Raw genomic sequence first — 121,896 nt, forward strand, 5'->3', positions numbered from 1 at the left:
AGGCTAGTCAAAACTGTGGTTGATTGATCCCTACAGATTACCACAAATTTGCACTCAAGATAGTTCACGTCATATTTCTATTTGCATTTTAGTCAGTCAACAAACATCCTCCAACATTTTTAAGCTCAAGGGCCAACCTCAACCATCACGGACCGTGATGGTTGAGGGTGGCCCTTGAGCTTAAAGATGATTCACAGTACTCATACTGAGTCACATTAAGTAATAATGGAAAAATCTAACCAAAGGACAACTGTAATATGGTTTTACGGTGGTGCCAACTAGTGTACTATTTGTGGTGGTCCTCAAACTGTAGAACCCAACCCAAGTCTACAGGGATAAGAAGTAGCCCGCAGAACAAACACGATCTGATCGTTTTTGATAGATCTCTTGAGCTCTGTAATTTGTCAATAAGGGTTGCTGTAATTTAGACTGTAGGCTTCCATTAAAATAGTTGTCATCTTGCTTCTCCAGTATTAAGAAAAACATGGTAAACTTGTTTCTCTCAGCTGAGGCCTAGTTTTAGAAAGCTCTGCTAAGCCATACAGTCAACTATCACCCATGAGTATACATATGTGGGTTGTAAGGTGCCTTAGACCTTAGTATTTAGTAGACATGACCTCAGTTGTTTACCTGCCCTTTACTTGTTCTTGCTGTCACAGACAGACGATCAAGACCTGCACCCCTCTCTCCCAACTGAGCCAGTTACTGTAATGTTCCATTGGACGCCCCAAGGGACATTATCTCAGTCTTCCTGTAGGAGCTTTGTAACATACCTCTGTAATATATATCGTAAGGAGCTCCATGCTTTTGCACTGTGATTGTCTGCTAAGTATATTCACTGAATATGGCAATAATAATAATAAAGGTGTGATTTTTTTTTTTTGGGAAACAAAATGTATTTTGTGTCTCTTTTTATCGTCGTCCAAATTATTACCTTGGTTTTATAGGCATTTACCAGCAACAGCTCCACACCCGTCCATGAGTTGAATCTGGTATTGCAGCTAAGCTCTGCAGGAGGGAATGGGGCTGAGCTGCAATACCACGGATGGACAGGTGAGGCACTGTTTTTTAAAAGAAAGCAGTCATGTTTTTCTAATCCTGTACAACCTCTTTAAAGGGAATCTGTCACCGGTGACCACCCTATCCAACGGTTTGCATAGATATGTAGCTGTGGTTCAGCTGATTAAAATGCAGTTTTTCTTTTTGTTGATCTGAGGCTCTGGTCCTGAAGTATGATACTTCTTCTTAATATGGAAAATTAGGGCTTTGGGAAAATTAGGGCATCTTCACTGCTCTTGTTGCACCAACGCTCCACTCATTTCTGTGGCCAGCAACTCCCTGGTGGCTTTGATTGACAGGGGCAGTCAATGGCAAAGCAGGGAGTGAGTGGCTGGCCACAGTTGGGTGCAACATGAGAAATGGTGACGCCCTTGTTGCACAAAAGGCCTAATTTGCATATTAAGAAAAAGGATCACAACTTGGGAACAGAACCCCGGATCAACAAAAGAAAATCAGCGTTTTAATCAGCTTGACCACAGCTATGTGTCTTTGTAAACAGTTTGTTAGGGAGGTCGCTGGTGACAATGCAGGCACACTTTGATTCAAAATGATATTTTTGGACCTCATGTTAGGAAGATGAAGAAGGTCAGGAAAGGGACCCTAATCTCAATTAAACAAGAAAATTGTACAAAGTTTCGATACGATAAAGTGATAGCCCAATTTTTTACTCTAGCTCTAGTAGTAGTAGCTTCTCAGCTGGTGGAGAGCAACCAGTTCTCTTATATCGCACTTGCACTTTCAAAGAATTGGGACGTTATACAGAAATGCAAGGAGATGTCATCCAGGCATGATAACTAGATTAAAAAAGCTGACTGCCTTCTGATGAGTGTTGTAACTCCTTTCTTTTCTCTGAACCTATGCAATTTTTGGTGGGGATGACCCCACTACACCAACTAAGAAACATCCATTCATCTGGTCACAGGACTAGGACTTTTCAAAGAGCACAGGACATAAATAGTGCTATGAGTCAGATGTGAGCTCGCACCGTGCACGTGGTTGGACACTCTTGGTAAAAGACACCAAACAGTAACTGAAACCGAGAAGAGATCATAGGTGTTAAACTTGGTTTATCGTTTCCAAGAAAACTTTATTGCCGGGGAACTGTATATGTGTATCAAGTGTAGTCACCATATCTGGACAAGTCACCATATCAGCAGAGGACATGGCATCAGTTGACATTATTATAATCCAAAAACATCCCTTAAACTGCACCTCCAGTCTCAGAAAACTTTAGATGGGTCATAGTGACATGCCATAGTTTTGATTAGTGAGGGTCTGGGTTCAGATCCCCAGGGACCAATAAAAAGTAGGGGCAGAAGTGCTCTGTCCAGCGCTGTGGCCATTAGGCTCTGCTCTTGAGATTGGAGCAGGTGATGTATGGGTTGAAAGAAAGTATATGAGCCCGCACACCTTAATGCTTGTGTCTACGAAGCGAGCCCTCCAGCTCAGCTCAAAACTTCTCCCTCAGGACCTGGATCCCTAGCAATGACAACTTCTGACACGTCACTATGACATGTCTAAAGTTTTTCCATAACTAGTGGCACACTTTAACGTGAAAAAAAAAACAACTCACAGAGGATTGGCAGATACTGGCACCATGGAAGCACAATGTGCTACAGATGGTTCCGTGCAACGGCTCCCTGCTAAATAATAAGAACATCGAGTAACTTTTGCATCCACTGGCCATAAGAGCTGGTACATTAGTGCCATCTGTGGCTACATGTTAAGCTGTAGTAGCATATCTTAAAGAAAATTCAATGCTCAAGGTTATAGAGGTTATCTCGTCAGTGGATTTTGCCAGGGGACACTGGAGACAGAAAGACATCAAATGAACGGATGTCTACGTAATGCATAGACTGTACAGGTCTGTGAGTACGAGAGTCATGGGCAGCAGAGATGGCATTTACATTATAGAGGAGTCTCCTCAGCAGAGAACCCTTCTCTACAACATCCATAAGACCTAATAAGGTGTACTGAAAGGTCACTTCTTCACGAGACAACCACCTTAACCAAGTGTAGACAACCACCTTAACCAAGTACTGGAGGGGGTATATATCTCACCCAGAAAGCTCAGATGGGTGAGTTTAAAGGGGCCCAGGAAAGCTGGGTTGTTTCAGCAAGTGTAGTTTGCTGGGACATGTTTATTTAAAATGTTTTATGAACCTGGATTTTTATGAAATGGTGGGTAGGTTGGTAGAGGGACCTGCCATTCCCTCTGACTCCAGTACAACAATTTCCCCTAGCCTAAGATGAACCCAGGTGTAGCTGCTGGGTTCGTTACTGTGGGGAAAAATACAAGACTCAAAAGCACATTTAGGCCCCTTTCACACGAGCGAGTTTTCCGCGCGGATGCGTTGCGGGAGGTGAACGCATTGCATCCGCATGGAATCCTGACCCATTCATTTCTATGGGGCTGTTCACATGAGCGGTGATTTTCACGCATCACTTGTGCGTTGCGTGAAAATCGCAGCATGCTCCTCTTTGTGCGTTTTTCACGTAACGCAAGCCCCATAGAAATGAATGGGGTTGCGTGAAAATCGCAAGCATCCGCAAGCAAGTGCGGATGCGGTGCGATTTTCACGCATGGTTGCTAGGTAACAGTCTATTCACTGTATTATTTTCCCTTATAACATGGTTATAAGGGAAAATAATAGCATTCTGAATACAGAATGCAAAGCAAAACAGCGCTGGAGGGGTTAAAAAAAAATAAAAAATCATTTAACTCACCTTAATCCACTTGATCGCGATGTCGGCATCTCCTTCTGTCCCCTTTACTGAATAGGACCTGTGGTGAGCATTAATTATAGGATCAAGGACCTTTGATGATGTCACTCCGGTCATCACATGGTACGTCACATGATCTTTTACCATGGTGAATCACCATGGTAAAAGGTCATGTGACGTACCATGTGATGACCGGAATGACGTCACCACAGGTCCTGTTGCTGCACAGAGATCAGATGAAGCCAGAAGGAGATGCCGGGCTGCGCGAACAAGTGGACTAAGGTGAGTTAAATTTTTTTAAATATTTTTTTAACCCCTCCAGCGCTATTGTACTATGCATTCTGTATTCAGAATGCTATTATTTTCCCTTATAACCATGTTATAAGGGAAAATAATACTATTTACAGAACACTGATCCCAAGCCCGAACTTCTGTGAAGTTCTCACGCGAGTGCAAAACGCATTACAATGTTTTGCACTCGCGCGGAAAAATCGCGGGTGTTCCCGCAACGCACCCGCACATTTTCCCGCAACGCCCATGTGAAAGAGGCCTTAGGGTCAGAGCTAGGAGACTGCATGACTTGTGGTTGCTGTGCACAGCCTGATCCCCATGTTTTATCGGAAGTACCTAAGTGAGGTAACGATCTGTTTAGTTAGCACCCAGACGGGCAGGTATTTTGTTTATGTACTACTTTTTCCATGGGTTCTTCTCCTAAAGAAAAGACAAACAAATTGTATCAGCCCAACGCTCAAGTCTGCTGATATCTAGGGGAGGTGTGTATGACCAGGGGAGTAGCACGCGCCTATGGGACCCCATAGCAAAACTTATCAGTAGCATGAATATGAGAATCTTATCATTATGTTGGTTTTCCTAATGCACAGAGATAATGCACACAGTGATGTCACAAACGTGGGTTAACATATACAGTGAAGTTACAGCTAGAGATGAGCGAATTTCAGGTTATGAAATTCGTTCACGCTTCGTTTACTGGTAAAAGGTGAATTGTGTTATGGATTCCCTTACTACAGACCATAATGCAATTCTATGACAGAATGCATAACGGAATGCTTTTAGAGGCATTCCGTCATAATAGAAGTCTATGGGCTGCAAAATGGATCCGTCCCGTTTCCGTTATGCAGGAGAGGACTCAGGACGGATCCATGTTGCAGCCCTTAGACTTCTATTATGACGGAATGAATAATGGAATGTCTCTAAAGGCATTCTGTTATGCATTCCGTCATAGAATTGCATTACGGTCCGTGGCAACGGAATCCATAACGCAATTCACCTTTTACCAGTAAACGAAGCGTGAACGAATTTAAAAAAATGGAATTCGCTCATCTCTAGTTACAGCACAGGCATAACGCTCACAATGATGTCACAGTACAGCAATAAGGCTCACAGTGATATCCTAACAGCATGATAATACACTTGGTTATGTCAGTAATGAATCAGTGATGTCACATCACAGAAAAAAGGCAAAAAGTAATGCACTCTTCCATTGTCCATACACATAACAAACAGCACATACACTACTCACAAAAAGTTAGGGATATTTGGCTTGTGGGTGAAATTTCAGGATGAACCTAAGATGCACTCTAACCGTTACAGGTGAACTTAATGCGACCTTCCCTAAACGTTTGAATGCACATGTCCAACTGTTCAGTGTTTCAGTACTTTTTGCACAACTTGCTTTTCTGCAACAAGGAGCTTAACAGCAATAACAGGTATTTGATCCCTGAATCGCCCTATAAATTTCCTTGTTCAATTAGAATTGGTATTAAACAGTCCTCCTCATCATGCTGCTCACATTTTGACATCATGTGTCCAAGACGACACCTAACAATTGATCAACAGTACCTGGCCATCGTGAGGCTTCAAGCAGGATGTTCTCAGAAGGAAGTGGCCACTGAGGTAAGAGTGTCACAGAGTGTCATCAGCAGGTTGTAACAGACATACAGAGAGACTATAAGGCTGGGTTCACACGGGCATTGCGGGAAAAGGTGCGGGTGCGTTGCGGGAACATGCGCGATTTTTCCGCGAGAGTGCAAAACATTGTAATGCGTGAGAAAAATCGGCATGTTTGGTACCCAAACCCGAACTTCTTCACAGAAGTTCGGGTTTGGGATCGGGGTTGTGTAGATTGCTATTATTTTCATAATTTATTTTTATAATTTATATTATAAAATAATAGCATTCTTAATACAGAATGCATAGTACAATAGCGCTGGAGGGGTTAAAAAAATAATAATAATAATTTAACTCACCTTAATCCACTTGCTCGCGCAGCCGGCATCTGTTCTGTCTTCTTCTTTGCTGTGTACAGGAAAAGGACCTGTGGTGACGTCACTCCGGTCATCACATGATCCATCACCATGGTAAAAGATCATGTGATGGACCATGTGATGACCGGAGTGACGTCACCACAGGTCCTTTTCCTGTACACAGCAAAGAAGAAGACAGAAGAGATGCCGGCTGCGCGAGCAGGTGGATTAAGGTGAGTTAAATATATATTTTTTTAACCCCTCCAGCGCTATTGTACTATGCATTCTGTATTAAGAATGCTATTATTTTCCCTGATAACCATGTTATAAGGGAAAATAATAATGATCGGGTCCCCATCCCCGATCGTCTCCTAGCAACTTTGCGTGAAGATCGCACCGCATCCGCACTTGCTTGCGATTTTCACGCAGCCCCATTCACTTCTATGGGGCCTGCGTTGCGTGATAAACGCACAATATAGAGCATGCTGCGATTTTCACGCAACGCACAAGTGATGGGTGAAAATCACAGCTCATGTGCACAGCCCCATAGAAATGAATGGGTCCGGATTCAGTGCGGGTGCAATGCGTTCACCTCCCGCATTGCACCCGCGCGGAAATCTCGCCCGTGTGAACTCAGCCTAAGAGTCACAGAAAGGCAGAGAAGTGGACGTCCTTTGGCAACATCCCACACTGATGACCGCTTTATTGTGAACAATGCCCTGCGGAACCGCATGATGAATGCATCACAGCTGCGGGCATATTTAAGTGAGGTAAGTGGCACCCAAGTGTCATGTCAGACCATTTGAAACCTTTTACATCAGAGTGGTCTGCATACTAGACGACCTGCAAGGGCACCTGACCACACCACCAGACACAGGCGTCATCGTCTTGCATGGGCCAGGGAGCATCTACGCTGGACGAGGGACCAGTCGGCCTCCGTGCTGTTCACTGATGAAAGTCGATTCACGCTGAGCAGAAATGATGGCTGCCAACGATGTTGGAGATGTCAAGGAGAGCGCTATGCATCAGCCCGTTTTCACCAGACGAGCCTTTGGTGGTGGTGGTGTTACAGTGTGGGCAGGTGTGTCTAGTCAATACAGAACTGCCCTACACTGTGAATGGTCCAGTAACAAGCCCATACTACTTGAATAACATAATTAATCCAGTCATTGTGCCTCTGCATGATCAACACAGGCCTAATTTTATCTTCATGGACGACAATGTGCCAGCTCATCAAGGTCACATCATGAGGGGATAGCTGCTGGAGACTGGAGGACCTCAAATGGAGTGGCCTACACTTTCTCCAGACCTGAATCCCATTAAAAACCTGTAGGATCAGCTGAGTCGCTGTGTAGAGGCTCGTAACTCTGTACCCCAGAACCTCAATAATGTGAGGGCCACCTTTCAAGAAGAATAGGGTGCCATGCCTCAGCAGACAGTAAGTCGACTTGTGAACAGCAGGAGACATCGTTGTCAAGCTGTAATTGATGCTCAAGGCCACATGACTAGTTATTGAGACATTTTTAGTGGGGGTATACCCAGCATTGACTTTTGTTTCAATAAATTGTTTGCGATGAGGTAATCACCATTGCTGCTTCTACTGAAATGCCCTACTTTCATGATATGATATCACTGCGTGAACTTTTTACGTTTCCATAAATATCCCTAACTTTTTGGGAGTAGTGTATGTCTGAGTGGAAATCCTCCCTTCCTTAGTTATTGGAGCCCCATAGCGGCTGTAGTTATACCCATGTGTATGTGATAGTTTGAACCAGAGAACTTTAGATATAAAGGAAAATTCAAGGCAAATGCTCTGGGCTAAAGCATCACCCATGAGGAGCACACTGGCAAGAACTTGATGCACAAGTTGCCCGTTTGGATATATCAAGGACCAAACTTACCATCCACAGTTAGCGGTTACTCTGTCCTCATATATATATATATCAAGTCCCATGACTTATTATTAAGCAATTGTCTCATGACATGGCCCCTTCTGACAGTGCACTGTATTCCTGGAAATTGTAATTAGATCACAATGAATGTGATTCCTCCAAAACAACTATTACTCAGATGGAAAGTGGAAGAAGACACGCTAAACCCTGGATAAGAAAATTCTGCAGAATAGGCGAAACCTTACCATAAACTCCCTGTGGAACCTACATTATGGAGCTAAACCAGATAACCTGACGTTCAATTGACATAACACATGGCAAAAGCATTTGCCAGGGGTTTGGGTTTGGCGAGTTACTCAATGATTACTCACAAATATTTGCAACCATAAAAGATCTTGTCTGTAAAGATTAAAGATGGAGCTCAGACAGAGGATTCAGCTGTTAACGAGATATTTCGGATTACTACACAGGTAACAGATGTGGATGAAAACCACTAATGCGTGGCCCTGTATTGCATGGCGTCAGACGTCAGTATTGTACTATTACACTGATGATATTGTACATTTAAAGAGGTTTCTGACCTACCAAAACATTTGCAAGTGGTTGAAAAGGTAAAAAACAAAAAGATTCTGGGTTCAGTATTCACCAGAAATTACAACGTATGTAAGAGGTTCCCCCTCCCCCCTGCTCGGGGTTGCCTCGTGTTTGATCGTACAACCTCTGGGATCCCTGCTGACCATGAGAACACTGCCTTTCATTCCATCTCATGGGACTGCCAAAGAGATGCCGACTATAGCATTGGCCATCTCCCGTTAACTCTGAATGGACCAATGGCGCATGCACATGCTCTCCATTTTTACGTCGGAGGGGCAGAAGACCACCGTTCTTGTGGTCAGTGAAGTCCCTAAGGTCAGACATGCAGTGGTCAGACTCTTATCCCCTAACCCAAGTACAGCAGATATGTTTATATCTTGGGAAACCCCTTTAATGAAGTTGTTTCATCATGATCACCATAATGCCAGGCCAGCGATCAGTCGCTCACCACCGATCCAGCTTCAGAAACCCTGGTCATCAGTACTTATGTCTACAATTTCCACATTGAAATTAATGGTCAGCCATGTAATATGTTTGGATGAACTGGGTCTAATAAAACAAGAGCGACTCTTAATTAGCATTTCTACCCCCCCATGTTATCCATAGGCCCAAAGGACCTATTAAGAAGGGCTGCATTCACAGGTAACTGTGTCAAAGGCCTGGGTACATTACATTGTGGACGTGTGTAATCTCAGGACCCTGGATATGAAGCTTGGTCTATATTTGGCCTATGCAGTGTCTTCACAGGGATCAATAATAATAGATCTGCATTTTTAGCTCTGACCTGTGTCACATGTAGTCTTTCATGTAGAACCTCTGGCCTCATTAGTTACAGTGTGGAATTCCTAATACAGTAATAGACCCCATGCACATGACCATATTTTCAGTCCGCATCCGATCCACCTTTTTTTGTTGTTGCAGATCAGGTGCAAACCTATTTATTTCAATGGGGCCACAAAAGATGAGGTCAGCACGTCCGTTTCACAGCCTCGCAAGAAGAACAGGTCCTATTCTTGTCCTTATATTTTAATACATAGAGGACATTACTACCTGATCTAACATTGCAGCCTATGTGAGATTCATTGTGTTCCTATGGAGCCCTGTCACAGGCAGGGCTCTATAAGACCTATCGTGCAGGCCTCAGATCCTTCAGAGAGCCCAAGGCTGCCATAGCAACTGACCGACTCTCTCGATCCTGGTGTGAGGAAGCAGCGCTCCCCGGGTCGTACCACTCAGATGGAATTATCGCCAATGACTGGAATTATCGCCAATCACAGACATTGCCTCCGGGTGACTGCTGTGTAATACAGCAGACACCTGGCTGCCAGGTGCCTTCTCAGCGGGCTCCATGTTTTAACACCAGACTTCCGCCGTACACAGTGTTGGACTGGTCCACACCACAGTACCAGAGGATCCTCCGGTGGGCCCAGGCTCTGCTACCACAGTGGGCTTCAAAGGTCCAATAGCTAAAACCCATTTGGAGTTGCCTTTTGAGCCAATCACTTGCCACTTGGATCTGTTTCTTTGAATCAAAACCTATTAGACATTATCGATGATATAGGGGTTGGGCCCCAAGAATAATTTTCTGGTGGGCAAAAGAAACCCCAGTCTGACATTGGCCGTACATATATGGTGAAGGTTCGTAAGGGGTTAATTGCTGTAAATTTCAAAAAAATCGATGAATTTATTCCCTATTATTTGTGGCAGATTTATCAATTTTGTGCTTCACAGATGAATTTTACATATGGGATGTTCTATATATTATAATATTGTGACTACATACATCCACCAGGAACGCTGGGAATATGAGCAGGATGTGTACGTGATAGGGACCAGATATTTAGGTTTCACTCTCTCTGTGCGGGTAGCCTGCCCCCCCCGTCCCCCATTCTAAGTCACGAGTCACAGGAATGGATTACGCAAGGGGCAGGTCAGCTGTTGTGGTAATGTCATCCAGCTGGGGATCCCAGGATCCTGCAGCCCCCTGTATAATGTAAGCTGCAGAGCCTTAGGATTAGTATTACAGGCCAGGGGACTGCGGTAAATCTCCGCATGACGGGCTCTACCTCACTGCACGGGTCAATAAAAATACAAAGTGCATCAGACGCGATATAAATACAGAATAATATGTAATGGTATACCTCGAGTAAGTATGTAAAGAAGAAATACAATTGTAATATGTAACCACAGAGACCCATAGGCCTGCACAGGAGCTGTGTACACAAACAGGTAGCAGGTTTTGATGGAAGATTATTGCAGAGTTGCTTTCTTTGCAAGGCTCTGGTGCTGTATTGAAAGTTCTGCAAATGGCTAAGGATTCTGCTTGCTGCAGCTGAATAGAACCATAATTCAGAGGCAGAATATTAGTCCTTAGTCCTGGTTGTAATCCTCTGTGCCATAAGTATTTCTACCGATTGCTTGTACCTACCCTGACACACTGTAACACACTTCAGCTGCATGAAAGCAGCCCAAGGTGAACATGGAAGGTAAGCAGGAGGGTTTCTATTCACTGACAGCACAGATTTTGAAACAGTGAGAAGTAACGGTTCTTTTGAGGAGGCTATCAAGCACAGCGCCGTACCTTGTTAGTGGCTACGCTGGGTATGGCAGCTCATTTGAATGGGACTGAGCGGCACCGTGTGACTGATGGATGTGACAGCACCGGCCGAGGAAGAGACCACATCACTTGCAGAGAGCGGCGCAGTCCCTTCTAATAGGTGATCGGTGGGGGTGTCGGGAGTTGGACCCTCCCCGATCAGACATTAATAACCTATCTGGAAAATAGGTAATCAATATTTCACTCCAATCTAGACTTGAATGCCCTCAAATCATGCAGACCTGCCCACCTTGGCGCAATTCGCAAAAACACGACCCTAATACACATACCTGATGCCTTTTATGCCACATTTTTGCCCCCAGTGTGAGACAGGTGGCGTACGTTCAATGGAGGCACACCATGAAACTGCTACAGAGCCAGGGTAAGGGAGGCCCAGAGCTGAACTCCTTCATCTCCTGTCAGGAAAGTCACTGCAAAGACATTATTTCACCTTCCCTTAAATGGTAACTGTATAAATTCCTATGCACTGAGCTCCCCCTAGTGGTGGCTGCAGGCAGCCAGCTTTGTAATAAAAGGGAAGCTGGAGATTTATCAGTGTGCTCATTCTGAGCACCATATTTATTACAATTTTTTTGTATAATTTTTTTTCTGTTAATAAAAAAAAAAGTTACCTTGTCAGAAATCTGGGGGCGTTGCAAGGGACTAATTGTCGCACGTGTACTGGGGAATTGGTTTTGCCAGGGAGGTCCATACTAAGTTTTGCTCCGGGATCTTATGAGATCTGCATATGTCCCTGCAGATGGCCCTATGTATGGATCAATGCAGACATGAACACCCTCATTGTTATTTCCAGTGCATTTCCTAGAACAGGTTCTATTGATAGATGCTATTCGCTGTGGCCTGTAGTTACTAAGTGTCTGGAATTACCATCTACACTGGGCTGAGATATTCTGGCCCCTCTCCCAGATGTCTCCTATTATTGTAGATTGGTTACACTGAACACTTTTTGATCATTACATAAAACAGAATTTTACACAATGGTTATAACACCATCTACACCTGGATTGCTCAGGTAACCTGATGGGAACAGGTAGCATTGGGGGAAGGGGGTGCCTTGAATTACCAAGGATACTGTATTTTTTTTTACTGGAGAACCAAATCTGTATTAAATATGCACATGTGTGAGTTTAAATTCAACTCATCGACTCCCATGGCCTGTGGCATTGTCAACATTGAGGTGTTGTTTGCACCAGGAGTGTGTCACCAAGGGACCCGGCCTTGGTGGAGTAAAAGCCCTAGTCCAGGTGTCCACTAAAGTAGTTGGGGGACACCATATAGATAGTGTAGCTGGTTCAGCTATTTCAGGGCGGGCTTTTACTGGGAACAGGCAATGTGTTGGGTGGGTGCCTGTTCCCCATGCTCCAGTCCGGGATTTTGGAATATGCCCATGTCCAGGGATGGTATTTAATCCTGTTGCTGGACTTAGGTATGGCTCCCAGTCTCACTCTGGAGAGTGTGCAGACAGAGGCCTGGTGAGGCTCTGTCAGTGTGGTCTCAGCTAGGCAAGGCTGAGGGGCCACGAGGCTATGCAATAGCCTGGACTTTGGGGGACTCAGCGACGCCTGGGAACAAGCTTTGAAAGGTCAGAGTTGGGAGGACTGCGAGACCACAACCCCCTCCAAAGGTACTGCATTTGTTACAGCCTGAGGGCTGGTAAACTGTATGTCTGGGGTAAGCCGCAACTGGTTCCATGTGGGAACGCTATCGTATAGCCGAGTTAGGGATACGATGTTTATTATGTTTAGGTAGAGCCCAGATGGGCAGGCTTTTGTTTTATGCCATGTTGTGTATGAAGAGTGTAAAAATAAATCACACTGTTTGGACCTGAAACCCAGTGGTTATGAAGATAATTCTGTGAGAATGACCCCCGAATAAGAGACGATCCCTTACAGGCCTTAAAGGGTTTGTTCAGGATTTTGCATCCTCAGGGTAGGCCATCACTATCTGATCGGGCAGGGATCTGACACTCCCTATCGATCAGATGTTCCTCAGTAGCTCCTGTGCCATTACTACACAGCTCCATCCACTGTGTAGCCATAGACCTGGTTACAGCAGCACTGCCCCCATTTACTTTAGTGGGAGCGGTGCTGCAGTAATCAGCTCCGTCCGTCGACTTGACCCACAAAGATTGGATAGTGATGGCCCATCACCAGTAAACTCCTGGAACCCACTTTAAAGGGTACCCATATGGATCCGTGAACCACGATGCATATTGAAAAAAAAAAACACCAGGTGCATTAAAAATACAGAAATCTGAATAAAACCAGGTAAATATAATCGGCACAGTTTTTTCCCCCCAAAGTTAATACAGTCCCGAATCTGGCTACAAGAGGACCTCTGCCTCTGACAAATAGGTCTTAAAGCACAGTAGACATTGTCCATACGGATCTACGTGTGATGGAGATCAGTGCATGACTTTGTCTATATAAAGTATTTGTCTATAATATAAAACATAGCGCCACCATGTGTTCTAAATTGAAAACTCATGGCCTGACGGATGATAGGAGACAAATTGCTCCTTTTATTTATTTTTATTAACTTTTGCCTAGAACTATTGAGACCAGGACAGGCTGGTGAAGTGTTGGACTCCAGTGACCACCCCTTGACACCAGGCCTTCATGTCCACAACATTCTGCAAGTCTTTGTCACTCACTTTTACAGGAGGATCACATTCTCTACATACCATGGAATCAGAAGTGTCCATTTAACTGTTGTACCAAAAACTTAAAGAGATATCCCATTATTAATGTAAAAAATTAAAATCCAATATCACATAATACATGACAGTCTCTTTCTAACATACTTAGAACCAGCCCTGTACCTCCCATGGATCCAGAGATCTCCCCTTTCTTTGCTCCAATGGCTCTGCTAGGTTGATGGCAGCTTAGGGGGTGTGCACTTTTTCAGGAGGCATGTCCCTTCTACTGCAGCTAGTGGCAGTTGAAGGATGGAACTGAGCAAGTGCGTCCACCTCGGTGTGCAGGACAGAGATATTAGAAAAAGAGAAAACAGCAGGTGGCGCTATACACATAGATTTCAGTCAATAACTCCAGGTGCTGGTTCGAAAACTTTAATAGGGTTGTTCGAGATTCAAAAACATGATTAGGCTTTTTTTTTCCCAGGAACAGCACCCCTCTTGGCTAGTGTCTGGTATTACACCTCAGCCCCATCAAGTGCCGCGGCAGACCTATACATGAAAGCAATGGGCTCACCAGAACCTTTAGGGTCTGTTCACATGTGCTGAATTTGAAACAGATTTCAGCACCGATTCCGCTCCAAAAGCCATGTCAAATTTGACGACTACCCTCATTCCATAGATGCAAAAAGGGTTCCACAACCCTATTCACATGCAGCAGAAATAATATGGGTAGAGGACACAACAAAGTGCTTCCGTGGGGTTTCGTCCCGTACTTCCGTTACGCAAAAAGATAGAACATGTCCTAACTTTTTGCGGAATGGCCAGATCACGGACCCATTAAAGTGAATGGGTCCGCGATCCGCTGCGGCTGCCCCACGGTGGGTGTTTGTGCATTGCGCCACTGGGCGCACACGTTGGTGTGCAAGAGGCCTAATCCTCATGCAGATCTGCTGCACATCCAGCAGCACCTTCACAGCAGAAATCGGCCTCAGATTTCTGCCACGGAAATAAATGCTGGTTTTTATGCCGAGCAGTGACCTTACTCTTAGGCCTCTTTCACACGGGCGTCCCGGATTTGCTTCTATCTTCATTCAGCAGGACCTGCGCTGACGTCACCACGCGGTGAGCACAATTACGTCATCGAAGGTCCTTTTGCAGGTCCTGAAAGAAGAAGAAAGAAGACGATGCCGGCTGCGCAATCATTTCGATGAGGTGAGTTATTTTATTTTTTAACCCCTCAATCGACATTTTAGTATGCATTCTGTATTAAGAATGCTATCATTTTCCCTTATAACCATGTTACTGGTAATTTACTTTAATAGGGTCCGGGGTTGCTCATCCCTATCATCTCCTAGCAACCATGCTTGCGGATGCTTGAGATTTTCACGCAGCCCCATTAATTTCTATGGGGCCTGTGTTGCGTGAAAAACGCAGAATACAGAACATTTTGCGATTTTCACGCAACCGCTCATCTGCATAGCCCCATTGAAGTAAATGGGTCCGGATTCAGTGCGGGTGCAATGCGTTCACCTTGCGCATTGCACCCGTGCGGAATTCTCGCCCGTGTGAAAGGGGCCTTAGTGAATAATAATTGAATGACCGAATTAGGGAAAGTATTGTCCTATATGGTTTCAAAAACCTCTGGCGTATCACACATTGCCACCAACTCCAGAAGAGGTGAGGTTATGATAGTAGTGACAGGCCAGTCCAGTGGGGGATTTGAGGGTCAGATTCCTCGCCATTATATGCAGCATGAAAAAGAATATTCAAATTATTGAATTTAATATTTTGGGGTGGAAAAAAGTTTAAGGTTCTGGAGCCACCATTCTCAAGCTAGATCATTAAGTAGGACTAGATACTATATTTTCTGGTCCACTAACACCATGGGGGTGGAAACGGGCACAGTCGTAGAAGAACTGTTGGAAATGTCCTTCTTCTGTGCCTTTAATAAAAATGTTCTCTAGGTGCATGCATCCACAAACATTTCAAGCTTCTTGATGCGGGACTCCTATGAAGACACTTTGGTCTGTGGTGAACATCTCTACTACAGAGACAACCTACCCACCACTGTTTCATAAAGAATTTGCAAAATATCGTATTCTGTGAAGGGTTATTGCAAAACATGAAGACAGTCCTAGATTCACCATTCCCTTCTAAGTAATCCTATGTCTCTCAAAGAGGTTAGGTAGATGGATACATTTATCAATAGAGGCATTTATATGTCTCCACAACTTGATGGACCTTCTACTGCAGTGTTCCTCAACTCCAGTCCTCAGGGCCCACCTGCCAGACATGATTTAAGAATATCCCACAGAATGAACACCTGTGGTAAGTCCTGATGCATTGACACTATATGACCTGCTCAACAGTAAGGAAATCCTGAAAACATGACCAGCAGGTGGGTCCTGAGGACTAGAGATGAGGAACACTGCTATAGAATCCATTCAAACATCTCCACACCTTGAGAGATCTGCTAGAGAATCATGGAAACATCTCCAAACATTGATGACCCTTCTACAGAATCCATCAAAACTTCTCCACACCTTTATGGACCTTGTACATGGTAAGAGATGTGAGAAGTCAACCAATCAATAAATACATTTAAGACTCATAGCTATTTGCCAATTTTCCAACCTAGTTATCCAGGAGGTCATGTTGCAGTTGGTTTTCTGTTTAGCTGCTACAAGGTTATAACCCTAGATCTGGTCAGTTCTAGTTGTGTTCTGAATACTTAACTATCAGGCATGTTATTCTCAGTCATGTGGCAGCGATCCATAATGACTTTATCTGCTTCATTCCAGTGCTGTCAAATCTTTGTCTTGCCATATTTACACGTGAAAGTGGTGATTACCTGGCTCTGTCCATGTCACCAGCCAATGGTGCAATGATTCATTCACATCAGGATAAGAGGTACCCTTAATTAAAAAGAACGTGATCCGTAACATGAGAGCAAAATGGCCAAGTCTCTATATAGATGTAGAGAAAGCGACATAAGAAATCCCAACAATGTGGCTGAGAGAGTTGTGTGCAGATGCTCTCACTTAAAATCAAGAGCTTGTGTTCATGGTTGAGTGAAAGTCGGCTAGTCACTTGGGGCCAGCTCCAAAGTAAAAAAAAAAGGGGACTTAGGGCCCAATATTTTACAGAGACAGTCCATGATTTGGTGGCTTAGCCTCAGGAGAAGCCATCAATATCTGATGTCCCTTGCTGATCTGCTGTTTCAGACTAGCTCCGGCACTGGAAGTCGAGCTGGAACTACACAGCTCCATCCATCACGTAGTGTGTAGTTTTGTTATCAGAGCTACTGAAGAACAGCTGATCGGTAGAGGACCCTTGATGACCTACATGGAGGATGGGAAAATCCTAGAATACCTGTTCTATTAAACTCATCACATCAATTATCAAGGTCGGTCTAAGATCAATTACAACCTGCTGCTGGATCGGTCAATAATAATATACCCAGGGGCCTCTGATGGTCATCTTCCATTTTCTGCCATACCATCTAAAGCTATGTTGACATGTCAGGGTTGAAATCCGGTTATCTGTTCTGATCTAGGAAAACTGGAATTACCGGATTGGGATCCCAATGGCTATAATGGGGACCGTTGGGTTTCCATGATTTTGCCAGACAAAATATGGCTGCAGGCGGCTGTATTTTGTCCTTTTTTGCAAGATTCTGTGACTAAGGCTTCCGTCAGAAACCCTGTAGCAGATATGAACCTAGCTTTTCCATCAGGATGATGTCTATGACTTTCCATCAAGTATGGTGGCCAAACTACACTGCTCAAAAAAATAAAGGGAACACAAAAAAAAACACATCCTAGATCTGAGTTAAATAAATATTCTTCTGAAATACTTTGTTCTTTACATAGTTGAATGTGCTGACAACAAAATCACACAAAAATAAAAAAATGGAAATCAAATTTTTCAACCCATGGAGGTCTGGATTTGGAGTCACCCTTAAAATTAAAGTGGAAAAACACACTACAGGCTGATCCAACTTTGATGTAATGTCCTTAAAACAAGTCAAAATGAGGCTCAGTAGTGTGTGTGGCCTCCACGTGCCTGTATGACCTCCCTACAACGCCTGTGCATGCTCCTGATGAGGTGGCGGACGGTCTCCTGAGGGATCTCCTCCCAGACCTGGACTAAAGCATCTGCCAACTCCTGGACAGTCTGTGGTGCAACGTGACGTTGGTGGATAGAGCGAGACATGATGTCCCAGATGTGCTCAATTGGATTCAGGTCTGGGGAACGGGCGGGCCAGTCCATAGCATCAATGCCTTTGTCTTGCAGGAACTGCTGACACACTCCAGCCACATGAGGTCTAGCATTGTCTTGCATTAGGAGGAACCCAGGGCCAACCGCACCAGCATATGGTCTCACAAGGGGTCTGAGGATCTCATCTCTCTACCTAATGGCAGTCAGGCTACCTCTGGCGAGCACATGGAGGGCTGTGCGGCCCTCCAAAGAAATGCCACCCCACACCATTACTGACCCAATTCCAAACCGGTCATGCTGGAGGATGTTGCAGGCAGCAGAACGTTCTCCACGGCGTCTCCAGACTCTGTCACGTCTGTCACATGTGCTCAGTGTGAACCTGCTTTCATCTGTAAAGAGCACAAGGCGCCAGTGGCGAATTTGCCAATCTTGGTGTTCTCTGGCAAATGCCAAACGTCCTGCACGGTGTTGGGCTGTAAGCACAACCCCCACCTGTGGACGTCGGGCCCTCATATCACCCTCATGGAGTCTGTTTCTGACCGTTTGAGCAGACACATGCACATTTGTGGCCTGCTGGAGGTCATTTTGCAGGGCTCTGGCAGGGCTCCTCCTGTTCCTCCTTGCACAAAGGCGGAGGTAGCGGTCCTGCTGCTGGGTTGTTGCCCTCCTACGGCCTCCTCCACGTCTCCCGATGTACTGGCCTGTCTCCTGGTAGCGCCTCCATGCTCTGGACACTACGCTGACAGACACAGCAAACCTTCTAGCCACAGCTCGCATTGATGTGCCATCCTGGATAAGCTGCACTACCTGAGCCACTTGTGTGGGTTGTAGACTCCGTCTCATGCTACCACTAGAGTGAAAGCACCGCCAGCATTCAAAAGTGACCAAAACATCAGCCAGGAAGCATAGGAACTGAGAAGTGGTCTGTGATCACCACCTGCAGAACCACTCCTTTATTGGGGGTGTCTTGCTAATTGCCTATAATTTCCACCTGTTGTCTATCCCATTTGCACAACAGCATGTGAAATTGATTGTCACTCAGTGTTGCTTCCTAAGTGGACAGTTTGATTTCACAGAAGTGTGATTGACTTGGAGTTACATTGTGTTGTTTAAGTGTTCCCTTTATTTTTTTGAGCAGTGTAGATTCCCAGAACTCTCTCCCTTCACTTTGGGGGCCCTGTTCTGAAGAGAAGAGTGGGTCCTAGAGGTGGGACCTGCACCTCACATTGATGGCACATCCTATGGTGATATTCCATACATTTTGCAGATTGGAATACCCCATTACGGTCTCCACACAGCTTTCTAATAGACACATGGAGCTGATTTGGGTGACTTTTTTAAAATGGTCTCTGTTCCCCATATCAACCAATCACTACGAAGCTTTCATTTTGTATTCTGTGTTGTGATTGGTTGTCATGGGCAACAAAAACAGTTTCATAAATCTCCCCTATTGTGTGCTTTGGGAGTGGCTCTCCGATAACAGGTTAGACTATGAGCTACATTCAGTAGAACAGCCTGACCTTGATTCTTTGCATCCAGTGCCAAAGTATGACTGAACTGGTGATGTCCACCACAAGATATCAGTCATGAAGAAGTTCTAGCCACCTGCCATGAAATACTTCCCCCAGAGATAACCCTCTGATTCTAGGCAGACACTCCCGCAGCTTTCTGGTAATGTCCGCTATCTTGCACCTGCAGGTTTTGAAGGACACATAGGATACCTAAATAAACTTTACCTAAACTACTGTTTCATTCTGAACACAACACTTTATTGTAGGTTGTAAAGACATTACATTTATCCCTCCCATGTCCACCTCCGGTAAAATTGTCTCTTCTCTGAAAGGCTCCAGCTTACGGGAAAATAAAATAGTGTTGACGATGGAGATGAGTTGAGATGATTCAGGAGTGAAAACCAATGAAATCAAAAGGGGCCCAGCATGCATGTGGGACCTGCACTTCCTGGATTTCATGGTCACTGTTATGGCACCCAACAGGTGAGCTTTAGTGTTAGGACCCGTCTTATAGAGATCGCCTTGGCGTGCGGCAGACGGGCTCAAATGATTTTGTACAAAATGTATTTGCTAAGCACCTCTAAGTTATAAGCATAGCATAGCATTTGCAATGTAATATACTCTTGTACTCTACTTTTGGTTTGTAGAGTGCTGTTGCACATGACAATACTTGGGCCAGCTGATTACCAACTTCTAAAGGCTAACGAGCGGGACAATTATTAGGAAGAAGCATTCGAATGAAAGCTTGTTCACGATAATTGCCCTGTGCCACTGGTCACCTGATGAATGAGCTAATGATCATCAAGTGCGAGCATCGTTGATGTGACACCAAAATAGTTTCTGGGCAGCAGGTCATCCTGTATAAACATCGATCCCTTGTTCCCATACAGCGAAGATGACTGCTACATGTAAATGCAGGTCTCACCTCAGGTGATAAGGCAATTATCAGGAATGAACTACAGTCCTGATCGAAAGTTTAAGACCACTTAAATGGCAAAAAATCATATTTAGCATGGCTGGATCTTAACAAGGTCCCAAGTAGAGCTTCAACATGCAACAAGAAGAAATGGGAGTGAGACAAAACATTTTTTGAGCATTCAATTTAATGAAAACAACGAATAAACTGAAACAGGCAGTTTTTCAGCTGATCAAAATTTTAGGCCCACATGCCTTAAAAAGGCCAAATCTGTGCAAAGATGTGAATTCATTGTCATTTTCTGTCAGGTAGTCACACGTTGTGATGGCAAAGGCAAAAAAACTCTCCCTTTTTGAACTTGGTCGGGTTGTTGAACTCCATAAGCAGGGTCTCTCACAGCGCGCCATCGCTGCTGAGGTGGGACGCAGTAAGACAGTCATTTGGAATTTCTTAAATGATCCTGAGGGTTACGGAACAAAAAAGTCAAGTGGAAGACCCAAAAAAATTTCACCAGCACTGAGCTGGAGGATCCAATTGGCTGTCCGACAAGACACTGGACGATCCTCGACCCAAATTAAGGCCCTTACTGGTGCTGACTGCAGCCCCATAACCATCAGACGGCATCTGAGACTGAAGGGCTTCAAAAACAAAAAACGTCTTCAAAGACCTCGTCTCCTTGAACGCCACAGAACTGCTCGTTTGGACTTTGCAAGAGAGCACCAAACATGGGACATTCAAAAGGTGGAAGAAAGTTTTATTCTCTGATGAGAAAAAAAATTAACCTTGATGGTCCTGATGGTTTCCAACGTTACTGGCATGACAGGCAGATTCCACCTGAGATGTTTTCTAGGCGCCACAGTGGAGGGTCCACCATAATGGTCTGGGGGGCTTTTTCCTTCAGTGGAACAATGGAGCTTCAGGAAGTGCAGGGGCGTCAAACGGCCGCTGACTATGTCCAGATGTTGCAGAGAGCATTCCTCATGACTGAGGGCCCTCGTTTGTGTGGTAACGACTGGGTTTTTCAACAGGACAACGCTACAGTACACAATGCCCGCAGGACAAGGGACTTCTTCCAGGAAAATAACATCACTCTTTTGGCCCATCCTGCGTGTTCCCCTGATCTAAATCCAATTGAGAACCTTTGGGGATGAATGGCAAGGGAAGTTTACAAAAATGGACAACAGTTCCAGATAGTAGATGGCCTTCATGCGGCTGTCTTCACCACTTGGAGAAATGTTCCCACTCACCTCATGGAAACTCTTGCATCAAGCATGCCGAAACAATAACGGCGGAGCTACTCATTACTGAGTTCATGTTTGGAAGTTGGATTTCTGTTTTGGGGGGTTTAGTTTTTTTTTGGAGGTGTGGTCCTAAACTGAAAAACAGCCTGTTTCAGTTTATTCGTTGTTTTTATTAAATTGAATGCTCAGAAAATGTTTTGTCTCACTCCCATTTCTTCTTGTTGCATGTTGAAGCTCTACTTGGAACCTTGTTATGATCCAGCCATGCTAAATAGGATTTTTTGCCATTTTTCAAGTGGTCTTAAACTTTTGATCAGGACGGTATTTAGATTACCTGACTGAAACCCAACCTGATGTCACAGCAATTATCTGACTGAAATCCATTGTGGCGTCACAGTAGATATCCATTGTGGCGTCACAGTAGATTACCTGAAACTCAATGTGATGTCACAGATCATCTGACTGAAACCAAATGTGATGTCACAGCAGATTACCTGACTAAAACCCAATGTGAAGTCACAGCAGATTACCTGACTGAAACCCAATGTGATGTCACAGCAGTTAACAGACTGAAACCCACTATGACATCACAGTATTAACCTGAAACTCAATGTGATGTCACAGATTACCTGACTGAAACCTATTGTGATGTCACAGCAGATTACCACACCAAATGTGGTAACAACTTTCCTAACCAAAACCCACTTGTGATGTCACGTCTACCCATCAAGATGAAACCTGTGATGTCACAGTAGGCGATCTATGGCCAGACACCAAGAACAGAATGCCCCTCTCAATGAAAAGTATACGGGCTCCTTCATTTCCACCTAATTTGATGATTGGGCTTTAACCATTGACCACTTCATTCATGGCTCTCCAAAAACTAAACCTTTACATGTGATCTAGTAGAAAGAAAGAACAATTTTTTTTTTTGAGCCCTTGCCTGCAGGTTCCTCGGTGCAGCTGTATAGTTTGCACATACAGTATATTGTATATGTCTACTACATAGGTTAAAGTCCCCTAAAGTCAATACGTAAATCATATATAGGTTACTCAACCAATGAAATAGCAGCCAGACCAGTGTGGTGGCTAATTTTTTTTTTAAATTCTCCTGGCTTTTAAATTCCAGATCATGTAAAGAGGAATCTCCCAAGGAAGTGAACCATCTTGCTAGCGCCTTTTCTTAGAAGTGGCTCCCTATGAATATCACTTCAAAACCCACCTCTGCAACAAGCCTTGGGGTTTGACAAGCCAAATATCCATCTGTAGACAGCTATTTTGGGGTGCTTGCCCCTCGTCAGTACTGAGTACGTTCCTGGCTGGCTGGGTGCGATGCCTTGAATGCGGCTTAGGCAGGGTAAGCCAAATTCCAGATCATGAAGTGTTTTGGTGGCATGGGTAAGACAAATCCAGTCCAAGACTCCATACCCAATGCCCTGCAGTCCATGGGGAAAAAAAACAAAACAATCCCTCTGGGAACCATTATGGCTGGCTCTAAGCACGGTCTGCCATTTTTACACCTTGCCTCCGCCATTATTTGAGCTGGACTAATGAAATATAAGTTTTGGGTTTGTTTGAGGGACACTTTCTTGTAATGTGGAATATGGTCTTTGATCTGCTGGGTTCCTGGGAACTGTAACCAAACTGAAACATGGCCTTGGTTAAGCATCTTGCTTTGCTATGTATCAGACAGACCAAGATAAATGGTAACCCCACTGATTTCACGGACCTCTCCTTACATTTGAGATGTATGAAGTACCCACAGACCGAACGTCTGCCTTTATCGGTAGTTGATGTGGAGTTTGCCCTCCTTTCATCCTCTGTATGACATTCTTGTGGGATTTCATGAACTACCCATACAAAGTCATGGGAAATGCACACAACACGTGTACATGGCTTTTAAGAGCATCATACAACATAAATCTTGTAGAGATCCACTCACTTCCATCCGATTCCTTAAAGGGTTATAGTACCTATGTAACTGGCTGAACTGTTTCAGGAGGTTTTAAAATATGCAAATTAGCCTCTAGGAGCAACGGGGGCGTTGCCATTACACCTAGAGACTCTGCTCTCTCTGAAACTGCCTCTTCCTCTGCACTTTGATTGACAGGGCCAGGAAGGTGTGATGATGTTTATAGTGCCTGGTCCTGTCAAAGTGCAGAGGGAGCAGCAGTTGCAGAGAGAGCAGAGCCTCTAGGTGTAATGGTAACGCCCCCGTTGCTCCTGGAGCCTCATTTGCATATATTAACATTTTTCTCAGCAATGCGGGCACATATGAACATGGGACCAACACAGATGTCTTCAGCTGCCAAGCGCACATAGGTACAAAACTGCTGACAGATGCCCTAAGGTTTTCTAATACCTTTCCCCGCTCACTGTAACATCCTACTAGAAGGGCTGTGTGAAGAGCTACTAATTTGGGTGACTCAGGCCCGATAGAAGAAGGAGCAGGGCCCATAAATGCACAGATGTAAACCAGATGTAAGGCTGGGCAACGCTCCCACCCTGACCTGGACATTTACAATAGAAGAACATTTATCATTTAGCATATAATCCCTTCCAGGCAAATTAAACCGTCAACTGAGACAATCCAGAAAGTCACAAAAACTACAAGGAAATCACATCAAGCAATAAGACGCCTTTCCAAGGAGAAGAGAACGGAGTGGAAAATTCCAGGTGATACGAGCAGCCTTCTACTGGATGTGGTGCGGAGAAGTGATAAGCAGCGATCACGACCTTGTAACGTAGATACGGTATGGAGATCAAATTATATCACTTTATTACATATAATAACAATTGGACACAGGAATTCTGATAATGCAAATCATAAAAGAAAAGCGGGAGCCATAAGAAGAGAGCAAAAGGAGACAGACGTGTAATAAACCCATTGGTGTCAATGTAAACGTATGAAGCAGAGGACGTGGTGTTAAAGCTGTGCCGTGGTAATTATAAAAAAGAAAAAAAATGTCCGTCATTGGTTCACCCTTCCCACTCATAGGACAGGACAACGTGGCAGATACTGTCGAGTAACCGTTGCTTTGGGTTGCCAAGGACGTGACTGATACAGGACCATCACAAGGCCAGCTATAGCCTAGAGTCTACCAGTGATGGCTAACCTCCGGCAGTCCAGCTGTGGTGAAACTACGACTCCCAGCATGCTCCATTAATTTCTATGGAGTTCTAAGAACAGCCAAGCAAGTGTACATCTTGGGAGTCGTAGTTTTACCACAGCTGCAGTGCCAGAGGTTAGGCATCACAGGCCTAGACAGACTGGCTAACAGACGAACGACGGCAGAGTCCCCTGGAAGTAACCTAACCCTGAAGCTACAATAGATCAGAAAGTAGACAGACTAAGAATTATAAGCCTACTCCATGAAAACTGAGGGGTGTGAGGGGGCGGAGCATGACACAGTGATGCTTTCTTTGGTGTTCTTGAATCGTTGTGTCATGCTCCGCCTTCTCAGGCCCTGCACTAGGCTTAATACAGTGTTAGTTTTGCCTGGCGTCTTCTCTTATAGCGAACGTACCACTAGTTTTCACCCTTAGATAGATGACAAGAATACAGGATGCCTACGTTGTTGAACATACTTCTTGCATAACTGAAAAAATGACCTTGAGATGCCAAGCGTCCTGAAGGCAGGGGGACGGTCCAGAGGGCAGGGGGACGGTCCAGAGGGCAGGGGAGCATCCCAGCTAACCTTCCCAACCCCTCCCCTCTGCTATTGAGTGATAGCTCTAACAGAAATCAAGTTATGGCGCTGTTACTCAGGAACAGGGGGGGGAGTCAGGACACCTGGTATCTCGGTTGGTGATTAAAACTTTGTGTTTTCAGTTATGCAAGGGATCTGATATCCACTTGTATTCTTGTCACCAATCTAGGGGTGTTATCACTTTGGGGGGAGAGGGGGGGGGTGTCAAAACTGATGACAGATTCACTTTAAAGAGGTTCTCACGGATTGTGGCTTCTGCAGGAACTGAAACGGTCATTTACCTTCCACATGCATTCATATAGGACGTTTCTATGGCTGTCCATACAGCACTGCAGTGTATATATAGACGTGAATGTAAGCAGAGCCACCATAGCTAGTGCTCTAGCTGAACTAGAAGATAAATTACAGACATTTTGCACGATGGGTGGCAACATATACTTTAGGAATTTCAGAGAACCCTTTAAAGCTCAACACAGGCAAGATGTCAGCAAGTAGTGAGATGGGAGGTGGTTTCCACTCTGCCAGGACTGGTGGACATAGCAGGGCACCTGAATGGGGAGAGCTGCTGTCAACTGGCACAATCTTCAATCCTCCTTTTTATCTTTTGATCCGTCTTGCACTGCCTGTTGGGAAAATAGAGGCAAAAATGAGGGTGTCGGTTGACAATTGCTTGAGGCAGATAGAAGCACTGATATTTCGCCTTGCCACCGTAATGATTTCAAGTGTGGTCCAACTAACTACATTTTATATGGGGTGTTGGAAGGTCAGTGTCAGATAACTGCAACTTAAAGGGCACCTATCAGGAAAATCAATCCTATTTACAAGGCAGTATGCCTGGTTTGAGTTGATCCTTCTGATTAAAATGATACCTGTCTTGTTAAAATTGTTTGCGGCATTCCTGAAAAAAAAAAATACTTTTATTCCTTATGCAATAGCAGTTTTCAGTGCACCGAGGGGAGGGGCATAGTCCCTCAGCTTTCCAGTGCTGGCCACGCCCCTCAGTGTACTGAAGCCCTCACTTGCATAAAGATTAAAAGTCTTCTTTCTAGGGAATGCCACAACCGATTTTCACAAGACAGGTATCATTTGAATCTGTAGGATCAACTCTTTAATAAGGTTGATCCTGCTGAGAGGTGCTCTTTAATAAGGTTGTCCAACTCTGGAATATGGAATATGCTGGGAAGTCAGCTAAAATAAATAATAGCAGTACTATTCAGATAGTAGATACAACAACGTCACTCCAGTTTTCCCCACTGGGCTTTGGTCACCTGGCTGCAGTCGTCGCAAGTGACTGCTGCAGCCAAGCACCAGTATCATCGGATCACCGTAGCTCCTGAGTTGCCCATTTCCCAGCATTGTCCTGTTTCTTGCTGTATAAAGTTCATTTTTGCACAGGCAGGTAGTGCTTTATATTAGTAAAATAACCAGTACACATCCATCTAAGCCTCTACGCCACCCCAGGTCCAGCGTTGCACCACTCTGGGATTGGTTTTTTTCTGGCCCGTTATGATATGACCACTGCAGCCAATCACTGGTGTTAGCGGCAACGCTCCTTAAGAAGATGACTTGCCAAATTGTTGATGTGGCCACTTCTAAGGTTTTTGGTTTCTGACCAAGGTTTTATTTTTTTTGTCCGCCTTCACTTGCAGTGACATCCCTTTGGACCACCTTTACTCTATGGGTCGGTACCATTACGATACCAAATGAGTATCATTTTTCATGTTTTAATACTTTTTGAGCAATAAAAATACTTTGGCGTAAAAAAAAATCATCAGTTTTTTTGCGCCACCCTATTCTGAGAACCATAGGTCTTGAACTGGAGAAGCGCAGCAGTAACCAGCACTGTCCACTACACAATGGGAGGAGCTAGCCAAAAACAGCTGATCGGTGGGTGGTGCGTGGCCTATCAGATATTTACAGCTTAGCGAAAGGATAGGCCATCAGTAGTAAAATCCAGGTCAACTCCTCGTTTTGGATCCATTGATGGTGGTGTACAGAGGTGAAATGATGAAAACTGCGCCACCGTCCAAATACTTGTGTATCCCACAATGTACAGCACTTGGTACACATTCTGCCCTCCCTCATTACCCGATTATCAGTATATAGATGTAATTACTGTAATTTAATGTATCCCGAGTCCTACACAAATTAGGAGAACATCTGAGGAATTTTTGGTGATGGCTTCTCCTTAATGAGACCACACCATTGTGATCTGTAGAACATACTCATGCTTGGTTAACTCGGACACAACTGGGGGGGGGGGGGGGGGGGGGGGGGATGCAGACAATGCTGAGGAGTTCAGTATTAAATATTCCATAAAATTTTAATTAGGGAGATGTGAGGCGTACAAAAGGATTTGACTCACGGGTCTACGGCATTCTTTGTACGCTCTGCTTAAAAGCGGCAAAACTGCAATGCTGCAGTGATGTCCCCAAAACTCAACCATCCCTGCCAAGGAGTTTGCTTAGCTTGGGATTAATGCAAGAGAAGGTGGCCTTCTCCTTAGAGGGTATTACTGTGAGTGGATTACAACCATCAAGTCATGTGGACCAAATGGAGACCCCCTCCAAGGCTACTTTCACGCATGCGAGCTGCCTATTGGGGTTCTCTGGATTGAGCATAGCCGGAGAGTGGCGCATGCTCACCAGACCCCATTGACTATAATCGGATGCGGAGGGGATCTGGACGCTCCTCGGCATATATGCTGGGATTCAACTAGACAAAAACCATTGCGTGCTACAACTTTTGTCCACCCGAATCTCGGCTGATATGTCAAGAAGCATCTCGTTACAGACAAACGGGTTCAGCAGGCAGGCGGCACTATCCGGCTATGCTGGATGCGGAGAACTCCGGCAGGCTGTTCTCCGACGGGACAGACTGCTGGATTTCTTTGATGCATGTGTGAAAGTAGTCTAAGTGTTAATGAGAGCCTCACGCAGGGTGGACTCTGGAGGAAACCCAAAGACAACCACAGTTTGTAAGACTGACATGTAGGACTACATCACTGACTCCACCGCGTGCTTCGTTACCAGGAGCAGCATAAAGTAGTGACAGGTAATGTTGATTTCGGCGGTCTGCCTAACTTACTGTATAATTATTGCAACTCGTGATGGAGAAAAGTTGCGGTTATTTATGAGCCACTCGTTCCAACCACCAAGTAGAAATCCATCATGAGGTGCAATGACTATACAGTAAGTTCTCAGCAACCACCTAATATTAGCACGAGTGACAGACCACTGAAATGTGCATCATTTCTCAGTACTTGATGCTACCCATGGTGAGGGCAGTATAAAGTGAATGACAGGTTCCCACTCCTTCGTTCATTTCAGACCCCCTGATATTCAGTTTACAACATGCTCCTAGTTTCAGACTGCTTCTCATGTGGAAATGGTCTTTTCCCAGTAACACATGCTGGATCTGTGTGTCCAGGATGCTGCTGTCTTCCCCCTGCAAACTGCCTTGTGTTTACTTTCCTCCCTGTCTATAGCCTGCGAGGGGCTGCTCTCCATGGATGCTTTCCGACCTCTCCACGCTCTGATCTTGTGTGCACATCCTCCTCCCTCTCCAACACAAAGTAGAGAGAGCAGAGAGACAGAGCAGTAAGAAACAGGAGAGCACAGCTCTGATTTAGATCACATCCAGCAGCACCAGCAACTAGGTGAAAGGCTCAACGGGGTTGTCCCATCTCACACTTTGGTGGCATATCGCTAGGATATGCCACCAGTGTCGGATAGGTGCGGGTTCCACATCTTTTTACTAGAATGGGGCCCCCAAAGTAAATGAGGGCGCACCGCACAAGTGCAGCCACCTTCCACAGGAGTGCTGGAACTCCAACAGAAGTGAATAGAGAGCACGGTGCAGTGCGCTCTCCTCATTTTCGGTGGCCCGTTCTGGAGACAGCTGTGGGTCTCGGAGCAAGCAAACTCTCATTTATGTCCACAATGAAATGTGACCTCTTCAGCAGGTGCACAATCTACTTAGTCGGGCCTTTTCAAGGACTACACCCTGCAAACAGCTTGCTTTATATTATTATGCCAGGTCTGGGGCTAGCAGCAATATATTAGAAACCACCGCAGCACTTAACGGGTTAATGGCTCTACCCAGAGCCGGCGACCACATATGGGATTTAGGAGGTTAAATGGAACCACCATGGTCAGACTATTTATATCAGCCGGTAATGTAATACATGTCATCCAGGAGGAATTCTGTATGTGTGCTTGCACCAGTTTAGGAGAGGAGGTGGGGAAATATTGGGGGTTCTAACTCTACAAACCGCTAGGGGGTCATTCACACGACCGCGCTCGGTCCGGGAAGCACAGTGCAATAGAGCGGGGATCAGACAGGAATGGACTGTGTCATAAATCTCTATGATTAGGGGCGGACTGGGAACCTAAAGTGGCCCTGGAAAAAAAACCACAAGTGGCCCTATGTTGTAGGCAGGTCTAAATTGATAGAAGGTGGGACAACAGAAGTAGGTGGGGCCAGCAATACCATAGTGCAGCACAATATACCGCCCCAGCAGCTCCAAATACACACACAGTGCAGAACAAAATACTGCCACCCCTGCCGCAGTATTCAACTGTATCACAGTCCTGAGGATGGCGATACAGCTGAATGCAGGAAGGCACCTGCGGCCACCGGTCAAGTACCTGATACTCCTAGGATTTATTAATGCTGAGAGCATTAGACCATTATGTACCCAGCTGGTGGCAGTGAGGAGGGCTCAGTTGGCCCCTGGGATATTTCCCAGTAGGGTCTCTGGCCAGTCCGCCCCTTACTATGATGCAGTCAGTTCGGGTCAGTCCAGGAGATGTGTCGGACGCACCACGTGTATCAGACAATGTATTGATTTATTGTATTTTCTGCAGACCTTCGCTCAAGATGATGAGAGTGATATCACCAGAAGAATCCCTTCACTCGCAATCACCTAAATTGGCCATAGTCTACAAGTGCTGGGAGCCATTGATACCAGCAGCCCCAGCACAGCTGTAGGCCCCATTCTCACGACCGTATCCGCATTTTTTTGCGGATCGGATGCGGACCCATTCATTTCAATAAGGGCTCGAAAAATACAGAGACGGTGTGCTGTCTGCATCCGTATGTCCGTTCCGCAGCCCTACAAAAATATAGAGCATGTTCTATTCTTGTCCATTTTGCGGACAAGGATAGGCCTTGATACAACGGGTCCACCAAAAAAAATAATAAAAAAGATTAATCACGGACATCATCCGTATTTTATACGGATCCGCGTTTAGCGGAAAGCAAAATACATATGGTTGTGTCAGTACAGCTGTAGCCAATGTTTGGTTCTACTCATTGACAATCATTTTAATGATCCAAACAGTTCATTAAAGGGGTTATCCTCAGGATAGGTCATCAATATCAGATTGGCGGGGGTCCGATCAGCTGTATGGGGAGACGGCGCGCACAGTGCTGTCTCCCTTCTCTTTTCCTGTACACTGCAGCAGCAGACAGGAAGAAAGAGGGGAGACAGCACTGTGCGCGCCGTCTCCCCATACAGCTGATGGACAGGGGTGCCAGGTGTCGGACCCCCGCCAATCCGATATGGATGACCTATCCTGAGAAAGGGTTATCAATAGCAAAAGCCTGGACAACCCCTTTAATGGGAAAGGCCAACAAAAAAAATTAAGTCATCGATGTCAGATCGGCGGAGGTCCGACACCCGGCACCCCCGCTGATTAGCTGTATGAGGTCACATTCATGTTCAATACTAAATAACGTTCTGTCCAGGAGGATATCGATGACCCGCTGCTTAGCAATACCAGACACCTCCACATGTAGAAGAAAGACGGCTCTCCATACAAACCATTGCAATGGGCCAGGAGTAGGAATCAGCATCCAGGGTACCTCCATAATACTGCGGAGAGACGCTGCTAAATACCACAAGCCCCGAAGAGAAGACTAGCCAAACTGACCCCCAAATCCGGCACAGGCATCAGCCTCTGCAGAAAAGACTTTGGTCGCCAAGACAGAGATTTAGTGGAGGTCCACACATGCCACATGATTTTTGGCATGGGTTTAAATGCCGATTTGGTGCTGAAAACGGTGCCGAATCTGCGGTAAAACAACGGAAGGCGGCGATGCAGTTCATGCAGCCGAGGATTTTCAATGTGCGATTACACAGACTGATTATCTAGCGATTGACCAAGTTGAGGGTATGCTCACACGCGGTAACCGCGCCAAGAATGGATGTGTACCGCGTGGACACCCCAGAGAGCAGCGGCGGGAGCATACTCGCGGGTTAACTGGATCTAGACCAAGAGCAGGACAGCAGCATTGAAAATGAAAAGCCATGGCAGAAATCACAGCGGTTTCTGTGCGGGATAGGCAGCAGAGTTTGACGCGGTGGTGTGAACATACTTTCGACTAGCAAGTTAAAGGGTCACATACTATTTTCTGCCAAGCCTCTCACACCCCCACCTATCAATAGTTGCAGATAGTTAAAAAGTAACAAAACTCTTGGAAAACCCTTTCAAAGGGGTGACCCTGTTATTTATTTATTTTTAGCTCCGCTCACAGCGCCGAGTCTACCTAGCTGCGCAGGTGCAACCCCCATACATTGTGGGTTGAAACTGAGCTAGGATCCCGTGCCCCTTGTATGCCACATGATCCCGGAAGTGCCCACATAATTAGACCGGGGAGCGCAGTGCTCGTCCGTAAGGTATAAAAAATGTATCATTTTGAAGGTTTTTGTAAGACTGTGTGCAAGATAAGATTACAAAAAATAAAAATAACCGGATAACCCCTTTAAATCCGCAGAAATGTTAAAGGGCATCTGTCAGCAGTTTTGTACCTATGACACTGGCTGACCTGTTACATGTGCACTTGGCAGCTGAAGGCGTCTGTGTTGGTCCAATGTTCCTATGTGCCCGCATTGCTGAGAAAAATGAAGTTTTAATAAATGCAAATGAGCCTCTAGGAGCAACGGGGGCGTGGTCGTTACACCTAGAGGCTCTGCTCTCTCTGCAACTGCCATACCGCCTGCACTTTCATTGACAGGGCCAGGTGCGATGACATTTACACTGCCTGGCCTTGTCAAAGTACAGAGAGCACGGCAGTTGCAGAGAGAGCGGAGTCTCTAGGAGTAATGGTAACGCCCCTGTTGCTCCTAGAGGCTCATTTGCATATATTAAAACATCATATTTCTCAGCAATGCGGGCACATATGGACATGGGACCAGCACAGATAAGTTCAGCTGCCAAGTGCACATGTAACAGGTCAGCCAGTGTCAGAGGTACAAAACTGCTGACAGATGCCCTTTAAAGGCCTATTTGAAGGAGTTGTCAGAGATTACAAAAAAGGGGCTTGAGACTAAGCTGCAGTGCCATACACAGCCCATGAGTGAGAGCGGCGCTGTCTCTGCCCTCGCCGAGCTGTACGATAGAAGAGGACGACTTGAGGATCGAGTGGAAACACTGGGATCCCCTGGAAGTATTTGGGTGACGGATATATTCTCTCGGCTCCACTCCCTTAAGAGAAGTCACACATTCCGATCCCTTCAAGTTTACAGAGGCTGGCGAGTTGTAAATAGCTGCTCCCTAGCATGCCGTGTGTAACAGGAGTGTCCCCGGGGCCCCTCCTTCTGCCAGCCTGCGAGTTATCTTTATTACTAGCACCTAGCTCGACTTTAGAGGTGATTAAGTGACTCTTAACTCGTGACTTTGAAAAAGGCCAGCACGACGACAGGCCGGGCCGCACGTAGGCTGCAGGTGAATTCCTCTGTGTGGCTAAGATTCACGGCCTGGAAGAAACTCCAAATTTATTATATTTGCCATTTACATGTATTAAAAAAAATCATCTTGTGAAGAGTTATTACATTTACTGACATAGTATGGCGCCACCTGGTGTTTAAAGTGTATATCAATGTGATAATAAGCTGAGTATTGTGGATCCCCATTCCTGCCCTCGGAGAAGTGATCCTTACTTAATTCAACAGCACCCTACGCAAACTTCTTCTATGCCGCATATCAGGGAATGGACCAGAGCTTGTCCCAACATACGGTAAGGCGGAGAAGGCCACACTGACTATTTTATTTCACTACTCTAGACTCTAGGGTACAATTTTTATCTAGACTTTACTAGGGGTTATATTTACAGCTGCCAGAGAGGGAAAGAGACTGACTGGGGATTTACCGGTGGTATATTTACAGCTGCCAGAAGGGGAAGGAGACTGACTGTGAATTTACTAGTACTATATTTACAGCTGCCAGAGGCAGAATGCGACCAACTTGGAAATTACTGGGGACTATAGAAGAAATTTATCAAGGCTGGTTTTTCTAATGCCAGTCTTGACCTTTTTTGTGATGCTCCAAAATTTTTGAGGTGCACACCTTTTAATTTTGAGGCATCTCGGCAAGCAGCAGAAGCTGAAATCTCTGGCGCATCTCAGCAAGCAGCAGAAGCTGAAATCTCTGGCGCATCTCAGCAAGCAGCAGGAGCTGAAATCTCTGGCGCATCTCAGCAAGCAGCAGGAGCTGAAATCTCTGGCGCATCTCAGCAAGCAGTAGGAGCTGAAATCTCTGGCGCATCTCAGCAATCAGTAGGAGCTGAAATCTCTGGCGCATCTCAGCAATCAGTAGGAGCTGAAATCTCTGGCGCATCTCAGCAAGCAGCAGAAGCTGAAATCTATGCCAGTTAAGATTTCTGGAGTCGCTTTCCAGCAGAACACCAGCATATGTTATCTTGCATGATTCAGTCCTCGCCCCCTGGGGCCTTTTTTTTTGGCAATAGGTAGCAAATTTTGTGGAAAATGGAGCATGAGCAAATATCTGCCACTATTCTGCCGCAGGGGGCTTGATAAATCTCCCCCAATACTTACAGCTGCCAGAGGGGGAAGGAAGCAGGTTTGGAACTAACTGGGAACTGTTTTAACAGATGTCTTAGGAGAAAGGAGACTGAGTTGGACACTACTGGAGATTTTGCTGGATTAAAGAGGTTTTCCGGATGAATGATATTGATGACCTATCAGATTAGTGGGGGTCTGACACCTGACCCCCCCCCCCCCCCCCACACACAACCTATCAACTGTTCCCTGGATTCTTTGGAACTACACAGCAGCGAGTTACTGCAGCTCTGCTCTCCTACACTAGAATGACACTGAGCTGCAATACCAAGCGCCGCCCACAAACATAAGTGGCGCTGTATCATTAAAGACCCCTTTCTTCTTACATCATTCAACCTCTTTAACCCCTTGTGCACTGTTGCCGATCTTCAGATTTTCTGTCCCGCATTCATTCTAGATATTTCCTTATGACAAACAATCCTGCCGATGGCTGCCATCTATATAAAGGTGCACAGCGACCAGGACAGGAGAGGAAGGCAGAAACTTTACCCCAGAAAAGTCTGTCCTCCGGATGGATCATGTCTAGATTATAAATAGTGTTCTGCACCGGACGGCTGTTCCTCTGCACCCAGCCCTGTACAGACGGCAGGGCCAAGGAAATCCGCTTTCACTTATCTCCTGACATGGCGGGATTAACATTCTCCACATTAGTGACCTTTCGAGATTTGGTTTGGTTCACGTTTGCCAAATTTTTGAAAAACAGAGCGAGACAGAGACGGAGAGCGAGACAGAGACGGAGAGCGAGACAGAGACGGAGAGCGAGACAGAGACGGAGAGCGAGACAGAGACGGAGAGCGAGACAGAGACGGAGAGCGAGACAGAGACGGAGAGCGAGACAGAGACGGAGAGCGAGACAGAGACGGAGAGCGAGACAGAGACGGAGAGCGAGACAGAGACGGAGAGCGAGACAGAGACGGAGAGCGAGACAGAGACGGAGAGCGAGACAGAGAGCGAGACAGAGACGGAGAGCGAGACAGAGACGGAGAGCGAGACAGAGACGGGGAGACAGAGAGAGAGAGAGAGACACAGAGAGAGAGAGAGAGAGAGAGAGAGAGAGAGAGAGAGACACAGAGAGAGAGAGAGAGAGGAGACAGAGAGAGAGAGAGAGAGAGAGAGAGAGAGACACAGAGAGAGAGAGAGAGAGAGAGAGAGAGAGAGAGAGAGAGGAGACAGACAGAGAGAGGAGACAGACAGAGAGAGAGAGGGAGGAGAGAGAGAGAGAGAGAGAGAGGGAGGAGAGAGAGAGAGAGAGAGAGGGAGGAGACAGAGAGAGAGAGAGAGAGAGAGAGAGAGAGAGAGAGACAGAGAGAGACAGAGAGAGAGAGGAGACAGAGAGAGAGAGAGAGAGGAGACAGAGAGAGAGAGAGAGAGGAGACAGAGAGAGAGAGAGAGAGAGAGAGAGAGGAGACAGAGAGAGAGGAGACAGAGAGAGAGAGGAGACAGAGAGAGAGGAGACAGAGAGAGAGAGAGAGAGAGAGGGAGACAAAGAGAGAGGAGACAGAGAGAGAGAGAGGAGACAGAGAGAGAGAGAGAGAGGAGACAGAGAGAGAGAGAGAGAGGAGACAGAGAGAGAGAGAGAGAGAGAGAGAGAGAGACACAGAGAGAGAGAGAGAGAGAGAGAGAGAGAGAGAGAGAGAGGAGACAGACAGAGAGAGGAGACAGACAGAGAGAGAGAGGGAGGAGAGAGAGAGAGAGAGAGAGAGGGAGGAGAGAGAGAGAGAGAGAGAGGGAGGAGACAGAGAGAGAGAGAGAGAGAGAGAGAGAGAGAGAGAGAGAGAGAGAGAGACAGAGAGAGAGAGGAGACAGAGAGAGAGAGAGAGAGGAGACAGAGAGAGAGAGAGAGAGGAGACAGAGAGAGAGAGAGAGAGAGAGAGAGAGGAGACAGAGAGAGAGGAGACAGAGAGAGAGAGGAGACAGAGAGAGAGGAGACAGAGAGAGAGAGAGAGAGAGAGGGAGACAAAGAGAGAGGAGACAGAGAGAGAGAGAGGAGACAGAGAGAGGAGACAGAGAGAGAGAGAGGGGGGAGACAGAGAGAGAGAGAGAGGGGGGAGACAGAGAGAGAGAGAGAGGGGGGAGACGCAAGAGAGGGGGGGCAGAAGGAGAGAGAAAGAGGGACAAAGAGACAGAGAGGGAAAGAGAAAGGGGCAGCCCGGTGGCTCAGTGGGTAGCACCGGTGGCTCAGTGGGTAGCACTGGTGCCTGGCAGCTCTGGGGTCTTAGGTTTGAAAATCTACATGGAGTTTGTAGGCTTGTGATGCCGATGTCTGTACAGCACTGCGGTATATGGCAGCACTATATCAGTGCGTGAATTAATAAAGAGAGAGAGGGGGAGAGAGTTTTAGTAATCTCGTACAATCCCTTTAAATAAGATGAACTGATAACGACCATCTATTACTGTGGGAACCGATATTTTGTGTAAATAAGGCCTGCGGACGACACAATGGCCGTCACGGAGCTCTGCTACATGTGACAAGGCAGCGTATTCCAAGACGACTTGTGACAACATTTCACCATTGTGTTTTCGTGGAAGTAGAAGAAAGCAAACAGCACTACATCAAAAAAATAAGAGAGGGGGAGGGGGTAGTATTTGTTAGCGGCTCTGCCCTAGGTAACCTCCATTAACAGGGATTGTCTTGATGAGACCACCCCTTTAACCTCTTCATTGCCAAAGGGGGTGTCGCCCTCATTCAGCTTGCAGTCACCCAGATAAAATCTTTTGACGGTCACAATGGAAGTAAATGTCAAAGAATATTCACGTCAGTACCCGCTATGTCGAGACCTTCAGACCTGTCAGTAGATACTGGCTTCTTAGGGTTTGGATACCAAGAAAGAGAAGATGTCATCATGAAAGACCTTCACCAACCAGTGACTAGGGAGCACCATGTGCCAGGCTCCCAGGATATCTAACAGGCGTGGACCCCACCTCTGAGACCCTCTACTATCTCAAGAACGGGACCCCGTCTCGCGCTGCAGTGAATGGAGAGGTGGCCGCACACCGACAATTATAGAATTTCTGAAAATACGAGAAAGGCCTCATGCACACGGCCGTGTGCACCACGGACACGGACCCATTCACTTGAATGGGTCCGCAATTCCGGAGATGCGAAACGGAGTCACGGAACGGAACACCAGAAGCACTACGGAGTGCTTCCGTGGTGTTTCTTTCCGTTGTTCCACACCGCAAATAAATATGACATGTCATTTTTTTTGCGCTGCGGACAGACCACGGACCCATTCAAGTTGAATGGATCTGGCCCACTGCACGGATGTTGACCGTGCATTGGGGACCGCAATTGCGGCCGCACAACGGCCGTGTACATGAGGCCAAAAAGTGTGATTGGCAGTGGCATGTGCGGCCACCTCTCCATTTACTGCAGTGTGCAAATGGGTCCTGTTCTTGGGATAAAAGTGGGTCACTGAGGTGGGACTCGCGCCTGTCGGAGATTTATGGCATACCCTTTGGATATGCCATAAATGTCCAGATAGGAATACCCCTTTAAAGAGGTTGGATAACCAATAGCGGACAAGAATAGGCATATTCTATTAGTGCCGGCAAAATGCGGAACGCACATTGCCGCTGTCTCTGTATTTTTCGGATCCGCAAAACACACACGGATGTGTGAATGGACCCTAAAAGCGCGACCAGCACATAAACTGACTGGAGCTCTGCGTGCAATGGTAACATCCTTGTTGCACCAAGGGGCTTATTAGCATAATATAAAATCGTTCATATCTCTCGACTGGCACCACGTATCAATGGGGTTAGATTCAGCTGCTCAAGGCACATCTCCCATGTCGGATGGATTTTATTTTATTTTTTTAAAGGTATGTGCCGACAGATTCCTCTTAAATTAGGGCGAAACCATTGGCTATCTCAGCCTAGGTACCAATAGTGGAGATCCCCTTAAAGTGGCCCCAGGGTTGAGAACATCAGCTCTAAGATGTGAACTTTGTCCACAGTCAGCGAAACATGATTGATTCGGCTATTAGTCTTACAAGGAAGGCCATGGAGCGAGCATCTGACGCCTATAGTCAGAGTTATGAATAAGGGCTTTGTTATGCGCGGTATTTAAAAAGGCATAAATGCCGTTATCCGCCACAATGACGAGGTTGCAGGCAGTGTAAAGCCGCATTCACGCGTCTTTGTTTTGGCCGGCGATTTCCATCAGCCTCCACAGACATAAGGTACAAGGGAAAGATCTGCACCTGTTCTGTGTTTAGAGCTGGAAATCACTGACCAAACACTGACCGTGTGAACGAGGCATAACTCTAGGTGTACGCCGCATAATAATGTCCAAATCAATCACATACCTGCCGGCTTATTATAGCTACGGTTTTAAGGGGTTAATTAAGATTAGCAGAACTCCCCAAAAAAGAGTGGAGTAAGCGACTGAAACATTAGGTTTAGGGAGCCCAAAAAAATAAATAAATCAATGCCCGGCCGGCCATTACCGGACTGTGATGCGTGATGCCGCTCTAATGGTTGGGTCCTTACCTGCAGCTTGGCGTGTTCATTCAGCAGCCGGTCGTACTCCTTTGTCAAGCCCTCACTCTGCTTTTTGATGGCGATCACCTCGTTCTCGGATTTCTGCAGGGCTTTGGAATGAAAAACAAAATACGAGATCAGTCAAGATGATGCATTAGGCGCACAGTTACTGCTTAGTGAGATGAAGCCGGCCCAGCAATCGGCTGATTACTGCAGATCCGGCTTTAATACAACAGAATTTGTATTGCCGACACTGGAACAAGAAACGTGGACTAGATGGAAGCGACGTGGGGAAATCTGCTTGGAATTTGAATGATCTCCCCCGGGTATTCCAGTTTTCTGGCTTCTATAACGTATAGAAATGTATAGGACAAGGCGATAAGATGGCGAGTACAGTGAAGTACATGGATGCTACTGCATTAGCACATATCGGCCATAGGCTCCCATGCGTAAAAAACCCGGATGCCTCCGTATAGAATAGCCTAGTGGATCACAGTACCCTATAAAAAATATTGATGTTTACTGGCCCAGCGGAGGCCAAAAGGACACTATTTAACCTCTGCCGTGTGAATAGGGGGCCTATGGGTACAGTGACCGTATATGCCAGGAGCTTTCCCTGTACATACAGCAAACATACATATATAATTGGTCAGAGTGCCCATGGACTGTGTATTCGGAGGCATGTACCGCAGCATATATCACTTTAATGCGCTAGACGTGTAGGTAATAGACTTTCCAGGAAACCATAATTCAGCTCTCTCAGCGACATTACAGGCAGGCCATGCGGTAAATCAGTGCACAAAAACAGATCTGCTTTGCAAGCTGATGCAGGCAGAAATACAGCCGTGTGAAGCTGAAGGTGACAGGGGATGGCGGTTATGTTATAAAGCTTGGAAGGGCACATGGATCTGCTCCTCAAACACATTACAGGGCATATATGTGACCTCCTACCAAGACGTCCAGTCATCAGAAGTTTGAGAGAGAAAAAAAGTTTTCAGCAAAATCTCCACTTCCGCAGCAAAGGGTATAAGAAGCTGAGATCTGGGCTGCTGTTTGCATAGAAGAGGTTTTATTCGAAGCCATTCTCTTCTTCATCAACAGATGCAGGTCTATGTTTACTCCTAACAATATTCGTATTGTCCCCTGTGGGTCTATTCTGCAAGTGGCAGCGTCAATCTCACTTTGTGAGGCAGAGGGAGAACGCGCTCAAAAGGAGTTGTAGGAAATTAGAAAGACGCGGCTGCTTTCTTCCAGAAACGGCGCCACTCTCCTCCATGAGCTATCATTTACTGCAGATCAATGAACGGGGGTCAGCTGCAGAACCAGGCACAGCCTATGCACAAGAGTGGTGGGAGTCTGAGCGCTGAGACCCCACCCGATCCCTAGAATGAGGGGAGAGAAACACGTGTATAGTGCGCTCTCTCCCCTCGCTGCACAAGACGGCCACCATATGAGTCCGTCTCAATTCCAGAGAGGAGAGCTGAATATGTGTGTGTGCGCTTCTCTCCCCTTGTTCTAGGGATCGGTGGGGGTCTCAGTGCTCAGACCCCTACTAATCTAAACTTTTGATAGGTCACGCTCATTGGGCACATGGCCAAGGTGCAGATCAGTCCTATTCAAGTAAATGGGTCTGGGCTGCAATACCAAGCACAGCCACTATACAATGGACGGCGCTGTGCTTGGTGAGCTGAGAAGAGGCCGCAGTGCTCGATGCAGCTCCACGGCCTCTTCAAACAGCTGATTGGCAGGGATGCCGGATATCGGACCCCCACCAATCAGATACTGTAGACCTATCCTAAGAAAACGTAATTGGAGACATATTACTAGTACATGCCCCCAATGTCTGATAGGAGCCGGTCCCACACCTATACTTAGAACAGAGATCGGAAAGGGCCGGAGAGCTTGGCTATTTTCGGAAGTCCCTCCCATTGAAATGAAAAGGGAAGCGCATCGCACAAGCGCGGCCACCGCTCCATTCACTTCAATGGGGCTTACGGAAATAGCTGAGCCAGCGTTCGGCTATTTCCGGCACTCCCACAGAAATGAATAGAGAGTGGCCGCACACGCGCGGTGCGTCCTCCATCTCTTTGCAGTATATGAGTGGGATCCAGAGGTGGGACCCGCACCTATCAGACATTGGGGCATATCCTGGCGATGGATATGCCATCAGGATAGGGCTGTGATGGCTAACCTCCGGCACTCCAGCTGTGACAAAACTACAACTCCCAAGATGTGCACTTGCTTGGCTGTTCTCAGAACTCCGTAGAAATGGATAGAGCATGCTGGGAGTCGTAGTTTTAGCCTTCAATGGGATAGGTCATCGATATCTGATTAGCATCACTGCCAATCAACCGTCTGTTCCTGGAAAAGCCAAATAATAAAAGGGATGTCCGATTCTGAAAATACACTTTTTTTTCTGTGAGGTTTCCTGATAAGAGGATCACAGGGGTTCCCGCTGCTGTCACTGCCATTTCTCTGATAACTACAGGGGGATGTCAGAAGCAGAAAACCCCTTTGGTCAGTGGCGGTCAGATAGACCGTTTACAGCTGTTGTTCCCTATGGAGACTGAGTTTCCAAAACAGGATCTCGTCACTTCAGCATTCCCCGAGATAATAACCCATAAGGACGATGCAACCTTCCATGGCGGGTCAAGGAGTGAGGAGGACTACACGGCAGCAATTGTCCTCGTCTACCAGACAAATCATTGACGGAAGCAAATTGCAGGATGTGAGCAGGGAGTATAAAGGTTATATATACATTATAGGGAGTATAAAGGTTATATATACACATTATAGGGAGTATAAAGGTTATATATACATTATAGTCTACAGGTTATATATATTATAGGGAGTCCACAGGTTATATACATATATAAGGAGTATACAGGTTATATACAGTATTTTTCACGTTATAAGACGCACTTCTCCCCCAAAAAAGTGTGGGGGGGGGGGGGAAATGGCCATGCGTCTTATAAAGCAAATACTAGTGAGCGCTTCCATATGGAAGCGCTCACTAGTATGCATTAGGTGCCTGGAGCAGGGAGTGAAGCGCTGCAAGCGCTTGTAATAGCCACCCTCCCGGTCTTCACTCCTGGGGCCGGCGCTTCACTGCGTACAGTGTCAGGACGTAGTGTGCGCACTATGACCTGACGCTGCACGCAGTCAGGTGACAGAGCAGCGCAGGCCAGTAGGTAGGGAATGCAACCTCTGCCGGAGGTGGAGAGGAGCCACGGGACAGGATAGGTAAAATAAGTTTTTTATTTTAATCTGATTTGAAGTCTGAAGGGGGTCTGACAAGGTGGGCTGATGCGGGGTCTGACAAGGTGGGCTGATGCGGGGTCTGACAAGGTGGGCTGATGCGGGGTCTGACAAGGTGGGCTGATGCGGGGTCTGACAAGGTGGGCTGATGCGGGGTCTGACAAGGTGGGCTGATGCGGGGTCTGACAAGGTGGGCTGATGCGGGGTCTGACAAGGTGGGCTGATGCGGGGTCTGACAAGGTGGGCTGATGCGGGGTCTGACAAGGTGGGCTGATGCGGGGTCTGACAAGGTGGGCTGATGCGGGGTCTGACAAGGTGGGCTGATGCGGGGTCTGACAAGGTGGGCTGATGCGGGGTCTGACAAGGTGGGCTGATGCGGGGTCTGACAAGGTGGGCTGATGCGGGGTCTGACAAGGTGGGCTGATGCGGGGTCTGACAAGGTGGGCTGATCCGGGGTCTGACGAGGGTCTGATAAGGTCGGCTGATCTCAGGTCTGATGTAAAGGGCTCATGTGATGTCCTGATAAGGGTGTCAAATGTGATGTACTGATATGGGGGCCTGATCTGATGTCCTGATATTTATGGGGGACTGATCTCGCGCATCACGAGATTACGGCAATCTAACTGTGAAGAAAGGAGGAGATTCGGAGGACGCAGGCGGTGCTGGGCTCCTTCACACGGGGGCGTGGCTGGGCACCAAGAAGGTTAGTACAGCCCCTTGGGCTCCTTACCAGGGCCATTTACATATCTTTAAAATCATTTTTTTAACTAAATAAAAGAACACAGCCCTATAGGACCGGTATATTGCGGACATGCTAGCGGCGATCTAGCCGTGCATGTCCGCATCTCTATAACCTAAAACGAGGTGACAGAATCCCGTTAAACCTGGGGTGCGTCTTATCAGGTGCGTCTCATAAAGCGAAAAATACGGTATGTATATATATATTTTATAGGGAGTATACAGGTTATATACTGAGGAGGACGGTTAATGGAGGACATGTTAACTGGGGAACTACTTACATTTCTTGGTGGACTCTAGTTCTTCTTTGAGTTTCTTGACTTCTGTAAGGAGCTTCTTGTTCTCCTTCTCAGCATTTATTTCAGGTACATCTGCAACCTCAACCCCGGCGGCTTTCAGTTGCTGGAGGAAGCAGAAGCAGAGATTAAACCGGTTGTCCAGGAGTAGAAAAAGATGGTTGCTTTCTTCTAAGAAAAGCACCACTCCTGTCCATAGGTTGTTTACGGTATTGCAGCTCTGCCACATTTACTTCAATAAAGCTGAGCTGCAATACCACACACATCCCATGGACAGGGGTGGTGCTGTTTTCAGAAGAAAAGCAGTCGTGTTTTTCTAATCCTGGACAGCACCTTTAATATGTTTTTGGAAAAGGTGAAAAACTAATTTTTAGAGTCTTCTATGGGCACTAGTTACGGCAGCCTGTAGTCTTCTATGGGCACTAGTTACAGCAGCCTGTAGTCTTCTATGGGCACTACTTACAGCAGCCTGTAGTCTTCTATGGGCACTACTTACAGCAGCCTGTAGTCTTCTATGGGCACTACTTACAGCAGCCTGTAGTCTTCTATGGGCACTAGTTACAGCAGCCTGTAGTCTTCTATGGGCACTAGTTACAGCAGCCTGTAGTCTTCTATGGGCACTACTTACGGCAGCCTGTAGTCTTCTATGGGCACTACTTACGGCAGCCTGTAGTCTTCTATGGGCACTACTTACAGCAGCCTGTAGTCTTCTATGGGCACTACTTACGGCAGCCTGTAGTCTTCTATGGGCACTACTTACAGCAGCCTGTAGTCTTCTATGGGCACTAGTTACAGCAGCCTGTAGTCTTCTATGGGCACTACTTACGGCAACCTGTAGTCTTCTATGGGCACTACTTACGGCAGCCTGTAGTCTTCTATGGGCACTAGTTACAGCAGCCTGTAGTCTTCTATGGGCACTAGTTACAGCAGCCTGTAGTCTTCTATGGGCACTACTTACGGCAACCTGTAGTCTTCTATGGGCACTACTTACGGCAGCCTGTAGTCTTCTATGGGCACTACTTACGGCAGCCTGTAGTCTTCTATGGGCACTACTTACGGCAGCCTGTAGTCTTCTATGGGCACTAGTTACGGCAGCCTGTAGTCTTCTATGGGCACTAGTTACAGCAGCCTGTAGTCTTCTATGGGCACTAGTTACAGCAGCCTGTAGTCTTCTATGGGCACTACTTACGGCAGCCTGTAGTCTTCTATGGGCACTACTTACGGCAGCCTGTAGTCTTCTATGGGCACTACTTACGGCAGCCTGTAGTCTTCTATGGGCACTACTTACGGCAGCCTGTAGTCTTCTATGGGCACTACTTACGGCAGCCTGTAGTCTTCTATGGGCACTAGTTACGGCAGCCTGTAATCTTCCATGGGCACTACTTACAGCAGCCTGTAGTCTTCTATGGGCACTAGTTATGGCAGCCTGTAATCTTCCATGGGCACTACTTACGGCAGCCTGTAGTCTTCTATGGGCACTACTTACGGCAGCCTGTAGTCTTCTATGGGCACTAGTTACGGCAGCCTGTAGTCTTCTATGGGCACTAGTTACGGCAGCCTGTAGTCTTCTATGGGCACTACTTACAGCAGCCTGTAGTCTTCTATGGGCACTAGTTACGGCAGCCTGTAATCTTCTAATTTGCCGTCATAGGTACTGCGGTGAAGGGGCTGTGGCGCTCCAGGCCCTACGTTCGGGGTGAAACACTCACCTATCCTATGCCAGAAACCTCCTTGAAATTTGATCCCAATTTCTTATTAAAGTGTCACCCAACTAGCGTCAAAGTGTAGGCTAGCCTAAGAGCGTCGGACTGAATACAGAGAGACTAGATTTGGATCAGTACTGGATTTCGGATAAGCAGGATCTTGCACCGCTCTTCCATCATCTGTATACTGGCCCGTGTGTGATACCTTCTTAAACTTGTCATTCTCCTCCATGTACTTCTTGGCAGCATCACTTGCGCTCTCTGCTTGTTTCTTGAAAGCCTCGTTGGATGCGAGGAGCGTAGCTTGTTTGGATATCAGTGTAACCAGACGCCTCAGCAGACTGTGGGGAGGGAAATCACAGTATTAGATTTGGGGAATACATATTTTGCATAAATACCCGTGATATTTCCATTCATGAACAAGCTGAAAATTCTCATCAATATATCCGACATGATGTAGCTACAACAGCCTTAAAGGGCGTCTGTCAGCAGTTCTGTATCTATGACACTGGCTGACTTGTTACATGTGCACTTGGCAGCTGAAGACATCTGAGTTGGTCCCATGTTCATACAGTCCTGATCAAAAGTTTAAGACCACTTGAAAAATGGCAAAATATCCTATGTAGCATGGCTGGATCTTAACAAGGTTCCAAGTAGAGCTTCAACATGCAACAAGAAGAGATGGGAGTGAGACAAAACATTTTTGGAGCATTCAATTTAATGAAAACAACGATTAAACTGAAACAGGCTGTTTTTCAGCTGATCAAAAGTTTAGGACCACACCTCCCAAAAAAAAACTAAACCGTCCCCCAAAACAGAAATCCAACTTCCAGACATGAACTCAGTAATGAGAAGCTCCGCCGTTATTGTTTCGGCATGCTTGATGCAAGCGTTTCCATGAGGTGAGTGGGAACATTTCTCCAAGTGGTGAAGACGGCCGCACGAAGGCCATCTACTGTCTGGAACTGTTGTCCATTTCTGTAAACTTCCCTTGCCATCCATCCCCAAAGGTTCTCAATTGGATTTAGATCAGGGGAACACGCAGGATGGGCCAAAAGAGTGATGTTATTCTCCTGGAAGAAGTCCTTTGTCCTGCGGGCATTGTGTACTGTAGCGTTGTCCTGTTGGAAAACCCAGTCGTTACCACACAGACGAGGGCCCTCGGTCATGAGGAATGCTCTCTGCAACATCTGGACATAGTCAGCGGCCGTTTGACGCCCCTGCACTTCCTGAAGCTCCATTGTTCCACTGAAGGAAAAAGCCCCCCAGACCATTATGGCGCCCCCTCCACTGTGGCTCGTAGAAAACATCTCAGGTGGGATCTGCTTGTCATGGCAGTAACGTTGGAAACCATCAGGACCATCAAGGTTACATTTTTTCTCATCAGAGAATAAAACTTTCTTCCACCTTTGAATGTCCCATGTTTGGTGCTCTCTTGCAAAGTCCACACGAGCAGTTCTGTGGCGTTCAAGGAGACGAGGTCTTTGAAGACATTTTTTGTTTTTGAAGCCCTTCAGCCTCAGATGCCGTCTGATGGTTATGGGGCTGCAGTCAGCACCAGTAAGGGCCTTAATTTGGGTCGAGGATCGGCCAGTGTCTTGAGGAACAGCCAATTGGATCCTCCGGCTCAGTGCTGGTGAAATGTTTTTGGGTTTTCCACTTTACTTTTTTGTTCCATAACTCTCAGGATCATTTAAGAAATTCCAAATGACTGTCTTACTGCGTCCCACCTCAGCAGCGATGGCGCGCTGTGAGAGACCCTGCTTATGCAGTTTAACCAGGCTCGGACTGACCCACAGGGGTACAGGGGAATCCCCCGGTGGGCCCCTGAGCAAGGGGGGCCCCTAATCTCCCACCCCCTGCACAAGTGGAACATAACATAATAGACTTACTGCACTTCATACATATATATTAAATGTACAGCACCTCAACCAGCCTCTGTTCATATGAAAAAATTGTTACATTATTTATTATATTCGAATGTATCCGTACGGTGGCCCCCAAAATATATTTTACTGGTGGGCCCTAGGTACCCCAGTCAGACACCGAGTTCAACAACCCGACCACGTTCAAAAAGGGAGAGTTTTTTTGCCTTTGCCATCACAACGTGTGACTACCTGACAGAGAATGACAATGAATCCACATCTTTGCACAGATTTGGCCTTTTAAAAGGCATGTGGTCCTAAAATTTGGATCAGCTGAAAATCAGCCTGTTTCAGTTTATTTATTGTTTTCATTAAATTAAATGCTCAAAAAATGTTTTGTCTCACTCCCATTTCTTCGTGTGTCATGTTGAAGCTCTACTTGGGACCTTGTTAAGTTCCAACAATGTAAAATATGATTTTTTGCCATTTTTCAAGTGGTCTTAAACTTTTGATCAGGACTGTATGTGTTTGCATTGCTGAGAAAAATGAAGTTTTCATATAGGTGTAATGGTGACGCCCCCATTGCTCCTAGAGTCTCATTTGCATATATTAAAAGCTCATTTTTCTCAGTAATGTGGACACCTATGAACATGGGACCAACACAGATGTCTTCAGCTGCCAAGTGCACATGTAACAGGTCAGCCAGTGTCATAGGTACAAAACTGCTGACAGATGCCCTTTAAAGGGTTTCTGTCTTTAGAAATAACGTTCTGTAGCTGACTGACAGCGATGTGCTGATGTCAGCAGTACATAACATTATGCTTTATAACTCCCTGCCTCACGCTGCCGCCGTTCTCTTAAAATAAAGACTTTTAAAATATGCTAATGAGCCTCTAGGTGCTATGAGGGCGTTGCTTCAGCGGCTCAGTCTACTCACACTTTGGCACGCCCAGGTCCAGTTGATTGACTGGAGAGTTCTCCTCTTTGTCCAGTAAATCCCACGCCTGCGCCGTCCCGTTTAGTATTCGGCGCAGGGGCAGTGAGTGAAGGGCGCGCTCCAGGAGCGCGTCCTTCACTCACTGTGCCTGCGCCGAATACTAAACGGGACAGCGCCTCCACAGTGAGTGAAGCCGGTGCATGCGCAGTGAGTGAGGCCGGCAGCAGGATCGCGTCCTTCACTCACTGCGCCGAATACTAAACGGCATGGCGCCTGCACAGTGAGTGAAGCCGCTGCAGGTAAAGTGAGTGAGGCCGGGAGCAGGAGCGCGTCCTTCACTCACTGCGCCTGCGCCGAATACTAAACGGGATGGCGCCTGCACAGTGAGTGAAGCCGGTGCAGTGAGTGAGGCCGGCAGCAGGAGCGCATCCTTCACTCACTGCGCCTGCGCCGAATACTAATCGGGACGGGGATTTTCTGGACGAAGAGGAGAATTCGCCAGTCAATCAACTGGACCTGGGCGTGCCAAAGGGTGAGTAGACGGAGCCTCTAGGTGCTGAAGCAACGCCCCAGTAGCACCTAGAGGCTCATTAGCATATTGTAAAAGTCTTTATTGTAAGAGAACGGCGGCAGGTAGGGAGTTATAAAGCACACTGTTATGTACTGCTGACATCAGCACATCGCTAAAGTCAGCCAGATACATAACGTCTTTCTCATGACAGAAACCCTTTAAAGGGGTTGTCCGAGTTACTAAAAAAAATATATATAGCACTGTAAATCTGATCGTCAGCAATATATAACTAAGCTAAGCAAGTTTTCAGCAAAAAAATATCTATTTCCTCATTTCTCTGGCTCTCTTCTGGCCCTTTGTTACTGCAGTAACAACAATCTCTCCCCCTCCTCCTTCTCTGCAAAGGGAGTGAATACAAGAGCTGCCCTGAGTGACATGTCTGCCTGCTGGGAGACTCTGCAGCATGTTTTATGCGTAGAACTACAAGTCCCAGCTGTATAATGACACTGATACACACAGGATCTTCCCCTTAAACTGTTATTGTGCAATGCTCTGCAGAACTCCTCTGTCAGCTCCTGTGCCCAGCATTTGTCTCCTCCTGCCTGCAGCTACTCAGTAAAGCCTTCAGCCCCGAGTCTGTGCAGCTGATAGCCGAGTGCATGAGGCCTTATAATTGGACTGCCGGCTCATGTCCTATGAAGCGGTCATTCATTTCAATGGATACTGTGTAATAATTCATTTCACCTGTGGTGGCGCTGCAGGGAAACTGTGCATTTGCTGCCAAGTTGACAAATGAGAGTACGGCGGATCGCTGCATCGGCACAACCTGCGATCAGTGTACATCAGGGAGCCAAGTTGGATTTTTGTGCGACACCCCTGACTATCATTATAAAAAATGTTGCGGGACATCAGTGCAAGACAGGTCGCAGTGTAGTTGTTCCCTTTTTGTCGACCTAGCCTGGACATAGACTGCATTAAAATGAAGAAATAACCAAGCCACAGACTCGTGTTTGATTACAGTAGAGCGCAATGGTGCCCTCTGCTGGCCGCTTGATTGAATTTAAACACTTCAATGTGAGGCAAAGACATTGGTTCCACTCACTGAAGTGTCGCGTTTTACAAAGGAGGGGTTAATGCTTGACAGCATAAAACTGATTTTTTTTCTCTCCCTGCATAAAGGGAGGAGGTGCTGCCAACAATAATGGAAACTGACAGCGGCACTAAAGCTCCAAGCGCTCATGCAGCCGTTCATTCAGACCATTATCTGAATACGTGCAGGTCATTACACAAGCCATCATCGTCATAGAAGGACCCCAAAACATAACTGCACCTTATAATGCAGTCAATGGAATCTGTACCAAACCGCTCCTATGCAGGACTATGTCTCCATGGTAACAGACTACAAACTACAGTGTGTAGTCTGATCAAGCAGCTATACTGCCTTCTATCTTTCCCATCTATCTTTGATACCTTAGCATACAGGTGGAAAGGAGCAGCCCTGCAGGATCAGACTACACAGGGATGTTTGTAGTCTGTAACCATGGAGACACACAGATCTGCATAAACGTTGTATACCCAACATGGTGAGACTTTTTTTATTAAGATTATTTGCAAAGTTGATTCATTTTTTTTAGAAGCCTAGGAAAAAACGGCTGCAGAAGTGGACAAACGGCCCCCGAGCTACAAGCGCCCATTCACAAATGGTCCATTCATAGGTTAAAGGCTGCTGTGGATGGCATCTGTATAAGGGCTCATGCACATCACTGTATGTATTTTGTAGGTCCGCAAAAAACGGATCCGCAACAAAATACAGATGACGTCCGTGTGCAATCCGTATTTTGCGGAACGGAACAGCTGGCCCCTAATAGAACAGTACTGTCCTTGTAAGTAATGCAGACAATAATAGGACATGTTCTATTTTTTGGCGGAACTGACCTGCGGAAACGTAATGCACACGGAGTAACTTTTTTTTGTGGACCCATTGAAATGACTTAAGCTGCATTTAGATGCAAGGAGGAGAAGCCGATTGTCGGGAAGGAAGTGTTCATTCCTGACAGTCGGCTGCTTGTTACATGGAGGTGAAGCTCTGCATTTACATGCAGCGATCACCTCCACAGTATGAGGACAAGCGATCACTAATGCTATCGCTCATCCCCAAACATAATAATTGCTCCTGGGCCGAAAACTGTGATTAGACGGCACGATCTGCTGCCCGGGATCGATGATTGCGGTGTCCGCACCTCCGATCACTTCACCCGATGAACAAGCATTTTGCTCGTCTATCGAGTGAGCTGCAGAACCTATAGACGGCCCAGGATCGTTTGCATGATCCGATCCTGTTAACTGGCCCAATACTTGGGCCATGTAAGCCTACCTTTAAATGAGTGTTTATAAGGTCAGGAGATGAGGCTTCACATGAGTTGCCAGCTGAAGGGACTGAGAAGTGATACTCTTCTAAGGCTTCTTTCACATTAGCGTTAGGCATGTTCGGCAGGGGAACAGTCTGCCGTCCCCGTACTAACGCTTGCACACGTGCTGCTGGAAGACCGGCCAGGCCACATTCGCTATAATGGGGACGGGCTGGAGATGCGGCCGCAGCACGGCAAACGTGCCAAAAGGTGGGCTGATAAAAACCGCGGCCTGCCGGACAAGCCTAACACTAGTGTGAAAGAAACCTAACAGGCTGATTTTAACCCCTGTATCACAAAAATGGCTGAAATTTTTTTTTTTATAAACACCAGTTGAAAAAATTATTTTTAACCCAAAAGAAGTAAAATGCAAATCATTAAAAAATTGCCCTAAGGGGGGCGGGGGCCTGACAGCACATGGAGTGAGACGTGCGTCTCAGGAGCTCCGGCCAGGATCCTGAACTTCAGCCTGTCCCAGCTGCAAGCAACGCTGCCTTAACAACTATATCGATACCTCTAGCGGGGTAGAGGAGCGGAACACTTACTTCAACCACCCACATGACGAAGAAAGGTAAAACACTGCTGAAGTCAGAGCCGGAGGCGCGGGTCCAACATGGCGCCGGGGAGGAGGAGGACCGAAGTACGCCAGCAGCGCGCCAGAAGATAGCGGCGCGACTTGAGAGGTTCGCACATAAACATCAAAAGAATATGCAGGAGAGGTGGGGAGACTCAGAGGGGGCCCATTGTGCCTCAGATTATAATGAGAATGAAAATTCCTCAGATGAGGAACAACAAGAGCAGGGGTCACAGATGGCTCCAAGGAAGCATAATAGCAAAGATCGTAAGGAGCAGAGTCAGGAGGATGAAAATGCAGAGCCTACCTTGAAAGATGCAATGGCAGCAATAGCAAGCTGCAATACCACACTCAAAAGCCTGAATTTACTTGAAGTCTCTACCTACGGCGTGGATTAAATCTAAACCCGCTGTGGGAGGTTAAGGCCCCTTTCACACGGGCGAGTTTTCCGCGCGGGTGCAATGCGTGAGGTGAACGCATTGCCCCCGCACTGAATCCGGACCCATTCATTTCTATGGGGCTGTGCAAATGAGCGGTGATTTCCACGCATCACTTGTGCGTTGCGTGAAAATCGCAGCATGCTCCTCTTTGTGCGTTTTTCACCCAACGCATGCCCCATAGAAATGAATGGGGCTGCGTGAAAATCGGAAGCATCCGCAAGCAAGTGCGGATGCGGTGCAATTTTCACGCATGGTTGCTAGGTGACGATCGGGATGGGGACCCAATCTTTATTATTTTCCCCTATAACATGGTTATAAGGGAAAATAATAGCAATCGCAATACAGAATGCATAGTAAAATGTGGATGGAGGGATTAAAAAAATAAAAATAAAAAATATTAACTCACCTTCTCCTCTTGATCGCGTAGTTGCCGATCTCTTCTTACTTCTTTAATCATGAGCTGCCGGCTAAAGGACCTGCGGTGACATCACATCACATGGTCCAATCACACGGTCCATCACCGTGGTGATGGACCGTGTGATTGGACCATGTGATGAGCTCAGTGACGTCACCACAGGTCCTGAAGAAAGAGCAGAGAACGGCAGCTATGGAGGAGGAGAGTTCAATTTTTTATATTTTTTTTAACCCTCAATTGGCCTTCTACTAAACATTCTGTATTAAAGAATGCTATTATTTTCCCTTATAACCATGTTATAAGAAAAAATAATAAAATCTACACTACAACTAACCCAAACCTAAACTTCATTGAAGAAGTTCGGGTCTGGGTACCGCATTCAGTTTTTTCTCACGCGCGTGCAAAACGCATTGCACCGGCGCGGAAAAAACTGAACCACGCAACGCAATCAAAACGGACTGAAATTGTGTGCTCACTCACACGATTTCCCCGCCACGCACCCGCATCCTATCCGGCCCCAATCCGTAACGCCCGTGTGAAAGAGGCCTTAGTCTCCTGAAGTGGCGGTTGTGGACTAAGAATGGACTTCTCGGGCACGCTGCTGGGGACGTCTCACTAAAGGAGCGCGAGGAATGGAAGTGATCGTTTCCTCACAACTGAGCTGGACTGGAATATGTTACAGAAAATGTTGGGCTAGTTCTTTTTTGTTAGCCCGATGTTATGAGAGTATTACTGCTAAATCACATTGTATTTTAGTTTCTCTAAGGGGGAAGGGGGTGTCGGGGTTCGGGCACATTCCGGTATCAGCATACTAATATTGATGGTGGTACATTATAGAGTTAGGCCCATGGGGACACTTGTCCGACATCTATGTAAAGTAAAGAATTGGAATGGCGTCTCTGACTAAAGTGCAGAGTTGGAATGTGCGGGGGGGGGCGGCGGGGGAAAAATAGTAATTTTCAGTACTTACTGAGATATCCGCCGGCCATTCGTTGTCTACAGGAAACGCATTTGACAAGATCAAGAGTAAAGTTGCTTCAGAAATCTTGGGCTGGCTATTCTGTGCGCTCGGTCTTCTCTGCACATTCCAGGGGAGTTAGGCTCCATTCAGACGTCCCGTAGAATGGGTCCGCATCCGTTCCGCAATTATCCGGAACGGGTGTGCGGACCCATTCATTCTCTATGGGGCCGAAAGAGGTGCGGAGAGCACACTGTGTGCTCTCCGCATCCGCAGAGAGCGCCCCCCGATTTTCCGGTCCGCGGCTCCGCAAGAAAATAGAGCATTGTCCTACTCTTGTCCGAATAGGCATTTCGATGGGGGCGACGGCCGGATCCGCAACGCACTACGGACGTCTGAATGGAGCCGTAGTGTACTGGTTAATAAAAACATTCGAGAGAACTTCTGGACTCTGAGGGTAGGTTTGTATACATCTATTGTGTGATAAATGGAGTAAAGATGGTGTTGGTGGCGAAGTATATTCCTCCGCCGTACACTTCAGTACCTCTGCGGGTGGTGTTGGGAGTTCATGGCGGAATATCCAGATATCCCGGGGCTTGGTTGTGAATGAAGAAGTGGAGAGATGTAAGGTGACATCAGGAGCAGCGAGTGGCATGGAAACCCCTTTTGGTAGATTGATACGAGAAGTGGGACTGATGGATGTATGGAGGGAAGCCCATCCAGGGGAGAAACCATATTCTACATATCGGTCCCTCTCTAGAATAGATATGGGACTGGCAAACTCCCTTATGTGGACACTAATACGCCTGTCCGATTATTTACCTAGAACACCGTCTGATCACTCGCCACCAAGTGTTGAGATGGACGTGTCGGGGAACGCCCGAGTGCGGCGACTTATTGCCTTTTGGCGGACACTCATGGGAGAAATAGTGGATGGGAAAGCTGCGATACAGGAATACTTTGAGATTAATGCGGGTTCGGCCTCAGTCCATGCAGTGTGGGAGGCCATGAAAGCCAATCTGAGAGGGACATTAATTAAATCCATCAGTAGAATTAAATCTAGGTCTAGGGAGGTGGACGTCCGAATGCAGGCAGCGGAGGAAGCTTTTACTCAGGAGCCATCTACAGAAAATGGTGTGGGATTGCCGGTCGCGCAGGAAGCGCTGAGATGTCATCTCCCTTCAGGTAGCGGAGAGGGACGCATGCTCTCTATGATATCCAAGGCACAGCAGGGGACCATTTGTATTACAGGGTTAATGGATTTGAAAGGACAGCTTAGGCTACTTTCACACTCGCGTTTTGTGCGGATCCCATTGTATTATCTTTAACATAGCCAAAACGGATCCGTCTTGAACACCATAGAACGTCAATGGGGGACGGATCCGTTTACTATTGTGCCAGATTGCGGCAGTGAAAACGGATCCGTCCCCATTGACTTACATTGTGTGTCAGGACGGATCCGTTTGGCTCAGTTTCGTCAGGCGGACACCAAAACGCTGCAGGCAGCCTCCAGAGCGGAATGGAGACGGAACGGAGGCAAACTGAGGCATTGTGCGGATCCTTTTCCATTCAGAATGCAAACTGATCCATTTGGGACCGCTGTGTGAGAGCCCTGAACGGATCTCGCAAACGGAAACCAAACGCCAGTGTGAAAGTAGCCTTAGACAGGATACTAGTAGTATTTTGGAACTGCTTGGCGGTTTTTACTCGTCTTTGTATTCCTCCAAAACAATCAGATCTTAGAGAATTTTTGCAGGGGACAGATCTTCGGCGGCTGTCACCTGAGGACTGTATGTTTTTAGAGGAGGCAGTGAAATCCATGGCGCCGCGGTTGGATGGGAACAAGCCTTCCTGGACATCGAGGGGCGTCGTTTCCAAGAACGTTCTTAGTATTAGTCGAGCACATAACATAACTGCGACCCGCTGTTATGCATGCCAAGGGAAAAAATAGACTTCCCCGAGGGAGCGACTGGATGTACTCAGCTCAGGATGAGGCAAAAGCTGTGATCCCGAAAACAAAACCCGCTTTGTGAGAGGGGAAAAACATGACATTTAACTGCGTAGCTGTAGCCTTCAGGACCCCAAACATGGCCCCGACTCAAACACTAAACCTCTGTTAATGAGCAAAACTACTACTACTAATAATAATAATAAAAACACTAAAAGTACTACTAATAATATACTGATGTATAATAAAGATATAGGCTAAGAAATAATCGGACATCTGTCGAGCGGCACAAATCTTTAAAGGGGTCCTCTCTCTTCAGCCAATGGCATTTATCGTGTAGAGAAAGTGAATACAAGGCACTTGTTAATGTATTGCGATTGTCCATATTGCCTCCTTTGATGGCTGGATTCGTTTTTCCATCACATTATACACTGCTCGTTTCCATGGTTACGACCACCCTACAAGTCCAGCATCGGTTGTTTGCACACTATAGGAAAAGGTGTAAGGGCAAAGTGGAGGGCACTCCGTTTACCTGGGGTTTGGCATTTGTACAATATGGGTAAATACAGTATAGGTGTGAAAAAGTACCAATGTATGGCAGTATACTGAAGAAGAAACAGCTCGTTTTCGAAACGCGTATGGTTCCCCCTGCAGCAGCACACGGACTACTAGTCCTCCAATAAGGACCGGACACCCACCCCTGGAGGCAAGGATCCAACAGAGATAGAATGCCCCTACCATCTCCATACAGACTGGAACGGAATTCTCGCGCCTTTTTTTCAAACCACTCATCTCCCGCCCTAGTGGGACGCCACGAGCGGACTCCGCGAGTATAGAGAGGCTTTTTTCACCCACCTCCTGCGCAACAGAACCCCGCAACCGTGGCTAACGGGTTAGGCTACAATGTGCTTTTCTATGTAACTGATGCAATTACATTGTTGCAAACACTACACCAAATGTTACTGAATATCGTGACTGCACAAAGAAGGATCCGTAACATCAAACACACGATCCCTGAAATCACACTGCGGCCATACACTTACCCATAAACAGGAGGACTATTTGCCAAACATCAGACACTGCTTCCAAGCAGACAAACAGGAGGGGATGAAAGCATCGATGCAGGCAACACTATAGACTCCAACAACATCCTACTCCAAGATAGGACTTTTCAGAGACACTTGGATTACCCAATTCTGGATCCAACCTTGAACAACATACAGTCCTGATCAAAAGTTCAAGACCACTTGAAAAATGGCCAAAAATTCATATTTATCATGGCTGGATCTTAACAAGGTCCAAAGTAGAGCCTCAACATGCAACAAGAAGAAATGGGAGTGAAACAAAACATTTTTTGAGCATTCAATTTTGTTTTTCTGTTTTTCAGCTGATCAAAAGTTTCGCACCACACCTCCAAAAAAATCCTAAACCCTCCCAAAACAGAAATCCAACTTCCAAACATGAACTCAGTAATGAGTAGCTCCGCCGTTATTGTTGATCACTTCAAAAATTCGTTTCGGCATGCTTGATGCAAGCGTTTCCATGATGGGAACATTTCTCCAAGTGGTGAAGACGGCCGCACGAAGGCCATCTACTGTCTGGAACTGTTGTCCATTTTTGTAATCTTCCCTTGCCATCCATCCCCAAAGGTTCTCAATTGGATTTAGATCAGGGGAACACGCAGGATGGGCCAAAAGAGTGATGTTATTCTCCTGGAAGAAGTCCCTTGTCCTGCCGGCATTGTGTACTGTAGCGTTGTCCTGTTGAAGAACCCAGTCGTTACCACACAGACGAGGGCCCTCAGTCATGAGGAATGCTCTCTGCAACATCTGGACATAGCCAGCGGCCGTTTGACGCCCCTGCACTTCCTGAAGCTCCATTGTTCCACTGAAGGAAAAAGCCCCCCAGACCATTATGGCGCCCCCTCCACTGTGGCGCGTAGAAAACATCTCAGGTGGGATCTGCTTGTCATGCCAGTAACGTTGGAAACCATCAAGGTTACATTTTTTCTCATCAGAGAATAAAACTTTCTTCCACCTTTGAATGTCCCATGTTTGGTGCTCTCTTGCAAAGTCCAAACGAGCAGTTCTGTGGCGTTCAAGGAGACGAGGTCTTTGAAGACGTTTTTTGTTTTTGAAGCCCTTCAGTCTCAGATGCCGTCTGATGGTTATGGGGCCGCAGTCAGCACCAGTAAGGGCCTTAATTTGGGTCGAGGATCGTCCAGTGTCTTGACGGACAGCCAATTGGATCCTCCGGCTCAGTGGTGGTGAAATTTTTTGGGGTCTTCCACTTGACTTTTTTGTTCCATAACCCTCAGGATAATTTAAGAAATTCCAAATGACTGTCTTACTGCGTCCCACCTCAGCAGCGATGGCGCGCTGTGAGAGACCCCGCTTATGCAGGTCAACAACCCGACCACGTTCAAAAAGGGAGAGTTTTTGCCTTTGCCATCACAACGTGTGACTACCTGACAGAGAATGACAAGGAATCCACATCTTTGCACAGATTTGGCCTTTTAAAGGCATGTGGTCCTAAAATTTGGATCAGCTGAAAAACAGCCTGTTTCAGTTTATTCGTTGTTTTCAATTAATTGAATGCTCAAAAAATGTTTTGTCTCACTCCCATTTCTTCTTGTTGCATGTTGAAGCTCTACTTGGAACCTTGTTAAGATCCAGCCATGCTAAATAGGATTTTTTGCCATTTTTCAAGTGGTCTTAAACTTTTGATCAGGACTGTATCTACCACTCTTGAATATATTTTAGTTTTTTACTCATATTTTTATCCTTATTGCTCTACATCAGCGGTCCCCAACAGCCGGGCCGCGGCCCAGGACCGGGCCGTGGAGGATTGTTGGCCGGGCCGCGGCGATCAGGGCAGTCTTTAACTCTGTACTAATGAAGCGCTTCCATTATGGAAGCGCTTCATTAGTACAGAAGGACCAGGGAGCGGTGAAGGATCTGTACTCACCGCTTCCTGGTCCTCGGCTCGGCTATCGGCTATGCAGGGCTGCGCACAACGTGAGGTCTCTCTGTGACCTCACGCTGTGCGCCGCTATACACAGCCAGCCGACAGCAGAATGAAGAGGATCGCGATGGTGACCAGGAGCAGGAGAGGTAAGTGTTTTTTTTTATTTTATTTTCACTGATGGCTGACATGGGGGGGCTTATGGGCTGGCTGACATGGGGGGGGCTTATGGGCTGGCTGACATGGGGGGGCTTATGGGCTGGCTGACATGGGGGGGCTTATGGGCTGGCTGACATGGGGGGGCTTATGGGCTGGCTGACATGGGGGGGCTTATGGGCTGGCTGACATGGGGGGGCTTATGGGCTGGCTGACATGGGGGGGCTTATGGGCTGGCTGACATGGGGGGGCTTATGGGCTGGCTGACATGGGGGGGCTTATGGGCTGGCTGACATGGGGGGGGCTTATGGGCTGGCTGATGGGCTGGCTGACATGGGGGGGGCTTATGGGCTGGCTGACATGGGGGGGCTTATGGGCTGGCTGACATGGGGGGGCTTATGGGCTGGCTGACATGGGGGGGCTTATGGGCTGGCTGACATGGGGGGCTTATGGGCTGGCTGACATGGGGGCCTTATGGGCTGGCTGACATGGGGGCCTTATGGGCTGGCTGACATGGGGGCCTTATGGGCTGGCTGACATGGGGGCCTTATGGGCTGGCTGACATGGGGGCCTTATGGGCTGGCTGACATGGGGGCCTTATGGGCTGGCTGACATGGGGGCCTTATGGGCTGGCTGACATGGGGGCCTTATGGGCTGGCTGACATGGGGGCCTTATGGGCTGGCTGACATGGGGGCCTTATGGGCTGGCTGACATGGGGGCCTTATGGGCTGGCTGACATGGGGGCCTTATGGGCTGGCTGACATGGGGGCCTTATGGGCTGGCTGACATGGGGGCCTTATGGGCTGGCTGACATGGGGGCCTTATGGGCTGGCTGACATGGGGGCCTTATGGGCTGGCTGACATGGGGGCCTTATGGGCTGGCTGACATGGGGGCCTTATGGGCTGGCTGACATGGGGGCCTTATGGGCTGGCTGACATGGGGGCCTTATGGGCTGGCTGACATGGGGGCCTTATGGGCTGGCTGACATGGGGGCCTTATGGGCTGGCTGACATGGGGGCCTTATGGGCTGGCTGACATGGGGGCCTTATGGGCTGGCTGACATGGGGGCCTTATGGGCTGGCTGACATGGGGGCCTTATGGGCTGGCTGACATGGGGGCCTTATGGGCTGGCTGACATGGGGGCCTTATGGGCTGGCTGACATGGGGGCCTTATGGGCTGGCTGACATGGGGGCCTTATGGGCTGGCTGACATGGGGGCCTTATGGGCTGGCTGACATGGGGGCCTTATGGGCTGGCTGACATGGGGGCCTTATGGGCTGGCTGACATGGGGGCCTTATGGGCTGGCTGACATGGGGGCCTTATGGGCTGGCTGACATGGGGGCCTTATGGGCTGGCTGACATGGGGGCCTTATGGGCTGGCTGACATGGGGGCCTTATGGGCTGGCTGACATGGGGGCCTTATGGGCTGGCTGACATGGGGGCCTTATGGGCTGGCTGACATGGGGGCCTTATGGGCTGGCTGACATGGGGGCCTTATGGGCTGGCTGACATGGGGGCCTTATGGGCTGGCTGACATGGGGGCCTTATGGGCTGGCTGACATGGGGGCCTTATGGGCTGGCTGACATGGGGGCCTTATGGGCTGGCTGACATGGGGGCCTTATGGGCTGGCTGACATGGGGGCCTTATGGGCTGGCTGACATGGGGGCCTTATGGGCTGGCTGACATGGGGGCCTTATGGGCTGGCTGACATGGGGGCCTTATGGGCTGGCTGACATGGGGGCCTTATGGGCTGGCTGACATGGGGGCCTTATGGGCTGGCTGACATGGGGGCCTTATGGGCTGGCTGACATGGGGGCCTTATGGGCTGGCTGACATGGGGGCCTTATGGGCTGGCTGACATGGGGGCCTTATGGGCTGGCTGACATGGGGGCCTTATGGGCTGGCTGACATGGGGGCCTTATGGGCTGGCTGACATGGGGGCCTTATGGGCTGGCTGACATGGGGGCCTTATGGGCTGGCTGACATGGGGGCCTTATGGGCTGGCTGACATGGGGGCCTTATGGGCTGGCTGACATGGGGGCCTTATGGGCTGGCTGACATGGGGGCCTTATGGGCTGGCTGACATGGGGGCCTTATGGGCTGGCTGACATGGGGGCCTTATGGGCTGGCTGACATGGGGGCCTTATGGGCTGGCTGACATGGGGGCCTTATGGGCTGGCTGACATGGGGGCCTTATGGGCTGGCTGACATGGGGGCCTTATGGGCTGGCTGACATGGGGGCCTTATGGGCTGGCTGACATGGGGGCCTTATGGGCTGGCTGACATGGGGGCCTTATGGGCTGGCTGACATGGGGGCCTTATGGGCTGGCTGACATGGGGGCCTTATGGGCTGGCTGACATGGGGGCCTTATGGGCTGGCTGACATGGGGGCCTTATGGGCTGGCTGACATGGGGGCCTTATGGGCTGGCTGACATGGGGGCCTTATGGGCTGGCTGACATGAGGAGCTAATGGGGGGGGGGGCTTATGGCTGACATGAGGGGCTAATGGGGGGCTTATGGCTGACATGAGGGGCTAATGGCTGTCATGAAGGGCTAATGGGGGGCTTATGGCTGACATAAAGGGCTAATGGGGGGCTTATGGCTGACATGAAGGGCTAATGGGGGGGCTTATGGCTGACATGAGGGGCTAATGGGGGGCTTATGGCTGACATGAAGGGCTAATAGGGGGCTTATGGCTGACATGAAGGGCTAATGGGGGCTTATGGCTGACATGGGGGGCTTATGGCTGACATGAAGGGCTAATGGGGGGCTTATGGCTGACATGAAGGGCTAATGGGGGCTTATGGCTGACATGGGGGGCTAATGGGGGGCTTATGGCTGACATGAAGGGCTAATGGGGGGCTTATGGCTGACATGAAGGGCTAATGGGGGCTTATGGCTGACATGAAGGGCTAATGGGGGCTTATGGCTGACATGGGGGGCTTATGGATGACATGAAGGGCTAATGGGGGGCTTATGGCTGACATGAAGGGCTAATGGGGGCTTATGGCTGACATGGGGGGCTTATGGCTGACATGAAGGGCTAATGGGGGGCTTATGGCTGACATGAAGGGCTAAGGGGGGCTTATGGCTGACATGGGGGGCTTATGGCTGACATGAAGGGCTAATGGGGGGCTTATGGCTGACATGAAGGGCTAATGGGGGCTTATGGCTGACATGGGGGGCTTATGGCTGACATGAAGGGCTAATGGGGGGCTTATGGCTGACATGAAGGGCTAAGGGGGGCTTATGGCTGACATGAAGGGCTAAGGGGGGCTTATGGCTGACATGGGGGGCTTATGGCTGACATGAAGGGCTAATGGGGGGCTTATGGCTGACATGAGGGGCTAATGGGGGCTTATGGCTGACATGAGGGGCTAATGGGGGGCTTATGGATGACATGGGGGCTTATGGCTGACATGAGGGGCTAATGGGGGGCTTATGGCTGACATGAGGGGCTAATGGGGGGCTTATGGCTGACATGACGGGCTAATGGGGGGCTTATGGCTGACATGAGGGGCTAATGGGGGGCTTATGGCTGACATTGGGGGGGGGTTATGGCTGACATTGGGGGGGGGTGTATGGCTGACATTGGGGGCTGATAGATGGCTAAAGGTTTGGTGGTTGATCTGAGCCATTGGGGGTCTAATCTGAGGTCTGATTAACATTGGGGGTCTGATTGCTGGTCTGACCTGAGGTGTAATGGAAAATATTTTTTTCTTATTGTTCTCCTCTAAAACCTAGGTGCATCTTGAAGGGCGAAAAATACCGTCCAGTGCAGCAGAGACCAGTGCAGCAGAGACCATAGTCAGTTTATATAGTCATTATATAGTGTTATATATTTTAATATGCACCTTTGTGTTTTGTTATGCGCGTGAATCAGTCGGCCCCGCCCACCCCCTAAGCCCCGCCCCAGAACTCCGCCGCCCAACCCCCCCCCCCCCCCCCCCCCAACCGGTCCCTGGGAAAATTGTCTTGCATGAAACCGGTCCTTGGTGCAAAAAAGGTTGGGGACCACTGCTCTACATCCATTCCCTATACTTTTTATATATACACCCCTATTTTTATATTTCATCATAATAAATATCTATTTTTAAGTGTACTGCCATACATTGGTACTTTTTCACACCTATACTGTATTTACCCATATTGTACAAATGCCAAACCCCAGGTAAACTGAGTGCCCTCCACTTTGACCTTACTCCATAATACTATTTTGTTCTGGTGTCATTCCATCTATTCACCCCTAGGTGGTGCTGGCACCACTTCTATAGATCTGAGGGTTTGCTAAGGGTCCATTCACACATCCGTGTGTGTTTTGCGGATCCACGGATCTGCAAAACACGGACACCGGCAATGTGCGTTCCGCATTTTGCGGACCGCACATTGCCGGCACTAATAGAACGTGCCTATTCTTGTCCGCGATTGTGGACAAGAATAGGGCATGTTCTATTTTTTTTCAGGAATGGAAATGCGGACCCGGAAGTTCCGGGTCCGCATTTCCGGATCAGGGCCGCACCATAGAAACGAATGGGTCCGCAATTCCGTTCCGCAAAAGGCGGAGCGGAATTGCGGATGTGTGAATGGAGCCTAATACTAGGAAGAACGGAGAGGAAGTAGAACAGTAAAGGAGAAGGTAAAAAGTTAATGGAGGAGTAGAACAGCACTTTAGCCCCTTGGCTCTGATCAAGCTGAGGGAGTCTGGGCAGATCTCTTACAGCTCAATGGATGGATCTAGAGCGAGTCTAGTGGAGATAGAGGCAGCATTAGATTATGGGCTCCACAAGCACCAGTGACCGAGAGAAGCCTAAAAGCACCTGGACACAGCCGGACGACTAGGCGCAAAGTTGTCCATTACCACATGCCTCTATGGATATAGCGGATCAGAGTATATGAAAGCATCCTGTACAAAGAATGGAGCAGAGGAGTTTGCCTGCCGTCAGGGAGACCACCCTGTGGATTGCTGATTAATCCAGGATCTGAGTGCTAGAGTGTGGACCTAGTGTGGACAGATAGAAGAAAGAACCTTTCCTGCCTACTGAAGGACAATCTTAAGAAACCCATTGTCAAGCCTGTTACCAGGATTACAGGCGAGATAGCATTTGGATCATCATCGTTGCCATATAAATGAACTGTACTGATGACTCTGAGGCAAGTGATTAAGTAAACGTTCCATTGCTTTCAACCATTGACTCCTCATCCTTTCTATCACGAACACCAGGGACCCTGCCTCCAAGGCACCTAAAAACCCATTCCACCAAGGGCACCTCAACCACCATCTGGCGGGAGTCCCTGGACAACAGAGTGCGCCCCGAAGGAACTGGTGCTGTCCTTCCCTTTACTGCACGCCGGCCCAGGGAGCGCTGCTAATTGTGAGTAGAACAACTACAACCCCCATCAGCCCACCAACACTCACATATGGCTCCTGCGGCCCGGTCGCTGCAGTTCCACCAATATTCCACCTGGAAATGTAAGTACAAGGCCAGACACACACGAGCGAGTTCAATGCGAGAAACTCGCAGCGTTTGTCCTGTTCCCTAAATTCCAGTTAAAGAATGGAAAACGTCAAGACGCTGCTGTTGATGGATCCACTATTCTTACCATGTATTTCAGAATTCTAAGGGCTTAACGATGGGTCTTGTGGAGTGGTTTGAGATTCATTTATCAAGACTTAAAGGTTTACTCCAATGTCGGCCATTTTATTTTTGTCATACATTTATATTCCTTCCTACCCACAAATACACCATAATTGTTGGATTAGAGTCATGAGAAAGGGGTCCTCCGACCACAGTCTTGCGGCTAAGAGTGCGGCCATTCATAGTGGCCGCGAGATATGACCGTGTTCTCGAGACAGTCCTAAAGGTGGATATGTCATAAATTTATGAGGAGGGGATAACCCTTTAATAGTCCATATGTCTAGTCTCATTAAAGGGGTATTCTCATCTCAGACAATGGAGGCATATCATTGTCGGATGGGTGCGGGTCTCACCTCTGGGACCAGCACCTATCTCGTAAACTGAGCCAGCAAAGTGAAGGAGGGGGCACTGCGCATGCGCAGCCACCCTCCGTTCATTTCTATGGCACCGGCTGGTTCGGCTATTTCAATCGGCCCCGTTTAAGTGAATGAAAGCAGTGGGCGTGCAAGCGCGGAGCACTCCCATTCATTTCTATGCGGCCAACGGAAATAGCCTATCTAGCGCTTGGTTATTTTCAGCAGCCCCCATAGAAATGAATGGAGAATGGCCGCCCTCCTTCACTTTGCCGACTCAGTTTACGAGAGAGGTCGCGGGTCCCAATGGTGGGACCCGCTCCTATCAGACAATGGGGGCATATCCTAGCGATATACCACCATTGTTTAAGATGCGAATACCCCTTTAACATGTGCAGCTTTCATGTGTTAACCTATTAAAATGAGCCATGTAAAACTCATCCATGTCCCATCCGGGTGGGTGCTATACTTTATATTAGGGGCACATAACGGGCAATCTGGAAAGATGGCGACGCTGTCACCTGGTTGGGACCGTGCAAAAGGCCAAAGAGCCCTCAGCAAGCCCTACTTGTACATGATGTCGCATGGACAACCCACGTACATAATATATATTTAATAGTAGGGTGCAGAATGGTGTGGACATTGGGGGGGGAATTACCATTCCTATATGCTGGGTTTTTGGTGTTAAAATGTCGAAAAACCTGGTTTTGCAACTTTTTAAACATCACTGTGACTAAATCCAGTCACAACTGGTATTTTTTTTTTTACGTTGCCCTCCTGGAAAGGGCGGAGTGTGAATGGAGACATAGGCCCCGGGACATTTATCATCATTTACACCAGAAGCACAGGGCCCATGATGGGCAGCACAGGGCCCATCAAGACCAGTGTAGCACATGCCAATCTTGATAGATCAGGGCCTATATTTCTGAGCCGATTTTTTTTCTTCCGCATTCGCTGCTCCTTTCTAGAAAATGTCTGCCCTTAGGCAATCACTATCATTTAACATAGATACAGCAGAGATCGAAGGAGGAAGGCCATATAGTAAGTGGCCTATGAGATCTGCTGCACTCTGGTCCACCCCCTGTAAGCACATTAGGATATAAGGGCAGCATGTACCAGCATTTCTAAGAAAGTGTATGCTGCCACCCTGTGGCCAGATCATGTATAACCAGGATTTGGTGTGAAACAAAGCTCCTCTGCTGCATACCCCCTGACAGACAGACTAGAATTTTTCGGTGTCCCTTTAAGGGCTCATGCACACGACCGCATGCCCTCCGAGACATACGTTCCGTGAGCGGGCCATCGAGCGCACGGGAGCGCACAGAATCATAGGTTACTATAATATGAGTGCGGGACAATAGTCCCGCGGGCGGCCGGATGCGCACAGCATCATAGTAACCTATGATGCTGTGTACTCCCGTGCGCACGATGTATGCCGCGCTCACGGACCATATGTCTCAGAGGGCATACGGTCGTGTGCACTGGGAGTGAAGCTCTGCGCAGGGATGAAGCGCATACGCTGGAATGACAGTGCAGCATGGTTGGTGATCCCACATGTGAACCTCCAGAAGGTTCCGACACAGGGGCAGATGATCACTTCCAGTGTGGTGCACACAATGGAGACCTTCACTACTCACAAAGACAGAAGGAGAGAGAATCCGGCAATGTACAGGTTACGCTGGGCTCTGAACAGCTTCATGTGAATATGTTCCACAGCTATTGGGTTGTTCTTGAGGTCCACCTGCTCCCCGACTCCATACTTCTGGATCTCACGGAATGCATCTGGAAGGAGAAGGTGTTCCACAGTGAACATACGTAGTATTATGTGATCCAAGCTCCACTAATCCCGCTGCATCATCACCATGTCTATGGTGTACAGGGGGAACACCCCCCCGTGTCACCTAGAGCAGCGTCATCCACTGCCATAGAGCCCAGACCTCGAGAAGGGGAAGTAGTGGTGGCATGACGATACTTCTTACTGGACGCGTGAATATTAGTCAAGATGGAATCAAATAATGTACAAGTAGACCTGTATTTTCAGTCTGCGTCTAATCCATATCCACACACTCACTCATTTCTATGGGGCCGCAAAAAATGCGGACAGCGTCCACATCCGTGCAGCTGTTCCACAAATTACAGAGCATCTCCTATTCTTGTCTGTTTTGCAGCCAAGAATAGGCATTTAGTTTTTTGTCAATGGGGCAAGCGGAAAGTGCGGGATGCACACGGAGCGAATCCGTATTTTGCAGAGCTACAATCTGCAGACCACAAAACGGATACGGTCGTGTGAACGCCCCCTTATACACACACTAACGCAACCTGAACCAAGGGGCTGTACGAATCCCTGACAGGCTCCCTCATTACAGAGAGCTACGTGTTACTTGCAGACGTGGCAGTGTAAAAGCGAGCTGGGCACTTGGAGAAGAGTCACGAGGCGGCTCGCCTTAGGCTCGGCTTGGCTGACAGGCTGAGTATGGGGAGACGCCTGATAACCAAGCCAAGTCGGCAGGGAAAAGCCGCCGCATTGACTTTTCTCCTACTTATTTTTAAAGGAAACCTGTCACCATGAAAGTAGTATATATATATAGATTTATGGGAAAAGATTTAGTAAAACTATTTCATTCATTTAAATTCCTGCTCATTCTGGGCCTTGAAGTCAAGGAGGCGGTCCTATTAGTGATTGACAGCTATCTCTGTAGTCGCCGACAGGAGGAGCCCCCTCCTGGACCCCAGCCGCCGACAGGAGGAGCCCCCTCCTGGACCCCAGCCGCCGACAGGAGGAGCCCCCTCCTGGACCCCAGCCGCCGACAGGAGGAGCCCCCTCCTGGACTTCAGTCGCTGAAACCTGCTGCCTTCAGCTCAGACAACATGTTCACTGTGACAGGTTCCCTTTAAGCGCTAGGCATCTGTAATAAGGGAGCCTGTTGGGATTTCATGCTTCCTGAACCACATCTCCTGACTGGTTCCATTTAAAGGGGTTGTCTTACTTCAGCAAATGGCATTTATTATGTAGAAAAAAGTGAATACAAGCCACTTACTAATGTATTGTGATTGTCCATATTGCCTCCTTTGCTGGCTAGATTCATTTTTCCATCCCATTGTACACTGCTCGTTTCCATGGTTACATCCACCCTGCAATCCAGCAGCGGTGGTCATGCTTGCACACTATAGGAAAAGGCACCAACCTCTCTAGTGGCTGAGCCCATGGGAGTATGCATAGGTCGGCACTTCTTCCTATAGTGTGCAACCACGACCACCACTGTTGGATTGCAGGGTGGTCGTAACCCCTAGATACCAGCAGTGTATAATGTGATGGAAAAATGAATGCAGCCAGCAAATGAGGCAATATGGAGAATCACAATACATTAGTAAGTGCCTTGTGTTAACTTTGTCTACATGATAAATGCTATTTGCTGAAGTGAGAGGACCCCTTTAAGCATGATGGAGACGGGCCAAATGTACCCCTAAAACTGCAGACACAGGAAATGATCACTAACAATAGGCCGGTAGGTGTCAGGCAGTGACTTTTTTTGCTCTCCCTATGCAAAGGGGGAACCTGTTGTTTGTTCCCCTGTACAACATATGATCAGACGCACCTACTGATATCTAAGCATTTAATCTCATGTTTTTTAGGGTGCAATCACACCACTGTATGTATTTCACGGTCCGCAAAAAATACGGATGGCGTCAATGTTGCATCCGTTTGGATCCATTGTAAAAATGCCTATTCTGAAAAAACGGACAAGAACAGGACATGTTCTATCTTTCTTGTGGGGGCCGCGGAATGGACATACGGATGCGGACAGCACATTGAAACGAATGGGTCCACATCCAATCCGCAAAATAAATGCGGGTCTGATGCGGACCACAAATATGGTCGTGTGAATGGAGCCTTACACAGAGCTCATAGAGGGGGAGGCCCCCTGTATGAGGCCATACATGCAAAACTATTTAAAAGGGTATTTCCACTGTAGACAATTGAGACCACTCCTCGTAGACCGCTGCGGTGCCCACCTCTGGTTCCACCTGGTGAGGCAGCAGTTCAATCCAGGCAGAGAGTGAACGAAGAGGAGGAGGTGCACATGTGAGCGCTTTATGGTGAGTGTGTGACTTACCTAACAGCAGGAGCAATAGGATCACTATCAGGACCACAAAGAAAGTGTTCCCATAAGCCACTGCCAGCTGCACCAAGCGAGATTTGAAGATTTTCTGCCACCTACAAAAGATAAAGACGCCATGTTGAATATTCTTCTACCTTATCCGGCATGGAGACTTGTCGGAGAACATGGCATATGACAACAAAAGGAGGGCTATCTTCCAGCAGCACAGAGTACTTCAGGAGATGGCACGGTGACATTTATAGAAGGGGGAGGTGCAATGATTTGCGAGATACTGAGGACAAGGCTGCCTGTGAGAGTAGTATCATGAAGTGTAATAAGGAGAACCTCAGTTTCCAGCAGTGCAGAGTATTTCCGGATCTTGTGGGAGGCAATGAGCTGCCCATCCTTGTAATTATGAGCGTTAGGCCTCTTGCACACGTTTACGTTCGGTTTTTTGCCTTCCGTATACGGAACCATTCATTTCAATGGATCGGCAAAAAAAAATGGAAGGTACTATTCCGTATTTCTGTTCCAAGATAGAACATGTCCTATTAGGGTCCATTCACACGTCCGTAGTGCATTGCGGATCCGCAATACACCCGGCCGGACCCCCCATAGAACTGCCTATTCTTGTCCACAATTGCGGACAAGAATAGGACATGCTCGATTTTTTTGCGGAGCTGCGGACCGGAAGATCGGGGCCGCGCATGGTGTGCTCTCCGCATCCATTCAGTCCCCATAGAGAATGAACGGGTCCGCACCCGTTCCGCACAATTGCAGAACGGGTGCAGACAACACTTGGGGACTTGTGAATGGACAAGGATAGGACTGTTCTATCGGGGGCCAGCTGTTCCGTTCCGCAAAAAATGGAATGCACACGGACGTCATGCGTATTTTTTGAGGATCCGTTTTTTGTGGACCACAAAATGCTGAAAAAGCCATAGGGTCGTGTGCAAGAGGCCTCAGTACAGGGCTACATGTGAGTGGAGGACTGAGAGAAGCAGTGGGAGGACTAGGAGTCACTGGTACCAGTTATTAGGCCCATCTGCTGTAAGTAAGGATTATTTCACTTCTAATAGGACGAGGAGTCCCGCAGACAGAGATGTAGCAGAGCTGGGTGGGGCGGGTGATGTGTGTATAGAGTCAGACACCGGGTATTTTGTTCCTGAGTAAATATATGACAGTATTGTACTGACAGACATGGGAATGGGATCAGCGACCCACGAATAATAGGGGTAATAGTTCTGTATTATATGCCCAGCACACGACTGCCGAGCGCATCCTCATGTCTATAGGACAATACAGGGGAAAAGAGTGGGAAAGAGGGATGCAGAAGAAGGGAGGAAAAGAGAAAGAAAAAAAGGAAAGAGACAAAGGGCGGAAAAAAAAAAAAGACAGAAAATAGAAAGAAAAAGAAAGAAAAAAAAAAAGAAGAAATAGAGAGAAAAGGATGAGAGAGAATGAAAGAGGAAAGAGGGAAGATAGAGAGAGAGAGAGAAGAAAGATAGGGGAAGGAGAAGAAGAAAGGCACAGGAAGAAAGAGAAATAAAAGAGACAGAAAAGAAGAACGAGAAAGGAAAGAAAGAGTAAAAAAAGAAAGAAGAAAAATAGGGGAAAAAAAGAAGGAAAAGGGAAAAAGAAAGTAAAAGAGAGAGGGAAGAAGACAGAAAGAGAGAGGGAGGTAGAGGAAAGAAGGAGGAGATTAAGCAAGAGTGAGAAAGAGACAGAAGGAGACAGAGAAGAAAGGAAGGATACAGAAAGCCGTGATTATGCAGCTAGTAGATGACAGATCAGTGACATCACTCATTTCATACCTTGTGGGGGAAATAAAAGGAATACACAGCAGCAAGACGAGGAAGACCTCCGCATAGAGGAAGGCGGCCACCGCAGTCCACTGGAGGCTCATGGTTCACCAACCGCAAGGACCTACAGGGAAGACAAGAGAAAACCTCCAGTGCGTGTAGCAGACGATGTATGACCGCGGTCACGTACAGAGCAGGAAGGGACGGCGTGGACGATGAGGGTCATTTGTTTGTCAAATCAGATCCCCGCTCTACGTGGCTGCTGACGTACAGGGGAGCCGGCCATTCCCAGACGATCCGTCTTCCCTGTAGTAGAAGGAGCTCCTCCACTCTATGAGCTGTAGCAGAGGGGCTCTCACTCTGGGGGTCTCAGGGCCGTTCATCTGAATTACCGCCATGTAATGCCACACTGCACACTTCCAGAACAGCGCCCTCCTTAACCATGGGCTGAGTGTGGTACTACAGCTTACTTCCATTCAAACGGATGGGGCAGAGCTGCAATGCCAGTCGCATCCTGTAGGTAATGGTGGCGCTGTTTCTTAAAAAAAAAATTATAAATACATAAAAAACACCAATAATGGAGATTATTAGTGACAATGATGCCGCTAGGGAGGACATTGCTGTACGAGGTCATGGCTTCCTTGTCTGTGAAGTCATGTGGATGGTGACAACCTAGAAAAAGCTGAAACTGTAGAAATGTCTGAACTTTATACAGACTGTTGTGATGCAATGGACTGCAATGTGTCATGTAACAGAGGCCCATGTAGCAGCGGCTCCACATCCCACCCAGGGTGGCACAATGCCAACGCAGCAGCTGCCAGGCTTACAGTGAGGAGTAAAGTGACCCCCCAACCTGGCAGCTGCGTGTTCACACACATGGTCCCAGTCATGTGCACCATTCATGATAGGGAGAGCACAATTCTGGGGCATGCTCCTCTGTTATCCCTCCTGGAAAGGTCTCAATAGATTGGGTGCTACCATTCCCTTTGCCAACAGGGAGCGTCCTGGACGTGGTCAGCCCCGATTGGACAGTGTCAATAAAAACCCTATTGACCAAGGGAATGGTAAAGACCCAGTCTATTCATATATTTCCAGGGGGGATAGTAGAGGAACGTCACAATGCAGAATTCTAACTAAAGTAATTCCAGAATTGTCATTTCATGGGGCATACAAGGCAGTGGGACGGAGACTCTCCAGGACCGGCTGCCATTATTATAAGATTCTGAAACTTTACACTTTTTGCATTGTGTAATGTGTGCTGCCCCGCACCTTTGTGTCTAGAGGGGTCACACCCACGCCCCGGCGGCACAGCTCACGCTCTCGCACAGTCTGAAGTGCAGCTTGCAGAAGTCTCGCTGGTAAGACATCATTAATGGAAAGACCGCAAACACGTGGAGAGTAGTCGCAGAACTGGCCTGGGTTCACACGTAGCGGTAAAGTGTCATGCACTTTTTTTTAAAGGGCATCTGTCAGCAGTTTTGTGCCTATGACACTGGCTGACCTGTTACATGTGCACTTGGCAGCTGAAGGCATCCGTGTTGGTCCCATGTTCATATGTGCCCGCATTGCTGGGAAAAATGATGTTTTAATATATGCAAATGAGCCTCTAGGAGCAACGGGGGCGTTACCGTTACACCTAGAGCAGGGATCAGCAACCTCCAGCACTCCAGCTTTTCTGAAACTATGACTCCCAGCATGCTCCATGCACTTCTATGGGAGATACAAGAACAGCCAAGCAAGTGTGCATGCTGGGAGTTGTAGTTTCACCGCAGCTGGAGTGTCGGAGGTTGCCTACCCCTGACCTAGAGGTTCTGCTCTCTCTGCAACTGCCACGCCCCCTAAACTTTGATTGACAGGGCCAGGTGTGATGATGTTTTCACTGCCTGGCCTGCCAATAAAAGTGCAGAGGATGGGGCAGTTGCAGAGAGAGCTCAGCTCTTATGTGTAACGGCGACGCCCCCGTTGCTCCTAGAGGCTCATTTGCTTATATTAAAACATCATTTTTCTCAGTAATGAGGACACATATGGACATGGGACCAACACAGATGCCTTCAGCTGCCAAGCGCACATGTAACAGGTCAGCCGGTGTCATAGGGACAAAACTGCTGACAGATGCCCTTTAAAGTGTTTGTCTCATCACAGACAATGGGGGGATATTGCTAGGATATGCCCCCATTGTCTGATAGGTGCTGGTCCCATCGCTGGGACCCGCACCTATATCGAGAAAAGAGCCCTGAAAGTGGTGGCGGGCGCACTGCGCATGCGTAGCCGCCCTCCATTAATTTTCTATGAGGCCGCCGAAAATAGCCAAGCACTGGCTTGGCTATTTCTGTCGGGCCCATAGAAGTGAATAGGAGCGGTGGCCGGTCATACGCGGTGCGCTCCCATTCACTTCTATGGGGAGAGCGCTTTACTGGAGTCCTCCAGCCACCACCTTGCTGGGCTCCAATCCCGATATAGGTGTAGCTCCCAGCGATGGGACCAGCACCTATCAGACAACGGGGGCATATCGTAGCAATATGCCCCCATTGTCTGTGATGAGAGATAACACTTTAACATGTTTCACCTGTTAAAAAAAAAAAAAAAATACAAAAAAATGACCACTTTGTAACGTTGCAGCAATTTACAGTGAGGAACAGAAGTATTTGAACACCCTGCGATTTTGCAAGTTCTCCCACTTAGAGATCATGGAGGGGTCTGACATTCACATTGTAGGGACGTTCCCACTCTGAGAGACAGAATAAAAAATAAAAAAAAAATAAGGAAATCACATTGTATGATTTTTAAAGAATGTATTTGTCTTGCACGGCTGAACAGAAGTATTGGAACCTGAGAAAACCAGTGTTAGTATTTGGTCCAGAAGCCTTTGTTTGCAATTACAGAGGTCAGATGTTTCCTGTAGCTCTGGACCAGGTTTGCACACACTGCAGCAGGGGTTGTGTCCCACTCCTCCACACAGATCTCCTCTAGATCTTTGAGGTTTCGGAGCTGTCGCCGAGCAACACGGAGTTTTAGCTCTCTCCAAAGATGTTCTAGAAGTATTGGAACACCTGAGAAACAGCAAGAATTCTGGCTCTCAAGGACCTGTTACTGTACCTTTAAAAAGTCCACCTCTACTCCACTCATTAATCTAACTTAGGCCTCCTGCACACGATTGTATGGCTTTTTCAGTGTTTTGCGCTCCGTTTTTCACAGATCTGTTTTTCCGTATGGCATATACAGTATACAGTAATTACATAGATAAAATTGGGCTGGGCATAACATTTTCAATAGATGGTTCCGCAAAAAAACAGAACGGAAACCGAAGACATACGGATGCATTTCCGTACGTGTTCAGTTTTTTTGCGGACCCATTGACTTGAATGGAGCCACGGAACGTGATTTGCGGGCAATAATAGGACATGTTCTGTCTTTAAACGGAACGGAAAAACGGAAATACGGAAACGCAATGCATACGAAGTACATTGCGTTTTTTTTGTGGAACCATTGAAATAAATGGTTCCGTATACAGAACGCAAAAAACTGCCAGTAAACAGGGGGGGAAAACGGTTGTGTGCAGGAGGCCTTAGTAGCACCTGTCTGAGCCCTTTAAAGACCCCTGTCCACCCCACAGTCAGTCAGATGCCAACTACTACTATGGGCAAGACCAAAGAGCTGTCAAAAGACACCAGAGACAAAATTGTGGACCTCCACAAGGCTGGAAAGGACTACGGGGCAATGGCCAAGCAACTTGGTGAAAATAGATCAACTGTTGGAGCAATTGTTAGAAAATGGAAGAGGCTGAAGACGACTGTCAGTCCTCGGACTGGGGCTCCATGCAAGATCTCACCTCGTGGGGTATCACTGATGATAAGAAAGGTGAGGAATCAGCCCAGAACTACAAGGGAGGAGCTGGTCAATGACATGAAGAGAGCTGGGACCACAGTTTCAGAGGTCACGGTCTGTAGTACACTACACCGTCATGGTTTCAGATCATGCATTGCACGGAAGGTTCTCCTGCTCAAGTCATCACATGTCCAGGCCCCTCTGAAGTTTGCCAATGACCATCTGGATGATCCAGAGGAGGCCGGGGAGAAAGTCATGTGGTCAGATGAGACCAAAGTAGAACTTTTTGGTCTAAACTTCACTCGTTGTGTTTGGAGGAAAAAGAAGGATGAGTTGCATCCCAAGAACACCATCCCTACTGTGAAGCATGGGGGGGGGGGGGGGGGGGGGTTGTAACATCATGCTTTGGGGGTGCTTTTCTGCAAAGGGGACAGGACGACTGCACTGTATTAAGGAGAGGATGAATGGGGCCATTTATTGTGAGATTTTGAGCAACAACCTCCTTCCCTCAGTCAGAGCATTGAAGATGGGTCGTGGCTGGGTCTTCCAACATGACAACGACCCGAAGCATACAGCGAGGATAACCAAGGAGCGGCTCTGTAAGAAGCATATCAAGGTTCTGGAGTGGCCTAGCCAGTCTCCAGACCTAAATCCAATAGAACATCTTTGGAGGGAGCTGAAACTCTGTGTTGCTCAGCGACAGCCCCGAAACCTGACAGATCTAGAGGAGATCTGTGTGGAGGAGTGGGACAAAACCCCGGCTGCAGTGTGTGCAAACCTGGTCAAGAACTACAGGAAACGTCTGACCTCTGTAATTGCAAACAAAGGCTTCTGGACCAAATACTAACACGGATCTCCTCAGGTGTTCAGATACTTCTGTTCAGCCGTGCAAGACAAAGACATTCTTTATAAATCATACAATGTGATTTCCTGAATTAGTTTTTTTTTATTCTGTCTCTCAGTGGGAACGCCCCTACAATCTGAATGTCAGAGCCCGACATGATCTCTAAGTGGGAGAACTTGCAAAATCGCAGGGTGTTCAAATACTTCTGTTCCTCGCTGTGAATTAAAAACGTATAAGAGGAAGAGTACCAGGCGGCACATTACCGCGACGCGTGACCCCGGCCACACAGGAGCTCATCGGTCTACCTGCTCTCATTTCGGGAGGACTACTCACACCATTAGGGGAGATCTTAGTCGCACCCCAGGATTGCAGTGGGGCGATACTACAATAGAAATGAATGGGGTCACGGCACAACTCGCACGTGGAATCTCAAAATCCAAGACTGAAGGAATTTTTGGTGATTCTGGGGTCGCAGCGCAGTGCGAGTCGTGCTGCGACCTCATTAATTTCTATGCTAGTAACACTACACTGCAATCCTGGCGGGGGGGGGGGGGGGGTGTAACCAAGATCGCCCCGCAGCCGGACCCTTAGAGCTCATCTCCAAACTGCAACGATCCCGCTGTTGACAAAACTTCAACACCCAGCATACCCAGCTTTATTTCTATTCTTTCACCTCCACTTCAGGAGAAGACACGGACGCAGTAGTATCCCGGCCTGCTAGAAATGGGTGCAGCACCCGCGACTTGTAAAACAAGCCTGTACTTGATCACTGAACAGATAGGGCACTATAGAGGTGTGAGCTCCTATGACCACAGGGACGTTCTGCCCCTCCACCAGTATAGGAGTGCAGAGTCCAGACCCCGAAGGCTCCTACCACTCGGACTTTGCACACTATTATTTAACTATATCACTGAAAAAACACTGCTCTCCAATGTGGTATTCACGCTTTTTAGCTTCTTTACTGATCCCTCTGCAGCTCTGCTCACTTCACTTTCTGTAGGTGGGCAGCAGCTCGTCCCAAGTGACCATCAGTCACCTGCATCTCCCAGGAGTGCACTGTATATAGAAGAGTTATCTTGCATATAGAGAGATGCACTGTACATATGGGGTATCCTGTATATAGGGTGACACTGTATAGATGGACTTTACTATCTATATACAGGGGTGCACTGTATACAGAAAAGGTCTGTCCTGTATATATAGAGGCGCACTGTATACAGAGGGTGTGTCCTGTATACATAGAGGTGCACTGTATACAGAGGGTGTGTCCTGTATACATAGAGGTGCACTGTATACAGAGGGTGTGTCCTGTATATAGAGGGGCGCACTGTATACAGAAAGGGTGTGTCCTGTATATAGAGGGGCGCACTGTATACAGAAAGGGTGTGTCCTGTATACATAGGGGCGCACTGTATACAGAAAGGGTCTGTCCTGTATACATAGAGGTGCACTGTATACAGAGGGTGTGTCCTGTATATATAGAGGTGCACTGTATACAGAGGGTGTGTCCTGTATATATAGAGGTGCACTGTATACAGAGGGTGTGTCCTGTATATATAGAGGTGCACTGTATACAGAGGGTGTGTCCTGTATACATAGAGGTGCACTGTATACAGAGGGTGTGTCCTGTATACATAGAGGTGCACTGTATACAGAGGGTGTGTCCTGTATATAGAGGTGCACTATATACAGAGGGTGTGTCCTGTATATAGAGGGGTGCACTGTATACAGAAAGGGTGTGTCCTGTATATAGAGGGGCGCACTGTATACAGAAAGGGTGTGTCCTGTATATAGAGGGGCGCACTGTATACAGAAAGGGTGTGTCCTGTATATAGAGGGGCGCACTGTATACAGAAAGGGTGTGTCCTGTATATATAGAGGTGCACTGTATACAGAGGGTGTGTCCTGTATATAGAGGTGCACTGTATAGAGGGTGTGTCCTGTATATAGAGGGTGTGTCCTGTATATAGAGGGGTGCACTGTATATATAGAGGCGCACTGTATACAGAGGGTGTGTCCTGTGTGTGTATATATATATATATATATATATATATATAGGTGCACTGTATACAGAGGGTGTGTCCTGTATATATAGAGGTGCACTGTATACAGAAAGGGTGTGTCCTGTATATAGAGGGGCGCACTGTATACAGAAAGGGTGTGTCCTGTATATAGAGGGGCGCACTGTATACAGAAAGGGTGTGTCCTGTATATATAGAGGCGCACTGTATACAGAAAGGGTGTGTCCTGTATATAGAGGGGCGCACTGAATACAGAGGGTGTGTCCTGTATATATAGAGGTGCACTGTATACAGAGGGTGTGTCCTGTATATATAGAGGTGCACTGTATACAGAGGGTGTGTCCTGTATATAGAGGGGCGCACTGTATACAGAAAGGGTGTGTCCTGTATATAGAGGGGCGCACTGTATACAGAAAGGGTCTGTCCTGTATACATAGAGGTGCACTGTATACAGAGGGTGTGTCCTGTATATATAGAGGTGCACTGTATACAGAGGGTGTGTCCTGTATACATAGAGGTGCACTGTATACAGAGGGTGTGTCCTGTATACATAGAGGTGCACTGTATACAGAGGGTGTGTCCTGTATATAGAGGTGCACTATATACAGAGGGTGTGTCCTGTATAGAGGGGTGCACTGTATACAGAAAGGGTGTGTCCTGTATATAGAGGGGCGCACTGTATACAGAAAGGGTGTGTCCTGTATATAGAGGGGCGCACTGTATACAGAAAGGGTGTGTCCTGTATATAGAGGGGCGCACTGTATACAGAAAGGGTGTGTCCTGTATATATAGAGGTGCACTGTATACAGAGGGTGTGTCCTGTATATAGAGGTGCACTGTATAGAGGGTGTGTCCTGTATATAGAGGGTGTGTCCTGTATATAGAGGGGTGCACTGTATATATAGAGGCGCACTGTATACAGAGGGTGTGTCCTGTGTGTATATATATATATATATATATATATATATATGTGCACTGTATACAGAGGGTGTGTCCTGTATATATAGAGGTGCACTGTATACAGAAAGGGTGTGTCCTGTATATAGAGGGGCGCACTGTATACAGAAAGGGTGTGTCCTGTATATATAGAGGCGCACTGTATACAGAAAGGGTGTGTCCTGTATATAGAGGGGCGCACTGAATACAGAGGGTGTGTCCTGTATATATAGAGGTGCACTGTATACAGAGGGTGTGTCCTGTATATATAGAGGTGCACTGTATACAGAGGGTGTGTCCTGTATATATAGAGGTGCACTGTATACAGAAAGGGTGTGTCCTGTATATAGAGGGGCGCACTGTATACAGAAAGGGTGTGTCCTGTATATAGAGGGGCGCACTGTATACAGAAAGGGTGTGTCCTGTGTATAGAGGGGCGCACTGTATACAGAAAGGGTGTGTCCTGTATATAGAGGGGCGCACTGTATACAGAAAGGGTGTGTCCTGTATATATAGAGGCGCACTGTATACAGAGGGTGTGTCCTGTATATATAGAGGTGCACTGTATACAGAGGGTGTGTCCTGTATATATAGAGGCGCACTGTATACAGAGGGTGTGTCCTGTATATATAGAGGCGCACTGTATACAGAGGGTGTGTCCTGTATATATAGAGGTGCAGCGCCCCAGCACAGCGCAGCCTCGGAGGTGCAGTAAGATGTCAGCGCCCCAGCACACCGCAGCCTCGGAGGTGCAGTAAGATGACAGCGCCCCAGCACAGCACAGCCTCGGAGGTGCAGTAAGATGTCAGCGCCCCAGCACAGCGCAGCCTCGGAGGTGCAGTAAGATGTCAGCGCCCCAGCACAGCGCAGCCTCGGAGGTGCAGTAAGATGACAGCGCCCCAGCACAGCGCAGCCTCGGAGGTGCAGTAAGATGACAGCGCCCCAGCACAGCGCAGCCTCGGAGGTGCAGTAAGATGACAGCGCCCCAGCACAGCGCAGCCTCGGAGGTGCAGTAAGATGACAGCGCCCCAGCACAGCGCAGCCTCGGAGGTGCAGTAAGATGACAGCGCCCCAGCACAGCGCAGTCTCGGAGGTGCAGTAAGATGACAGCGCCCCAGCACAGCGCAGCCTCGGAGGTGCAGTAAGATGACAGCGCCCCAGCACAGCGCAGCCTCGGAGGTGCAGTAAGATGACAGCGCCCCAGCACAGCGCAGTCTCGGAGGTGCAGTAAGATGACAGCGCCCCAGCACAGCGCAGCCTCGGAGGTGCAGTAAGATGACAGCGCCCCAGCACAGCGCAGCCTCGGAGGTGCAGTAAGATGACAGCGCCCCAGCACAGCGCAGTCTCGGAGGTGCAGTAAGATGTCAGCGCCCCAGCACAGCGCAGCCTCGGAGGTGCAGTAAGATGACAGCGCCCCAGCACAGCGCAGTCTCGGAGGTGCAGTAAGATGGTGGAGGTGTCACCTTACAGTGGATCGCTCAGTGCGGAGTCATGGCACAAGCAGCAGGAAGAAAAAGTTCCATATGACGATTTTCAAAAAAAATATGTCAGAAACTAGGGCAAACTAATCAAATCTCCCTGTTCTAGTAGCATATAATACTACATCTACTGCATTGCAGGTGTGGAGGATGAGAGTTGCTGTCTTGCAGCACGGCACATGGGTGACCACCTCTCCCTTCAAACAGGGGCCCCACTGGTCGGACCCCTGACAATCAGACGATTATCCTCTAGCCTCTGGTGCTCCAGCTGCTCTGAAACTACAACTCCCAGAATCCTCCTTTTACTTCTGACAGTCAGGGCCGGCGCCACCCATAAGCAGAGTAGGCCACCGCGTAGAGCGCACTCTGCCTGGGGGCGCCGGCGCTCTGGAGTCCGTATCCCGATTCCCGACTAGCCGCCAACCGCACCACGCCCCCTACTTGTGATCCATCCAAGTTCTAACATCTTCTCCTGGGGGGGTGCTTTGGCGGCAATTTCAAATGACATAATGGAGCCTGCCTGGCTGGAGTGTGACTGTGCACAGTGTCAGTCTGTGGGGGCAGTTCAGTATTACTTAGTGGGGGCACTGGGGACAAATTACGTAATGGGCAGTGTGCAGTTGTGCACTGTCTGTGGGGGCAGTTAGTGTTACTTTGTTGGGGCACTGGGGGGAAAATTACGTAATGGGCAGTGCCCATTACGTAATTTGTCCCCCAGTGCCCCCACTAAGTAATACTAACTGCCCCCACAGACAGTGCACAATGTTGCATGGAATAGGTGTCCAAAAAAGGGGGCTGGTAAAGGGGCGTTGTCAACGGACGGAGTCAAGGGGCGGCAAAATTTGCTTTCGCCTAGGGTGGCAAAAATTCTTGCACTAGCCCTGCTGACAGTTACAAGAACAGCCAAATAGCTGTGCATGCTGGGAGTTGTAGTTTCACAGCAGCTGGAGGTCGCTGCTCCCTGATCTAACCTGCAGACTGGTGTGGAGCGAAGTTCTGCGTGTAAAGTTCGGGTTATTGAAGAATCCCGTCACGGATTCCACTACCGCGGACCATAACGGAATTTGGAATCCATAACCCGAACTTTGGAGGCAGAACTTAAAAAAAAAACAAGTTTGCTCAACACTACTGTAGACACGTGTCTGAAATTGGACAACCCCTTTAAGACTGTCCCCCCCCTCCCCCTCAGGGCGTGTCCTAGACCCCCTTACAGTATATAGATGCCTCAGAGGGTGGTCCTTATATACCCCAGTCTGGAGGACCTCCATTATAATGACAAATTCTGTTTCTGCTGGAGTTCCCCTTTAAGAAGCTATAGACCTAGATCTAGCAAATACAAGAAACCCTGCGAATTAAAATTAATACTATACCCTATGGGGAAACCGCCGTATAGGTATATCAGCCCGGCGGCTCTCCAGGGCCACGGAATATAACGTACCCGTTACCGTGAGAAAGTTCCAGGCGTCACTCCTCCGCTCAGTCACAAGCCAAGTTCCACTAAGCCACTCACTAGACGAGTGACACCTGCACTTCCTGTTTCCGGTATGCCGTACAGCGCTGCAGTCTCACAGCGAGCCTTGGAACGCAAGGTTGGGTGTTGTTTTTTTTTTGTTTTTTTTCAACAACCAACTTTATTGTTCTCGTTATAACACACGTTCAGAGCAGCCAGCTGCATATATCATCTTTATCATGGCAAGACTTATCTGATGTGGACTATGACCAGGGCTGATCACATGATTATTAGTAATAATCAGCCCTGGTCATAGTCCGCATCAGATAAGTCTTGCCCTGATTGCCATGATATATGCAGCTGGCATTAGGGTGACAGGGCAATGTTTCTGCTTTCATTATTTCATTCACATATGCAAGAAAGCATGGGACAGCTGCAGAGGCTTAACTGCTGGACCCCAGTGCAGAATCCACAGCATCCCTGCCCCCAATTATCCTGCATCATAGTATTTACTTTTATTGTAGCCCAACTTGTTACCGCCGTTGGACAACCAACATATCTCTCATTTGGGAGCAGTGTTGTCTGGTTCGAAGTCAAGTAGGTGGCGCTTGTCCCAATGGCTGAACGTCATGTTCATAAGGGATTCTCGCGTCCACTCGCAGTCTGGGTCATGGTGACATAAATAGAAATGACTGGGCCCCAAATGACCAGGACCCAACCATTACACACAGGACATAGTCATAGGTCCAACAGAGGTTCTGGCGCCAACCTAGTCCCAGGGGCGTAGCTATAGTGGAAGCAGCAACTACAGGGCCCAAACTCAGAAGGGGCCCACCCATAAGAAGGACTAAAAGGACAAAATGGACAGACTGGCTACCGGACCTGGTCCTTGTTATCTGGACTAGCTGCAGGAGTTGGGGTTGCACTGGAGAAGGGGGTTGCCCAGAAGTTGCTGTGGGGACGTTATTTCTAGTTACACTACTGCTTAGTCCTACTTGTATGGTCCGACTTCCCTGCCTGATGAACACCACAGCTCAACGTTCTTCTGACCCTGCGTCCCCTGATGCATGCCAAACCTGCTGCTGAATAGCAGCCAAGACGGAATGTAAAGCCATCATCCCGAAGACGTGGCCATTGGCCGTCACAGTGATCAGGATTAAAGGGGTTCTCGGGGAATTAAAAAAATGAAAATACTTAAATATTACTTTATTATAGATATATTCCAAAATACATTTCATTAGTGAAAATGGCTCGTTTTGTCTGGGAAGCAATTATTAGGGGAAATAAAATGGCCGCCGTCCTATTAGTACACGCAGAACCCGTCCTAATCACACACGAGGACAGGTTACTTCACAACACTGAGGTAAAGAGCTGCCTCATCCTCAGGGATTATGGTCCTGAATACAGATGATCAGATCTTCAGCTGAAACTCTGTGGGAATGGAGTTAATGAGGAGACATGAAGTACAGAGAGAATGGACAGGACAGACTGTAGTAATGGAGACTGCATACAAGAGCTGCTGCTCATTACCCACAGCTCCTCTCTGTACTTCATGTCTCCTCATGAACTCCATTCCCACAGAGTGTCTGCTGAAGATCTGATCATCTGTATTCAGGACCATAATCCCTGAGGATGAGGCAACTCTTTAGTTCAGTGCTGTGAAGTAACTTGTCCTGCTGTGTGATTAGGACGGGTTTTGTGTGTACTAATAGGACAGCGGCCATTTTATTTTCCCTGATTGCTCCCCAGACAAAATGAGCCATTATATCAAATGAAAGGTATTTGGGAATATATTGATACTAAAGTAATATTTATGTATTTTCATAATTCCTGGAGAACCCCTTTAAGCCACTAGCAAACAAAAAGGCACTTCATTGTGTAATACCTTACGTTAGTAGATGCACTCACCGGAGACGGGCAAATGCCTGGCACAACTCAGTGACAGGTCAGGTGGAGATAAAACAGAAACCGCAGCACGCTCTTGTCTTCAGTATCCAAAGGTTTATTCACCGATACAGTGCGACGTTTCGACCAGTGTGGTCTTACTCAAGCAACCAGGTCAGGTGGGGGTAACCTCTTAGGCTCAGTTCAGACCTGAGCGTTTTACAGCGCGTTCCTACGCGCTGTAAAACGCTCAACAAGGAGAAACCAATGCTTCCCTATGGGAATGGTTCTCACCTGGGCGTTTTACAGCGCGTACGATCGCGCTGTAAAACGCCCGACGCTCAAACAAGTACATGAGCGTTTTTTTGGGCGTTTGTCGCGCGTTCCCGTACATAGACTTTCGGGAACGAGCGACAATGTGTGTTCACTTGTCTCTGTATGCGCGCTTGTAAACGCCCATACAATCGCGCATACAGAGCGCTCCTTTCAGAACGCTCTGGTGTGAACCCAGCCTTAGAATAAGGGACTGCCGCTCTTTACCATTCAGAAACCGCTAGCTCCTTAGATGAGGTAAGTATGTGGCGTTCACTTGAGGCGTTCACTCACCTCAAGTAGATGAGGGTTAAAACTTTTATCAAAACAGAAATACAACGTTGCATGACGCGTTTCTGAAGAAAGAGCCAGACCGCCTCAGAAACGCGCCGTACAAGCCTATCATTTTCTTTTAAAGGGTTTCTGTCACCCCGCAAAACTCTTTTTTTTTTTTTTGGATAGTTAGATTCCTCATAGTGCGATATAGGAGAATATAATGCTCTTACTTACTTTCATGCGGCCGATTCTTTATAAAACGAACTTTTATAATATGTAAATGAGGGCTCTACCAGCAAGTAGGGCGTCTACTTGCTGGTAGCCGCAGCAGAAAACCGCCCCCTCGCCGTGTTGATTGACAGGGCCAGCCGGGATCTCCTCCTCCGGCTGGCCCTGTCAGTAATTCAAAAATCGCGCGCCTCGCGTCATTCGGCGCAGGCGCTCTGAGATGAGGAGGCTCGTATCCTCAGCACTCCCTCAGTGCGCCTGCGCCGATGACATCACCGAAAGAGAAGACGTCATCGGCGCAGGCGCACTGAGGGAGTGCTGAGGAGACGAGCCTCCTCATCTCAGAGCGCCTGCGCCGAATGACGCGAGGCGCGCGATTTTTGAATTACTGACAGGGCCGGCCGGAGGAGGAGATCACGGCTGGCCCTGTCAATCAACACGGCGAGGGGGCGGATTTCTGCAGCAGCTACCAGCAAGTAGACGCCCTACTTGCTGGTAGAGCCCTCATTTACATATTATAAAACTTCGTTTTATAAAGAATCGGCCGCATGAAAGTAAGTAAGACTATTATATTCTCCTATATCGCACTATGAGGAATCTAACTATCCAAAAAAAAAAAAATGAGTTTTGCGGGGTGACAGAAACCCTTTAATAAAACAATTTTAATCTTTTTCCCCTTGTGAACATGATTGCAGTGGATGACATTTGCAGGCACCCGACTTCTAGGAAACTCCAACTACTCGAGCTAGCTGCATGACTGATCGCATTTCCAAAGTGGCCGGTGCTTTCACTATAGAACTGTACTCCATTATGGTGGAATGGCAGCACCTAGCTTCTCATGTTTGCAGAGGAACGCGGGGGCCTCATGAAAGCACCATATGGCGGCCCGTGCAGAGCCTATGCAGCTATACAGGCAGGGGTGCACCACCAATGAGGCCAGGTGAGGCGATTGCCTCAGGCAGCAGCGGCAGGGCCATGGGCAATTAGTGCTTTCATTGTGGCAAAGGGGTTAGGTTAAGAAATTGGCATTGGGGGGGGGGGCTCCATTTCAGTAGGTGGGCTCTAGTTGAGCACCTTACATTAGGAAAGAGGGAGGGAGGCTCCTGCTCCAGTCAGTTGTCTTATAGCCAGACACAGGACTGGGAGGTGGAGCAGAGAGACCTGACAGATCTCCTGGGACACAGATACAAGCTTTCTTCTTCTTATCCATTTCTAGCTTCAGTTGTAAGGCTACTTTCACACTGGCGTTTCTGGGTCCGCCTGTGAGATCCGCTTTTAGGGCTCTCGCAAGCGGTCCAAAACTGATCAGTTCTGCCCCAATGCATTCTGAATGGATAAGGATCCGCTCAGAATGCATCAGTTTGCCTCCGTTCCGCTCTGGAGGCGGACACCAAAAACGCTGCCTGCAGCGTTTTGATGTCCGCCTGGCCGTGCGGAGCCAAACGGATCCGTCCTGACTTACAATGTAAGTCAATAGGGACGGATCCGTTTTCCCTGACACAATATGGTGCAATTGAAAACGGATCCGCCTCCCATTGACTTTCAATGCAAGTCAAAACGGATCAGGTTGCATTATCATGAACAAAAAAATATATATATATTTTTTTTAGTTTTTTTGTTCATGGTAATGCAAACGGATCCGTTCTGAACGGATACAAGCGTTTGCATAATAGGTGCGGATCCGTCTGTGCAGATACCAGACGGATCCGCACCCTAACGCAGGTGTGAAAGTAGCCTAATATGATGAAAGCAGGACCAAGGAAAAGGAGATTCATAGAGAAAGTCTCTCTCTGTGTTTAGTGTTCCTTTGAGTTTCATTGCACCCCTTCAGGTGCAACAACATGTGCCCCCTCCTGTCGTTACACCCAGAACTATTACGTGCAATGAATAGGCCTTTTAAGATGAAATATTACAATATACAGCAATAAAAATATTGTTTGCTTAGGTAGGTTACATTTTCCTCTCTGGTAGCGCCCCCTGCAGTTTCTCCTTTGGCCAAAATTCCTGTCCACCTTCTCCTGCCTTCAGTAGGTGGATGGACATGCTCAGTAGCTTCCTCCTCTCAGTGCTGGTGTAGAATCTCATTGTTTTGTCCCTTCTAAAGTCATAGAACTATATGGCGCGCTCTCTCTCTCTCTGGACCAGGGATCAGCAACCTCCGGCACTCCTGAAACTACAACTCCCAGAATCCTCTATTCACTTCTTTGGGAGTAACAAAAACAGCCAAGTAAGTCTGCATGCTGGGAGTTGTAGTTTCACAGCACTTGGAGTGCCGAAGGTCGCTGACCCCTGCTCTAGACAGTGGAGAAGGAAATTGAGAGGGGCATTGCATACCCCAGTGCTCTTTATTCGGGGGGGCTCTGTGCAAGGGGAGAAGGGGTTAACAAAAGCTGACTGCAATGCACTGCTGGGAGATGCAGGCGCTCGCTGTCCCATGTGATGAGCTACTGCCCATCATAGCTGAAGATGGGGGGAGTAAAAAAAAAAAAAAAGGTGAAAATTACACTGGAAAGCAGCATTTTTTTTTTTGCATTGGTATCCTTAAAGGGAACCTGTCACTGGGATTTTGTGTATAGAGCTGAGGACATGGGTTGCTAGATGGCCGCTAGCACATCCGCAATATCCAGTCCCCATAGCTCTGTGTGCTTTTATTGTGTAAAAAAACCTGATTGGATACATATGCAAATTAACCTCAGTGAGTCACGTACAGGACTCATCTCAGGGACAGGACTCATCTCAGGGACAGGACTCATCTCAGGGACAGGACTCATCTCAGGGACAGGACTCATCTCAGGGACAGGACTCATCTCAGGGACAGGACTCATCTCAGGGACAGGACTCATCTCAGGGACAGGACTCATCTCAGGGACAGGACTCATCTCAGGTTAATTTGCATATGTATCCAATCGGGTTTTTTACACAATAAAAGCACACAGAGCTATGGGGACTGGATACTGCGGATGTGCTAGCCGCCATCTAGCAACCCATGTCCTCAGCTCTATACACAAAATCCCGGTCACAGGTTCCCTTTAAAATAATGGGGTGCATTACTGCACATATTTTTTTCCATTTTGCAGCATGTACTAAAGAGAAATCCAATAGCAGCAAACCACAACATATTCTGAATATTTTATTATTGGAACGAGTACAAACAGTTTTCAGTTTCCATATATAATAAAAATATATATTTTTAAAATGATTTAAAGGGGTTATCTGAGATTTGTATACTGATGACCACTCCTCAGGAGAGGACGTCAGTATCTGATCAGTGGAGGTCAGATACCCGGGACCCCCGCCGATCAGCTGTTTGAGAAGGCGCCGTACATTGTATAGCCGATATAGCGGCTATACTTGGTATCGTGCTCAGCATCATTGAAGTGAATGTGAACGCGGCTGCCTTCTCAAACAGCTGACTGACAGGGGTCCTGGGTGTCAGACCCCCAAACAAGCAGATACTGATGACCTATTCTGAGGATAGGTCAATACTATCAAAATCTCAGAAAACCCCTTTAAACTAAGTGCTTGGGACTTAAAAGTCCTACTAAAAAGTTGGGTGATGGGGGGCGGGGGGGGATTCCACTCAAGGCAGACGTTGAAACCAGTGGAGACTAAGACCAATTTCAGAACCTCCGGAGCCTGTCGATGGCAGTCAGAGATAATCTTTGGAAATATGAATTTAGGATGTGGTTTCAGATGGACTTTGGTCTACTGCATCTCCTTCAGTCTGAAATGCTAGATGGGCTTAATGCCACGGATATCAGAGGATGAAGGTTTCTTAAAGGGCATCTGTCAGCAGTTTTGTACCTATGACACTGGCTGACCCGTTACATGTGCGCTTGGCAGCTGAAGACATCTGTGTTGGTCCCATGTTCATATGTGCCCACATCGCTGAGAAAAATGATGTTTTATTATATGCAAATGAACCTCTAGGAGCAACGGGGGCGTTGTCATTACACCTAGAGGCTCAGCTCTCTCTGCAACTGCCTCGTCCTCTGCACTTTGATTGACAGGGATCAAGTTTTCTCTGCCTGACCCTGTCAATCAAAGTGCAGCAGTTGCAGAGAGAGCTGAGTCTCTAGGTGTAATGGTAACGCCCCCGTTGCTCCTAGAGGCTCATTTGCATACATTAAAACATCATTTTTCTCAGCAATGCGGGAACATATGAACATGGGACCAACACAGATGCCTCCAGCTGCCAAGCGCACATGTAACAGGTCAGCCAGTGTCATAGGTACAAAACTGCTGACAGATGCCATTTAACTTCCCCTCTAAGGACAATAGGAAGATTGACTCCCAAACATTATCAGATTCCGTTCATGAAAATGTTGGTTGTGACCACTGGGCCTATATGAAGACTGTACGTGATAGGTTTCACTTAGCACCATATTATAAATTAGAGAGATTGTACCGGATTAGAAAAACATGGCTGCTTTCTAACGAAAATTGCCCCACACCTGTCCAGAGGCTGTGTCTCCATGCACTCTATGGCGCTGAGATACAAGACGCACCGTTTCCAGAAGAAAGCAGCCATGTTTTTCTACTCCTGTACAACCCATTTAATAAACTAAAGGCAGTAGTATCTGTTGTAAACGCAGCAATCATCCATCTGCTCCAGATTTTTTGTTAACCCACAGAAAAAAGTTGCACCGCGCCTGCGGGTTGGAAGAGTGGCCCACAGGCCGAGCACAGACATAGAACTGACGGCCGCAGTTAGGACCGGGCTTTTTTACCGTACGCAGGACACAGGGCTCTCCGTGACCCTTACAGTTGGGTGGAGGAGGTGGTCCTTTCAGAAGGGTCTTCCAGAAGGCAGTTGGCTGTTGGTTTCCATTTTGACTTCCAGAGGTTGGAGGCAGAGAACAGCCTTGTTGTGTCGTTAACGTCACATTCTTCGTCTCAGACTCAGAGATTACAGACTTCTTCTCACCATTGCTCAAGGCCGTTGACTTAGGGACGACGGGTTTGAAGAAGCCGAGAAGGCTGCCCTGCCCACTTTTGGGAACTGGTTTACCTTTCTTACCATTACTTCCGCCAACCTTCTCATTTGTCCTCTTACGGGCAGCACTTGGTTCAGAGCTTTCACTTGAGGACTGAGAACTGAACTGCTCCTTGGTGTCTCCAGTTGAAACTTCAAGGTCTTTGTTCTTTCTAACCAGAAACTGAGAAAGCTTCTGCTGCCGACCGGCAAACTCTGGGAGGTACTTGGTGCATAGGGACGGGCATTTGACAGCGGCCAGTGGGAAACATTTCATAAACACTTTAACTGGGCAATGGTCAGATCCTTCAACCTCTGGCAGAATAATGGAGTCCAAAAACTCTGCTTCTACCAGCTTTCGGTTGGCCAGAATATAGTCTATGCGGGTGCCATAGTTGGTCTGCCGCGCGCCAGAAGCAGAACACCAGCACGTAAAGGCATTCTTCTGGGTGGGATGAAAGTAACGGAAGCTGTCCAGAAACAGACCCCCAACATTTGGTTGATTGGCATCTTCTGTTTTAGACGTGGTAGGGTCAGCAAGGAACTGGTTCAACCACTGTCGTCCTGGGTTCTCCTCAAAAACTTCCTAAAATGTAGATGTGAAAACAAATGCAAAAAGAATGAAATGAATATAAAAGCTAAAACCAACATATAAAAACGTAAAATAACTTATGAAAACATTATAAATCCACATTTTGATTATAAATCCACGATTTGATACATATGCAAATTAACCTGAGATGTGTCCTGTACGTGAGATGAGTCAGGGACAGGACTCATCTCAGGTTCATTTGCATATGTATCAAATCGGTTTTTTTACACAATAAAAGCACACAGAGCTATGGGGACTGGGTATTGCGGATGTGCTAGCGGCTCTATACACAAAATCCCGGTGACAGGTTCCCTTTAATGCTGCAATTCAATATATACCGCTAGTGGATAGCTGGACCAATCTTACAATAGGGCAGAGACTAGCAATCAGAGGCTTAAAGGGTTTGTCCGGGCTTTTAATATTGATGACCTATTCTCAGGACAGTTCATCAGTATCAGCTCGGTGGGGGTCCGACAACCGACACCCCTGCGGATCAGCTGTATGAGGAGACAGGGCGCGCAGTGCGCATGTGCCGTCTTCCTTCCGGTTTGCTGCTTTGCCATAGACAGCAGCGGTGAGCAGAAAGGCGGGAGACGGCACGTGCGCCTGCGCGCACCGTCTCCTCATACAGCTGATCGGCGGGGGTGCTGGTTGTTGGAGGATAGGTCATCAATAATAAAAGCTCTAACAACCCCTTTACAAGGAGTATTCCGGTTGTTGCAAGTTATCTCCTATCCACGGGATAGGGGATAACTATTAGATACGTGGGTGTCCTACCGATGGTACCCCCCCCCCCCCCCCCCCGATCACTAGAACGTGGCCCTCGTACCCCCTGTAGCCCCCCTGAAATAAATGTAGTGGTCGGTCGCACATGTGACACTCCATTCATTTCTATGGGACTTCCAGAGACAGCCGAGTACAGCGCTCCCCTATATTCGGAATTCCCATAGAAATTAATGGAGCGGCTGCATGGCTGTGCAACCGGCCACTCCATTTCAGGGGGGCTTCAGAGTGTACGGGCCCGTGTTCTTGTGATCAATGGGGATCACAGTGGTAGGAACCCCCACTGACCTATTAGCTGTGGATAGGGGATAACTTTAAAGGGGTTTTCTGGGACTAAAAACATTGACGTCTGGGGGGGGGCGTGGCCAACTGCCGACATGGCCGGACGTGTCCGAGAGCAGCTTCGGCTCCCGCCATTGATCCTGACTAATTCTGCAGCTTGTAACCCAGCCTTTTCACCCAGAACCGGTGCCCAGAAGCCCTAGGAAGCCGAGCATCCCGATTATGGGTCCTAGCAAGGCGCAACAGGCGGCTGACCGCCTTAAAGAGTTCGCTCGCCAGGAGACACAACATGGCGCCGCCGCTACTTCTTCTCGTGCGCCACAGACCAGTCCGCGCAACTCTCGCCGACGGAGACTGAGGGGGAACCTGATCTTACCCTGCAATCTTCCCACAGTCAGCTAATGGCAGCTATCATGGGGTGCCAGTCGTCCCTTACAGGCAAGATAGAGGAGGTCAGAGCAGACCTTGGCCTCCTGCGTCATGATGTCCATGTCATGGTCTTACCTGCTTGCTGCTCTCCTTCGTTTGACATGTGCTGGCGGCCATCTTGGGTCCTGGGTTTCTTGTAGCCTTCCACCCTGCGGCTCCTCCTTCCCCTGGGAGGAGCTGGATGCCTAGCTCATAAATATAGGAGGTCTGTGGCTTCAGTTCCTTGCTTGGTCCTCTTGTGTTCACATGCTTCTAAGACTGCTGCTGCTTCTGGTTCCTGATCCTGGCTTCGTCTGACTACCCTGCTGGTTCCTGATCCTGGCTTCGTCTGACTACCCTGCTGGTTCCTGATCCTGGCTTCGTCTGACTACCCTTCTGGTTCCTGACCTCTGGCTTCGCAAAGACTCTGCTCGGTTTCACCATCCGTTTGGACTTTTGCTTTACAGCTTTATTTTCAATAAAGCCTTCTTATTTTCATTTATCTCTTGTTGTACGTCTGGTTCATGGTTCCGTGACATTAGGACCAAGCCATGAATTCTGACGGTACAGGGCCATCCTCGCTACCCACGCTGGTTGCCAGACTTGATCAGCAGGATCACCTGTTGGGTCGGTTCGCTGTGGCGTTGCAAACCCTGCTTGAACGCACGGCTCATTTCGCTCCCGTTGCCGATGGGTCGGTTGTCGCTCCTGGGCTCGCTCCTACTGCCGCTCCGGTTGTTGCGCCAGAGTCTACCCCGACACCTGTTGTTGCGCCTGCGGTGTTTCGGGGTATGACCGGTTCTGCCCCTCTTCCACAGCGCTTTGGGGGAGAGCCAACTCAGTGCCGAGGTTTCCTTAACCAGGTGGGCATTTATTTCGAGTTGCTGCCACATGCCTTTCCTACTGAGAGATCAAGGGTGGGCTTCTTGATCTCGCTGCTCTCGGACAAGGCCTTGGCCTGGGCCAGCCCTTTATGGGAGAACAACAATCCGGTGGTTGCCGAGTTTTCCGGTTTTGTTGCTTCTCTTCGGAAGGTATTCGATGTGCCGGCTCGTGCTGCCTCTGCTGCGAAGCTCCTTATGTCCATCAGACAGGGTTCACGATCCGTAGCTGAATACGCCATTGAGTTTCGTACCCTGGCAGCAGAGGTGGGCTGGAATAATGAGGCTCTGGTCGCTGCTTTCTCTCATGGTCTCTCGGATGCCTTGAAGGATGAGGTTGCAGCTAAGGACCTACCAGTTGAGCTCGAGTCTCTTATTTCTTTCCTGATTTTGATTGACACCAGACTCAGGGAGAGACCTTCCTTTAAGGAGAACCTGCGGAGGTCTTCTAACAGATTGGTGCCTACGTTTGCTGTCCCACCCGTGCCTCCCTCTCCTCCCACGCCTCCTGGGGATGACTTGTCTGGGGGTGAACCCATGCAGCTGGGGTTTGCTCGCCTGTCCGAGGGGGAGAGGGCACTCCGGAGACGCGAGGGCCGATGCATGTACTGTGGTCTCGGTGGGCATTTTCGGTTGGCATGTCCGAACCGTCCGGGAAACGCTTGTACCCTGAGATCCTGTCGGGGGCAGATCTTGGGTGGAGTCTCCTCGTCCCCGGTTTCCCGTGTTGACAAACCACTGATCACTGTTGTCCTCTCCTGGGTCGGGGGCTCGGTGACGACCCAGGCGTTGGTGGACTCTGGTGCTGGTGGTTTGTTCATTGATAGTGTGTTCGCTGCCGCCAATTCCATTCCTCTGCAGGCTCGAGGTTCCCCACTGGCTCTTGAGGCGATAGACGGCAGACCCCTTCTGCCGCCACACGTGACTCATGAGACCCTTCCAGTGGGGATAGCCATTGGTGCCGTTCACAGAGAGTCGGTCTGCCTCCAGGTTATTTCGTCTCCACACTACTCGGTGGTCTTGGGGTACCCCTGGCTCCAGAAGCATAATCCGACTTTCGATTGGAGATCGGTCGAGATCCTCTCGTGGTCACCGCAGTGTGGGGCTAGTTGCATCCATGGGTCTGTCAAGTTGCTGTGTACTTCCTCGGACTCTCTGTTGCCTCCTGAATACGAGGAGTACCGGGATGTATTCGATAAGGTGCGCGCGGTTGCCCTACCTCCGCACCGCCCATACGATTGTGCCATAGAGTTACAATCTGGTGCCGTTCCTCCTCGTGGCAAAGTCTATCCACTGTCGGTAGCGGAGAATGAGGCCATGGAGGAGTACGTGAGGGAGGCGCTTTCACGCGGACACATTCGCAAATCTTCGTCCCCGGCAGGGGCTGGATTTTTCTTTGTGAAAAAGAAGGGCGGTGAGTTGAGGCCTTGCATCGATTACAGGGCTCTCAATCGCATCACGATCAAGAACGCTTACCCGATACCCTTGATTTCCGAGCTGTTCGATCGCCTTAAAGGGGCCACGGTCTTTACCGAACTCGACCTGAGGGCGGCATATAACCTGGTAAGGATCAAGGCGGGCGATGAGTGGAAGACCGCGTTTAACACCAGGACCGGTCATTACGAATCCTTGGTTATGCCCTTTGGGTTGTGCAATGCGCCCGCAGTCTTTCAGGAATTCATCAACGATGTTTTCCGTGACCTGTTGCAGCAGTGTGTGGTAGTCTATTTGGATGACATCTTGGTATATTCTGAATCCATGGAGGCCCACATTCTGGATGTCAGACGAGTGTTGCAACGGTTACGAGAGAACAAGCTGTTCGGTAAGCTTGAGAAATGCGAATTTCACCGATCCCAGGTAACCTTCTTAGGTTACATCATTTCCGCTGAGGGGTTCTCCATGGATCCTGAGAAGGTTTCGGCTGTCTTACAGTGGCCCCAGCCCAGTGGTCTTCGTTCCCTGCAGCGCTTTTTGGGCTTCGCCAATTATTATCGGAAGTTCATCAGGGACTTTTCCATGCTGGCCAAGCCTCTCACGGATCTGACCAGGAAGGGCAGCAATTCCCAGGTCTGGCCGCTCGAGGCCATCCGAGCTTTTGAGGCCCTAAAGTCCGCCTTTGTGTCGGCTCCGATTCTGTCGCATCCCAACCCTGGGTTGCCCTTTGTCCTCGAGGTGGACGCGTCTGAGACGGGAGTAGGCGCCCTTCTGTCTCAGCGTAGAACACCAGAGGGTCCTCTGCTTCCTTGTGGGTTTTACTCCCGGAAACTGTCTTCCGCGGAGTGCAACTATCAGATTGGTGACAGGGAGTTATTGGCCATCGTGCAGGCCCTTAAAGAATGGAGGCACTTGCTCGAGGGTTCGGTGGTTCCGGTTCTCATCCTGACGGACCACAAGAATCTGACCTACCTTTCTGAGGCCAAGAGATTGACACCACGTCAGGCCAGATGGGCTCTGTTCTTGTCACGTTTTAATTACGTGGTCTCCTACCTACCCGGTTCCAAGAACATCAGGGCGGATGCCTTATCACGGCAGTACTCCGAGCTGTCCAGGGAGGAGTCGATTCCGACTTCGGTCATACCTCCGAATCAGATCCTGGCCGCCATTCGCACCAGCCTGACCTCTCCCCTGGGTGAGCAGATTTTGGCGGCTCAATCTGGTGCTCCCTCTGGGAGACCCAACGGCAGATGTTTTGTGCCTGAGGAGTTGCGCACTCGGTTGTTGCGAACCTACCATAACTCCAAGACCGCGGGGCATCCTGGAAAGAATCAGCTGTCCTGGGCTGTTTCACGTCTGTTCTGGTGGCCTTCCCTACGTTCCGACATCGCCGCATATGTAGCGGCATGCTCCGTTTGTGCCCAGAGTAAGTCCCCTCGGCACCTTCCGTTGGGCCTTCTGCAACCCATAGCCACCGGGGAGCGCCCATGGTCACACCTGGGGATGGATTTCATTGTGGACCTCCCTGCATCCCGAGGCCATACGGTCATTCTCATGATTGTGGATCGGTTTTCCAAAATGTGCCACTGTGTTCCTCTCAAGAAGTTACCCTCTGCACAAGAGTTGGCCACGATTTTTGCCAGGGAGGTCTTCCGGTTGCACGGTTTGCCTAAGGAGATTGTGTCGGATCGGGGGAGTCAGTTTGTGTCCAGGTTCTGGCGCGCCTTTTGCTCCCAGTTGGGGATTCATCTCTCCTTCTCCTCGGCCTACCACCCTCAGTCCAATGGGGCCGCAGAACGATCCAATCAGGCCTTGGAGCAATTCCTTCGTTGCTATGTCTCCGATCACCAAGACAATTGGGTTGACCTCCTGCCTTGGGCTGAGTTTGCCAGGAACACGGCGGTGAACTCTTCCTCTGGGACGTCTCCCTTCATGGCCAATTATGGGTTCCAACCTGCCGTGTTACCGGAGGTATTCTCTCCCCAGGATATTCCGGCTGTGGAGGATCACCTTTCCGTGCTACGTGCTTCTTGGGTACAGATCCAGAAGTCCCTTGAGGTCTCTGCGCAGCGCCAGAGATTCCAGGCTGATCGCAGACGAGCGCCTGCTCCTTCCTACCAGGTCGGAGACCGTGTATGGTTGTCCACCCGCAACCTCAACCTTCGAGTGCCCACTCCCAAGCTGGCGCCTCGCTTTGTTGGTCCCTTCCGAGTGCTTCGCAGGGTAAACCCGGTAGCCTATGCCCTTGCGCTTCCTCCTGGCATGCGGATCTCCAACGTGTTTCATGTCTCCCTGTTGAAGCCACTGGTGTGTAATCGTTTCACTTCCTCAGTTCCTCGGCCTCGTCCGGTCCAAGTGGGCAATCGTGAGGAATATGAGGTGAGCAATATCCTGGACTCACGCCTGGTCCGCGGTCGGTTGCAGTTTTTGGTCCATTGGCGTGGTTATGGTCCAGAGGAGCGTTCCTGGGTTCCCTCCGCAGATGTCCATGCTCCTGCCTTGCTCCGAGCCTTCCACGCACGCTTCCCTCAGAAACCGTTTTGTGCTCCGCGGAGGAGGGGCCCTTGAGGGGGAGGTACTGTCATGGTCTTACCTGCTTGCTGCTCTCCTTCGTTTGACATGTGCTGGCGGCCATCTTGGGTCCTGGGTTTCTTGTAGCCTTCCACCCTGCGGCTCCTCCTTCCCCTGGGAGGAGCTGGATGCCTAGCTCATAAATATAGGAGGTCTGTGGCTTCAGTTCCTTGCTTGGTCCTCTTGTGTTCACATGCTTCTAAGACTGCTGCTGCTTCTGGTTCCTGATCCTGGCTTCGTCTGACTACCCTGCTGGTTCCTGATCCTGGCTTCGTCTGACTACCCTGCTGGTTCCTGATCCTGGCTTCGTCTGACTACCCTTCTGGTTCCTGACCTCTGGCTTCGCAAAGACTCTGCTCGGTTTCACCATCCGTTTGGACTTTTGCTTTACAGCTTTATTTTCAATAAAGCCTTCTTATTTTCATTTATCTCTTGTTGTACGTCTGGTTCATGGTTCCGTGACAGTCCAGCAGCTGAGAGAGCGGGTCCGGCATACTCAAGAGCGGGTATCTGAGCTGGAGGACTTAACCAGGCCCCTAACGGCTAGAGTATCTGCTGTTGAAGGCGCGGTTGAATTGTGGCGCCAGAAATGCGATGACCTCGAAAACCGTGCGAAGAGAAATAATATACGCATACTTGGCATGCCTGAGAGGGCGGAGGGATCTGACCCCTCTACATTTTTGGAAGGGTGGTTCAAATCTACGTTCCCTGATGCGACTTTCTCCATGTCCTTTGCAGTAGAGAGAGCCCATCGTGTCCCAGCCTGGATGCCCCCGCCTGGGGCCCCCCCTAGACCGCTCTTCGCCCGCATGCTTGACCATCGAGACCGCAACCTCATATTGTCCAAGGCAAAATTGAAGCAAACCATCACCTTGGGATCAGCAAACATCTCCCTGTACCTAGATTTCTCTGCGGAATTGCAGAAGAGACGGGCTACATTTACCTCCATCAAGAAGCGCCTGCGAGATCTCAACTTGCAATACTCAATGGCCTACCCCGCCCGCCTAAGAGTTCTGGATGGAGGGAAATCGCATTTCTTCAACAACCCCAGGGAAGCCGAGGATTGGCTCTCCGTGAGACCCCGGAATTCGCCCCAGAGATGAGGTGACACTTATTTAAGCAGGGCTCTAAGTTGCTGTTTGAGTCTGGACATACCTTCCCTTTTTTCTCTACTATGGGTTATTTGTTTTATTGGGACCACATGCGGCTGATAATCATCTGGACCAGCGGGTGTGAAAGGCCCGCGAAGTCTGCTAGGTCATTCTGTAGCCGACTTATGTTACAAGCAATCATACTTGTTTGGGGAGTCCGTTCTCTCAACTGCACTAGTTTGTTCCACCTCTACACTGTGCAGGTCCCCCACCTCTACACTGTGCACGTCCCCCACCTCTACACTGTGCACGTCCCCCACCTCTACACTGTGCACGTCCCCCACCTCTACACTGTGCACGTCCCCCACCTCTACACTGTGCACGTCCCCCACCTCTACACTGTGCACGTCCCCCACCTCTACACTGTGCACGTCCCCCACCTCTACACTGTGCACGTCCCCCACCTCTATGGCCTTTGATAATGCCTGTTCAATTTTTGTTCTCTACCCAGTTTGTTAGGTTCTCTGCTTCACTGTGTTTCTGTGACTTGGTGTACCATTTATTGCTGTGGTATACATCACTGTGTTAACCTTATACTCTGTGACTATGGGTTTCCTGGATCCATCCTTCCATTCATTATACTCCAACACTCATGACTAATGTAACAGTTATATGTCTTGGAATGTGCGCGGACTGGGAGGACCCAGGAAGCGCATGGCAATATTTGCGCATGTCTGCAGGTATAACCCGCATAATTTATGCCTCCGGGAAACCCATCTTACAGCTGAAACAGGTGGCCAAGGGGACGTCTCTTCATACAGGGTGCCCGGCTGCAGCCATCTCCGTCTGGTGCCCAGCGCTGCCTTCCCAGTTGAAATCGCCGCTTCCTCACCTCAGCGCCGCCTCCGCAATCGTCCGGTCCCTCTGCCAGATCCCGCGCGTGCACACTAGGCATAACCTGAGGGACCGGACGATTGCGGAGGCGGGGCTCAGGTGAGGAAGGCGACGATTTCTACTGGGAAGGCGGCGCTGGGCACCAGACGGAGATGGCTGCAGCCGGGCACACTGTATGAGGCGACGTCCCCTTGGACACCTTAGGTAGGTGAATGACAGGTTATAAAAACCTGTTTTATGTGCTAATAGAGCCACAGGCACATTTAATAAGGACAATTTCGGATTCATGCTATTTTGACGGACCTGGCCATATGTTTAGGTTATAGGCCTAAAATGTCATGACAGAATCCCTTTAAACGCTTATTTCGGAGCTGGGGTGGCTGGACGTATGGAGGGAGAGAAATCCTACCAGTAGGGAGTTTTCTTGCTTCATGCTCTCGAGAGGGGCATTGTCCCATATTGACTACTTGCTAAGTGATGCGCAAGCTTATTCAATGATCACCGATGTAAAGTATGGGCCTCAGGGACCGTCTGATCACGCGCCTGTTGTGGGAACGCTAGCTTCGACTGACGGGGTGTCGCGTTGTCACAGACTCCGCATTCACCCGTTCTGGCTCTCTCCCTGATGACCATAAATGACCGCATACCGGATCAGTTGCGAATGTTTTTGGACCTGAACAAAAACGGGGATAGTGATACCCTCATCTTGTGGGATAACCTGAAAGCTTTCTTGAGAGGCTGCATTAAATCCTCTATTGCATATATCAAGAAGGCTGCGAGGCTTAAAGAGGAGGCGTTGGGTACACGTTGCAGGTCAGCCGAGCACAAATAGGTTTCAGATCTCACGGAGGAGAACAGATTAGATTGGATGCTAAAGGGTAGACAATACATGCTATGTTGACAGGAAAAGAGTGACCGTATTGGCTCAGGTCGTGCGGCGCAATACTATGGCCCCTCCTGTGCTTCGCATACGGCTATGGTTGAGGATCCCAGTGGGATTTTGAATAGATTTGAAGAATTCTACAGCAAATTGTACACCTCGAAGTCCCAGTATACCCCATCTGAGCTTGAAACATATCTTGGGGAGGTATCTCACCCTCAATTATCCCCTCTGGATAAGGGGCTTCTTGATGAGGAGATTGCAGCAATCAAAAGGTCTAAATCTGGGGAAGTCCGCTGGCCCCGATGGCATTCCTCTCGAAGTATATTCTAAGTATGCGGATGTCCTGGGACCTCAGCTGCTCGAGATGTATGTTGCTTCCCTAGAGAGAAGTCATCTCCCCGACCCATTATATGAAGCCTCTATTGTGATACTTTTGAAGCCTGATAAGAACCCATTAGAATGCGGATCTTATCGTCCAATTTCCCTTTTGAACCTCGATTATAAAATATTAACCAAGATTCTTGCAAATAGATTGAACAAAGTAATCACCTCCATAGTGCACGAGGACCAATCCGGCTTCATATCGGGTCGCTCTACCTCCAGCAACATCAGGAGGACCCAGATAATTGCACAGGTTGGCCGCCGCAGCTGGCAATCAATGGGCCTTGGCTGCGTTAGAGACACGGCCAAGGCATTTGATTCTATCAAATAGCCCTTTCTGCTGCAGGTCCTAGAAAGCTTTGGCTTCGGTCCAACCTTTGTTAATTGGATCCAGGTGCTATATCGTCAGCCCACAGCTAATATCTTAATTAACGGCTCACCTGTCCATTGAATCGCGGAACCCGGCAGGGGTGCCCTTTGTCCCCACTATTATTCGCAGTGGCCATAGAACATCTAGCCATCAGGGTATGTCAGGATGCCATCTACAGGTGGATATCCGCGGGGGGCAGGGGGGACAGATTGGCGTTATACGTGGATGATCTCATATTGTATATGGATGAGGTGGAGACATCCCTGCCGAGGGCAATTGAGCTCATTGATCTCTTTGGCCATTTCTCGGGCCTATGCATTAATTGGTCCAAGTCGGCCCTCATGATCCCCGAGTTGGCCTCCTATATATCACATACTGATGGTGGTGGACCGTTTTAAGTACCTGGGCCTCATTATCACTAAAAACCCCCGCTATGTCTCATCAGCTTAATATTGTCCCCATAGAGTCCTATGCTGCAGACAAGTTCAAGGCCTGGGCCACCCTGCCTTTATTCATAATGGGTAGATTGAATCTCATCAAAATGGTGTTCCTGCCCAAAGCACTATATTTGTTGGAACACGCCTGCGCCCCAGTTCCGAGATTTTGCTTTTTTGATCGCCTACATTCTATTATCACAACTTTTGTGTGGGGTAAAGAAAGGAGGAAACTGGCTTTGACCACTTTACAGAGGGGTTGGCAGCTTTGCCCGAACGGTTTTTATACTTCTTGGCCGGTCAGCTGAGATTTCTGACCACTTGGGTCTCACAGTCGTCTCTGACACCATTTGCGGCTTTTCACCCTGTGGCCAGTTTTGGAAAACCTTCAGGCCATTACTGGCCGAGTACTACCTGCGCACAGGCTGGCTCATCAGGTTTGGAAGGCTGCAAAACTCCAACAATACCACCACCTCCCCGATGCTGTTACACGGTGGGACAATCCCATGTTCCAACACTTAATGCACTGTGAAGGAAGATCTGTATGGGAAAATTATGGTGTTCTCACCCTGAGGGATTTATATGAAAATGGTATACTGTTTTCTTTTACTCGGCTTCAGGAGAAGGCAGGAGTCATACGCTCTCTTTTCTATAGATACTTGCAGTTGCGACACGTCTTAACTGTGCAATTCCACAACAACACACGGGCCATTTCTAAGTATCTGTTGATAGGCGTAGTCAAAACCCAGGGGCCGAGGGGTATGATATCAGCCCTATATACTCACCTTCTTGACCTTAAAATACGATCCAAACCTTTGTCGGTGGAAACCAGGTGGAAGGAGCGGATATCACAGCTCACTGATGAAGAATGGTCCGTCTAGTGTTTCACCCTCACCCTTAATAACAGGCCGATTCAGCTTTTTTATACTCCACAGGAGTTATTTAACTCCAACCAGGTTGTACAAGATGGGCAGGATAGATCACACGAGATGCCACAGATGCGCTCGAGTTAATGTGGATTTTTGGCCTCTTCTGTGGGATTGTCATTATAGACAGTCCTTCTGGAAAGGGGTTGTGGACACTCTGTCCTCTACGATAGCTGATGTTGTACCCTGTTGTCTTCTGGGTGTAGTGGAGAACGATAACCGTGCACTATACGTATGCACCTTCCTGAGAGAAACCTTCTTCTTGGCCAAAAATGCGCTTCGATGGATGGCGGACAGGCCTCCGACCTTAGGTCAGTGGAAGGCACTGGTCAACCAAATATTACCCTTTGAAAAAATAATGTATAGCCATAGGAAATGCCCTCAATGTTGTGATGATGATTGCAATGATGGTTTCTGAAAAGACCGGTACATTAGGATGTGACACAGTATTTTGTCTTATGTGATTATGCTAGTCCTGATTGCTGCTATTATTTGGGTATTACACAGGCCTGTATACTCATGTACTGTGATGTTATACTATGTGATCATGCACCAATCTTTGTTTGTTATATTTCAATAAAACGAGTAAAAAAAAACAAAAAAAAAAAACATTGACGTCTGGTTGGTGGTGAACTGAATGACTACCATTAGACTGAAGGGGGCGCCGCTCTGCATTCATACAGCCGCTCGTCTCCATGATGCTGCCGCCCAGCGCCATTTAAGCGAATGCGGCTGAATTGCAGTACCGGGCACAGCAGTAAATAGGTTCTCTTCACAGATGCTCCGTAACTTACCAGATCTGTCGGATCACAGTGGTCAAGGGGTTTATGAGACGTATTCACGTCACCCAGTATAATCACATGGCTGAAACAAATAACGAATCCAGTCACGAATTAATAATTTCCATGCAAATCACACATGCACTGGCCTCTGGCCTTTCCACTTACCCTCCATTTCTCAAAATGGTTTCTGCACGGATCTGAAGCAAGCGGTAGAAGCGCAGTTTGTAGGTCTTGCGTTCAGGCTTCTCGGGGTCTGCTCTTGGGCAGTAAACATTGATCACAGTCAGAGTGTCCTCCTTACCGTCTGCTGTGCTGGAAGACAGAATTTATAACATTATTATTCACATTGTGGAAAGCTAGAAACGTATCCCCTATGAACAATGGGGGGCTGATTGCTGGGATCCCCCAGTGATTATGAGAACGGGGGGGGGGGGGGGGGGGTTCTGCATCCCCATATGATTAGATCGGCAGGTTGTATACGTCTACTGCTGCTGAATTCATACTATATGGGGCTACAGGACATAGCTAGCAGACAACTGAGCTACCTTTGGCCTTCCCATAGAGAATCATAGTGTTACTATTAACACTCACCCCATCCCACCATTTTCACCAGTGGTAACCTTAAAGGTTGGCTACCTTTTAATGGGATTCCAGCAACCCCCCCCCCATGGGCAGGTAAGCAAAGGGAAATATGCTTACCTGCCCATGGGTCCCGACTACTTTTCTCCCTGGTCTCGGCTGCCTCTTTTGGGTCACCACTGTCAACATCCACTTTGACGCCGCCTGCAGCTGTGACCGGACCCTTTTGCACCTTATGACCAATTGACATAATGCAAGAGGAGCAGGTCACAGCTGCAGTAGCATCAAAGTGGATGTTGACTACGAGGGGCCCCCCAAATAGGGCAGCCGAGGCCGGAAAACCAAGGAGCTGGGACCCAGCAGCGGGGAAGAGGCAAGTATGGTTTCCCTTTGCAGGTCTCCCCAGGAAAGAGAGTGGGAGAGGGAGGTTTGCCCCCCCCCCCCCCCCTTCCCCAAAAAGGTGGCCAACCCCTTTAAAAGGAACCTGAGGGAAGCATGACGTAGTGACAGACAGTGATTTCAGCGGTGTGTCATTTATGAGCTAAAACCAAGTGGATGACAAAAACCATCAACATAGTCATTGTGGCCGAGCCTGGAAAAAGAGTCACAGCGGCTTGAGAAGAGTCCTGGTTATTCATGAGCTCCCGATCTCCCAGCCCACCTACTGACGAGGGAGAACACGAAGGAGAAGATTGCCAATCAGCAGGTGGGAGAGTTCATGGAGGAGCTCATAAATAACCATGACTCTTCTGAGACAGCCAGGACTCTTTTCCAGGCCCAGACGGCGATGATTACGATGCTCATTCTCGGGAACCACTTACTTTTAGCTCCTGAATGACACACGGCTGGAATCAGAACGTCTGTCACTACTTTATGCTGCCCTCAGTGAAGGCAGCATAAAGGGGACGATAGGTTCCCTTTAACAAATACAGTACTTATGGCTGCAGCTGCCTTTATCTGTTAATATGGAATCACGTGTCTGGATTACTAGATTACCAGTGTTTGCCGATGTCATACAGTCAGGTGAAGGAATCCACAACTTACAGAATCGTGTGCTGCGTGATCACGGCTCTCCCCTCTTGGTCTAGGGACAGTAGCTCCTCTTCATAGAACTCCTCCGTATTACCATAGCAGCCAATAGACCCTTTGTGACCGTTCAGTTGTCCTGAGAGACCCTCCTCTGCCGCCAATGGGGTTGTGGTGTTTTTACAGAACGTAGCAACTCCTGTAAGACAGAGAATGATCCGCTGGGTGATTTACAATCCATTCAGCTAGTCTTTATAAGCTACATATGTTTAAAGGGCATCTGTCAGCAGTTTTGTACCTATGACACTGGCTGACCTGTTTCATGTGCGCTTGACAGCTGAAGACATCTATTTTGGTCCCATGTTCATATGTGCCCGCATTGCTGAGAAAAATGATGTTTTAATATATGCAAATGAGCCTCTAGGAGCAATGGGGGCGTTGCTGTTACACCTAGAGGCTCTGCTCTCTCTGCAACTGCTGCTCCCTCTGCACTTTGATTGACAGGGCCAGGCAGTGTAAATGTCATCGCACCTGCAGCCCTCCAGCTACTAATGATCTAATGCAGGGATGCCCAACCTGCGGCCCTCCAGCTGCTGAAAAACTACAACTCCCAGCAAGCCTACAGCTATCACCCTACAACAGCTGGAGGGCTGCAGGTGATTTACTCCTATAATTAAAAGTCCATTAACTATCACGAAGCGTGGGAGTAACGGCCCAATATGAGATCTTTTGCATTGATGTCTTCCGCCCAGACACAATGGGTCCCATCTGAAGCTGGTATGGATGTACTATTCGTTTCCATTATTGATATAGCACCAACATATTCTGCAGCGCTGTTCAGTCACTGCCCCAGTGGGGCTCACAATCTAGGGTCCGGGGTTCATCTTATAGCCAATTAAAATATTAGTTGGAATCGAATTAGGACCCCACTGAGCCACACGGTCCATTCACTGACCCCCAGTATGCACCATGTCGTGTGTAACAACACTGGACCGTGCAGCCGCCCCTAGATCACCATGTAGCAGACGTGAATAGGGGGGAATCTGAAAGGGTTAAAAAGGAATTACTACTTACCAGAGTATCCACTTCTCACACGGCAGAAACTGAAGTAGGAATTGTACCCCTCAACTATAGCGACGGGCTCCTCCAGCAAGTCTCCTACGGACAGATGACGAGAACCTATCAGTTTCTGATCTCAGGCCGCAAGTGAGAAAGCGGATAAAGAGCAGAAGACACATGGGGGGGGGGGGGGGGGGGGGGGGGGGTTGGGGGGAGGGTCATTTGTTAAGACCGGCGGATCTGCCAAAGTTATGTAGAGGCCTAGAGGTCTAAGCCTAAAACAGGTGTAGAAAATGATAAATGAGATGGGCCTGCATCAGGAAGCTTGACTGTGTGGCCGCTTAGACGTAGGCAAAGCAGAAAAGAGGGTCGAGAAGAAGGAATGTGTTACACAGTGTGGCCGCATGAGCCGTGGCCGGCTCCTAGTACCGAATCAGGACCACATTGTTTAGTTGGTGGTGATTGTTAATGGCTGTGCGTCCATTTTTTTAATATCTAAAAGTAAATTTACACTTTGAAAAAAAAAATATGTTTTTTTACATCACCATATTCTGACCCCCATAACTTTTTTATAGTTATATCTACTGAGCCGTGTGGGGCTCTTTTTTTTTGCGGGACGATGTGTAGTTTTTATTAATACCATTTTGGAGGGTGTGTGACTTCTGATCACATTTTATTACATTTTTTTGAGTAAGAGAAGCAATGAACAAAAATGGCAAATTGGCCATTTTACCCTTTTTTTCTGTTACACCAATGTCACGCTTCGGTGTGGGAGGGAAACACCACACTGAGCATAGGAGGGAGAAACAGCAAATCAGGCCTGGGTACTAGGGAAGGAAGATGGACACCTCCTAGTGAAACCCTAACCAAAATCCTGACTGACTACCATTATGAACAAACCCCAAAGGTAAGGCCTCTTTCACACTTGCGTTGTTGGGATCCGGCATGCACTTCCGTTGCCGGAGGTGCCCGCCGGATCCGGAAAAACGCAAGTGTACTGAAAGCATTTGAAGACGGAACCGTCTTCCAAATGCTTTCAGTGTTACTATGGCACCCAGGACGCTATTAAAGTCCTGGTTGCCATAGTAGGAGCGGGGGAGCGGTATACTTACAGTCCGTGCGGCTCCCCGGGCGCTCCAGAATGACGTCAGAGCGCCCCATGCGCATGGATGACGGGATCCATGCGATCACGTGATCCATGCGCTTGGGGCGCCCTGACGTCACTCTGGAGCGCCCCGGGAGCCGCACGGACGGTAAGTATACCGCTCCCCCGCTCCCCGCTCCACTTTACCATGGCTGCCAGGACTTTAGCGTCCCGGCAGCCATGGTAACCATTCAGAAAAAGCTAAATGTCGGCTCCGGCAATGCGCCGAAACGACGTTTAGCTTAAGGCCGGATCCGGATCAATGCCTTCCAATGGGCATTAATTCCGGATCCGGCCTTGCGGCAAGTGTCCCGGATTTTTGGCCGGAGCAAAAAGCGCAGCATGCTGTGGTATTTTCTCCGGCCAACAAACGTTCCGTACCGGAACTGAAGACATCCTGATGCATCCTGAACGGATTTCTCTCCATTCAGAATGCATTAGGATAATCCTGATCAGGATTCTTCCGGCATAGAGCCCCGACGACGGAACTCTATGCCGGAAGACAAGAACGCAAGTGTGAAAGAGCCCTAAGTGAGTTTATACGCAGGAAAACCTAGAGTCCTATCAAGCCCTATAGGACCCTGGTACTAATGGCAGGGACGAGACTACCCGTTCCTCCAAAAGGAAGGACGAACAGGAGTCTCATTCAGGCCTAATACAAACAATAGGGAAATGCAACACACAGAACCCAAACAAAATACAAAAGGGAAAGGAAAGACTTAACTTCAAAGAAGCAATGGAAACACCAGGAACTCAGACGAGATCCAACCACAATCTATCCAAAGGTCCAAACAGAAGTTATAAACCGCACAGCATTGTGGGAAAACATGTCAGATCAAACCACGTGTTGCCGGTGTCACCGATCTTCTGCCACTTGTTGAGGGAACGTCCGTGACAGCCATTGGCCATATTGGAAAAATATTTTTATATTTTAATAATACGGGTCTTGTCGGTTGCGGTGATGCCCATGATGTTTATATTTTTTGTTATTTAGGTATTTATTTTTTTATTATACAGAAAGGGGGGCGATTTAAACTTTTATATATTTTTTAATTTTTTATATATTTAAAAGTTGTTTTTTTTCACTTTTTTGGTAATGATTTTAAAGCTCATACAAAGTCCATTTTTTTTTTTTTTTTTTTTAACAATCATGGATTTTTACAATGCATTTATTACTGACTATTGCTCCTTTCTTATGTTGGCCTGCCACCTGGTGGCCAAAATAAGAATTGCACACTTCAAGCGAGGCTGAGCGCATTGAAAACAATTACCGGCATCTTCATTGGCCAGAGAGGACGCCGGTAACAAGCCCCGAAGCACGAGCTTCCAGGTTTTTTGACCCTTTAGATGCCGTGATCTCACGGCATCTAAAGGCTTTAATTACCGCGATCGGCATTATTGCCGATCGCAGTAATTAGCCGCGGGTCTCGAGCTTTTGAAACAGCAGAGACCTGCCAGTCATGACGCCCGTTGCACGTGCAGGTGGGCACCATACATGTACAAGGGGCTGGCCTATCTCATACACTGATGGCATATCGTTAGGATAGGCCATCAATGCCAGGTAGCAACAGGTCCCCACAGACTCGGCTCCTGTGATTACAACACTTACTGGTGACTTTAGTTTCCTGGAGACAGATGATGTCGGCATCTAAAGAGTCCAAGATCTCTTTGAGTCCTACGCGTGTTGCTCGAATACCATTAATATTCCAGCTCACAATCTTCATCCTGACGACAGAAAAAAAGCAGGTCACCCGTCCAACCATCTGCATACGGGCTGTGTATGTTCACATGGCCAAGCCTATTTGTAATATACAGGGTGTCCTATCCTTATATTACAGATGTTCTGCCCATAAAAGTCAATGGAGCGTTGAAAAAATAAAAATATAAATAATATACACATTACGAGGATATACAGATCCATCTCTGTTCTGTATGGGAGCTGTATTCATGTAGAATCAATGTACATTAACCCCTTAAGGTCGAGGCCTATTTTCATTTTTGCATTTTGGATTGTTCCAATACCCATAACTTTCTTTTTATTTTTCCGTTCACACAGCTATATGACGACTTTCATTTTTTTGCAGGACAAGATGCATATTTTTTTTTTATTGCCAGCATTTAATTTTCCATGTCTCGTACTGGAAAACGTGGGAAAAAATTGTTTGTGTGGCAAAACTGAAAAAAAATAAAATATAATAATCAGAATTGACATCACAGCGTTCACTGTGCGCTAAAAATGACCTGACCTCCTTATTCTGCGGCTCAATACGAATGCGGCGATACCAAACGTGTATAGGGTTTTATTGTTTTACTACTTTTAAAAAAAAATTGAAAAAAATTGCCATATTCTGACAGCCATAACTTTTTAATATTTCCGTCTTCAGAGCTGTATGAGGGCTTGTTTTTTTGCGTAACGAACAGTTTTTTTTGTGGTATGTACGTCTTTGTGATTACGGTTATTGAATTTTTTTGGGGGGGGGGGGGGGGGGGGGGGACAAGATGACAAAAAAAAATTGCAAATCTCATGATTTTACATTTTTTTTCCGTTACGGCGTTCACCGCATAGTAATTTTTTTAAAATATTTTAATAGTTCAGACATTTTCGGACACAGCGATACCTAATATGTTTATTTTTTTATTGTTTAGACATTTTTATATGTAAAAGTTGGAAGGGGGGGGGATTAAAACTTTTAATATACTGGCGTTTTTTTTTATATATATAAGTATTAGGCCCCATAGGATCTTTTGATCCCCTCTCCTATTCACCCTAAGGGCTCATGCACTGCAACATCCGTGCGGCTGCCGCAGACAGATCTAGACCCATTCAACTTGAATGGGTCCGTGATCTGTCCGCACCGCAAAAAAGTAGTGCATGCACTACTTTTTTTGCGGTGCGGAGGCACGTACAGTAAACCCAGTAGTGCTTCCGTTCCGCGTCTCCCGGATCGCGGACCCATTCAAGCTTTGTGACCTTTTAAAGGGAGTGTGTCACCGGAAATCCACCGATAGACCAGGTACAAAGCTTTTCACTTAGCGACCCGATGCAACTAAGGGATTGTTCACACGACCGTTACCGTATTGCAGCCCGCATACCACGGGTCCACAATACACGGGGCACCGTTCCGTGTGCATTCCGCATCACTTGAATGGGTCCGCAAATCCGGAGATGCGGTGCGGAACGGAACCCTATGGAGTGCTTCCTGGGGTTCCGTTCCTCCGCACTGCTAAAAGATAGAACTTGCTTTATCTTTTTGCGGAACGGACGGGTCGCGATCTGCATGCAGCAGCCCCCCCAAGGCCGGTGCCCGTGTATTGCGGACCGCATTTTGCGGTCCACAGCGCGGGCACGGAGGGGCAACGGTCGCGTGAACAAGCCCTAAGGCCTCTTGCACACGACCGTATGGTTTTGCGGTCCGTTTTTTTGTTTCAGTAGCGTTTCCGTTCCGCTTGTGATGCGCTTTTTGCAGATCGCAAACGGAAGCATGCAATAATGTTTCAACAGCAAGTACATAAAAAAATTGGGCTGGGCATAAAATTTTAAATAGATCGTTCAGCAAAAAACGGAACGGATACGCGACATACGGGGATGCATTCCTTTTTTTTGCGGAACCATTGACGGGCAATAATAGAACATGTTCTAGCTTTGAACGGAACAGAAATAAAATGCATACGGAGTAGCTTCCGTTTTTTTTTTTTTTTTGCGGATCCATTGAAATGAATGGTTCCGTATACGGAACGCAAAATAACGGAGCGTAAACGGAGTGCAGGAGGCCTAAGGCTACACTTGCGTTGTTAATTTCGGTATTGAGATCCGGCACAGGTGAGAACACTATGCAGGAACCTGGTCCTGTCAATCAAGGACAGGCCGGCAGAGGAAGCAGGAGGAGCTAGGGTGCACAGACGGCTTGGGCCCGCCCTCAGTGCACTTAACTGGTCATTTGCATATGGATTCAAAATATTTTTTTCTCCAGAATGTAGTAACGGATCGCTAAGTGAAAGGCATCACTACATTCAACTGCGCGTGGACAGTTAGGGATATCCTGTGTAGGGCAGGCATGCTCAACCTGCGGCCCTCCAGCTGTTGCAAAACTACAACTCCCACCATGCCCTGCTGTAGGCGGATAGCTGTAGGCTGTTCGGGCATGCTGGGAGCTGTAGTTTTGCAACAGCTGGAGGGCCGCAGGTTGAGAGTCCAACTACCTGCACCCACAGGGTCACTGGGACATATCAGGCCAGATCTGTGGCGGAAATGGGCACCACACAGGTAGCCATGCAATGACCTTCAACCTGGGGCATTACTACTACTCCCATACTCTGACATCCAGAGAGAGTGGTAGTCTCCAAAACAGCTAGAAGGCCACGTGATGGAGACCAGCACCTCGCTAACACACACACCTACAGCTCTCCCGCCCGTCCCCCGACATGTCTGCACCGGCCATTATCACGGACTCAGCTCATGACTGTAACGTGACGCGGCCTCTTCTATTTCCCGCCTTCTTGTTCCACGGGGCGCACATGCTTCCCCGGGAATACGGCGCATAGATAACGCGTCATCACGGTGGGCGGGGACGCCTGCCAGTGAGAAGGGCGGGGCAAGTGACGTCATGGATTGAAGAGTACATAAGCGGGCGCGATGAGGAACCTGACCTGTGGCTCAGTGAGGAGAGTTTCGGATTCGGAAGGGCTTATCCAGGGAAATGTCTGTAGTAGAAAAGCTGGGTGACAACCTCTGTGAGAGGTGACATTCAATTGAAAATGTGTGTCCTTTGGTTCTGACCACACAGGCCTTAGGTGTATGTTCACACGGATGGTCTTGGATGTGCGTTTCAGAGAGAGTTCGGCGCCTGTTTTTCAAGACCATGTCTGTGCTTGGTGCGGTTACTGCATTACAGCTCCATCAAATGGCACTAAATACACATTAGGTCGGGCAGGGGCACACAGCATTATAAATCATTACACATGACATCAGGCAGGGGCACACAGCATTATAAATATTACAGATTACGTCGGGCAGGGACACAGCATTATTATACACAGCATAACACATGAGGTAGGGCAGGGACACAGCATTAGAAATCATGACACATGAGGTAGGGCAGGGACACACAGCATTAGAAATCATTAAACATTAGGTTGGGCAGGGGCACACAGCATTATAAATCATTACACATGAGATCGGGCAGGGGCACACAGCATTATAAATCATTACACATGAGGTCGGGCAGGGGCACACAGCATTATAAATATTACAGATTACGTCAGGCAGGGACACAGCATTATAAATCATTACACATTAGGTCGGGCAGGGGCACACAGCATTATAAATCATTACACATGAAGTTAGGCAGGGACAAACAGCCTTATAAATCATTAAACATGAGGTAGGGCAGGGACACAGCATTATAAATCATTAAACATGAGGTAGGGCAGGGACACAGCATTATAAATCATTACACATGAGGTAGGGCAGGGACACACAGCATTAAAAATCAACACATGAGGTAGGGCAGGGACACACAGCATTATAAATCATTAAACATGAGGTTGGGCAGGGACACACAGCATTATAAATATTACAGATGACGTCGGGCAGGGACACACAGCATTATAAATCATTACAGATGATGTCGGGCAGGGACACACAGCATTATAAATCATTACAGATGACGTCGGGCAGGGACACACAGCATTATAAATCATTAAACATGAGGTTGGGCAGGGACACACAGCATTATAAATATTACAGATGACGTCGGGCAGGGACACACAGCATTATAAATCATTACAGATGATGTCGGGCAGGGACACACAGCATTATAAATCATTACAGATGACGTCGGGCAGGGACACACAGCATTATAAATCATTACAGATGACGTCGGGCAGGGACACACAGCATTATAAATCATTACAGATGACGTCGGGCAGGGACACACAGCATTATAAATCATTAAACATGAGGTTGGGCAGGGACACACAGCATTATAAATATTACAGATGACGTCGGGCAGGGACACACAGCATTATAAATCATTACAGATGACGTCGGGCAGGGACACACAGCATTATAAATCATTACAGATGACGTCGGGCAGGGACACACAGCATTATAAATCATTACAGATGACGTCGGGCAGGGACACACAGCATTATAAATCATTACAGATGACGTCGGGCAGGGACACACAGTATTATAATTCTTTTTTTTTTATAGTGTTTATTTATAGAAAGCTTTTAAATTTGCAAACTTAAAACAAAGACAGCAGGACAACAGGTCCATAGTCCAGTCCTCCTACAAGAATCCCTGATCGGGAAGTACATCAGAATACGTCAATGACATTATGTCACATAAACAAATGAGCAGTCCTATAATACATCATGGCATATTTACGAGTACAGGACCAGACAACCATCCACACACACATTCATACATCCTGGAGTCCCAGAGTCCTACACATAGGATCAGATAGTGCCCTGCGCACATAACCAAAGGCCCCAAATCTGTCCGAACCTATCAGGAGTCCCCCTCGCTGGGATCTTTGGTGTTTCCAATGCAAAAAATAGTTTTCCTCCCATAAAACGTAAGCAATCGGAGAAACTTTCTCCCATATTTGGTAGGAACTATTTCTGTCACCAGTCCCAACAGACAGACTATAGGAGAGAGTATCCCCGGGAGCCCCAGCTTTGAGGAGATAAAATCCCAAATCTCACTCCAGTACCGCTGCACAGCAGGACGAGTCCAGACCATATGATATAAGGATCCTCTCGGCTCTCCACACCTGGTACAAGAAGGGTCCGGGAGCCGACGCACTGGAGTGAGATAAACCCTGAGGACCGCGCACACAGGCGCGCGCGCTCACAGGAACGGAAGGTAAGAGAGTTGATCTCCAGCCTGCCAGCGGCGATCGTTCGCTGGCAGGCTGGAGATGTGTTTTTTTTAACCCCTAACAGGTATATTAGACGCTGTTTTGATAACAGCGTCTAATATACCTGCTACCTGGTCCTCTGGTGGTCCCCTTTGTTTGGATCGACCACCAGAGGACACAGTAGCTCAGTAAAGTCCCACCAAGCACCACTACACTACACTACAACCCCCCCCCCGTCACTTATTAACCCCTTATAGCCCCTGATCACCCCTGATCACCCCATATAGACTCCCTGATCACCCCCCTGTCATTGATTACACCCCTGTCATTGATCAACCCCCTGTAAAGCTCCATTCAGATGTCCGCATGATTTTTACGGATCCACTGATAGATGGATCGGATCCGCAAAACGCATCCGGACGTCTGAATGAAGCCTTACAGGGGCATGATCAATGACTGTGGTGATCACCCCATATAGACTCCCTGATCACCCCCCTGTAAAGCTCCATTCAGATGTCCGCATGATTTTTAAGGATCCACTGATAGATGGATCGGATCCGCAAAACGCATCCGGACGTCTGAATGAAGCCTTACAGGGCATGATCAATGACTGTGGTGATCACCCCATATAGACTCCCTGATCACCCCCTGTAAAGCTCCATTCAGTTCCGCATGATTTTTAAGGATCCACTGATAGATGGATCGGATCCGCAAAACGCATCCGGACGTCTGAATGAAGCCTTACAGGGGCATGATCAATGACTGTGGTTATCACCCCATATAGACTCCCTGACACCCCCCTGTCATTGATTACCCCCCTGTAAAGCTCCATTCAGACGTCCGCATGATTTTTACGGATCCACTGATAGATGGATCGGATCCGCAAAACGCATCCGGACGTCTGAATGAAGCCTTACAGGGGCGTGATCAATGACTGTGGTGATCACCCCATATAGACTCCCTGATCACCCCCCTGTCATGATTCACCCCCCTGTAAAGCTCCATTCAGACGTCCGCATGATTTTTACGGATCCACTGATAGATGGATCGGATCCGCAAAACGCATCCGGACGTCTGAATGAAGCCTTACAGGGGCATGATCAATGACTGTGGTTATCACCCCATATAGACTCCCTGATCACCCCCCTGTCATTGATTACCCCTGTCATTGATCACCCCCCTGTAAAGCTCCATTCAGACGTCCGCATGATTTTTACGGATCCACTGATAGATGGATCGGATCCGCAAAACGCATCCGGACGTCTGAATGAAGCCTTACGGGCGTGATCAATGACTGTGGTTATCACCCCATATAGACTCCCTGATCACCCCCCTGTCATTGATTACCCCCCTGCTCCATAGACGTCCCATGTCATCCACTGATCATCGCACCATCCCGTCCCCCTGTCAATGATGATCACCCCTGACTCCCGATCACCCCCCTGTCATTGATCACCCCCCCTGTCATTGATCCCCCCCCCTGTCATTGATCACCCCCCCTGTCATTGATCACCCCCCTGTCATTGATCACCCCCCTGTCATTGATCACCCCCCTGTCATTGATCACCCCCCTGTCATTGATCACCCCCCTGTCATTGATCACCCCCCTCATGATCACCCCCCTGCATTGATCACCCCCTGTCATTGATCACCCCCCCCTGATCATTATTGATCACCCCCCCTGTCATTGATCACCCCCCTGTCATTGATCACCCCCCTGTCATGACACCCCTGTAGGCTCCATTCAGACATTTTTTTGGCCCAAGTTAGCGGAATTATTATTTTTTTTTCTTACAAAGTCTCATATTCCACTAACTTGTGACAAAAAATTAAATCTCACATGAACTCACCATACCCCACGGAATCCAAATGCGTAAAATTTTTTAGACATTTATATTCCAGACTTCTTCTCACGCTTAGGGCCCCTAGAATGCCAGGGCAGTATAAATACCCCACATGTGACCCCATTTCGGAAAGAAGAACACCCCCCAGGTATTCCGTGAGGGGCATATTGAGTCCATGAAAGATTGAAATTTTTGTCCCAAGTTAGCGGAACGGGAGACTTTGTGAGAAAAAAATAAAAAATATCATTTTCCGCTAACTTGTGCCAAAAAAAAAAAAAAATTTCTATGAACTCGCCATGCCCCTCATTGAATACCTTGGGGTGTCTTCTTTCCAAAATGGGGTCACATGTGGGGTATTTATACTGCCCTGGCATTCTATGGGCCCCAAAGCGTGAGAAGAAGTCTGTATCCAAATGTCTTAAAAATGCCCTCCCTAAAAGGAATTTGGGCCCCATTTGCGCATCTAGGGCTGCAAAAAAGTGTCACACATCTGGTATCTCCGTACTCAGTAGAAGTTGGGGAATGTGTTTTGGGGTGTCATTTTACATATACCCATGCTGGGTGAGATAAATATCTTGGTCAAATGCCAACTTTGTATAAAAAAATGGGAAAAGTTGTCTTTTGCCAAGATATTTCTCTCACCAGCATGGGTATATGTAAAAAGACACCCCAAAACACATTCCCCAACTTCTCCTGAGTACGGAGATACCAGATGTGTGACACTTTTTTGCAGCCTAGATGGGCAAAGGGGCCCATATTCCAAAGAGCACCTTTCGGATTTCACTGGTCATTTACCTACTTACCACACATTAGGGCCACCGGAAAATGCCAGGGCAGTATAACTACCCCACAAGTGACCCCATTTTGGAAAGAAGACACCCCAAGGTATTCCGTGAGGGGCATGGCGAGTTCCTAGAATTTTATTTTTTTCACAAGTTAGTGGAAAATGATGATTTTTTTTTTTTTTTTTTTTTCATACAAAGTCTCATATTCCACTAACTTGTGACAAAAAATAAAAACTTCCATGAACTCACTATGCCCATCAGCGAATACCTTGGGTCTATTCTTTCCAAAATGGGGTCACTTGTGGGGTAGGTATAATGCCCTGGTATTTTAGGGGCCCACATGTGTGGTAAGGAGTTTGAAATCAAATTCTGTAAAAAATGACGAGTGAAATCCGAAAGGGTGCTCTTTGGAATATGGGCCCCTTGCCCACCTAGGCTGCAAAAAAAGTGTCACACATCTGTATCTCCGTACTCAGGAGAAGGTGGTGGAATGTGTTTTGGGGTGTCATTTTACATATACCCATGCTGGTGAGATAAATATCTTGGGTCAAATGCCAACATTGTATAAAAAAATGGGAAAAGTTGTCTTTGCCAAGATATTTCTCTCACCCAGCATGGGTTATGTAAAAAGACACCCCAAAACACATTCCCCAACTTCTCCTGAGTACGGAGATACCACATGTGTGGCACTTTTTGCGCCTAGGTGGGCAAAGGGGCCCATATTCCAAAGAGCACCTTTTGATTTCACTGGTCATTTACCTACTTACCACACATTAGGGCCCCTGGAAAATGCCAGGGCAGTATAACTACCCCACAAGTGACCCCATTTTGGAAAGAAGACACCCCAAGGTATTCCGTGAGGGGCATGGCGAGTTCCTAGAATTTTTTATTTTTTTGTCACAAGTTAGTGAAAAATGATGATTTTTTTATATTTTTTTTTTTCATACAAAGTCTCATATTCCACTAACTTGTGACAAAAAATAAAAACTTCCATGAACTCACTATGCCCTCAGCGAATACCTTTGGGTCTCTTCTTTCCAAAATGGGGTCCACTTGTGGGGTATTTATACTGCCCTGGCATTCTAGGGGCCCAAATGTGTGGTAAGGAGTTTGAAATCAAATTCTGTAAAAAATGACGAGTGAAATCCGAAAGGTGCTCTTTGGAATATGGCCCCTTTGCCCACCTAGGGCTGCAAAAAGTGTCACACATCTGGTATCTCCGTATTCAGGAGAAGTTGGGGAATGTGTTTTGGGGTGTCTTTTACATATACCCATGCAGGGGTGAGAGAAATATCTTGTGCAAAAGACAACTTTTCCTCCTATTTTTTATACAAAGTTGGCATTTGACCAAGATATTTATCTCACCCAGCATGGGTATATGTAAAATGACACCCCAAAACACATTCCCCAACTTCTACTGAATACGGAGATACCAGATGTGTGACACTTTTTTGCAGCCTAGGTGGGCAAAGGGGCCCATATTCCAAAGAGCACCTTTTGGATTTCACTGGTCATTTACCTACTTACCACACATTAGGGCCCCTGGAAAATGCCAGGGCAGTATAACTACCCCACAAGTGACCCCATTTTGGAAAGAAGACACCCCAAGGTATTCCGTGAGGGGCATGGCGAGTTCTAGAATTTTTTATTTTTTGTCACAAGTTAGTGGAAAATGATGATTTTTTTTATATATTTTTTTTTTTCATACAAAGTCTCATATTCCACTAACTTGTGACAAAAAATAAAAACTTCCATGAACTCACTATGCCCATCAGCGAATACCTTGGGGTCTCTTCTTTCCAAAATGGGGTCACTTGTGGGGTAGTTATACTGCCCTGGCATTCTAGGGGCCCAAATGTGCGGTAAGGAGTTTGAAATCAAATTCTGTAAAAAATGACGAGTGAAATCCGAAAGGTGCTCTTTGGAATATGGGCCCCTTTGCCCACCTAGGCTGCAAAAAAGTGTCACACATCTGGTATCTCCGTATTCAGGAGAAGTTGGGGAATGTGTTTTGGGGTGTCTTTTTACATATACCCATGCTGGGTGAGAGAAATATCTTGGCAAAAGACAACTTTTCCCATTTTTTTATACAAAGTTGGCATTTGACCAAGATATTTATCTCACCCAGCATGGGTATATGTAAAATGACACCCCAAAACACATTCCCCAACTTCTACTGAATACGGAGATACCAGATGTGTGACACTTTTTTGCAGCCTAGGTGGGCAAAGGGGCCCACATTCCAAAGAGCACCTTTCGGATTTCACTGGTCAGTTTTTACAGAATTTGATTTCAAACTCCTTACCACACATTTGGGCCCCTAGAATGCCAGGGCAGTATAACTACCCCACAAGTGACCCCATTTTGGAAAGAAGAGACCCCAAGGTATTTCGTGATGGGCATAGTGAGTTCATGGAAGTTTTTATTTTTTGTCACAAGTTAGTGGAATATGAGACTTTGTAAGAAAAAAAAAAAAAAAAAAAAAAATCATCATTTTCCGCTAAGGGCTCTTTCACACCTGCGTTATTGTCTTCCGGCATAGAGTTCCGTCGTCGGGGCTCTATGCCGGAAGAATCCTGATCAGGATTATCCTAATGCATTCTGAATGGAGAGTAATCCGTTCAGGATGCATCAGGATGTCTTCAGTTCCGGTACGGAACGTTTGTTGGCCGGAGAAAATACCGCAGCATGCTGCGCTTTTTGCTCCGGCCAAAAATCCGGAACACTTGCCGCAAGGCCGGATCCGGAATTAATGCCCATTGGAAGGCATTGATCCGGATCCGGCCTTAAGCTAAACGTCGTTTCGGCGCATTGCCGGAGCCGACATTTAGCTTTTTCAGAGTGGTTACCATGGCTGCCGGGACGCTAAAGTCCTGGCAGCCATGGTAAAGTGTAGCGGGGAGCGGGGGAGCAGTGTACTTACCGTCCGTGCGGCTCCCCGGGCGCTCCAGAGTGACGTCAGGGCGCCCCAAGCACATGGATCACGTGATCACATGGATCACGTCATCCATGCGCATGGGGCGCTCTGACGTCATTCTGGAGCGCCCCGGGAGCCGCACGGACTGTAAGTATACCGCTCCCCCGCTCCCCGCTCCTACTATGGCAACCAGGACTTTAATAGCGTCCTGGGTGCCATAGTAACACTGAAAGCATTTGGAAGACGGTTCCGTCTTCAAATGCTTTCAGTACACTTGCGTTTTTCCGGATCCGGAGTGTAATTCCGGCAAGTGGAGTACACGCCGGATCCGGACAACGCAAGTGTGAAAGAGGCCTTACTTGTGACAAAAAATAAAAAGTTCTATGAACTCACTATGCCCATCAGCGAATACCTTAGGGTGTGTACTTTCCGAAATGGGGTCATTTGTGGGGTGTTTGTACTGTCTGGCCATTGTAGAACCTCAGGAAACATGACAGGTGCTCAGAAAGTCAGAGCTGCTTCAAAAAGCGGAAATTCACATTTTTGTACCATAGTTTGTAAACGCTATAACTTTTACCCAAACCATTTTTTTTTTACCCAAACATTTTTTTTTTATCAAAGACATGTAGGACAATAAATTTAGAGCAAAATTTATATATGGATGTCATTTTTTTTGCAAAATTTTACAACTGAAAGTGAAAAATGTCATTTTTTTGCAAAAAAATCGTTAAATTTCGATTAATAACAAAAAAAGTAAAAATGTCAGCAGCAATGAAATACCACCAAATGAAAGCTCTATTAGTGAGAAGAAAAGGAGGTAAAATTCATTTGGGTGGTAAGTTGCATGACCGAGCAATAAATGGTGAAAGTAGTGTAGGTCAGAAGTGTAAAAAGTGTCCTGGTCTTTCAGGGTGTTTAAGCACTGGGGGCTGAGGTGGTTAAGTTGAATGAGCCGATCACGAGCGCCTATTACCGTGCTCTTCCAGACAGAGCTCAGTTCCTCCAGGTGAGACGCCTCCAGATCCAGAGTATCCACCCTCCAACGCTCGAAGGAGCGACAGAGCGGCGAATCCTTCTTAATTTCTACATAAAATGATGAAATAGGTTTATATGGTTGTTTCAACACGAGCCACAGATTCAATGGGGCCACATTTCAAAGACACGGATAAGGATTTGAATTGGGCCTCACGGGCGTGCCTCAGCTGGAGGTGCCAAGTGTGGGGCAATTTGTATTCCCTGCGAAGGCTCTCAAATGAACAGAAGACCCCATCCACATACTATTGAGTGAGGTACTTCACACCCCTTTGAGGCCAAAATTCATAGTCGGGTTCTTGCAGCTGCCTATTGCGTCACAATGGTATGTACGGGGACCAAGTATCACTCCCTTCACCCTCGATGAGCGTCACCACAAACTGCTTCCAAGCCATCACCACTGCCGTCATCGCTTCAGTGTAATGCAGGACTGAAGTCAGTCCCGATCCGTTAACTAATTGGGTAAGGGGTTCCATAACTAGGGCAAATAACATAGGCGACAAGGGACACCCCTGCCTAGTACCTCTATGGAGGCTAAAGGGACGCGACAGGTAGCCATTAACCCTAACCCTTGCCATAGGGGCCTGGTATAGTAATTGTACCCACCTTATAAAAGACTGGGGGAAGCCCAGACAGCGTATCTTCTCCCACATAAAATTCCACTCAACCGAGTCGAATGCCTTCTCATTATCGAGGGAAGCGATCGCTCGGGATCCCGCATTATCATGTGAGACCTGCAAATTGGTAAATAATCCTCTAAGATTAATATCAGTGGTCTTACCCGGCATGAAACCAGATTGATCGGGATCAATCACTGACAAGATTACATCCCTGAGGCGTCTAGCGAGAAGTTTAGCTAGGATTTTCGCATCCACATTCAAAAGGGAGATTGGTCTATAGGAGCCGCACTGGTCCGGAGGCTGTGGATTACCACAATAGTCGCCTCCATGAATGACGGGGGCAAGCTGTTACACTCAAAGGCGTAGTTAAAGAGTTTCAACAACCGCGCACTTTGTTTGTCCACATCCGTTTTTTACCATTCTACCAGGAAACCATCTGGACCAGGAGACTTCCCCACCATCATGCTTTCTATCGCTGCCCTGACTTCCCCCACCTCAATGGGAGCGTCCATAAAAGATCTAACCGAGTGAGAAAGGGACGTAAGCTTGACGTTCTTCAAAAACCCCTGAATATCACTAGCTGCATAGTGCGTTTAAGAGGTTTATAGGTCAGAATAGTAACAGGCAAATTGAGTACAAATATCACCTGGTTGGGAAAACCGAGTTCCCTCCGCATTAGTAATGAGGGAGACCACTGTGTGAGGACTTTCTGTTTTTGCTAAATAGGCCAAAGCCCTCCCGTTTTTTCCCCCTTTCGAGAACACCAATTGTTTCTGATACATGGAGGCACATCGCACCCTCCTCATAAGAACTTACTAACAATAGATAAGACACCACAATCTGGGTTGGATAAACAATGGCCGCAATGCTTTATTATGGGTTAACTTAAAGGGACTCTGTCACCACTTTCTAACCCCCCCTTTTAAAAGTATTGTTCTCTCCATGGCGCCCTTGTGATTACAAAGGTGTTGTTATAACATAAATTCGCCGTCTCGTTTTGCAGGCTCTGAGTGGCTGGCTGCAGTGCTCGTCTTATGAGGAGGTTGAGCGAAGTGCGCGCATGCGCACTTCGCTCAATGAGGCTGATTCTAAATGTCCGCACGGGCGCATCAGGCACAGGCCTGTGCGCACGCGCGGGATCTTTGAAAAGGAGGAGGGGGCACTGAGCGAGAGCCGGAGGCGGATTTCTTTACATTCAGGCGGCGCTGAAAGGATCAGGGGAGGAGCTGGGCACCAACGGCGGCGGCGGCGGGCGGCAGCTTCAGACCTTCAGAAACGCCCTGGGCACCTTATCCACAAGATTGACAGGTTAGATAAAAGGTATTTTTATCAAAACGAGACGGCGAATTTATGTTATAACAACACCTTTGTAATCACAAGGGCGCCATGGAGAGAACAATACTTTTAAAAGGGGGGGTTAGAAAGTGGTGACAGAGTCCCTTTAATAAATTATCGTAAATAATTAAATAATTATAAATACTTCTCCAATAAATAATTAATTCAGTAACCCATAAGCATAATCAATTAATTAGAACTACATCCACCCAGCTACACTGAGTGATTCTGCCCCACTTACTCAGCAAAGCGACAAAACCTCTCTTTTCCAGGACGTCCTCCATGACAGCACCCATGGAGGATGTCCTTATTGGCTTCTGTAGGGACAGGAAGAGAGACAGTTTAAAGGGCCCCTCCGCACCCCCTTTCTCCAGTGTTCTTCCTGTCCCTACTGGGATAGGAGGAGTAGACAGCTCTCTCCTAGCAAGGTTAGGTAGGGAACGGGGCGAGTCTGGTCGGGGGGTGCTTACCTCTCCTCTTCAGACTCCTGCAGCCCCCGAACCAGCACCACTCTGGGAAGCGGTCCCCTGGTTAGGTCCCCGATTCCCTTTTCTGGCCAGCCGCAGGAATCGGGGACGCCGTAGCCGCTTCTCCCCCCTCGGAGCTCTGGGCTCGGCTGCGGCTCCTGCGCTCCCCTACGCTCACTACGTCTAGGATGCCGGCTGCGCCCACGTGACCGGAAGCCAGGACGCGTCGCCGGAAGTGTCATGGCGACGCGCATCAGCATGCTGGAGACACTCCGAATCGGGAGGTCTCACATGTCTAGGGGGTTGACTCTTCCTTGGAATGAGTCCCCCCGGGAAGAGCAGGCGGAGGCAGCGACGGGCGGACCGGTAAGTGAACGAAAACTTATTTCAGATGTCTGATGGCAGCCTGGTGAGGTTGCATCATGGAGGTCCAGGCGTCCAGCAAGCAAGAAACTTGTTCAGACTCCCCCGTCCAGGCCCCTGTAAGTAGCTGCCTTTATGCTTCAAACAGGGACATTTTTTAGCAGTTCCCTAATTAGCCTTATCCCCCTTTTCCCTTAGACCTCTAAGGAGTCAGGGCACAGACCTCATGGAGACCCTAAAAAGAAGGGAAAGAAATGTGCGACCTGCCAGACAAAGCTTCTAGCGTCGTATAAAAAACAATTATGCCCAGAATGCATTTCCAAAATTCTGAAAGATGAACAGTCATCCCTACTGTCAGATTTGAGGGATATCGTAAGAGAGGAGGTGCAGGCGGCAACCTCAAGCCAGATCCCAGACCCACCATCCCCCCCCCCCCCCCTTTCCAAAAGAGCCAGGATCCAGTCAGGCTCTGATTCAGAGGAAGAGGGGTTATGTGCTTCAGACAACGACGACTCAGTGTCCCTTTATCAAAATGAACAAAGGAGATACTTCTTTTCATCCGAGGATTTAAATTCCCTGCTCACCGCCATTAGACAGACCATGGCTATTGAGGAGGAGGAACAAACTCGTTCAGTTGAAGACGAGATGTTCGGCGGTCTTAAAGTCAGGAAAAGGAAGGTCTTCCCAGTAAATGAAAATCTAAAGGATCTCATCACAGAAGAATGGGCTGATGGAGAAAAGAAGCTCTTCATTCCCAGGGATTTTAAAAATCGACTGCGATTTGATCCGAAGGACACCAATCTCTGGGACGAAGTCCCTAAAGTAGATGTCCAGGTGGCCAAAGTCGTGAAAAAGTCCTCAATACCATTTGAGGATTCATCGCAGCTGAGGGACCCCATGGATAGGAAGTTGGACGGTCTGTTGAAAAAATCCTGGGAGTCAGGGGCGGCTGCAATTAATACCAACATTGCAGCCACTTCAGTTTCCAGAACCTTAATCTTGTGGATTAATCAACTGGAGAATCACCTCAGGGCTAAGACATCCAGGGAAGAAATCCTAGAGTCTCTCCCTCTTCTAAAGATGGCTTCAAGTTTCCTGGCAGACGCCTCAGCGGAA

At 47.9% G+C, this 121,896-nt stretch overlaps 2 protein-coding genes across 4 annotated transcripts; both read right to left on the minus strand.

Moving 5' to 3' along the window:
* Positions 1 to 24,439: 24,439 nt before the first annotated feature.
* BCAP31 (B cell receptor associated protein 31) lies at positions 24,440 to 80,452 on the minus strand. Its single transcript, XM_040442745.1, has 8 exons — positions 80,345 to 80,452; positions 69,815 to 69,926; positions 68,016 to 68,116; positions 65,538 to 65,682; positions 44,936 to 45,071; positions 43,013 to 43,133; positions 38,745 to 38,845; positions 24,440 to 26,010 (listed from the first exon to the last, which is right to left on the minus strand). Exons 2-8 carry the CDS (start codon positions 69,904 to 69,906, stop codon positions 25,972 to 25,974), a joined length of 735 nt encoding a protein of 244 aa, XP_040298679.1. The 5' UTR covers positions 69,907 to 69,926; positions 80,345 to 80,452; the 3' UTR covers positions 24,440 to 25,971.
* A 6,750-nt stretch (positions 80,453 to 87,202) lies between these two features.
* On the minus strand, positions 87,203 to 109,077 carry APEX2 (apurinic/apyrimidinic endodeoxyribonuclease 2). 3 transcript variants are annotated; one of them, XM_040405758.1, is made up of 7 exons: positions 109,001 to 109,077; positions 106,161 to 106,276; positions 103,423 to 103,506; positions 102,367 to 102,547; positions 100,909 to 101,055; positions 100,756 to 100,825; positions 87,203 to 88,617 (listed from the first exon to the last, which is right to left on the minus strand). In XM_040405758.1, the coding sequence occupies exons 2-7, from the start codon at positions 106,273 to 106,275 to the stop codon at positions 87,655 to 87,657; spliced, it is 1,560 nt and encodes a 519-aa protein (XP_040261692.1). In that variant the 5' UTR covers position 106,276; positions 109,001 to 109,077; the 3' UTR covers positions 87,203 to 87,654. The 3 variants fall into 3 exon arrangements, with proteins under 3 accessions (XP_040261692.1, XP_040261689.1, XP_040261691.1); XM_040405755.1 differs by having other exon boundaries at positions 108,947 to 109,073; XM_040405757.1 differs by having other exon boundaries at positions 108,951 to 109,070.
* Between the last annotated feature and the right edge of the window lie 12,819 nt (positions 109,078 to 121,896).

This window comes from Bufo bufo, chromosome 8, assembly GCF_905171765.1.
Source record: "Bufo bufo chromosome 8, aBufBuf1.1, whole genome shotgun sequence".
Classification (NCBI taxonomy): Eukaryota; Metazoa; Chordata; class Amphibia; order Anura; family Bufonidae; genus Bufo; species Bufo bufo.

Excerpts from the sequence above, each read along its gene's own strand:
- BCAP31 (XM_040442745.1), bottom strand. The coding sequence starts at position 69,906 with ATGAGCCTCCAGTGGACTGCGGTGGCCGCCTTCCTCTATGCGGAGGTC. Across the intron at positions 43,134-44,935 it reads AGAATGACAAGTTTAAGAAG|CAACTGAAAGCCGCCGGGGT; the intron begins GTATCACACACG and ends TGCTTCCTCCAG. Across the intron at positions 38,846-43,012 it reads ACTAGAGTCCACCAAGAAAT|CCCTGCAGAAATCCGAGAAC; the intron begins GTAAGTAGTTCC and ends TTCATTCCAAAG.
- APEX2 (XM_040405755.1), bottom strand. The coding sequence starts at position 108,990 with ATGGCCGGTGCAGACATGTCGGGGGACGGGCGGGAGAGCTGTAG. Across the intron at positions 103,507-106,160 it reads CCAGGAAACTAAAGTCACCA|GAGACTTGCTGGAGGAGCCC; the intron begins GTAAGTGTTGTA and ends ATCTGTCCGTAG. Across the intron at positions 88,618-100,755 it reads ACTGTGATCCGACAGATCTG|GAAGTTTTTGAGGAGAACCC; the intron begins GTAAGTTACGGA and ends TCTACATTTTAG.